At 41.5% G+C, this 144,179-nt stretch overlaps 2 protein-coding genes across 3 annotated transcripts; one reads left to right on the top strand and one right to left on the bottom strand.

Moving 5' to 3' along the window:
• The first annotated feature begins 1,530 nt into the window (after positions 1-1,530).
• On the top strand, positions 1,531-56,864 carry PAX2 (paired box 2). Of its 2 annotated transcripts, XM_069979156.1 has the most exons (11): positions 1,531-1,614; positions 3,770-3,938; positions 4,463-4,660; positions 20,511-20,596; positions 22,359-22,478; positions 41,146-41,321; positions 43,475-43,601; positions 52,422-52,523; positions 53,018-53,116; positions 55,526-55,612; positions 56,022-56,864. In XM_069979156.1, the coding sequence occupies exons 1-11, from the start codon at positions 1,572-1,574 to the stop codon at positions 56,096-56,098; spliced, it is 1,284 nt and encodes a 427-aa protein (XP_069835257.1). In that variant the 5' UTR covers positions 1,531-1,571; the 3' UTR covers positions 56,099-56,864. The 2 variants fall into 2 exon arrangements, with proteins under 2 accessions (XP_069835257.1, XP_069835258.1); XM_069979157.1 differs by lacking the exon at positions 53,018-53,116.
• Positions 56,865-82,093: 25,229 nt separating this feature from the next.
• On the bottom strand, positions 82,094-84,526 carry LOC138800042 (uncharacterized). The gene is made up of 3 exons (XM_069981849.1): positions 84,375-84,526; positions 82,367-82,719; positions 82,094-82,289 (listed from the first exon to the last, which is right to left on the bottom strand). The coding sequence occupies exons 1-3, from the start codon at positions 84,504-84,506 to the stop codon at positions 82,094-82,096; spliced, it is 681 nt and encodes a 226-aa protein (XP_069837950.1). The 5' UTR covers positions 84,507-84,526.
• Positions 84,527-144,179: the final 59,653 nt, after the last annotated feature.

Below are 144,179 nucleotides of genomic sequence, written 5' to 3' on the forward strand. Positions count from 1 at the left end.
TCCTTGGAAATTCAGGGGGAAAATGAACTTTACACTGTGTTCATATCATTGTGTCTGTGTGTTTGCATGTGGGTATATATATACCATCATCTCACCTACTAATACTATTAATATTACATCATGCAGAAGCTGTACATTATATATGAATTATATAGGCATAATATAGGAGCAGTATATAAGTGTTATCTAACCTTTCATATTTCTAAATAGATATGCTATGAGTTTTAGAAGTGTCAGCTCCTGGGTAGCAAATTCAGTGTATTCGTGTGTGTGTGTGTGTGTGTGTGTGTGCGTTGGATAAATACGTATTTAAACACTTAATGTGGTGGTGGCGGTAAAGTTATATATATATATATATATATATATATATATATATATAATATTTTTATTTTTTATTTTTTTATTTTAGATATATCCAGGTATTAGTACGTATAACCTCTTGTCTGTATGGGCTGTTTCTCTCTGCACTTGTTCTTTATCCATTTGTTATTGATCTCATCACACTAATGATAAATCGATGTAATCTCCACCACGGGGAATACATAATTTGCCTTTTTAATGGGCTGAGGAAAAGAAGAACTTTTTCTTGGTAGTTCCTTATATCTCCATCATGATCATCAATGCACTTATATACAGTACAGAGAGTCATTGTCAGGGTAATGAGACTGAAAGTGTTAATAAGCAATAGAAACTCTCTAGCGAGGAGTGTTGTCCCCTGTCCAGCTTCTCTTATCTGCTAGTTTTCTCTGTGTCTGCTAATACAGTGTGTACCCCAGTGCCACCCTCCTGTGCCTGCTGCCCCCCTCCTCTGTGCTCTGCTTGAAGTGGCAGGCTAATGCCAGGGACCTCCTTACTAGGGCTCCAGCTTTTTGCATTGGCGAATCACCGAGTGGTGGAATCTATTCCCTTTGTCTGACAAGTCATCCATCTCCCAGCTCCAGGGGGAGGGCAGTGAGTGTGTGAGTGGATGTGTAGGGAGGGGGGGGGGGCAGCTTTTAGAGAGACACACACAGGGAGAGGAGGCTCCATTCTCCAGCCAAACCTCCTAGCACACACATCCCACCTTAAAGTGACAACTTCAGCTTCATCTTAGTAAAGACCCTGCTCTGCCCCCTGATATTCTGCACACCCCTGGATTGTTTTCTTCTCTGTAACTTTGCTTTGAAGTCCAGACAACTCCAACCAAAGACCCAGAGGACAGCACAAGTCTTGGCGAGGCCACCTTCTATCATCCATTGCTCCCAAGTATCCTGTGATCCCCTGCAGCCCTGGTCCAGAGCTCCCCCAGGCTCAGGCAGCAGCCATGAGAAGCTGCATCTGCTGCCCACAGACTGACTCTTCTTCCTAGGAAATCTGAAGGACTTTATCCATCTCCAGAGAATCTGCAGCCCGGCTTGTCCCAAGAGCTGACAATCGATCCTGGTTACTGCTCCCAGCTCTCAACCCAGGGGGGAGAGGGGAGACAGGCTGAGCTTTTAAACAAGTGCAGAATATTTTCTTCAAGTCTTGAAGTTCAGTCCAGAGGCGAAACGGCGACTACAGCCGAATTCCTGCCTTTCATTTGCCTCCCCATGGATATGCATTGCAAGGCAGACCCCTTCTCGGCCATGCACCGTGAGTACTGGAGCCCGGCTCCTATGCATTTCATATTCTTCATATATTCTTCATACACCATTCATTAGATTAGTGACCATGACCAAGTCTGCTATACACTGCAAGCTGGTGCCAAGCATGCCCACGGCTCCATCTACATGCCCTGCAAGCCGGTGTCCAGCCCTGTGCACACTGCCAGCCAGCGACCACCTATGCCCCCTGCTCCATCCACCTCCACTAGTCACCATCCCCTTCCTGCAGCCACACATCGTCCTTATGTTACTAATAGAAATGACCAAAAAAACTGCGACAATTTTGCAGCTTAGTAAAATCAGCTACAATATAGCCGAATATAATCTTTATTTAGTTTTACAAAACCCTTGAAAGAACAATGAACCATGTTCCAACAATCACCTAATAAATAGAAATAATATTAGCAGCCCCATCATTTTATTCTATAATGAAGAAATAATAAATCGCATAAACAGAAAAATATTTACCAGAAACAAAGCCTTAAATAATAGAAAACATAGAGGGTATAAGACACACAAGGATTGTAGCAGATTAATATAGGATTTCTCATTGTTTGTATTATTTCTGGTAGTTATTTAAACACCAAGAAATAAAATACAAAACAATGTATAAAAAAAAAAATCTATTTTTTTTTTTTTTTTGCAAAATTACTATTTTTAAGAGCTGCTAAAATGCGATTATAGGGGCTAAATGCATATACTATAGATATCGCTGGTAATACTGGATCTCTAAAGATTTATGAAGGCACTGGGAGACTGAGCTCATAAGGAAAACTTATAGAAATATTTTATAGCATTGTAAATATTCTTACCAAAATTTAAAAAAACGACAACTGTATTTATGTTTTTTTTTTCTTAAACTAAAAACCTAGCTGCACCTGTGCGGTTCTTCAAGGTACTAAACACGTTTCTATTAATGTAAATACAGACTTTTATAGAAAGCCTGAATAAATATTAGGAATATATGGAATAAATACAAAAATGTCATATATATATATATATATATATATATATATATATATATATATATATTATAATATATATATCTCCTGACAACATAGACAACAAGCAGTTATTGTAGCCAATAAGTAAATAATTCATGGGTAATCTTTTTTGCATCTGTTGCCTTTTAATAATATGTAATAGGAGTTATCAGAGGGGCAGTGAATTATTTATCACAGAGGTGCTGAGAAAATTACTGCTGGTAACTGTATAGCTCATGTGTAGAGAATACGAGGATACATGGAGATGATGATGAGGATGGGAAGAAGAGCCCAGGACAATCTCACACATAGACTAGGATGGCAGGCCAGCTGGAATGGCACATCTTTGGGGAGAACTGGATTTGTGCATTGGATCGATGGAAGGGCAATGAGAGTTTCCTCAAGTTCACAGTCAATAAGTCACTGTCAGCTGCTCAGGAGAGAAACTGTGCCAGATAGATAGAAAAATAGATAGATATTAGATTGATAAAAAGATGCACAGTCCCAATGTTATCACAAATATATTTATATACATATTTGCCTTCTCCTTTGTTTGTAGAATATATATATATATATATATATATATATATATATATATATATATATTTATATATAATATGTGTGTTTTGTAGACTTCTACATTTGCCTGTGTATAGTCCTGCTATGTACCTGATGCAGTGCCGTACCCCTATATACTACAGTAGCCATAAGGCAATGGTGTTATTAAATGTATAGAGCAGGGCGCATGCTTGGCGCTATTAATAGTGATGGGTCACGTGTTGTTGTTGCTCCCTCCATATATATGGGGGATACTGGTGGTGGGCATACGCTGGCTGAGTGGCCTGGTCCCTGGGAGCAGGCAGCACGTGTTTGCCCAGGATCTCCTCCTGTAGTAATGCAGCTCATCTGTGACATGTTCTCACTGGCAATATCAGCACACAAAAAGCAATGTACCGTAAGCTTCTGTGCATGCCCTGCTCTGTATACACTATATACACTTACTGGTTTAGGGTATCAATTTGACATAGAAATAAAAAAAATCTATTAGGCAGATAGAGATGTATTGGAAGGTCTCATCATGTTAGTGTCTATCTAATGATTTTTCCCATTTCTTCTCTCTTTGTGTCTCCTCTTTTCTTTTTCATCTTCCATCTTCCCCAGCAGGGCATGGGGGTGTGAACCAGCTCGGGGGGGTATTTGTGAATGGCAGACCTTTACCTGATGTGGTGAGGCAGAGGATAGTGGAGCTGGCCCACCAAGGGGTGAGACCCTGCGACATCTCTAGGCAGCTGAGGGTCAGCCATGGCTGTGTCAGCAAGATCCTGGGCAGGTAAGACTACTTACAGCTTCTTCTACAATGTATTCAGAGGATTACTTGGAAAGGAGAGGCAATTATCCGTAAAATTATACATATATATATATATATATATATATATATATATATATATATATATATATTTCTCGCACTGAGCTGCAGAATAAGCCCCATTATAGAGGCTAATGTATGCATCCTCCATTAATAGTCTCCCATCATTGCTGGATTTCTATCATTCTCCCTCCCTGTCGCCTTATTTGCTGCACTGCTTATTCCAGTGACATTACATGGCTTTAATAGCAATTATACATTGATTTTTAAATTAGCTCCAATTCTCTAATGCAAAAAAAAAAAAAAAAAGTCGCTGTTTTCCCATTAGTATTCTAGAATCCTCACCTGCTGTATTGAAATCGGACGATCTGATCTTGCATAAAAATTGTGCAATCTGTTCCCCCCCCCCCCCCTATCTGTATATACCTATCTCTCTATTTATAGTGTTTGTATGTGCGAGTCTTACTATGATGGTGTGCTCTATGCAGGTACTATGAGACCGGCAGCATCAAACCAGGAGTAATTGGAGGATCGAAGCCGAAAGTAGCAACACCGAAAGTAGTAGATAAAATAGCAGAATACAAGAGGCAAAACCCAACCATGTTTGCCTGGGAGATCCGGGACAGGCTGCTAGCAGAAGGCATCTGTGACAATGACACTGTGCCCAGCGTCTCCTCCATTAACAGGTACAACCTGACCATGATCCCCCTATCTGCCATGCTGTCCATTATTCTCTGACCCTTCACCTGACCCTGTGCTGCATTACACTGCTCAGCTTCTTGTCTCCTCCATGCATTGCTTTATACTTAGTACACTTGGAGGTAGCTGGAAAGAACTAGTCTGTCTTCTGTTGGGTCCATGATTGAATTGTTTCCCTTGCATCTGGTGTAAAATGTCACTTTTGCTGCCTTGCCTTTGTTTATGAGTATATTCCATCTAATGTTTAGTGTTCTCAGTAATTAAGAATTTAACAGCTCCCAAATTTACAGACAATCACCAGAGTCTCAGCTACTGAACCATTAAAATACCAATGTGTATTTATCTTAACCAAACAGACTTCAAAAAAGTAGCAAATGCAAACACGTGTAAAATGGGAGCAGGATTACAGGGGATACAGTCTGTAACCAAAACTTCTCTTTCTTAGGAAAACATTCGCTGCTGGCCATAATGACTGCTGTTATAGGATTACACCTGCCCATAGCCCATTGTTGCTCTGCTAAGTAGTGAGCTTCACTAGATCACCTATGTGTCCATTTAGGATATAGAAGCAATACATTGTTTACACTGAAATAACACTTATTTATAAATATAGATTCATATATTTATAAACATGAAAGTCTCAAACTCTACTGCGTGGAATGATGGGATGTTTTCAGATGTATTATTCTAATATATCCATATATATCTTTATCCATATGGATGTGTGTATTGCCACTCTGGCAGTATATATTCCTACACACCACAGCCACTAATGTATATAGTCGCCCTTATGTCTTAAGTACAGCACATAAATGCATTGTTTTGCTATCCTTTCATCATAAGATCTGTGACATTGCTATTATAGATTCAAAAGCATAACTAAGAAAAGGGAACGGCTATAATTGCTAATGCCAAGCAGAAAGGCAGCAGAAAATACAATTTAGATATTATCTGTTCCAATTGCTCTGGCATCCTACGTAAATGTTTTTAATATTTCACAAATGACATGGAATTATCCCAAGTCATCTCGCAAGCAGCAGGTAAAATTAACTGCTGGAATGTACCTTGGCTCAAAAAGAATCCCTGAGACATACATGCGCTGTAATATACTGCTGGGCTACTTGACGAAATTATTCCTGTGTGTGCCATCTGTATTAAAATGGTTATTAAGATATGAACAGGGTAACATAATACTGATAGACTAATTATACACCTTCCTATAAACTCTCCCCTTTCATTTTTTTTCTTCTAGCTTATTTGACTTTGGTAGGCGGAAAAAAAAATAATAATAAAAAAAAAAATTACAAAAAAGTAATATAGCTTGTTGTAGATGCTGTAGAAAGAGAGATGCACACAATTGTGGAGTTGATGGATAGAGAATACATAAGTTATTGCTTTAAACTACAGTATATTGTCACTGCTTGGATATACTGGAGACAAGTTTACATATTTATGTCACAGACCCAGTCAGCCAATGTTAAACTGGTGGAATATTTTAGTACTGTAGAATGTGAGTATAATGATTAACACACAACTTTCTGTAATTTTGCCTACCATCCAATGAAGCATTTTAATCTTTTGTTGACCCGCCTCTGGTTAAAGGCCTACTCTATTTCAAAAGATTATTCTTATATATAATATATACAAGACAGTACAGTGAATGCATGATATAAGATGCGCTGATTTTTAAAAAAATTTCTTGGCTTTAGCGGATTGTGTTTTATGTATAATACACGCACTATCTTTAGTATAGCTTAAAATCGCCTTTTTTCCATATCCGCTCTTAAACATGTAGTTGGGTGACTAGATGGTTATTTTAGTGGAATCCATACTAAGACTTTTTCAAGCAATGGGGCCTACGATAGAATATAACAAAGCCAGCAACTATGAGTTACAGTTTCTTATAAAGTTTTTCTCCTAGCCTATGATAAAACACCTATTTACAGATGTAGCAGGGGTGAATTTGTCATTTGACTCCATGCCACTGCATTAGTAACGCTATCAGTTGAGATGATAAAGTACATGCAGACCAATGTAAAACCAAAGACGCCACATTGGGATATGATCTGTGTTGAATGATTAACTCAGTTCTGCTACATCTGTATTTCCAGGAATGAAAGAACAAGCTAGAAAGGAATTACATGACATTAGATAACCCCTTGGTCCTGATTTGATGACTTTTATTGGTAGAAAATGTAGAGGAAAAGCAAATTAAATTAATTTAAGAATAGAAGAGAAATAAATGTTCAACTAATCACTAATATTACAGTGATAATGGTGACAACGTAGCGCCTGAGGGTACTGCCATATAGGTATGAATGTATCTAAATATATTGCGGTGTATATATAGATCCATATTTTATTGCTGACTTTAGTGTTATTATATAGAAATAGTTGTAGCGATAAAATAAGTATATACATTTGGGACATTACACCCTATTAGCCAGTGATTACATCATGGACCTTAACTTTTTATAAATTTTTAAATGATGTAATTTTAATCTCGATGCTCTGACTTTGTGCACCAGGATGACTTTTTCATCAAATGTGAGAACTATCTAAAATTTTTGAAACATGAAAACTTTGCGGCACTTAAGAACATTTTGAAAATTTTATTTATATATTAGTCTGATGATTACAAAAGGAATTCTTAAAAAATCTGCTCTTGTCACTTGTAGCTGAGAAAAATATTTCAAGGGAAATGTATTGGAGTCACAAAGATTAATTATGGTGTTCTGCGTGGTGAAAGAAACAAAACACTTTCTTCAGATTGTTAGTGCATTCGCATTTGTAATGTTTCACGGAATGGTAGTTGTACCTTACAGGGTGTTATAAGACTCTTATCTAGTTAGTTTAACGTTTTGTACTTTTCGCTTTTGTTCTTCATTTTATTTTATTTTTGCTCTATTTTTCTTGTGCTGTGTCCTATTTTATTACCTGTAAATCCAGTAGCTGTGTGTCAATGATAAACTGAGATTGTTTACATATTTCTAATAATAATTGATGTCTATTTATTAAATTACATTTGCACATTTCTACATTCAAGCATTAAAGTTTTTTAAAGCTTTAATATAAATAATTAAAAAAAAACCTGGGCAGTGTGGTTACTTTTTGCCCTACATTTTCTTTAAGCCGACTATGCTGCGTTATGTAAAATCCCAAATCATTTGGCAGCTGAATATTTCCTAAAATAACAGAATTTTTTTTTTTTTTACATTTTATAGAACATTATATTCTGCCAGTAATGTAATATTAAAAAAAAATAATAATCAAGTAGTGTTTTATGAAGGCCAATATTAGGTTAAAAACAAAGAGTATGAGAGTATGAGGGAGCGGGACAGAAGCAAAATGAGTAGACTGTTAGCTCAACACCAGCCCATGGGGAGTATGGTGGCTCAGTGGTTAGCACTGTTGCCTTGCAGTGCTAGGATTCTGTGTTTGTGTGAACCAAGGGAAAAATCCCCATGGAATTTGTATGTTCTTCCGGTGTTTGCTTGGGTTTCCTCTCAAACTCTAAAAAGGTTAGTCTGGAATTGAGGTTGTGAGCGCCAATGGAGACAGGGGCTCACGTGAGTGATGGCAATCTTTATAGAGCGCTGCAGAATATTTGGGCTTTATATCACTATAATAAGTGAAAAATGTTGAACTTGATGCCGCGGCAACTCATCATACTTTTGCTTTCTATGTTACGTTTATACGGTAATATTTAAAAGATGCGGTTGTTATGAAAGCCATGTACAATTGGTTGCTTTATGATTACTTATAGCGAGGTACAAGTAAGCCGCCATTATTCTTTCCCTACATGTGAGGTGTGGTGCAACAAGTGCACCAAATGCATAATCCATATCTTTGGTGACCCATGATTACTTCCAATGCCAAATATGTAACATTTTAATATTAGAAAGGAGATATACTAAAAGTGTCTTGCATGAATGATAAATCCTCCTCTATTTATGCTCTTAACAATGTGATATTTTCCTACCAACAGTTTGTTGTTCATATCAAGTGAGCGACCACAGTTCTCTCTATAGCAGGAGTGTCGAACTCTGACCCTCCAGCTGTGACAAAACTACCATTGCCATCATGCCTGGACAGCTAAATCTTTGGCTTTGGCCGTCTAGGCATGATGGGAATTGTAGTTTTGCAACAGCCGGAGAACCACTTGTTTGACACCGCTGTTCTATTGCTTAAATTAGCTGTTGACTTAGAGATTATAAATGCATGTATCATTATGTATACATGAATATACGCTTTGGCTACCTATAATTGGTTATTTTTTTGTCTATTCAGTCTACGAAAAATTGTAATTGTAATTTAAAAGGTTTTCTTATTATGTACCCCGAGACAGATGTATAGGTCAAAGGAATACAAAAAATACATGTGAAACTAAGGCTATACCTAGGCACTTAGATTAGGAGCGCTTGAACACTAAAAGCGGAAAACTCAAGATGGTAATCACATCAGATATGAACTACATCCATAATACCATAAATGTGCCAGGTAACCTTTCAATACCCTACCGAATACACCACCCAAGTCCACTTATTAATGTCCTTTCAATGCAGCGCAGTTCATCAAGGGTGGTCTAGAATGCAATCCTATCCCATATTTGCAACAATTGGCCCATAGAGAGGTAGATTTAGATCAGAGACCAGCAGAAAACCTTCTGTCTGTGTAAAAACCAATCAATAACATGGTAACCAGATACACTGCCACTGGGTAACACACAGAAAAATAGTTCAATACAGAAATTCTTCAATGGGAAGTATACATTCCAATGGATGCATGCACAACATATAATACTGCATAGATAGGGTATGGATTGGCTTTCTAGCTAAATATGCCTTATTATTCTATAATACAAAAAAAGGTCTTCTCCTCATCACCAGGCCAATTCTAATAGACTGTGGCTACAAGTACAAATAGCACTTTAATACAATAGAACTATCCCCAAGGGACCTTTACTCCTCAATAACTCATCCGCCACTTAATCTAGTCAGTCTATTAAATCTGTCTAAATATTCAATGTTAACATAGAAATAAAGAATTTCATCTAAACTTCTAGACTTTTGCATGTGATTAAACCTGTTTCCTCTGCCAGAGGATATGTATTCATTTCCCTATTATTTGACTAGATCATGCTTCATTCCTTAGCTGTTGATTAAATATCAGACCAACCAAAGACCAGAAATATTCACCGCTTTCACCGGGGTATTAGTTCTTTGGTCTGCACATATAGTATGCATGTAAACTTGATAAATGAATTGTAGTAAATATATAATATGTATAGAAATAGGTAATTATAAGTATATATCCAAGTATCTAAGTATCTATAAGTATCTAAATGTATCTATCCAATTAGAATTATAATCCATACTACAACATTTTTTACTTTTATGTTAAAGTTGCATGCCGGTACAATATAGAAATGATGCTGTTTAATGTATGAAACACTGTTAGTTTCAAAGGTAGATGACATTTTTATAATAGTAAATTGTCCATCTAAAAGTCCTAAGTGATACATGCATTTAAATGATGAGACTGTTTCCCCCCCCCCTCTACTAATACTGTTGGCGTAGAGGGTAGAGAGTAAGGAGTCAGGTGCAAATCCCACCCATCTGTGCAGAGCATTAATGAACTTTGCACTGTAACTAGGGGTCATTCTTCCATTACACTGGCATCAGCATAACATTTTAATGAGATGTTTAGAGAGCGGGCTGCCTCACAAGAGACAAGTGCACGCGCGCGCGCGCACACACACACACACACACACACACACACACACACACACACACACACACACACACACTCACTCTCACACACACACACACTCACACACACACAAAAAGTGAAGAAAAATTCATTTCATGCACTGTGGCTGCTTAAGAAAGGGCAGTCTGAGCAGGATCCAGCATATGTATGTGATAAATGTTAACTGTGCATTAATCGTATTAAAGAGGCACCTATAAACTTTTCATTTCTAATTAAATTCAGCTTGGCGATTTCTCTTTTTTTTTTTGCTTCTAGAAACCCAGCACTCTATAGGCCTATTGTTTATGTGGAAAATTAAAATGCAAATACAATGGGATTTATTTCCATTACTGGTATGATATGCTGGGATCCTCTGTTTAACAGCCTGCAATTATTTAAACCCAGGGTGATTTTTTTCCCCCTCCTGGCTTTCCTAGGGCATTGTTCTTTTTCATGCAAGGTCATATCCCCATTGCATGTCCAAATCCTTGCAAAAATAAATAAATAAAGCGTTCCAAAGCGCGCGGCTACATTACAAAGCAATATCCTCCAAGTATGGCCATGCTGATTGTTGTTAAGTGAATAAGGTTAGGTTTCAAAGAGACCATAGAACAAAACCTCGATGAAATAGACATTACGGCAAATTACAAACCTTATTTTCCTGCTAACACTGTGTATCAGTAATAATAATAACAATATGAAATTGGATAATTATAATAATGACGATACTTACATTTTTTATGGGGCTAGGCTTAAACTGAAAACTAGCACTGCTGAATGAACATATCCTCTATTTGTCTTAAACAGATTCGAGAGGCTGCCGCTGTCCGCATAATGACCTCAAAAAGGATTTTCTTGCCAATATGATATTAAATTGACATAGTGCAATGAACCATAAAAAGGCACAGAGGTGTATGTATATTATAAAATAGACTCTGAACCTATATGCAGAGCAGTGAGAGATATTCCGCCAGACTCTCAGCTTTTTATCTTTCTAAAGCACCCACCCATGCGTTACGCCACTAAAATATGGAAATGGGCGCCAGGTTAATTTCACTGTGGCAAAATGCTGTTTGCATATAATACAACTGTGTAGTGCCTTTTCAGCAGAAAGTATTTGCACAGTAAGGAAACATAGGGTCAGCAATGTGTTTATGGATTTCTGACCAATAATACTGAGTCTGCCTATGCATTCAGCAAAAAGGTACTAGCTCCAATTATGACATTATGACGAGAATGGGCTAGATGACTGTGAACCCATCCAGATACACCCATGCCACTAGATTATGAATAAACAAATGAATATAATAACTCCGCTAGTAATAATAATAATATAGCATTGGCAGTGCCCGTCGATCTGGCCACAGTGGCAAATTAGTCAAAACAAATCCATTCTCCAAAACCTTCTATTTTATGCCTTTGAACATTCAGCGCTCTCCCTGGAGTATTGGTAAAGGCCATTACAGAAGCAAATGTGTTAGGTAAAAAAAAAAAGCCGAATGTAACGGGCAGTGTGGCGGTCTTTATTTTATGTGCACAGTCCCACTGCACGGTGAATGTTATGGCTGCTATAAAATGAAAGCACTTGTTCATATAACACATTGTTTTTACTATTGCTTTATAATTTAAGATTTGCTTAAATACATGGCAAGCATTGATCAGGCCTGGCAGCCAAAATAAAGACCTGTGTGTCTCACCATTAAGCTAACGCCATGAGCAGCCATTTTTTTCTAGTCTGTTGTTACAGGGGACAAAATATTCTAGGTGGATGACGTAATTGATAATGGAAGTATCTGAAACCCAAAAAGTCCTAAACTTATAATGTTTAACCACAGGTTGTATGCCATTTCTTGTTGATGCCCATAACCATCTTTGCTAAGTAGTATTACTAAGCGATTGTCTTACTGGAAATATGTATATAGTGACCATCTGTTTCAGAAGACCACCCCCTCATCCAGATCAGGTTTATGGATTGGATTTTTAGTCCACCCTAGATTATGCTTAGCCGCCATTTTCCTTGACAACACCCCCCCCCCCCCCCCCATGGACATAACCTATGGACAAATTCAATGCATGTATCGAAAAAACCTTTCACAAAATTGCCAATAGCGTAACAAAATTTTCTAGTGGTCATACCTTCAATATAATGACTTGAGTGTAAGGCTATTTTCCCACTTCGGGAACATATTGGGGAAAGGGGTCAATCTTGTAGTATAGACGGCCGCTAATAAAGAACATGATCATTGTTAGCGGCCGTCTATATAACGAGACATCTGCCTTCCTACGATATATTCCCTAATTGGCAACATAGCCTAAATCCAGTTGGCATACCAAGAGGAATATAAACACGACTGCTTATTATTTCCTAACAAATTATAGATTTGAGCAGGCCATTTGAATTTTTTTTTAACAATGTACAAATTATCATCAAGTGTAGTCCCCACAAAAGCATCAATGGTTTTCTTAACATCATAACATCTATACTTCCTATAATCTCAGTGCAGTGCTCCATATTTATAAAGAGCAGGATAGGCTTGTTGGGATCGATCCATCATACAGACAATGGCGCAGCCATATTACATGCAGCTTATATTATCCTCATCCATAAGGGAAAGAGACCTTCTCAGGAAGGAGACATGGCTCCCCTCTCTTTGAGCACACAAGCTGCATTGGCACACCTGTGTCATTATTTATGTCAAACACATAGAAAATGTTAAATGTCACCCAGGCATAATGAAAAATGGAACATTCAGTGCACAAATTAATTAAATAGTAACCCAGCCCATGAAATGTTAACAGTAATGATCAAGCATATAGCAGCAAACAGACTAAAGCTACCGAGATAAACATGGCGTGTACACAGCATAGTAAAAAGCTAAGTCAGTGTTAAGGTACACTTACAATGTTTCTCTTTAAAAGACCAAATTATTTCTTCTTTTTTGCTTTTGTCGTAGATTAACTATGAAACAGTTAATGTACATTATAAAGGGGAAGTTTATTGGGAGTGGTGGGATGGGGCCACTTTATCATCTCCATGAGTTTATTAGGGTCCAATTACGCCCATGTCCAGGTGTGAAATTCTGGATGTTGTGGATGTAGGGAGAAAAGAAGTGCAAAGAAAAGACAAGCTTGCCCCCGGGTAAAGGGGGATGGCAGGTCAACATTCTGTGAAACTTGGGCAATAATAACATAAGCATGACACCGAACATAGGAACTTTTGTTCTAAATGAGAACATTTATTTACAGTTGAAAATAATTTTCAAGGCTAATTCTAGGCTCCTTATAATCAGTATAGCAACAATTGAACGTCCATGCGGGGTTGCCCATACTGGTGTTCTTTCTTATTTTCTGGGTACAGAAGAGTTTAACAGTTCTGTTAAGGACCTCAATGTTTGGTGCACACTGTACACCTATCCCCCAAATATCCAGGAGGCCTTCTCTTAGCATGGCTTAACATCCTGAGCACTTTCCCACTGAAAAATGACAAGCTGTCTATTAATGGCCAACACATGTCTAATGTTTAACCAGTACTGGGAGTGCCATAGCCGTAGAGCTTGGGCCCAATGCCCTCTGCTAGCTGAATGACCTGGAGATGTTAGTGTTAAAAGAGAACTTGCATGGACAGATCCTACACACTGTTAATGCAACACCTCAGGGTGGAGTCACCATTGCACCACACTGTTATACTTTAACTACTTCCTTTCTAGAAGGGCCAATTTAGAAGTGGTATGTCTCCTTAGGTTTATTCCTTAGGGTCTAATATTGATAGATACATTTGTTATACAGTAATTTTAATGACCCTCATTTTTTTAACCTGTTGTTGAACATTATGTAAAGTGGAGGACCGTTTGTTTATATATATGGTCTTGCTTGTGCATCTTTGTACAAAATATTGTGTACAATTTTGTATATTGGCACAATCCCTATTGTACGACTGCCCTTATCTGACTGAAAATAAAGTAATATGTCCGCAAATATGGAGCATTAACAGCCTGCTATAATACATTTATTCTATGAGACCAGTTATATAAGACTTTTCATAGCGATGATTGTTCTCCGTTACATACTTACCTAGGATTATGTCCTACTGTAGGCTTAGGCCAAGCATATTTGACTATAGGCACATAGCAATACTTTCATGGCAGTGAGAGATCTATGGAAATAAACAGCATTATTGCCAGTAGTTATCATTTATAAACTGCTGACATCTTCGGAAATACAGATCAACTGGATTATGATTGACTGAACGACACAGCCTGACCTGGCCCATACAAGCTATTGACTCGAGCATGCCATTACCTTATGTTGTGACAACTGACATCAGCACTTAGTGATTCTCACTGAACAATTCATATTGACAAAACTAGTGATTTTAGTAAGCTCTGCCTTCACTTTCTATTATTATTTAGAGGTAGTCATTATGTGACAGACATTGAACTGCTAGTAATAGGGCAGGGACTCTATAAACATCTGTTGATGTGTTTGATCTAAACAGTTCTATACGCTTGGTTTCAGAATAATCAAAGAAGGGGGACTTGTAGAAAAAGAAATACAATCACTTTTTTTCATAGAAGATCAGTTGTTATTAAAATTGACGGACAGTGAAGCACAGCTGTGTGAGTGCAAAGGAATCCCCATTATTTGGCATAGGATTCTGTGCATATCCATTATAGACACAATCCAAGGCCACTCATACTGGGTGTTCAGTGAGTATTGATTTGGTCTGCCAGCAATTTTAATATTTCTTCAGGGACTTTCTAGCATCGGCAGTTAATTCACCCTCCCAAATTGCTTATTCAATAGAACGAACATGACTCCTGAATAAAGTCCCTGAATTTATGTGAATGGCACAAGGCAGGCGGTCAATCAATTCTTATGGAGCTAAGTTAAAAATATAAATAAAGTATTGACTCTTGTTTTCTTATCTATACTTATAGGAGGTGATAACAATATATATATATATATTATATATATATATATATATATATATATATATATATATGCTCTAACACTGTCCTTTGCATGAGGCTAGTATTTCTTCTTCCAAGAGAGCAAGCACATAAAGGACCCTTTTGGTTTTGCAGAACTAAACCAAAATGTGTCTGAATGGGAGAGTCAGATCAACACTGGAGGTCTACTAAAGCCATTGTTAGATTCCATTGATAAGAACACCTTAGGGGAAAGTCTGCAACAATGGCCTCTGCTCTCCTAATCTGAACAAATGCCATCCATTCTGTAACAGCACAGCATAGAGCAGAATTAAAACAAAGCTACAGCAGGAATGTCCTCTAGGCCTTTCATTTTTTTGTAGGCTGAGATTTAACAAAAAATTAAAAGCTATGAAAACTTTTGCACTGATTTTTTTGTCTTGGATTTATTCCCTTAATTGTAAATGAATCCGAGTCCTAAAAAGTCTTCATTAGAAATTTCCTATCATTTAGCTGCTGCTGAGTGAAAGATAAACCCATTGGTCAGACTAGCAGCAGGGGGTTGGGTGAGCTATATACCAACTGAGATAGTGGACAATGAGGAGGAAAATCTTAAAGGGCAATTTGCACAGGCTGAAGAAAGAGAGGAGAGCAGGTAAAAGGCAATCTGCTGGGGAGAATCATACAGGCTGTCTACAAGTATAGAGAGAAAATACAGTTAACACAGCAAGCTGGAGAAGCAAATGAAAGAAAAAAATAATAAAGACCTATGGGGAATTTAACAAAGCAATATTACAAATAATTTTAAAAGGGTCCATAGCCTATTAAAAACACATATTAAAATGTAGTTTATGTAGAGATCAGGGACTTTTTCAGCTGAAAATTTCTACCATGGGCTATGTTCCCACATTGTTTTTTCTTATCCGTTTTCTATTATTTGAGGTCAAAATGATGTCTGTTGTTTTGCTGCCCGGCAAAAACGGCAATAACGGCTGTTGGTACATTATTATAGTTTAGGTGGACTGATTGGCCTTTGAGTGTGTCTTTAATTGAGAAGTCCATTGAATTTAAAAGTAAGGATGGTGAAAAAAGAAAAACAACTTAAAAAATAACGTCCCTTGTTTGCAAAAGACGTCCAGACATAATTGTCAAGATCAATATTTGAGGGCTGTCTCGAAAGACATCTGTCATTTAGTACACTGTGTGCCAATGAAGTCTGTTATTCCATAGACTTCAATGCAATTCATTGAAGTCAATTAAAATGCTGTAATAATATACATTAAAAAAAAAAAAAAAAAAAAAAGCGTACGCCTTTTTCTCGTAATATTGTATATGTGTTTATACTTTCTAAGGGTAATAAATGTAGACTGCACATTACACATTACCAATAATGCAGTGTGAACCTACAAGCAGTAAAATAGTTGATTTGCATTTGAGAAAAAAAAATACATATTAAAAAAACAAACAAGTAGCTATCTCCAATATCCAAAGTTTACCCATTTTCTCTGTGATAGCCAATTAACAGAAATTGTAATAAAATGATACAGCATTTGATGACATCATAGCTACCGGCCATTACCCATTCCTCTATGGTTTGCTAAAACCCGCCAGTGATTACCCATTCCTCCATGATTTTCTAATCACTTACTAAGAATGCACTGTGAGGTATGAGGAAATCTTTGTATATTTTAGTTTACGGGTCAATCAACCATAGCACACAAATCCATAAGAAAACAGACTTCATTAGTTCAGGTGCTTGACTCAGTGAATTTCTTGTTTACATGGAATGTATAATAGGGTATTTCCACTGACAAATGAATAAACCAAAAAGTGTCTACAGTGAAATTAAATAAACAGAACAAAAACTTTCAGAACATCCAAGATGTTGAACTATAGTTTATTAAAATGTGTTTTTTTTATTCCTGTCCACCCTTCACTGATGACAACAAAAAAATCTTTGTACAGTATTTTTATTTTATATTTTTCATATTTTACTATTTGATTTCTCCTCTCGATAGGGTTCTATATCATCTTCAAAGCCACATACACCCTGGTCAATAATAAGACAAATATTAGTAGCCTAAAGGATTGATATATTTGGTCAGCATTGTGAATCTTGCTACTGGGATCCATTTTGCCCCATAGGTATATGGTTCCATTATACTTTAAACCTTTTCTATAGATTAAGAAGCATCTAATAGTGACACAGGATTTCTGCTCGGCACATTGACACTATTGCTTTGCTGTCAGAAATAATTTATAGTTTTCTATTTAAATCTCTGTGCCTGAACCCCATCCCCATCCTCTGGCCTCCCAGCCCTGGTAAAATCAATGTGAGACTATGGCATTTGGGAGATTTTAAGTGTTAAAGGCCAAAGCCAAGGAACAATGACTGATTCACACCTTACAATATAAAATAATGATACATAATAAGTATTTTCTGCTTATAATGCTCTATATGAAGTCTAAAGCCAAATTAGCAGCCATTTTCTATAAAAAAAAAAAAGGGTGTCCTCATTGAAAAATTTTGATTGCCTAAATTTTAAGCAGGAGTTAAACACTATTAGAAGACATGAGGTTTCACTGGCTTCATTATAGTTGTTTTAGGACCTGGATGATATACTTTTATTTTCAGGCAATATAGACTATGTTCACATTACGTTTTTTCCTTTCTGTTTACTATATTTTTAAATAACGTCCCTCATTCTGAGTTAAAAAATGATGGACGTCATTTTGCTGTTTGGCCGCCCCTCATTACATTTGTTGTCATTAGAGAATTAAAAAAATCCAGAGAGACAAGAGAGCTACTTGAATTTGTGGTAAATCAGGAATAATGGGCGGGTAGCTGTAAAGTGACTTACATTAATTGTTTTTTTTGTTGTCATCATTAAAAACACAGCACTTCCTGTTTTCTGACTCTTTTTTTCTCAAACAGTCAAAAAATAGGAAGTCCTGTGTATCCCAGGCCATCTGAGCGCTCATAGAGAAGGCAGTCATGTAACTGATGGACACATTAAGCCGTGTCTCTCTGTACTGGCCAGAACTCCTGCGTTTAGTCTGTTTTTTTTTTTTTTTAACCAGCACATAAAATCTGCCTTCAGGAGACTGGACCTAGATTGAACAAAGTTCAGCTTTTTTTGCAGCATGATAAAAAAAACAATGATTTTATTGCAAACTTGCAAACTTGCAAATGTGATATATTGCAAACTTGCTTTATTTCACACCTACTTTTGATTTAGATTTTGAAAGTGATAACAACAGTGACATATTAAGCAAAGGGCAGTGTTGTGGCTAGTTGAGTGGGTTTTAGCATCTCCAAAGGGGCAGGTCTTGCGAGGTGTCCCCAATTTGCAGTAGTTAGTACCTATTAGAAATGTTCGAAGAATCTGTTAAATCAGAGATATGGGCGTTCACAGCTCATTGATACATTTGGGGAGCTAAGGCTTTCCTATATGGAAGGTATACTATATATTGCTGAAAATGTTAATTCTGGCTATAATAAAAGTGTGATATAGGATTGTATGACAGCCTGCTGCATATGGGGCTGGTTAGCGGTAGACAAATATGTCACAGAGGTCTGTGGCACAAACATAATCTTGCTGTGCTTAAACGGATCACAACTGACTCAGTCGTCATCAGGACATTTTTCCCATTTACTACTACAAAGGTTTTAGAGCCTTCAGATAGGAGAATGTTGCAAGATATTCTTTCCTATGTGATGTCTGGACCAGTCCGTTATCACCACTGCTGCTAACTGAGCCTGCCAGGGTCTGTCTAACTCCAGTACCTGTTGGTTTTAGTGAGAGTTCCTAGTTATATTCTAGGGACCAAAGGGCTAATGTTTTTCTTTAAGAAGAACACCATGAAAGTGTGTGGAAACTTATAGGCCAGTCATGCTCCACTGAGAATTCTGGGAAGAAGAATATGTAAAGTAGGTCCCTAAAACCACCTTTTGGAGGTAGCTTTCCTATCAAGTCAATGTTTAAAGAAGCCTTAGCACATGAGTGGGAATGTAATAGAAAGCTAGAACTTCCGCAGAAGGAAACGTGACTCAGATTCAGACATCTGTGTTAGGGTTCTCATCGGTACATGACATGGTACTGGTTGATTATAGAAAGGCCTATTTCTGGACACTAAATGGGTTATGTTTTCCCCCCTCTGTTCTCAATATTCTGCTAGAAAAACCTCTGGTCCTTATATACATGTGGATATTACTGGAGGACATGTAACACCTACCCAAACATTGTACCAAGTACACCACTTTAGTGGGTCAGAGCTAATTTATAGGAACATAAGGAGCCTACACAATATTAAGCAGGTGTTTTTTTTTTAATATTATACACATTGTGTTACAGCATGTTTTTAACATGAATGCAGTCCTTTGTTAACTAAACAATAGTGCCACATCAAATATTCACAGAGAAGAGACGTCAATGCCATGTATATCACTGTGACTTGTACACAGGTCTTAAAAATCTAAAATGACTGGGAGCAGTTTTACCGATCCACACAAATATTAACTACAGCTAAGCATATATGTGTTTTAGTGATATAACCTCATATTCCTAAATCTTCCCTGGCTTGGCTCAGTGAGCATACACCTGGCGGCAGCAGTAGTTCCTGTATTTTAGACACTCGGCATGGAAGATTGTCAGTTTGGTATCATTGATATAACTTGTAAAAAAACATGTATTATAAATGGATAAGAAGACATTACTGGCTTTGTCTGTGTTTAGAAAGCAGAACACATTCTAGACGCAGTAAGATAGGGGCCAATCTTGCTTATAAAGCTCCCATGATGCTTAGCCGCATCTCCTTTTTATACCTTTAAACTTTTATCATACTACACATACTGTTAGCAAAACTCGGCATCATTTTCTGAGCTTGTTTTACAGCTTCATTGTCTATGAAAGCTTGTTATGGCTTAAAAAGAATTGCTGGCATTAATCTGCCGGAGCTGTAATCATGTCCCGAGTCATTAGTAATGTCTTAAAGAGAAACTCTGTTCTTTAGTATTAATTCTTAGAAGGAAAAATTGTGTTCATTAAATGTATTGAAAATTACTTTGGTTTCAGCTTACAGTCATATATGTTGTGTTTTCCTACAAAGCATAGATACAACCACCCATATAATATGTGCTCTTTTCTCTTTTCTCTAGAATTATCAGGACAAAAGTACAGCAGCCATTTCACCCAACACCAGATGGATCTGGAACGCCAGTAAGCGCACCAGGGCACACCATCGGTAATCTATTCACATATATGATTTACTAAGTACATGTGCTCTAATGTTGCATTAGCCATTCTGATATGAAAAGAGAGAAAACTTAAATTATGAGCATTATAGTAACTTGGTAATGTTTTAGAGGATGTATTAACATCTATGGAGTAACCGGTATATATATTCTGTACTGGAATATAATTTGCTTTATTACTTGGAACAAGCTTGCTATAGCGCTTCTCTTCTGTTACTACTACTATGTGATGATGTGTTGACATAGCTAGCATGTTTTGTGCTTTATACATAGGTAGTAATTTGCATTCACTTCCTATAGAAAGTCATGATGAGGTCATCAGGCTGAAATTAGTAAGTCGTCCAATGAAAACTTCTCCGGTGACTCATGTGATTACTGACTCATGATTTAGAAAGGGCAAAAAGTTACAGTTCACGTACTAATAAGTAACCACTGGTTTCGGCTTTTAACCACTATGCTACAGAATGGAAGGATGTGTCATCATGTCGGAAAGTTAAGGGAACACAATGTTATGAGATGGATATGAAAAGGCTATTGTAGTTTTTTTTTAAATTGTGTCGAAACTTTTGTTGGTGATTTATAAACTTACAAAAACAAAACCATAAATTCATGGAGTCCATGTAGGTGGATTGTATGACCTAGAGAGATACGTGTAAAGTACGTCTTTTAACAAAATCATTAAGCTATTTCTCCACTGTGTAATACTGTGTAATACTTTTATTTATATAAATATAGTACAGTTATCATAAAGAAGTTTAATAGAAGGCTTTGTAGGCCCCCTGCAAAGTTAAACATGTCATCTTCCTGACGTCCCTTCCATTTTCCATACAAAATTTTCTTGCCCATATTACACATCACTCTAGGGTGTCACTGTCCAGAATCTGGGGACCATTCACAACTAACTTCCCATCATCATGACTTTTTACATAGAGACTGAGGTACTCTATGTATAAACACATTACTGGCACAAACCCTCATTGAACTAATTTAAATGGGCGCTGACACTTTATATTTTTTTTGTAGAGACAACAGTTTTGATCTGTGAAGGCCCGGGTGGTCAGACTCTGATTACTAGAATAAGGCAGGAGAAGTGCCTTCTAAGCATGTCTGTTTCTCAGCTCTGTGCACATGACCAAGATTCTCCCCTAATATAAGCCTATGGGGCTGTCTCATGTTGTGCACACAGAAAGGGGGGGAGGCGCTAAGTAATGTGCTTCTCGCCTTAGAGATCTGTCGGGGTCTGAATACCCAGACCCCAACTAATCAAAACTTTTTGGAGGGACAGATACACTTTAACCACTCACTTGTATATACCACCCTTTTATTTATATAAATATAGGTATGTCTTTATAGTGGACATGTTAGGTTATTGCATACATATCCCTTATATATAAAACTTAGTGTAGCCTAGGAGAGGTGGTAGTATTGATTTGCACAAATAGCAGTGGAGACAGCCATTCTGTGGACCATACAAGTATGAAAAGTGACTAATAAACACCCTAATATTCTGTTTACTGTCAGTGGATACAAAGTAGTATTTCGTACTATTAGGCCTACTCACAAAATGGCTGCTTCCATGAAATTGGAAGTGGGTGACCATTACTTCGATTGAGAAACATTATAGAAACCCCCTTCTGTATTTCCTCTTGTTGGGAATATACTAGAGACGTTTCCTTATACTAAGTGAACTATTGAAGGATCCACATTAGTTATCTCCTCACAGGCTTATATGTCCTTTCTCATTTTGTCTAGTTCCCAGTACAGCATCTCCTCCTGTCTCCAGCGCCTCCAATGATCCCGTAGGCTCTTATTCCATAAATGGGATCCTGGGTATACCTCGTTCAAATGGCGAAAAAAGGAAACGCGATGAAGGTAGGGAAAAAGAGAGAGCTTTATTCTGTATCTCTTGTAAATAGGGTCTAATTTCAAAGCCATGCATACCAGCTGCTCCTATACCAGATCAGTTGTAGCCTCTATACACCACCCTTCTGCTCATTATGTCTCTTATGTCATGAACGAGGGCTGGTGACATGCCTACTGTATAGTTTACTTACCAGCATTATAAGTATAAGCTAGTAGGCAACACAACCATACTCCATTATACAGTAGCATAAAGTAAGAACAATGTAGACATTTCTGCCTTATAGGAGTAATGCATTGCTAGGTGTAGATTTCCCTGCCTTTCTTTCACATAAAGTACAGTTCTAGCATTACATGGCATACCAGTATACCCACTACATTTTTTTTTAGATAGTTTTACATTAGAGTTTGTTCTGTTTACGTGAATTGTTTATATTGATGTATGTAGACAGATATTGTTTTGCTACTTGAGGTAGTAGGAAACTTGGAGGCACGTAGAGCCGACCAAGAAAATGCATGCTGCCATTTTGGATTGTGGACAAATATATCAGTATTTATATCCTTCCCATGCCATCAATATCTGATTTATAATGTCCAGGTTGGATGTATGTTTATATTTAATGGGAACCTGTCATCAAGTTCATGCTGCCTGAATCAGGAGTCCCTGGCAGCTTCTTGATTGATAGATTGATAGTCCTGCCCACCAGCTTTAATTGATAGATCGTTCTCTATATTCAATCAGTGAGAGACCTATCAAGGCTAAGGGAGTGGGAGAAGCTGTTGGGGACCGCCCTCATAACTTATGGATTGGGCAGCATGAAAGTCATAAAAGGTTCATTTAAATGTTTAGTTTGTAGAATGCATTCTCAGCTTTTGCCTGCACTAGAGGATTTAGTGTCCGGCACTGGACGGATCCATTACTGGAACTGCTTGACACCACCACAATATATCAATATTAGACCCAACAATTTCCTATCCCATGGGCCAGTTTCTATTCTTACATTGTCTGTATACAGAAGGACCCCTATGGAAGAATCAGTTTGCCTCATAGACACTACCTGTATAATACCTTTACTTTGCAGTTTGAGTAAAAGTTCACCACGCTAAAACAATCCTAACAGTCTACAGATGGCCATCTACTAACGGCAGTATTAGGCGACACAATGGTCCTATTGGCCAGGTCTTGTCTGATTTTGCCTACCCATATGATTTAATGGAGGATCCAACAAAGCCAACATGATTGCTCCATTCTTATTTGTCAACAGCACTAGTTGTAAGAAAGTATAAATTTACGGGAATATAGATACATTGCAGATATACTTGCTTCTTGGCCATCCTGTATAAGGTGAAAAGTCCTCCTCCACTCTGTCATCTTTGTTGCTGCTTTCATTACACAGTAGCAGCGGCACGGATGATTAAGAAGAGTAGAGATAATTATGTGTCAGGATGATGTAGCCAAACTCTCTGGTTGGGTGAAGGCAGCAGAGTGATTCACAGCACCGGCTCTGTGTTAGGGAGAGAGAGAGAGAGAAAACGAGAGAGAGGGAGAGCTGAACACTTCTATTCACCCTTGTTTATTGAAAGAGTTAAGGGAAATCAGCCAAGTAATTCTCCTTTGTACATTTTCCCGGATTCCACCGTTAAACAGAAACAAGCACGGGGAGATATCTTAAACAAACGCCATTTAATCACATCCCAGCCGCCAATGATTATTCGACAGTGACTGGGTTAAAATGAGAATTTGGTGGCATACTCCGGCTGGGTCGTGTAACAAATTTATTATTATTTTCATGATGTTTCAGGTTTTATGCCTTATTCTTGGATTTATAACCAACTTGGTATATTGTTGTGGGTATTAGAACTGACTGAAGCAACATCATTTTCAGGCAATTTTTCTCCTCTTTATAGATTTGTAAGATTTTTTGCTGCATTGACAGGTTACACTTTGCTGGGCTAAGAGGTTTTGTTTTTATTTTTACATAGCGGCTTTGCGGTTTTTTTGCAGCCCTTATAATATATGCCGCCCATAAGAGACATAATCAGTTATTTGTAACCCCAAGATGGCCCAAATTACCTGGAATGGCACAGCATGTTCTTTAAACAGCAGAACGGTGGAATTGCTTATGCCAAAAGTAACTGAGACTGATGCAACAGGCCTTGCTTCTCAGATCTACCAGTAGGTTCAACGGAAGAGCATGCCCCCTCCCCTAAAAAATCACCTGTTAGTATAAGTCCTTGAGTTGTCCTATTATATGAGGTCTTATTATATACTGTTCTGCTGTATCTTAGTCATAGCTATTTTCTATCTGTTTCTGGGGAAGCTGGGTAAAAACCAATTAAGTTTTTACATAGCTTACCCAGGCTCCTCAATGTAAACATGGCCTAGTTCTACAGGTTAACTGTATATCCTATGCTTCTATAGCACAGTCTAGCAAGACATGTTCAATTCCAGGAAAGGTGACACCTCTTCTTGGACTATACTGGCGTTCATCCTGCAAAATGGCGCAATAAGTTATAAAGCACAACTCGGGAAATTATATTTATAGGTGATATTTTAGTGCTAAATGTTTAGACTGTGACAAGATGTTTATATACTTTATACAATGGCGATGGAAAGGGGAACCTTTGGCACTCCAGCTGTTGCAAAACTAGGATTACCATCATAGCTGGACAGCCAAAGCTACTATAGTGAGTTGTATTACCACACACGACCTGAGGACAGGTGTGGCACTGTCACTGGAAGAAGGCAGCTATGCTTTTCTAATTTCCAATAAACATTTAGTGCATCTGGGGATCTTAGCTCCTCTGCTTTTCTACATTAGCACATTTTCTGATGTGTGAAATAAAGCATCACAACATTTTGTCATTGGTGCTACAGTCCAAAAATATGGTTGTACATGAAAGTATCTGGCTCTATCCACCTATATTCTGGCAGTGTCGGTGTATGTCTCCTTGGCAAGTCATTTGGTTATCTGGCATAAACTTCTTTATCGCAATGAAGCTTTAAAGTCTGCACTCTTGTCACTTCTGGTCCTCCAAAGTGTTTGTGCTTCTGGCATCATCTCTTTTCCTCCTTGGCACCTCTCTAGTCTGTCGGTGTCATTTTCCCTCATTATACCTCTGAAACTTTGAAACTTGGATAGGTTTTCCGGAGCAGCTTCACATGGGATGTGTTCTGTACTTGGGAACATTACTTCGCTAATGTTGACTTGGAAATGGTTATTGAATGAAAACCATAAAAACCATTAGTTACATATGATGAAAGTATATTACGTGTCTATATAGACCCCCATGTTCAATCATGCTTTAGGCAACCCAAGCATTTATGTATTTCATCATTTATCACTGACCATACTAAAAATTAAGGGAAACAAGAAGACCTCATGTACAGGCTCATCGTAAAATATATAGAAACAAATGGACTTTTTTTTTCTATGGTATCATGTCACTATTATATTTGAATATAGAATCTCTCAGCTCTGTATCATGCTCAGAGCTGCTCAAATGATATCTGTCTCTTGGCTGTTTTCAAAGTTGTAAAATCATGTTTTCCTTCCAAGCTCAAGTGTCATAGAATTGGTGATGAGCTACAGCATTGGGTGGGGTGGAAGCGTGCATGCTGCAGCTCAGCAATAGCCTCTTTGCCATTGAAAGGAAAACATGAGTTTAAGCATTTTTCAAACAGCCATCAGCTAAAAGTTTGCCTGCAGGTCTGAGCATGATTTAAAGTTAAAAGATTCCCTTTACAAACCAGTAATGTTGCAGTTACAGTTAATACAGTGAACCTCTTTAAGACCACCTAAAATTTGATTGAAAAGTGGTCTTTTAAAAGGGTGATCTGTATGGTGGACTGAATCAGTTACAGCAAATTTGCTATGGATATGGGAGTGGTCTTCTTAAAGGGGTGGTCTCCTGGAGAGGTAATGAAAGCCACACAACTGTAATAATCCCTGAATTCTCATCCCCACAGTTGATGAATAGGTTGACACCGGCCTGGATGACTTTGTAAAATACAGGCTGCTCTATTTTTGCCATTATCTGTGTTTAAAAAGCCTTTTCCCAGGTTCCACCCCTCCACCCCCTCTCCTTTCTTCCATCCACTGCTCAGAATCAGGAAATCTCAACTGTTTTACATCAGTCGGATCCTGTCTGAGCTATGGAGAGGGGAGGGGGGAGGAGGGAAAAGGGAGATTAGTCGCCAGCAGAGAGCAGAGAACAAAGGATTACACCACAGGGAGCCGCTGAAAGCCCCTATTCAGAGATCAGAGAGGTCAGTGCTAATGTCAGAGGAGAGAGCCTGGTAATGTAGCTGTAAATTAACTCTTTGTTTTTCTGTTTTGGTGTCTCATCTCTCCCTCTCTCTATAGAGAACAATGAAGCCAGGGAAGGGAGAGCTTTAAACTGCTTTTTTATGATAAAAATGCTTTTTCCGGCTAATAAACCCAATTACAAAGTTTCTTAAAATCGCTTGTACTTTTGATTTCTGCAAAAAAAAATTTAACGACAGTGACACTTTAAGCCTCTAAACCCCTGCAAAAATTGTGAACCTCCTGCACATATCTGGTTAATTCTAACAGCCTGGTTGAATCATTAAACATATTTTAAAGGCAAATTTGCACAGTCAGCCATTTTGCTGACTACAATGATGGTGTGTGCTTGGATTGATTCAATCTTTTCATTCCAGTGCTTCCTAACAGAAAACCCAAACTCAGAGTGAAATTCATTAGAAGACCTGTAAAAGGCACTGCCATAAATACAAGTTGTGAACCCCCAGTGCTCCAAAAAGAACAATTATTTACCCATAATTTAGCACATACTTACTCTCATATGTCTAAATGTTTATTCCCCAGTATTTATGTCTGTGACACTTGCAGCAGCTGTCTGTCCCTCTGGCATTCTCACTGTCCGTCTGTCTCCCTGGCACTGGCACAATCCTTTTCTGTCTATGTTAACCTTTTGTCTGATGGAAAATGTGAACATTGTCTCCTCCCTTAATGCTTACTTTAACCCTTTCCCATCTGAGGAACATGAGCAGGGGGACAGTTCCTTGGTCATCCTCAATACGGCTATGTTCACATGCTGCTTTTTTTGCAACTGATTTAAATATGTTGATTCGTTTTAGTGCACACGAATGTAAAATGTAGACTGGTTAGCTGCCATTGTATTTCCCAAAGGAATACATCACATATTTTATATAAATTGTATTTTCTCTGAGCCATCATGCAGCAGATTTAAAAAAAGAAGAAGAAAACCTAGTGTTGATGTGTAGGCCCACTGCGCCTATTCGTCACTCAAGTAAAAGTTAGAAAAGTCAGCGCTTACATGTAATGCAAGTGTGGATAGTGAGGAGTCAAAGAGAGCATCTTGGAGACTGGGGAAGGGGGGAGTGAGCGTAAGTGCGGTATCTTGTCACCGCTTCTTCGGCAGGCCGGCGCAGAGTCGTTGTGTTAGGTGACATTTGAATTTACAATTCCGCTGAGAAAAGCTATTAATTCACAAATTAACATTTTTCCTCTCTCTCTCTGTCTCACCCTCTCTCACTCTCTCATTCTCCCCCTGTATCTCTCATGGATGTGCAAGCAATTGAAAAGACAAAGGAAATCGCCTTAAGGAACTGGCTTTACTGCTAGTCTGTCTGTGCAGAGATTGCTACCACTGCTTCTAGATATATAAAGCAATTACCTGAACAGCTCTGTGCATGGCAGTCTGCTATTACCTCCCTGTGTAGGCTGAGGAACCACTGGCAGATAATAATACCCTGTATCTAGTTAATATGAACCAACATCACCCTATCTCCCTGTCTACAATCACAGTTCATTATCATATATTCTTATAGGCTATGCACAATTAACCTGTTGGCTCTGCTTCCTGCAATGTACCTATAATAACAATAAGGTGCACTCACTTTAGGTTGCTCTTGGTTCGGTGCCACTTTCTTATATATTATATATCTTTACATATTATTTTACGCAAAGGATCCAGTGCATGCTGATTTTGGACTTGAGGACCCCTGAGCCCAGTACCTCTTAATTCTCTAACATATGCTTACACTTACTGTATGTTCTTTCTTTTGGACATTTGTTAAAGAGGTGTTGGCCCTTTTGGGTACTATTGGCAACAAATAATAGGACAACTATGAAGATGTCTCTCCAGTCATTTTTCTTTATACGGACAGTTTATGGGTGACATATTTCTACTTGTATAGTGTAATCTGGTTTGAAAGGGAATACATATCACAGTTGTAGAATGTATGGTTACATCAACGCATTGAGTGTGACATTTTTTTCAATGATCATAGAGGGGGAAACAAATAACTAACCCCTCTGTCCCCGATGGAAAACTTAGTACCCCAACCCCTTACTACAAGCCCTTCTCTATTATTGTCTTCACTGTTCTTAAGCTAAAACCAAAGTCTATACAGTATCTAGAAAATTAGCGGAGAACAAAAACATAGAAAATAGTCAGTACTATCTGCTCCATCTATTCCTGCAGTAATGTTGCTTTTCCATCTCTTAACATTCATCCTTCTATACAATGCCCTTGTGATCTCACTGCCATTGATATATTCTTTGTAGTGGGCAATATCAAGCCAAATTTGGCCTAATTTTCAAAATCTGTAGGATTGAAGCCAGTTAACCCTGGATTTTATAGTAGCCGGGCACATGCAAATAATAGAGTACCTGATTCTGCTCTGTATAAACACGGCGCTCTTATCCCTGGCCAAGAGATGTGCATTAGATACTCGATTACCATTTGATAAAATGTTAATGGCCTAGATGCAACTTTTCAGGAGCTTTGTAAACAGAACCCATGGGATCGGCGACTTTCCTTTGGCCTTGTCAAGGCCTAGTCATTAGACAGGAGTCTCACTTACCAAAAGGAAATCTGTCCCGTTCCCAGGATCACTGGCATCACAGACGTATCACTCATCAAAGCCTAAAATTATTATCCCTCCCCTGCAAGTCTTACCTATTAGGGTTCATTGTGCATCGAAGAACTTTTGGAGTTCAAGTTAACAGGATATAAAGTATACCTGGGCTGTGGCATTACTGTAATCTTGCAAATCGACGTTTTTCAGCCTGTGATGTTTGTTGTTGCTTACAGGTAGGGACCCTGCGAGACAGAAAGACCTGTATTGTCTTATTACAACCAGTAATAAAAACTCACCTGCTAAGATGAAGGCAGGAGGGGGGCAATGAGACCCTCCCACATTCCTCAATGTGCTGTAGAAGTTTAGAGATCCCCTGACTTAGGTGAGTTATCTTCCCATCCCACACACTGTAAGAGATGGATAAAAATCACCAAAGGAATCAGCAGGCGGTGCCAGTAACTCAAACCGCTCTGACCGTTCGGTGAACCTAATCCTGGTGACCTTGACAGCACTGGAAGGCGGCCTCAGAAATCCCAACCTTTTCAGAGAAGTAGACTGGCCGTGGCTCGTATTCCTTCTTCAAGGGAGCACCACACGAGAGACAGAACCTGTCTGTAGTTTTCCATTCTTGTATACAAACTGCGCCCCATATCAATGGTTCTGGATTTATTTCCTTATAGATTATCAGATAGAAAAGCAACACAGGAAAAAAGAATTTGCTTCATAACCGCAGTTGTGGAGCAATACAGGTACAATAGGCAAGAAGAAGGGAAGAATCTGTGAGCTATGGCACCTCTGCAATGTGCATAAGGATAGGAATATTTTTCAGGGATATAGCAAGGTGACAGCATTCAGGATTTTTTAAAAATTTTTGGGGAAACCTGTTGCTGGACTATAACAGTGCTGCATGAATGGGAATTAAGAAAATATTACAGAAATAATACTCCTGTCAGTGAATTACAAACTCGAGCACATAGAATTTTAACAGATCACCCAGCTTTTCTGGAGCCCTGAATGGCAAGTCTTTCTAAACACAATACAGGAACAAGCAGCTGTGTCTTCAGGACTATGGGAAAGCTGGATGGTGGTAATATTGGTCTTACTGGTCATCCTGCTAGAGTATACGCTGGGGATTTCATACAAGGAAGTCTGCAGGATGTTACAGCGAGTCTTAATAGTCACTTAATTCTTCTTGTAATCTTTGGACACAGCATAAAATCTGCAATGAAATCCTCAGCATTAATTCCACAGCATTGGGTGCAGATTTTATGCAGAGAAACTTGCTCATTACATTTCCTTGCATGAAGTTAGGAGCATGCCCATAAGGTGATGTTGCTATCTCACATCCTTACTAAAAGCTACATTTTTGGCCATAAGACATCAAGGTTTTACTGAATTTGAACATAACTACAGAAATCCATTGGTAACCATTGGTGACATGGGCAGAATGATGGCAGATAAGCAGTGAGATTAACCCCAGCTCCCCAGTGTTCATAGTGCGGGCTGACTAGAAATATGTGTGCTAGGGCCGAGAATTCTAGAAACATTCCATTCTGACATCCAGTACAGGAAAGAGATTTACCGTCAGCTGATTATGAAGTTTGAGTTTTCCAGATAAGAGTTTCATCTCTGTGTGTGTTCAGAAATGACAGGCGGCTGAAGGAATAGTGCGGCCATTGAAGAACTTTCCCACTAAAATGAAGGTCAGCTGTAGCGACCTTATATGATTGAACAAAACACATTATTACAATGGGATTTATCTTTATGAATCAACATTATTTCTATATAATTCATATCAGATTTATCTGTATTTTCTATCTGCAGTCCTGGGTAAAATAAAAGATTATATGTGACAGCAGATGACAACCGTAGCTGTATTATAGGGGCAATTTATATGGGAAAATGTATGTAGCTGTTATTCTGAGGCCGGCATACAACCTATGAGGCCTGGGTTAGGTTTGGTAGTACCTTTATGAATCAATAGTTAATACTTTCATGAATGGTCCCATTAAGGCTATGGCTCAAGGTGGGGTTTACAAGTGGGGGCATTGTGTGTAGGCACTATGGGGGAGATTTATTAAGGCTGGGGGTACACCATGGAGAAGGCACAAATTGTGGCCTTATCCCCGGCGTACGCCTGTTGTAGCCCTGCCTTGCCTGATGGGTGGCTGGGGGGGGGGGGGGGGGGGGGACACAGCAAGGCAGGGAGGAGGCATGTCCTCTTCCTGCACCTAGTTTATCTCGCTTAATGCCTTAAACCGGGTGTAAACCAGGCAAAAATCTACATCTGCTCCAGAACAGGCATAGACTTCTGTGCAATGCCTGAGCAGGCCACCGGCTTTACTAAGAGATGTGCTCTTCTTGGTAAATTTAGCTGGGAAAAGGGGATGGGGTACGAGTATGCCAGTCTTGATATATGTTCTTTATATTCTTTGAGTTCTCTTTCTTGTGTTATATAGGGTGTTGTGTTACTAATATTGATTATACGTTTATTCTCTTCTCTGTGGCATCTACATTGGGTGTTGCACAAACAAGAGGCAGGAGGCGGCACTCCAAGTCTTAAAGTGAAAAAAGTGGTGTGCTTGACAAAGATCTCAATGAGTAGATTGAAACGTTGCATACTGGGTGAATAAACACCACTTTTTTCACTTTAAGACTTGGAGTGCCGCCTCTTGCCTCTTGTTTGTGGATTACCTTCGGAACCTGGGTCTGGAACCGTGGGGCAGAGCACCCAACCGGAGCCTTGAGCCACACAGTGCAGTTTAGCAACTATATACATTTCTACATTGGGTGTTGTATATTAGACTAATCATATCTGTTTTTAGGGGTACTTTGCCGCCTAAAGTAAGATATCTACCTCAACTACCCAATTAATGTACATCTTTAGCTGGCAGATTGACCAACAGATACGTGAAGAGTGTTAGTTTTTAGTCAGTAAATGCTAACAGGTGAATGCGCCAATCCACGCCAAAAGGCAAATGCAGTAAAAATCTTGTAATCCAGCATTCGATAATCCAGAGTAATCTGGCACTGGTACCCACAAATGAATTTTTACTCTATCAATAAAAAGCAGAAGGCTGAGCAATGAAGTTATTTTATGTATTTTATGTTAGCACTTTATTTTTGGGCTGTTTTATGAGCAAATGTTATATAATTTTCGATAAATTCCCGTATTTCTGAACATTTATTAATGTGGGACATGACAGGTCCAATACTGCTGGGTGAAAATATTGTACTTTATGTTTTCTTTACCCCATAGTAGTTAATGTTTGCACAAATATACACTAAATAGATGTCAATCAGATGGTACTTGCGGTATTACCAGTCTATAGCCAGCAGGTTCTGTTATTGCCAAACTGACCATCAGAACTGCATTGTGCTTAGATATCTGCACTTGGGGGCTGTAAGGCTAATACATAGCGTCTTTGGTCATGTGGCAAAAAATGCATCAAATCTCTATGAGAAAATATTTGTGCGACTTGCTGTCATGCAACCTTATTTGTCTTTAAAGAAAAAAACAAAAAAAAACAAAACAAATCGCAAACAGGTGTGAGTCATAAAACTGCAATGTGATCAATGCAGACAAAGTTGCATGTGACTTCTGTCCGATTTTCTGCAACTGCTATGTCGCGGGTGAATCATGTCACAAGTTGCACATTATTAGACGAAATGTTAAAGTGTGACACTGCAATTTCTGTTGCATATCCAAAGTTGCCATGCATCCGCAGCCTATTACTGGCAATTGTTATTAATAATATGGAGAAGGAAAGTGCCCAACTGGTTGCTGTGTAACTAAATAATCTTCTATGAGATTCACATTACAAATTAATTCCACAAATAGAACAGTACAAAATAATAATATTCACCTTGTATTATTCTGAGGGCTGCAATACCAACCTTAGGCTATGCTCCATTGTAAGTCTGCCATGCACAGCATTAGGCAGTCAGCCAGTAGGAAGGGGTTAAAGGGAGAAGTGGGTTTGAATTAGATGGATATCACAGAGTGAAGTCCTGTTGTGTTCGCTGGGCCTCACAATTTGCCGCTGTATGTCAGACAAGCAGAATGAAGTGATGAAAAAAAAATGAAAGTGTGGCAGTGTCAGCTCTCGCCGTTGTTCGACAGTGTAAAATTAAATTAATAAAGCCCCCAACACAGGAAAACATAACAGGAAATTAATGGCCCCTACTGTCGCTCCTGATGCAGTCATTTGCAACCCTGCTTTCCGCACCAAAGACTTCATAAATGCAAGCAGTTTCTCTAAACAAGCATAGTTAGAGCTGCATGCTATGTAATTTTTCGCCTTCCTTCTGTCCTTCCAGCTAACAAAGCTGGCATTTGAGATTGGCTTGTAAGGTTCTCTCAGGCTTACTCGTGTTCCACGCTGTTCCGGCCTAAAGGTGCATAGTCATTCAACCTCATGGGTCACAAACCTCTGTGTTAGCTTTTTGTTTGTGCTTCTACAAGCAGTTTATTAAGTGACAGAATTCAGCATGGATATTTACCAGACTGTGGCAGGTCCCAGAGTTCCCTGCTATGGCCATGGAGCAGTCATGTTACCTTGTTCTAGCCACATGATTGTTATATAGAGAAAGCTGTACATCACATAGATTACTAGGTAAAAGAAGAATCTTGTAAACAATGGACGCATTTATTTTCTGTTTGTCATGCTAAATCTAGTAGGGTGGTTTCTGCAATTTATAAAAGGACTTATAGTTCACCTAACCGAGCTTCCAAACTAAAAGATTGTAGGGATTAACTATTCTATGGCTACTGAACAGTTGTAGCAAACATATTTAGGAAACCTAAATACTTATGAAAATAATCTATATATAATAAAACATTTGGGGGAGACCATTTACAATTATGGGGTTCAATGCCATTTATTCAACACAATAATGTTTTATTGCATAGATATAATTGCCATAACATCAGTGCATAATATTCTAGAGTGCCCATTTAATTGGAGCATTTAAAGGGGTTCTTCAGTGCTACAAAAACATGGCCACTCTTGTAAGTCAGTGCAATTGAAGTGAATAGAGCTTAATTGCAAACCACACTTGAACTAGAGTGGTGCTGTCCCTGGAAGAAAGTGGCCATGTTTTTGTAGCGCTGGATAACCCCTTTAACCACTGATCCACTTCATGTCTTTTATTTGTCTGGCTTCTGAATTCTGAAAGCAGAACAGTTTTTTTTCCCTGATGGGAGAAAACAAGGAACATGATCCAGTAAGGTGGTTTTCTTAAAGGGAAAGTGATGACTCACTTTTATGCTGCCTGAACCACAGGTGATTGGGATTATCCCTGTCAGTTTATGCCTGTCCTGGCAGCCTTGATTGATAGTTCTCTCTCAATACACAGAAACAGAGATATGTATTTATTAAGGCCTGTGGGGTGGGGAGAAGCCACCAGGGACCGTCCCAATGACTTGTTTTTGAGTCTTGAAAATGATGATAGGTTAAAAGACTGTAGTGTTGTAGAATTGTAGTAAATCAGAATAATTTGAGATTAGGTGAAAGGAATATTAAAAGATTCAATCGTGTCAATGTTAAACATAGTGATGGGAAAAACTAGATCCAGTTGTTGACTCTAACGGAATGGGTTTATAACTAACCACACAGATAAAGTAGAGAGAAAAAGTTCAAGTAGTAGAGCTCTAAGGCTACAGTAATGTTCTGGATCAGTGGATCTGAACTTTGTTTGTGAAGATGGCAAACACTAACCTGGAAAACACATATATTTATGACCTGTCATCTCTCTAATATCAGTTTACATTGAATTTTCTGGTATTGTTTTCTTTTCTTTTTTTAACTGATATCTTGCTGGCTGTTAGTGCCTGTTTCCCACTATGTGTGGTTGGTGAATCTTTACCTTGTTTGCTGAGCTACCTAGGTGATAGCATACAATTTGTCTTCATGCATAACTTATTAGGTTTCTCTTGCTCACTGACTGTAGAACTGGTTGTCTTTTATTCAGTGCTGTTTCCACGTCATGTATTAGACTGATTCAGCGTGGCGGGCAGCATTAGAGTTATACTTTATGTGATAATTAAATGCACATTTGGAGGCAAGATTGCAGCATTGAAATGACTGTGTATACAATGAGCACACATGGAGTAGACTAAAGTTTATTACACAATGGATTGATCGAGCAAGTCTGACAAGTATCTAGATAAAAGCTAGTAAACCAGGTGACCTGACAATAAACTTATTATACATCTAAGGGCCCTGTTATATGGGAAGATTATTAGATGACAGGGCACCCTGTTTAATATAGCTAGTGGTGAGCTGTTGAATGATGCTTGTTCATCGGCTGATCATTCTTTTTGCCCAATCAAAAAATTATCAACTGTGAGCCGTAAATCTGCTCGTGTAATAAGCAGATAGAAGCCAAAGGCTGCATGAACGATCCAGCTCTGGCCTCATGATTACTGAACTGTGTAATAGGCTCGGTAAACAAGTGCCGATCTAAAGGATCATCGCTTGTTTACTTAACGGCTCGGGTCGTGTTTTATAGCCCTAAGTAGATTAAATGAATTTTGTAATTTTGTAACATCATAGAAATTAGGGTACTATTGCACAAAGCGATTATCGGCGAACTTGGACGATTACCAACCATTCTGGCCAATAGTCATTTTAGGTAATAGGTCATGTTTTAAATCAATAATCATTCGACATGTGCAATAATACCTGAAAAAGATAGCGTCGGTCTGCTGGCTGTCGCCCTGTGCAATAGAAGCAGCGGCAGCAGGAGCAGCCGCTCTCTCTTATGGGCCACCCTGACGATCTAAAGATTGTCCGGGTAGCCCCTCCTGCAGCTCCCCGTGGCTGTATCCCTGCATGATGTCTGTGCGTGTAATAGCACAGACAGCGAGTGGGGAAGGAGGAGCAAGCGAGCGCTGACCTGACAGGTAGGTGCTCGCTTGCTCTGAAATATAAGGCCTAATACAGCCCAAAGAGTCCATCATTTATATAATTATCATCATAGCCCTCAAGCTAGGAGACCGTTGTTTATGCTATAAACTTTTGCTGTATGGAATTGTATATGTTCACAAACCCTTCATACAGTTACCAGTAGAGATGAGGAAAGCGCTCATCTAAACAAAGCAAAGAGCTCAGTTTGATCTGCGCTCCACTCATCAAGCCACCGTCCTTTCAGCGCTGCTTCAGTCTCTGCTGCTCCACCCCGAGTGCCGGGGAAAAGCTGGATCCAATCCTGGGAAATGGAAAGAAGTTTTCCAGGATTAGATCTAGCTTTTCTTGGAATACTAGGAGGAGCGGCAGGGAGCGGAGCACAGCTGAAAGGCCGATGGCTTGATGAGTGGAGCGCAGATCAAACTGAACTCTTTGCTTTGGAGCACGTCCGGTTACAAGTCCTGAGGCCTTAGCTCTGGGGTAACAAATGGGATATTATGTAAATTACTAGTTCTCTCTCTCTCTCTCTCTCTCTCTCTCTGAGAGATGGGGTGGTGTAAAAAAAAAAAAAGTAGTAATTTTTCACTTTTTTCCGCCTCTAAGGCAAGATGGCAAGCTGTCTCATGAAACTTCCTGCTCTGCCAATCACTGACGAGGAGGGACAACATTGCTGGTTAGGATTAGCTGATTTTTACACCACCCCCAGACATATATAAAAAATGTATGTCCCTGTATAACCCCTTTCAATAAAAGACACAGCCAGCGCACAGATGGCGTAGCTGTTTTAGTCAGAAAGCAGCCATATTTTTCTAATTTCATACAAGCCCTTTAAGCAATACTTCCTAGTGAAGTGAGGAGAACTATTATGAGAGGACATGACACGCTGACGTTATCTGTAAAGCCATTAAGTCCATACATTGTCATCCAGGTTAGTAAGATTGATAACAAACAATTGAATTTGCCCATTTCTTTCAAAAAGGTTGACCTCAGTTGCCAGGCAATAGAACGGATGATGTAAAGGTGCATGGCAGTAGATAAAGGTATCATTAGCCAACCATGGCCATCATCTGCAACCTGCTCCAGAAGCCAGAACTTCCTAGTTGTTGTAGTTCAGTAACAGCTGGCACGCTATAGGTTGCATGCCCTTGGCCTACATCTTCTCTGCAGCTTGCCACCCTAGCCCTTAAATCTATGATTAATGAGCTTAATAAAGGTAAAGCATTTATGAAAGCAGTAACTGCTTTGCAGCATCCCCCTGCATAATGCTCAGCCAATGCCTGGTATGAGAGGCTGAAGAGTGATGACTGATGTCAGATATTACAACCAAAGCTTCCTACATCTTTTCCCTCCGCTCTGACCGAGAAACGGAAAGTCATTTTCTGTTTTTGAAGGAATGAATTATCTCTGTGAAGAAAAACACTGCTACAGTATTGATGACTAGTATTATGATTATATGATGTTGTTGTGCTCTGTGCGGGTATTGGTTTAGCTGTTCTCCTGCTCGCTCGCTTGCTGCTGTGAATGACAAACGCTGGGTTATTGATCGCCTTCTGAACTCAGCCCAGCTGATAGAAGGTAATTAATGACTCCATTTGCCTCAGTACCGACGAGAACAATTGAGTTTGAAACTGCAACAACTGCCAACGCTATGAAAGGCCCCCAAGGGGGTGTCCAGGAAAGATGCCTGACACCGGCAGGTTTCAGAGGGAATTAGGAAGTGTGCGGCGGCGGTGGGGGAGGAGGTGCCAGCAACTACATGCCGTAATAGAACAAGACACAATGTTGCAATTAGATTATTAATTAAAAGTAAGATATTCATCTGGGGAAGTCCAAGAGTTTAACCCTGTCACTGCAAGAAGGGAGTTTAAAACTGAAAAGGTTACACTATTTATTAGTGAAAAAAGAGCAATTATATCGGTTTGAACACATCACTTTGCAAGTAATACCCGAGGATGGGCAGACACTTTTCATTATGTGTAAAAAAAAAAAAGTGACCTTAAAGTAACTTCTTTTTCAACGATTACATTATCTATGACATTTTTTAGAAATTATATTAAGGCACTGAAATGTCTTAAAGGAAATTTCTGCAATATATAAAGTACCATAGCATAAACTGAAATAAAATACAGCATAGACACATAAAATTCTTTAACCCTCCCTGCACCTAATAACCCTCATATAGAAAATTGCATGCATAGTAAATGTCCCGGCTTCACAAGGTTAATGACCTTGTTTCTCCCATCTTGTTCCCAGCCTGGCATTTCCTTTCGTGTTTTCTGTAACCCAGCTTCCAATCACCAAGCCCACAGTGGGTAAAATAAATAAATAACTGGTTGGCGTGCCGAGCAGCAATAACCCCTAAAAGAGCACTATCAGTGGAACATGATTGATCAATTGAATTCCATAGCGGCTGAAAAATGTGGGATTAAGTAGTGTATTATACGCACAATGAGTTGAGGCATGATGTTCATTTCAAGTTCATTTCGCCGGCCCTCTGCCACCAGATCAGGCAATCAATAGGGCTAGCACATATCATATATCATCGCTCCCTGTGCAAGAGAAGGAGCGCCATAATCTCTCGCAAATTTAGACTGACAGATTTGTCGAGATCTGAAAAGGCCCCCTGCATAAATAAAGCAGGAGAGGGAGGACAGCTGTGAGAATAATCTAGGCTCATACACACATACACAAGATCAGACGTCTATCTATTGGGTCATGGCTCTTTTAAAAGCTCGTCTTTGGATTTTAAACGTGTGTTAAAACTGATGTGTGTTAGCGGATGATTCTGAATTTGCACAGGGCAGTAGTATTTAACCCGGGAGTCACAGTGGCTTCTAGGGACATCTTAAGATACAGAGGACACTTTAGGTAATTATATTTGGCTCCAGTGGTTTGCATTCAGTTTTTTTTTACATACATTGCACTGCTTTATATGTTATATATTCAATATGTTAGGGTGCACTTGGTGATTAAAATTACTAGTAGATCACTAATTGTTGGTATAGGTGGCTTGGTTGGCCAACAGCTACCCCTAATGATCTCCTATTCACATAAACATTCTGTTTGGCTGAGCATGCATGTGTTTTTGAGTAGGCCACTGCCAGATACCTCTGGTGGTGGCTTCTTTTCCTGAGAACAAACAAATCAGGTATATTTACATTAAATTTGCCTGATCCTAGTTTTCCAGGACATTTGCCAAATGAACATTAGCTAAACACATAACACAAATCACGCTACTGGCCAGCCTCAATAACATCAGGGGGTCCATTTGCCATTAGACTTGTATGTATGGCCAGTTTTAGTCTAAAGGTCATAGTAGTAGTACAGACAAATGACAGAAACATAAGCTCACATAACACACTATTGTGTGGGTGATTTCTAACTACAATACTGTTCATATTCATCTAGAGTGGAATAATGCTTCAAGATGGCATTTAATAATGCTACCATTAAGACAACATGAAACTGTGTTTTAGTTGACGTCTTAAACTATTTCGGCATCATAAATAACCTGCTACATGGGTGTAAAGGTTAATCATTAACCTATGATGTTAAGCAAGATCTCAATGACGCATATCTTAAAATCAAATGGTGTTCCAATAGCACAGAATAATAGAGGGAGGTCGAACGTGCAATGGTACGTTCAATACTACCACAACATGCTCTTCATAATGTCGATTTAGTAACTGGTACTAATGATTGGCTTTACCTAATGGAAAAATTCAGTCTGAAGGGGAACATTTGCTTACAACCATTTCAGATATAAAACATGTACTGTACATGCAGCCCCCACACCTTATAAGACACCCATGCAGGGCACTCTTTAAGTTTAACGCTATCAAACTTTAATCTCGAACTTCATTTGTAATTGGAATGGAAAAAAATCCAAAAGGTCCTCATTATTCGTGAAGGGTCAGGGCCCTGTGCATCTTTTGCCTCCACTAATTGTAGGGGGGTTAAGGTGGACTTTACCACCTTAACTTGTTTGGGGCCCTTGACCAACATCACATAAGTGAAGCATGTTACTATAATAATTGCCTGTAAAGGACCAGCACCCTAAATCCCCAGTACCAGCAGTCAAGTAATACTGACGGAGGATTTATCCTAAGTTGTAAACCCTCCCTTTGAAAAGGCCCCATATTAAAGGCCTCTGTTCTGCATACTCTTTGATGTATATAATGCTTAATAATTAACCCAAACAAATTATAGCTACACTATATAACTAATAGAAAAGAAAAAGAAAAAATATAGGAATATTCTTTTTATAACATGCAGAACCATCCGTAATAATTTCTAAAAGGAACATAAAGAGAAATCAACATGGGCCATTTCCTCTAGTGTGAATGAAATGATGCTTTGTTAAAGGGTCAGACAAAATGCTTTGTACTTCCTCTAATCAATATCTGATATTTTACATTAGCTTATGAAGGATACTGCTCCATGCTATATAATGTAATATTGATTATATCATATCCAACATTCACCTGCAAAGAATAAGATTTATCGGCCTTAATGTAATCTCCCGGCATCATTCCCACTGGAACAGAATGGGAGAATACTTTTGCTATAGATGGAATTTATGCTATGAAATCTAATACACAGTGCTGAAATACATCTACCCATCCTCAACAGACAATCAGCTTTAGATGTAAGAGTCAGCACACAACAACTGCAGCGCTAGTATCTCTCCATTTGTTTTAATAAAGCAGTATTAATAGTCTACCTAATGATTATTCTGTTTATATGACCCTGTAAGCAGCGCACATTGTAGAATGTGTTGCTCCAAGACAGATAGCTCCAAAAGTAATTTCGTGTAAACCTGTCATGTACCTTATAAGTAGCATCTCTGGCTCAGCTAGAAGCAGTTATCATTGCTGTGTCCTCTCTTGTTACATAGATGGTTCTGATGGTTCTGGTCCAAATGGAGATTCTCAGAGCAGTGTGGAGAGCTTACGGAAACATCTACGTGCAGACAACTTCACCCAGCAACAGTTGGAAGCCTTAGATCGAGTATTTGAACGCCCATCGTATTCTGATGTCTTTCAGACTTCAGAACACATCAAATCGGAACAGGTAAAGTGGACAGAAATATTCCATCTTTCGAGTGTGAGTAAAATAGGCAAATACTGGCTTCTATAGACTTCATTATATTTCTTGCCTTGAACAATCATAGTGGTTCTTAAAATACCTCCTGACTATTAAGAACTACTGGTCCATATATTTTGGAATTGCACTGACACAAGACCACAAGGTCTGTGGTTATAAACTAAAAAGTTATAGGCAAGTATCAACAGGATATTTTTGCAAGAATCTATATTCACTAGACTGCTACCTACTTAGCTACAGTATATGTTGTACTACATGACTGAATCATTTGGTTAATGTAAACTTCTTGAATGCCTCATGTAGACAATGTTGGCTATAAAGGCAACATAGATACTCAATTTTAAAAAATATATATATTGGGGGAGATTTATCAAACATGGTGTAATGTGAAACTGGCTTAGTTGCCCCTAACAGCCAATCAGATTCCACCTTTCATTCCTCACAGACTATTTGCAAAATGGAAGGTGGAATCTGATTGGTTGCTAGGGGCAACTGAGCCAGTTTCACTTTACACTATGTTTAATAAATCTCCCCCACTGAGCTAAAAACTATGATCAGCCTTTTTCCCATTAAACCCGCTCTTTTTTAACTTTTTTGTAAAGTTCAAGATTTTTACTTGCATAACAGTATGAAACATTATACCATATAATGAATAATATAGTGCCATGTGCCAGTTAAAACAAACCTAGTTTGCCCTTTAAACCACTTTTCTGTACTTTAAGGCTGCATATAAAACAAAGGAATTGTAGACCTTTGGATCTGCTCCTGCCACAGTAACTCCTCTTTCTATTTATACCATAAAGGTTGTTTGTCTTAATAGAACATGAAATTAATAAAAAATCTTCTCAAATGCCCCAAACTATAAAACCTAAAATGAAGAAAAAAGCATATTTGAGAGGGATTTTTTTTTCCTTTTCCCAGAGTCCCAGAGTTTATTACAATGGATAACCTTTATTTACTTTCATTAGACTATTAAACGCCAGCACAGTCATTTTTTTCCCCCTGAAACTTAACGCAGGGCCCATAAAGCAAATCTAAAGCCTAATTGAGTTCATTTTAATTTCTCTCCGATCACAGCGAATTACTCCGGTGATAAATCAGGGGGTAGCTTCACCCCCAGTAGAAGGCCTAATTTGCAGCTAATTACGAAACTGATTTCAACAGGAAGATCAATACGAAAAGGAATTGGAAATGACTAGGCTGTGGCGTCCAGGCATAGAGGTGGGGGGCGTTGATGAAATAAAAAAGGGGCAAGAAAGAACAGAAAATCAGTTTTAATTTAATGTAATATTAATCAGTGAGAGTTTTTCTCTCTCTCTCTTTTTTGGTTCCCCCTGTTTATTATCCCTTTGAAAAGGCAGCTGTAGAGAGCAAGGTCTGCTCCAGAGAAAACCATAATAAGAAGGCAATTACTAGATTGTTTTGGACAGGACACCCTTTCAAATTCAATGACTCCCCCTCCCACCCTTCTGTTGGCCATGTGCTCTGGCCCACTCCCCAATTTCATACCCCAATGCACAGGAAGAGGGAGAATAAGACCAGGGTGATGGGGGAGTGTCCTTCCATTGTATTTAATGAAGCACATCATTCACAAAATCAAACGCTCATGATTTAGGAAGACAGGTGAATTTGGGTTTTGGTTTTATTTTAATGTATCTCCAGAAAAATCTATGAGCTGGGAATGTAAACTAAACCTAGCTGTTCCTTAAAGATCATTTGATTCTCCGTGAAACTTGCCTTTGTTAACATACAGCTATGTGCAATTTTACAGAGCTCATATATGACCAACTCGCAACTATCCACTTTTCTAGTCATGTTATTTACACTAAAACAGCAATAGAGCTCAAGGTTACCTTCTTTAATCTCATTCATGTTGTCTACAAAATAGGCACTCGGTATACTACCTGGTAGCCATGATTAGCCATTTCTGTGCTTTTCTGACCTTTTCATTGTTTTGGCAATTATCAAAACCTCTCAAATGAAACTAGTTTCTAAGGTAGTCAATGGTAGGGAAGCCAGATAGGGCCCATACGATTTAGGGGCACCAGTTTTTATTAATGTGTTTATATTAAACTAGTTGCCTTTAGTCATTGTTATTTTACTTTTTTGTTAACCATCAGGCAAATGAATACTCCCTTCCAGCACTAACCCCTGGTCTGGATGAAGTCAAATCTAGTTTAACAGCCTCTGGCAATGCAGATTTAGGAAGCAATGTGTCAGGACCTCAGAGCTACCCAGTGGTAACTGGTAAGTGAAACTTTTCCCTACGACATTACTTGTATAGTCTTATATTGGTACACATGGTTACTTCGCTGCCAGTACCGTAAGCATTAAAAGGGAACTCCTCTAACAAAAGCTATCAGGAGGCTATCAGGAGATACACTCGAACTTTAAGTGCTTAAGTGTCAAAAATGTGAAACTTCTATTAAATGAACATTCATTTTTACTTCCAATAGCCAATAACGTCATTATTCTTTTTACTGCTCTTTTGTGCTCAGTCCGAATATGTATATTTATATATTTTCCTTAGACTTTCTGACTATAAATTTACATTTTTTCACAAAGGCAGCAATGATATAGCATTAGGTGTTTCAGAGCTTGCAGCTACCAGTGATGTACTTAGAGTATGATGGTATAGTATTAGTACCAGAAGTTACTAGCTATACCACTCGTATTCAGTACTAGTGTGCACAGGACATGTTGAAGTGCTATGCTGCATTTTATGCTTTATATTAAATTTAGGGAAAACAAGAATATGGATGAATCATTGTGCTTGGTGTTCTTGGGTTATGCTTGGCTGAACTTTCTATGGTTCTTATATTTGGAAATATCCTGATTGGTCCTGAGTCTAGGTGACTCATCTATTGCCTTGAGTGAAGAGCAATGAAGGCTGTCAGTCTGGAGGACCAGACACATCTGTGCACCAAAGAAGTAGGGCTAGCAGCACTTTCTAGTAGGGTTGTTCTAGTACACACCATCTAGGGAAGAGCGATCCCTACAGCTACAGCACCCATGCATGGGTGAATAAACACTTTAAAAATATTAGTCGTGATGCTGCCACTGTTTAGAATTGTACCACATCTTTGCACCAGACATACTGTCAATTGATCTCAATTCGGTTGGTGTCTCTTATTTTCCCTGTGGTGGCACTACAGGAACACTTGCTTCCCGTTTCACCCACAGATCATCACTGATTGCTGGCCAACAGGTATCAGGTCTTGATTGTGGAAGTCTTTTATGGGTGCACATTCACTGTAGTCATCAAGAAAAGTACCAGCACATATAGCCAGGGATCTTGACTTTTGTTTGGGTGGTATATGTCAGGGTTTGCTGGATATAATTGTATAGACTTCTGTTCCATTCTGTTCTTATTCCACAGAGCCAGACCCAGCAAAAAATAAATAAAAAATCAAAAAATTATACATCTCACATAGTGTTAAGCAAGCGTGCTTAAGGTGCACGATTGAGTTCAATACCCAACCAAGCACCTCATAGTGCTCAGGTAAAAGATTGGATGTGTAAAGGAAATATACAAAAAATAATAGAACAAACAAAATGCAATACGTTACTGCACATTAGAACTCTGTCGGTATGCCGTCAATTGATAGCATACCACCAGAATTCTAATGTGTTTTGCAGTAACATATTGCATGTTTTCGTTCTAATTTTTCTCATATTTTCTTTATACATCCCTTGAAGTTGAACCAGGTACCCTCTGCTCTGCTGATCTTGGGCGCCTGGTTAAATGCTTGAATCTCCCATTGATTTCAATGGGGTTTATTACTTATGTTGATCAGGGGATCACTGAAAAATGTTCAAGTAATGACCACTCGAGCATTTTAGTGCTCAACACTAATCACACAGTATTATATTATAAAAAAATGGGTTCTTATGTTATTGTATGATGACATAGGTGTACCTCGGAGATATAAGTCTGGGACACGTCTTGAATCTAGCTTACCAAAACTAATATATCTAAAGCAGATAACCTCTGTCAGACTGTCTGTCAACAGTGTTAAAGTAATTATTGGAAAAACACAGGTACTAATACCCATAGTCAACTTATTCACCTTTCAACATTGGTCTTCACGAATAACTTCAACTCCTACTTATGATGACACTTTTTTTCTTAAATAAAACAGACTCCAGTAACATATTCACATGAATTAATAGGTCACTGCTCCCCAAATGTTCAACACACTCTCTCTTGCTTCCGCCAACATCCTGAGATTTGGTGTTCTGTCTTGAGCTACTTCAAAGCCAGAATGGCAAGAGATAGAGAGAGTCCAAGTATTGTGATATCAATAGCGTGATCAATGAAAACAAAAAATCCCAAATTCATGAAATAATACACACATACTACCCAGGCTGATCTGGGGAGACAATATCATTCTTAGGTTGTTTAACGTATCATAAACGGTATTGTGGTTTTATGTGTATGAGAGCAGCTGTTGAGGATACATTTATACAGCTAGGTGGGGACAGAAGTGCTGGTGGGCCGTAATGTAGTGAAACAGTGCAATAAATGAGTAATAATCACTCAGCTGTTATTATCTGTGACAGTTCAGGAGTGGGTCATGAACCACGGCTACCGAGGCTAAGGTGAATTACCCAAGGTCACAACTTGCTGTATATTTATGTAAGCTAGGCAGCTTCCCTTTGAAAGGCAGATGTGAAATAGTAATGGGTTTCCTTCAATGCACAGACATGGTTAGTGTACAGTGTGGCAAAAAAAAAAAAGAAAAAAAATAGAGTGCGGTTGAGTTTATCGTATCCGATTGCATATTCAGCAGGCTACACATGTCAAGCCTCTCTGTTACATCTTTTCAATGTCATTGAGACGACTCTGCCTGATCCATCTTGGTCCAAGTGCGAGGAAAGTTCATTGCAGGCTCAGTGTGACACTCCCAGGTGGCACCTTAGCACTAACATCATCTGTTCATCTGTATGCAGGATTTCAATCAGACGGTAGAGGAGCGCAGAAACTCTCATTAAGACTCAGTGCTGTTTACCAACAGTAATGAAGGTAAACATTTTAAAGGACAGATTAAGGAAAAAGCTTCAGAAGAGCGGGAGGAGGGAGTGGGGGCTTATTTTCCTGCACTTAGGCCATGTTCCAGTTTTTGGAATAATGGTGTCATTAGCCAAAAAAAAGGTTGTAGATCATACTTAATCTTAAAATGTTTTGCCTTTTTTTTTTACGAGCAATTAAACGCCTGGCATTATTGATCATTGTTGATTTTATGTCCTTCTATTTGCATAATCTATTAAAGATGAATGATTCATGGAGTGATTATTATGGGGATGGGAAGTAGATGCATTTGGTGTAGTTTTGTCAAGGTGAGAGTTTTTTTTTTTTTTGCGCTATTAGAAGATAATCACATAAAGTATCCTCTACCTACTAGACTCACTACATATTTGGATCAGAGTCTCACTTTGAAGCAGACACCATCAGAGCTATTCCTCACGGTTACTGATATTTCCACCCCCTCCTGAATCATTTTTCCAAGTTCAATCGTTTTATTTGACAAAATAATTTAAAATGTGCAGATTCAATAAGGGCTGCCAGCAGGAAATAACATAATAATATAATTTGGTGGATTAAACCGCCTTGTTAAAAAGCTCTGGGTGTCTTCTCTGTCCTGCAAAATCCATTTGTTATATTTCATGGGAGAATCAATTTTAGTGATGGAACCTAAAGAATGACTACTTCAGCAGTCCAGAGCCAGACATTTATCACAGGTGGCAACAACTAAATCTGAACAGATGAACACGGAACTGCGATCATAGATATTACTTTACAGTAATTATATGTTGGTCAATCTCGTCATTCCTTATCATTGTGGTTTTACATATAGAACATCATCATGAATTATACAATAATTCAGATACTCATGAGAATACAGCCCACCATTTCATTGGCTATAAGAGATGTCATCAGTATCTTATTGAAGACATTGGCTATAAGCTGCTACTGGAAGCTGCCTACTTGTCATGAGGCCATGACATTGGTGTTTATGGTGTTTCTTTTATAAAATAACAACGGTCTAATATTATTTACTAACCAAAGTCAAAATGATTACTTATGACACTGATAAGTATATACATTCACTGAATCTTCTCAGCATCTACTTTATATAATTTTTCTTAATACAGAACTCAGTTTCAAGCATTCTCACACTTAACGTGTCACAGTCACAGACATGTCATAGAGACACGTTGAAAGTTTTGATTGGTCGGGATTTGGGTGCTCAGTCCCCCACCAATGGCAACAATAAGCTGAGAAAAGCAATTGGCTAAAGAGCTGGAAGGAGCCAATCAAAACTACTGACATGTGTCTGTGATCTTCAATCTATGAGAAAAGTTTTTGAAAAAAATGTATATGTCAAATTAGGACGTAGAAGGAAAATACTTTGTTTGCCATCTCCTACATCTCCTATAGTGCCAAAAGGGTTGCTGTTTCTTTATAAGACCTGGTCCCTCCTGGCAAAGCCATGTACATGTACTACTAAAAACAGATGATTCCTGGGAGTTAGAGACTGATCACAGGGCTAGCTTTAAACATTTCCAAATACAGTAAGAAGACAACCTGTTCATATAAACTACATAACATATTTACAATTATATAATTTTCCTTTAAGGAAATTTAGTAAGAATACCTCATATTATATGTTAGTACTGATATAGAATGATACCAGGCCAGTAGTCCAGGACCTTAAGCCAAAGGCCTCGGGCTGCTAACTATACTAAACACACAATAAACAATGTAAAGAATTAACTACAGCATAATTCCTCTTGTTGTTGCTGATTTCTGCTTTTGCTCTGAAATTGTATCCTCTGGCTTCTGGCTAAGTGCAAATCCACATGCCGATCAGCACTTGTTCAAATGCTGAAGCGATTTAGGCTGGCTGTCTGTATTACATAAGATTACCAATTCATTCAACTTAGTCCTTCAAAAAGACTGGGATATTTAGAGTATTTAAAGCAGAAAACCAGCTTGTTTACAGAGACAGGAAAAGGTGACTATGTAAACTTAGATGCATGATTCCTGACAACAGAGGCATTAACTCAATGAAATCTCCAAAAACATTCTCCCTATTGAGGTTAATAGATCTTGATGGCCATTCACAACTCTGTAGGGATATTGCCATGGAGTTTAGATGGTTACATTAAAAGCTGAGCACAGGTCGCATATCGAGTATATTATTGTCCACTACGTATAACATGCTATAAAGTTTACAGCATGGACATGGCCTCAAAATGACTGTTAATTTAAATAGGCACTGTCACTTTAATTTTTTTTTTTTACATGTCATAGATACGGGGACAGAATAAGTTACAAGTAGAATAGTTAGCAAGGTGCCAGACCAACTAGAAAATCATTTTTACTTATTTTAATCCCTCTTTATTTTATTTTGTTGTTTTTTTTATCATTCCATTTACATTTATACATATATTTTTTTCTCTTTCTGTGTTCCACCCAACCTGTGTCTGTTTGTCTGCCCGTCTTCTGTCCATCCATTTCCTTCTTCCTCACAGAGAGTTTCTCCTCTCACCTCTATGTAAAGCAAGAGCCTCATGAAGCTTCCCTTACTCCCTTCACTCCCTCTTCACTGGCCAGCTCGGGGCTGGCTGATCTTCAGCCTTTCCAGATGGCCCTCACCGTTGATGCGTCCACACCTACGTACAGCTCCTTCACCCACCATGGCCCTCCCTACGGGCAGTTCGGCAGCCAGCCACTCATAGCAGGTACCAATCTTACCCTCATGCATAAGTCATCTACCTATTCAAAATGGGCGTTTATCTGACTATTTAGAATAATTTTGTCAGATCAACTCCGCATAAATAGTAATAATATTAATAATAAATAGTAGAGAAAAATCCTTATTTTTATGAAAAGGGCTTCTGTCTATTTATTAATAGATGTTTGATTTTATCATTTGTTAAATTTATACTATTAAAGACTAGTTGGCTTGAGTGGCAGGGGACTATCATCCCCCAGGCTGACACTGTTTATCACCTGACCCTCTCTAGATCTCTAGAAAAACTACAGTATGTGGAGTAAGGGCTTCTAACTTGCTTAAAAAAAAAATAATAATAATAAAAACTCTAACTACAAGTGACTTTTACTGTCAGTGTTGTATCTGTACACTGTGGGCACACCATCTATTTTATATAACCTATTTGGTTAATGCTATAGCATATAATAATATTAAGATGGTTTGGCACAATGAAGAAATCTTGGTTGGCATACACTGTTGCGTTGTAAAGCTTGTAGCTAGATGGACTCTTAATAACAATTAATTAACAAAATATCATCAAAATGATAGTAGGTATCTAAAAAATAGCTTCCATATGCCTGTGGATGTCACTGAAATGTGGGAATTTAAAGTGATATTGTCACCCCGGCTTTCCTGTGTGCTGTTATTGGTACCATTAGTTATAGACTATTACAGTCTATATGGTGGGGCATAAAGTCCATTGAGCCCCCTCTCCCTGTCTCATCAGGAGGTAGTGTGGATAACAGCACAGCAAAGGGGGCCCAACGGATGCTAAGCCCCACCTTAATGAGACTGTCTGTAACTGATGGTGCTAATAACAGCTAACAGGAAAACTGGGGGGACAGTATCACTTTATCATAGAGCAGCATCTGCTCTAGCAAGTAACATGTATGGCCAGTCATAGCAGATGACTGGGATCACATCAATCTGTTGATGGGATCACATCGATCTCTAGTTGAAAGAAGATCTGTCAGCTCTGCTGATGTGTCTGATTTAGTTGTGAACTCTTCATAACAATTTTGAATCATGTTTCTTTAAAAGTCTATTTTACACTGTTCCTCTGTTAATATTCCTAAAAAGATGAATAATTTGACAACTGGGTGCTACCAGTTAGGGGTGTGTCTATACCAACTAAGACAATGTCCATCTATTAAAATCCACAAAAAAAAAGAAAGGAAAGAAAAAAGGAAAAAAGGAAAGAGAAACAGCAGGACAAGAATACTTACTGTATATGTTTCAAAGTTTTCACATTCTTAATCATAGCATTAGCTGTGATTAAAAAAAAACTAGAGGCTAAAATAGAACATGTAGGCATTACTGTCCTGTTGATTATATTGTGTCAGAGGATTTTAATAAATGTGGAATAAAGTTTGGATATTTTCTTTTATAAAAGTTCTGGAGTATTCCATTTTGGACTGTTGTACCTGGTCAAAGTGAAGTCCATGTGTACACTGGTATACACTGTATAGACTGTTATGCTGGCTTTCTAAACTAATGTATACCTCTGAGTTTGACAAAGAAAATGGGAACACCCAGTTTTTAATTTACTTGTAAATATTTAGTAGGAGTAACAGAAAAACTGCTCGGCTCAAAAATATATTAAAGTAGAATAGTTATTTAATGGGTAATACAAGTAAAACAAACATGTTAGGAGAGAACCGATCGTCTGTAAAATGGGATTGTCCTGAAGCAACCTTTTCAGACTGTCTTTGGACACAAGAATAGCTGCGACAAACACAGAAGGGAATAAGTGGAAATGCATTGTGGGAAAGGCTTGTCTTTTTAGAAACAGTTGTGTGCACTATATTGTATACAAAATTGTGTGCCATTAATTTTATGAATCATTTTATGAAGTCAATGAATGTCTATGTTTGGAAATAGCAGTTTTTAAAAGTTTTGCCCAAAGGAAATCCTTTGGAAACTTTACATGTTTCAGCACTTTATTTTCAGATCAATGTAACAATTTATCAGTGGTGTAGCTACCATAGAGGCAGGGTAGGCAGCTGCTATGGGGCCCATACAAGTGGGGGGGGGGGGGGTTGGGAGCCCATATGCTATATATATACAAAAAAAAAAAATATATATATATATATATATATATATACACACAGAGTATGTATGTATATATATATATATATATATATATATATATATATATATATATATATATATATACGCAATACTTTGTGTTGTGGGGGGGGGGGGTTAAATTTTTGGCTATAGGGCCCTGTGAATCCTAGCTACGTCCCTGCTATTTACATTGCAGTATGCAGGATGGTAATGACTTAGTGTTGGAAACCCCATCTCAGTAAAAACATTGCATGGACCAGTTAAACTATTGTTTTAAAATGATGCTTCTAATATCCCAATTTTTTAAAATTGCAGACAATCCTTGTGTCTTTGTCTAACCTTACAGCATGTAACATGGGATTTAGAGACTTTTGGTCATAGTCAATGCTCTTTAATAATTTCATTATAACATACTAGGTTAAAGAAAGATAATTTGTAATCTTGTAAACCAGTAATCCAACTGAGCAGCCTATAGGAATGTTAGGTTCATTGGGTTCCAGGGTAGTGATCAAGAACATTAAAATACTTCTAACCCCTGAGCTGAGGCTTTCTGTGGGATTTGCATGGCAATGACAGCCAAGTATAAGTCAACCATAAAGTTCTATAAGAAGAGTAATATAGATTCGGCCTTGCTAACTTCTGCTTGTAGGCTAATTACCATGGCTAGTATTTAATGGAAGTCGCTGGCAATAGAGCAGCCTTATCTGGGATTAGAGGAACTCAGCAACATTGACATCACTTCCAAGTCGATATGCCTGAATAGGCTTAGGCTATTTACAGATGACTGGTTATGGAATGTCTGCTTCTTTTTCGTCACTGACGTTAAAGTTACACCATAATATATGCTAGGAAATCCTATATCATTCAGGAGATTTGTACCCAGCATGCACCAAATCCAGGGTTTCGTTTTGGATTCAGTATTATCAAGTTTAACCAAATCTAAATTCTCTAAATACATACTACAGGGAAGCTATCATTGCATCATTCATAGAGTATGACATTTCTCATGTACTTCTTAACTCTTTAATAAGGATTGTGGGTTTATATGTATCACAAACACTGGAGTCCTATACTGTACTATAAAAAATGTACTGTATTCTTAGTTGCTATGGTTTTACGTTTCGTCAGCCCAGATAATTGCAAGGTTTTGTTTTTTTTTAATTTAAAACAAGGTTTTTTATATCAATTGAGAAAAAAATATTTTATGTATTGATAGGTCGAGACATGACAAGTACAACCCTGCCCGGTTACCCTCCTCATGTTCCCCCAACGGGACAAGGCAGCTACCCAACCTCAACACTGGCTGGAATGGTACCTGGTAAGTGAATATTGTCATTATTATATCTATTAGAAACACCATTATTAAGTAATACATGTAAGATACTTAAAAACTCTACACTTTATAAGCAGCTACATCTCCAGAAATATATACACTACCTTAATATTTGTAGACATATGGGAAGAACATTGAGTAATGGTTAAGTCACCTTGCAGAAATAAAATACTGACACTTAAGTACACAAATGCACGTCTTAAGGGGAATATTATTTGTTCATTACCTAATGATTGCTTTAAAAGGTCTCTGTGATCCAATATTTCTGGTTGCTGTTAAGCCACTCAACCAGAGGAACCGCTGAGCAGAGAAGGCAATGGGCCATAGTAACAGTATTTTACAATTAATAGGGGGTTAAATCCTTTCCCTTCTCAAAGCACATCACTAGCTACCCATGCTTAGAGCTTGACACACATAGTACGCAGCACTCCACAGGTCACTGGCAGGGAAGAAGCATCTCATTATCACTGCATTGACAGGCACCAACGTTTCGGTCCACCATTCGGTCCAACCTGTGGAGTGCTGCTCATGTCTGTCCAGCTCTAAACCTTGTCTGTTTCACTGCAGGACTGGGAGTGGTGAGTCTTGCACGTTGTGCATATCTATATGTCTTCTCCTTGTCTCGTGTCTAATGTTTATTCAACTTACCATATAATCAATACTAAATGTGACAATTGATTTAACATGATCTTATGCCTTTTCAATGGTTCTCGAGTTTAAACCTGTAATCTAACCTAAAAACCTAAAACCTAAATTTTTTTGTCTCTCCTTTGAATAAGTTGACAAGAAAGTTCATATTAAATCAATATAAAAGGCTATGGGGGAGATTTATCAAACCTAGCAACCAATCAGATTCCACCATTTTTATTCCTCACAGATTCTTTGAAATATGAAAGGTGGAATCTGATTGGTTGCTAGGGGCAACTAAGCCAATTTTTACACCAGTTTGATAAATCTCCCCCAATGTTTCTAATATTCTATTGGGCTGATACTGTACCATAATATAGACCTATGTGTTTATTTGAATTGTTTGATGCGTTAGCATAGCAGTCGCCTACCTTCACAGACATCTTATTTCAGCTTTAAAGACAGAAATATAACAGGATCTTATGGTTCAGTACTTTCTCACTAAGCATATTTATAGATACAGTGTATTGATCTCATGGACAAAGGGCCATTTCTTCTAGGCACAGCTTTGACAATGCATTAATGCCCATGTTTATTTATTCTGAGCTATATAACACAAGTAAGAGTGAATGCTCCATTAAATGACACTGCATAAAGCTGTAGAACAGACACATATTTCAGCCCTAACACTCCACTCCCTAATATACAAGAGGATTTGTTTGAGACATTATTGTACAACTTAAAGAAAAAGGAGTCCGGGTTGGTGCAATGAACTGCTGGAAAGGGCTAGCAGTCGGGTGAGTGGGGAGGATGGAAATAAAATTCAGTGCTGATGAGGAAATTACACTTGTTTCATTAGTGATCAGGGGAAGAGATAGCTCAGTTCCTTTTGGTCACAGTTGAGCTCAAAACCTCATTATCCTCCTGTATGCATGCGTTCCCTTCTCGTCAATAAACACTTCCCACCATTCGATGCTCTGCCCCCACCCTCTGCACACACCTAGAAACACATGTAACTGTACTGTTCTCTGCACAACCCTTTGAATAGCCAATATACAGTAGCACTGTAATAAAATTATTATATGCCAATGCACTAATTGGACCTGCGAATATATTTCCACATAGATGGGCAGGCGATATCAGGTCAATGCTAGTGATAGTAGGTGTTATTATAAACTGTTTACAACCTTGTAGTCTTCTAACAATGTCTGAATGTCACATGCATTTTCTTCTTTCATGGTGCCATTTCCATGACTTGGTCAATGCTCAATTTATTAACTCAGCAAATTCAAATATTAATGACTTTCGATACATAGTGGGGCCAAGGAAGACATTATTTACTTAATGTATATTAGGTCATGTAATGCTTTCCGTGGCACACTTATGCAACCTTTCAAAATCGAATGCCAGCATACGTGCACAGTCAGACACAAGCTCCATAGACTTTAATGGCCCATAATTAGACAGTTTTCCAAACTTATAAGTATTTGAGCTTGGATCCAAAAGAGTAGTTTGCTGTACTTTTGGGCTTGAACCCTAAATGTGTATATCTACAGAATGACCAAAAATTTTCATAAGTTGAGCCATTACCCATTAGGCTGTGTTCACACTACGTATCGGACCGGCCGCTCCGTGACATGGACGGGTCATGGAATGGCCGGTCTCTGCACAGATCATCCCGGCCGCCACTGCAGTACCGGTCGGATGATCTTTATGGCCGTAGAGTTCTGATGCGAGCGCAACAGCGCGTGCCCGCATCAGAACTCCCCATAGGACACAATAAAGCAAGCGTCATTGTGTGAACTGTCAGGTTTTTTTTTGCGGCGCCGCACGCGATCCCAGCCGGAGCGTATATGATGTGTATACGCTCCGGCTGGGATCCCATAGAACAATAGGTATTGTTCCACAACGTGCAAAATATGGCCGTTGTTGCCATCGTAGTGTGAACATAGCCTTAGTCTGTTAGTCTATGGTACCAGTTTAACAGGCTGTCAAAGTATATTTGTCAAAGAAGAAACAATCATGGTATAAACACACCGTTCCTTACTTGAGCTTTTTCCATGTCATTTTGTGTTCAATTTGTGTTCTAAATGTATATACTGCTATTGGCCCACACTCTGTTACCATTTAATAGAAATGTTGTATTGAAGAAGATAAACAGTACTCAACTGTGTGAACTAAACTAGATATATTAACTTGGTGAAACCAATACTTGTGAACATTTAACCAATGGAACTAGTAGGAACTATAGATATTGGTGAATCAGATTTATAATTATCAATTAACGTCATACAAATGTCTATGTATTGTCTACATACAATTGATAAATATAACTAATCCCTAACTTATTGGCTTTCTAGGAAGTGAATTTTCAGGAAATCCCTACAGCCATCCTCAGTACACAACATACAATGAAGCATGGAGGTTTAGCAATCCAGCATTATTAAGTGAGTAATGACTTAAATCACGGGATATAACAATTTTAACCCATGTTTGTTAGTGGCCAAGAACAAGACGTGGTCTTCAGTCCTTAGTATTTTAACTTACTTGGACATATAAGTAGCCAAAAAACCATGGGATGTCATCCAGACAAGTGCATGTTTAATCTAAGCCCAACCAAGCCCCTTAGTTATAGCTTCCTATATACTATGTTGGTATAGCAAGAGTGTCAACTCCATATACTTATATAGTTGTATGCTGCCAAGCTGCCATATATCATGCATCAAAATAACTTTTTTTGACTTAGAGTGGGGTGTGTTTAGAAACAATAGATGTGTATTCTTGTTGTGTTTGTCTTTGTTTTGTTTGCTTGTTGTCCTTTCAACCAGTCCATTTTTCTCCTGTGTTAACTTTCAGGTTCCCCTTATTATTATAGTGCCACATCCAGGGGCTCCGCACCTCCCACTGCTGCCACTGCCTATGACCGCCACTAGTTACCATGGAAACCAGATGAAACTACAGGGCGAGAACTTAGGCCTCCATATTGTACCTGTGTGAACATCATCATCTTGGAAAGAAGAGTCTCTCATGCCATGCCTCCTACAATCACCCTCCTACAACTACTGACTGTTCAGTTGCAAGGAGCTGATCTCCTGTCTACCACCCACCTCTCTGTTGTTGCTTTATTCACATATCTGACACTGGAACTCTATTGTTGCAAATGAAAGGCCCGCAAATTAATTTATACAGTGGACTTTGGGACCTTAAAGGCAGCAACATTTTAACGTATTAGCCAGTGTTACAATGCTCAAAACAGCAATGCAAAGACAGAAGACATTTTTGTAGGACTCCAAAAACAAATAATATTGGTAGACGAAAACAAATTGTAAGCCGCGACAAGAATCAAAGGAGAAAATCTATTCTTAAATATTTCCCATCTAATTGAGTTTCATTGGAAAGATCTGCTGAGGACAGAAGAGTTCTGACCAAATCATTATGAAGCCATTAGCAATTGGAAGACTATAGGAATAAAAAAAAAAGTGTTTCTTTAGTGATTTCTCTTGGGGATTTCAGAACTAACCCTCTCTTTTCCTTTCTGCCTTGGATTGGATGCCTGTCTCCCACACTCCATTCATTGTGCGTGGCATGTCATGAAACTCCACATGGACACCATATCAGTGAACAAAAAACAAAATAAAATAAAAAAAAATTAATCATCTCAGAGAAGAAGACTGGAGGACATTTTGAAGTCAAATGACTTAGAGATAAAATATATGAATATATAAATATATATATAAAATACACTGTTTTTATGCTTTATCATGAAGGTCTGTAAAAATTACAATAGACAATTTTCTATAAAAAACACAAAAACAAAAAACGATGAAAATGGAAGAGAATGTCATAGGATTATGTAAAGGAGGCAGTTCTTGAAATATTATTTCCTCTTTTTTGTTTTGTTTGCACTAGTGTGTCGGAGTACAATGTTAAGGGACCCCTGTTACGTCCCTTTAGCATAAAATCATTGTGGATAAAAATAACAAAATACAGGATATGGCTTTGTAAATTCAACTTTTTTTTATTTAGACTAAAATGGCACTTACAACCCAGATTCCAGGTTTACATACAGTTTGCATTGCCATTGATTTAAATCCTAAAAATGTAAAGTTTATAAATTTATAAATTCATGCTGTAGCAACTTTACTAATGTTTCACATAGGCACTTTTTGTCTTGCTGCCTATCCCCATTGCCCAATGTGTCAGAACAACGCAGCCTTGGCCTCCACCCTGTCCCATATTCTATTCCACATGTTGAAAAATATATATTATACTAGTATTTAAAATGGAACATTAATATTTTCATCAGCCAAAAAGATACTATGTGGTAAAAGGCAAGAACACCTGACGACATCTATAATTTGCCAGTCAAAACAGGGCTCTGTGTAGTTTTATTACACATCTGGGCTTGTTAGGTTCTGCCCTTAGCTCCACTGACAAAACACCATTAAGATTAGTGTTGTTATAGTCTTCTTTCCGAAGGGAAATAACATTTATGAGGGGGGTTTCTAAATGGTGACAGTAATGTTTGCAATTAAAGGGTTTTTTTCCACTAAAATACTCTTTCCATAGATGTCATGAAATTAAAGTTTTGAAAATGTACCATTAAAAGTTATTTAACTACCTGTAACCAATGTCCCTATGTTGCTTATAGAAACAGTTGCCTCAATCCAAACTTGCTCTTCTGTGCATGCACAAAGACTGTAGTGCCTTTCTATTACGCACATCGTATGGAGGGTTAAATGTGGGTAAGCAGCATGATGTTGCCCAGCCCACAGTTCAGAAATACAGAATGGAAGTTGCAAGCTTGCAAGTGGTAACCATTTTTACAAATAAATATGTCCATGTCTATCTTAAAATATATACAGCAAGGGGCAGCAGTACCATAGAAACATGTTAAAAGTGGAAAAACCTTTTAAATAAAGAATTTTATTTTTTATTTCTAGAAACCCCTCATAAACAAAGTTACCCATATTTAAAAAATTTCCCCATATTTACTATTCACAGAAAGTGAAAAAAGTTATCACGTTGGTAGTATTCTTACTATCTATTGAAATGTATGGACCATATCAGTAGTTGAGCGTCTTTCTCCAGAAGAATTGCTGTTTACCTTTTGGTTAAAGAAAACTAAGGACAGTTCAATAATAATGTTTCACAAGCACATTTAAAGTGTACTTTAAATGGTAAGAATGGTAGGACACTCAACTGATCCCTAGAACAAAGGGCCAGAAATTGCTCAGCTAACAGCTATGACCCTGGCCTCCTCATCAGCATTGTGTGACTCCCAGTATGTATGTTACAGAAAGTACTGTATACAGCCCATACAGCTCATAGCTTGGCATCCTTGCTGTGGACAAAGGTTAATCCACATCCTTACTTTTCTCAAATACACACAGGAAAAGGGATCTCCTACTCCTACTATCCTAAATGTTCAAACCCTTCTCTATTAAATGTGTGAACATTACACCCCTACATTAACTGCATCATTAAACATTTCAAGATGGAAGGTTCCCTATAAAATCCTTTCTCATTATGAATATGGTCATTATCTAAAATGTTACTCTTAAGGCTATGTTCACACACAGTAAAATAAAAGATAAATACAATCGTAATGTTAAGGGAAAATAAAGTAATGTTTGAACAGATGAAAAAACAGCTGTATTTTGCAAAAACAGGTGGTAAACAATGAACATGTTCATTATTTAGACGGTCGTAATCAATTACGTCTTTTATTTTATACGGCGTGTGCACTGCCAGGCCAATTTACCATTGAGTTCAATGGAGCACATGGAGCTATATTATTACCTCAAAATTACGGCTGTATTTTACCTTTATTTTACAGTGTGTGAACTTATTTTTCTTTAAAAGCACACATGGAATATTTTTTTAGAACATCTTTAGCCCCATATCAGCATTCCTACATGATCACATTCACTAACAGTCCTCAGGATAACAGGCATCAGGAAACGTTCAAATGGACATGGGTTCATCTGTACATGTTGGTTTGGTGTAGCGGTATGTTCATTTCAATAGAGAACCAAGACTTCTCAACACTTTTTTTTTTTTTTAAGAAAAGTCAGAAGAGGACACAAAAGCAAAAGCAAAAAAAAAAAAAGAAAAAATGTGGTGGCCCAGGTAGCACATAACTTAGAAAGAAATGGGAAAAAAAATGTGGAGAGGCCTAGATATAAGAACATGAATGAGAGACGGTCCTTTGTTTTCTTTGACAAAAAAATAAATTATTTTACTTGCCTTTTTTTTTCTATTGCTGGCCATTAAGGGCGGTCTATCTCTCTTAGTCACACCTCAAGACAACCAGATTAACTGGAAGCACATTTTTCATTGACAACCCCTAAAGGAATCCCAATGCTGAAGAAGGACAGAAGTCATTTTAACAATAATTGTATGATCAGTATTAATTACAGAGAAGACAATGGCATTATAAAGTAGACTAATACAAGATGGAAGCAAAACATACCTTAGAATATCACTGAATTGAATTGGATTGTAATGGCTCCAAATTATTGTTTACTGCTCTGCGTCCAAATAAAAGTAATAGTAATTATTTTTTATGCTGAATTTCTTAGAAAATTTCAGAATTTTTCTGTCCCCATACCTGTGTTTTATTTATATTGAGCATATACAGTATTATGTATGGATTGTGTTGCTGACACTAAATCTATGTGGTACTTACTATTGTATGGTAGAATCCAATTCCAATTAAGTGGGTTCTACCGAATCACATAAGAGATGGCAATTATTTAAATTTCTTTTCCATCACAACAAAACAGTTGCTGCTTTGTAGAAAGATGATGTGTGTAAAGTGAAGGATATTTTGTCTTTGTATATAAGTTCATCCGCATTTCATTACACATGCTATTAAATGAAGCTTTCATCATGTAGATAACAAAACAATGTCTGTATGTTGCAAGTCTTCTTGTGCTCATTGGAAAAAAAAAAAAAGGAAAATTATGTTTCAAATAAAGCACAGCATGAACATTAGTGACTCGCTAAAGTCTGCGGGTTTTGCAAAGAGCCTAAGACTTCATTCTTGCCTCATTTTTACACGACAGAAGCTTTTGAAAGAATACTATGCAAACACACTGTTCTGCATGTTGTCCTGGCCAGTGCTTGTCATTGCTTGCTTCCTCCCATCGCTTAATTTTTAATCCGAGTTTTAAACACACATCTAAGAATTTGCATAGATGTAAGTAAAAAAAAAAGATGATGTCAGCAGTAATCCCACCCAACCTTAGCTCCCCCCATATGGTTCCCTGTAAGGTCAATGTTCTGTTTTGACATTTGTGTTATAGGAAACAAGACCAATGTGCATTTTACTTCTTACTTTGTGGTTTCTTTTATTGTACTGGAGGGAGTCAGAAGCCAAATTCTGCATGTTATATCACTCCAGCTTTTCCGATAGTCGGGGAAAAGTCACTTCTAAATAAAATGTTGTCTCAATGACATTAAGATGAATGGATATTTAGGAGAAACACTATTTATTCCTACTTGACAAGTAGATTCATTTTTCTAAGTAGTATAATGGACTGCGAGGAGAGGGACATCCAGGAAGAGGCAAGGCTTTACTGGCAAAAGAATACAAGTGCTATTTGTCGCAGTCCAAGTAGGCAAGGACTATATTTAAAGACACTTTGAAATAGAGCTAATGCAATGATGCAACTGCAGTAAGCAGCATGCAAAACAGTGTGCCTTCTCTGACTCGGGTACACGAAATACGTCTCTGCTACAACATTTGATTGGACGTGTTTGACTAAAGCCAATTGGCTTTGATCATCGCTTCGGTTGTTTAACTTTTTTCGTGCACATGATAAATAAATTCTTTTCTATGTCGTCTTGTGGGCCTATTCTTTTGGTTCATTTAAGCAGACCAATTGAACTTATACGATGCAACTAAATCTAACCCTAAATCCAACCAAGTAGTATTGAAAAACAGGGACACCGATCTGGCAAGATTGAAAAACAGGGACACCAATCTGGTGAGATGCAAGTACAACGGAACAAAGAATGCGTAATGCGTAAACGGTCATGATAAAATACGTCCCATCCCACAACTGTTCTCAGTTAAAAAATTTTTAAACATTATTAGGCTGGGTTCACACACAGTATATTTCAGTCAGTATTTTTGTCCTCATATAACAACCTCAACCAGGAGTGGATTGAAAACACAGAAAGGCTCTGTTCACACACTGTTGAAACTGAGTGGATTGCCGCCATATAACTGTAAATAACTGCGATTATTTTAATACAACAGCCGTTGTTTTAAAATAACAGCAAATATTTGGCAATAAATGGCAGCCATCCACTCCGTTTCAACATTGTGTGAAGAGAGCCTTTCTGTGTTTTCAATCCACTCCTGGTTTTGGTTGCAATATGAGGACCACAATACTGACTGAAATATACTATGTGTGAACCCAGCCTTAGACTTCTTTAGACCTTTTAGACATGCAGATTTCTTTGCCTTTACACGGCATGAGAAATCTAGCAGTTGATCGGCCTGCATGAATGATCCTTGTATCGATCATGCAGCCCTGGAAATTGACAGCACAGATCTATACATATATGTGCTGTCGCTTTCCAGATCACAAGCAGCAGTCTATTCATACTGGCCACGCTGCTTGTGATCTTGTATCTAGCTCTCCCGTTCTCGTGCAGCTATATTTTCAGGCCCTGCCTCCTCCAGCTGTCAATCATTCCGAAAGGAGGCAGCGGCATGAATATATAGCCGGTGACCAGAGGACCAGAACCTGGATAACAACAGTAGATAATTTCCCCGGTCTTCGGCTAATCACTGCCCCTTTTATAGGGGGCAATTATCGGCTGCAGGGGCATCTCTAGCAATGCTCCTGGACAATAATCAGCCCGTGTAAAAGGACCCTTACTTTTTGTCCTGGTCATGTAATGGTCGTAGTCACATTACAGTTGCAATGGTTTTATCTGTGCTCTCTCTTCTAATAAACCATGGCATTACCTGTATGACCAAAACATGATAGATTTTTATCATCTGAAAGTCAAGAATAAGTCCCATTCAGTGACTGCAAATAAAAACCATCATCCCATAACATGATAATAAACAAAATAAGTTTTAACTATACAATAGTCAACTTGACTTCTTAAAACCAGAAGATCCTTTTCAAAATGTGACGTTTCTTTGAACCTACAGGGATTTTCTAGGGAACTGCATAAAAGGCAATTCCCGAATATAATGTACTTAGCAGATTCTCGGAATTTATCTTCTGGTGCAGCCTGAAAAAAACAAGGCTGCTGGGAAATAGAAAATTCTAGCCAGCTGCCGTGTCAATCTAGCAGATGTAAATGGCAAATAACACTGACTACAAGCTGTCGTAAAGCAGCCTGTCTGCTGAAGTGAGTTTCAAGTCTGTATTATAGTGCAGTAATGTCAGCGTCCTCCTGTAGCTAAAGCAACCCAATAATGGCAGCCTATTAGGGAATCTCTATTTATATAGTTATCTGCTTAATCTAAAGTTTCAATAAAAGTCATAAAATCCTTAGCTTCCTGTTTCTATCAGTATTATGGCACATGCCAGTGAACGCTTTTTAAACTGCATGCAAACCACCACGGTTATCTGCTCTGATAACTCCTTTGCCCTGCAATATTATTGATTGTTATGGTGCCGATTCCCATCTGCAAAAATGCACTTTTATCTAGCGGGGGTAGGAAAAAGCAAAAGCATATACAATTAGGAACAAAAGTACATTTGTCTTCTAGTTTTCAGTAATCAGCACAGGATGTCCTTACCTGACAAGACAAAAGACAATAAATAGGGAAGTTTGGTGGAGCAGTTGGCCGGATTACATTGACATTGAAAATAAAAATGCCATCCATTGCTAAGCAAGGGGTGCACCAATCTCTATACCAATCTCTATCAGCTGAGTCATCTGGAGCAAACTGTATTAAAAAAAAAATACTTGCTAGACAATGCAACCTTGTGTGGTACTGACAGATAAACACATTGCTGACAATTTAAAGGGGTTGTCCAGGCTTAGAAAAACATGTCTCTATTTTTCCAGAAACAGCATCTCTCCTGTCCTCAGTTAGGGTATGGTTTTGCAGCTCACTTCCTGGGAAGTGAATGAAATTGAAATGTAATACCACACACAACCTGGGGACAGGGCTGGTGCTATTTTTGCAGGAAATTAGCTGTACTTTTTCTAATCCTGGATTTCCCCTTTAAGGGCCCTATTCCACGGGACGATTATCGTTCAGATTATCGTTAAATCGTTCGAATCTGAACGATAATCGTTCGGTTGAAATGCAGTTAACGATTAACGACCGAACGAGAAATCGTTGATCGTTTAATAAGACCTGGACCTATTTTTATCGTTGCTCCGTCGCAAATCGTTCGCATTGAATAAGACATCGTTCGGTCGTTCTCAATAGATACGAACGCAATAGCGAATAAATAGCAAAGAGAAACGATCGCAATTACGATCATAAGTAACGATTATCGTTCCATGGAAATGAGTGAACGTTTTCAGGTCTTTCGCAATAGCGGTCGTTTGAGATCGTTAATCGTTAACGATTATCCAAACGATAATCGTCCCGTGGAATAGGGCCCTAAGGATGCCGCAGCGCACTGATTGGCTGACCACGAGGAAACCCCAAAGCAAGCTGGAGTGGGAACCCACGGGGGTTAATGGCACTGAGTTTGACATGACAATCCCGCTGTGAATATGTCAGCCCATTAAAGTAATTGGGCAAGTATCCGCAGCAGATTTCGCTGCGAATTTGCTGAAATCCGTTGCAAATATGTTACATGTGAAGCTACCCTAACATTATTTTTTTTTATTTCTATGGTGTGATTACCACTTTAAGTTATGGAGAGATACATGAAGCTGATGAGTATTCTTAAGACTGCTGTCTCACATGCTAATCTTAAAGGAGAACTATCAGTAGGTTAGACCTGCTTATAGCTCCCTAGTGCGCATGGGGCACTGAGGATGAAAGAATGTCTGTTACCTTCTTCATTGCCGCTGTTCCCATGCAGTTTGTTGTGAAATGGAGCAGGGCAGGGCTACTGACCTCTCGAGCACCTATCCTGTCTGCCCTATTGGTAATAATTAGAAGGGACAGGGCAGGCAGTGGCAGTAGCTATGCCCCCATTGCTCTTAACAGCTTCACTGGGCAGAGGATTTCACAAAAAAAATAGCACAGGAACGGCGCCAAGGATGAAGGTAACACACATACTTTCATCCACAAGCCTGGAGAACACAGAAATGGCTGCACATCGCACCCATGGTTGATACTAAAGCTTGTTCAGCTACATTAAAAACCAACATCAGAAGTTAGTATATAAATTGATCAAACCATATTGCCTCATGTACCATGTGCAGGTCTTCTGATACACATGACTCCTTACTCTAGCCATGGTGCAGCGTTCGCTGGCGACCACCACCACCGCAAAGGCAGTGCCCAAGGGCAGGGGAAGGGGGGGGGGAAACACTGCCGCAGCGACTGATTGGCTCAGTGACTTAGCACACATAAAACTCAGTGTGTCAGGTCTGATGCCTGCTCCGGCAAGTTAGGGGTCATTTAACCCCTTCCTTTCTGGCGTGAGTGCATCGGGTCGGACTTCAGACCCAAAAACAGACTTCAACAATACACACACATACACTCAAATACACATACAAAAATGCTAGAATAAACAACCAAAAATGCAAAAGCATTAGAAAAACATCACAATCGGCATTGGAGTTTCTTTTTTTTTTTTGTGGAGGCCAGAAAAACGTCATTAAAAAACTGTGTCTGGGGGCAACCTGAAACTAACTCATTATTTATAAGTTTCCTTCAACTTTCAGCAGCTAGCAGCTCCCCCTTCCCTGTGCACGCTCTTTGAAAATGTTCAGAAAGTTTCTCATCACCAAAAATTTTGAAACAATAAACTGAAAATGGAGAGGGGGATGCAGCTGCTCACTGGGCCTTCCAAACTGGGGATGATGCAGCATCGGCTGCTGGCCTCTGCAAACCTCCTGGTTTTTATCTATGGACCCAGGTCCAGCTCCATGCCCCAAACCTCTGCTTACATGCACATACCCTACAAATTGAATTTCTTTATTCCAGGCTTTTTCTGGTTTGTTGTGTATTATGTTTTTTTGCTCTTCCATAATTTTTGGTTTATACAGTGTGCCAGCCTTATTTCGTTTTAGTGTATATTTCTTTACCAAACCAACTCTCCTGTGGCTGAGCCGCATTGTTGATTCAAAACTTGGGTGTCTTTCTTGACCCTCTAGTCTGTTATTTTCTCCACCTCAGCCTAACTCCTTTGTACCATATCACCTCTCCAAACCTTGACTCCCACTGCTGACCCACCCCCTAGGTGCCACCCGATGCTGTGCCAGCTATTACTTATATTGGGACTTGACTTGAGAAGTGATTTGGTACTTTCTAGCAGCCATGTCCAGCTTCCACATACTGGAGAGGAATAAAACGTGAAAAGCTAAAGGGTAGATAGACAGATAGATAGATAGATAGATAGATAGATAGATAGATAGATAGATAGATAGATAGATAGATCTGCCACTGTCTAGCTGGGAATAAAATATTTTGTATGAGTATATACACATATATATATAGTTTTGCATAATTGTAAGTATTAAAAGAATTTTAGTTGTTCGAATGTAATTATTTAACAAACAATATTCCATTTGCCTGAGAGGCTATAAAGGAGTCAGTTGGCTGCTGCTTCCAGGTGTTATAAAGAACAAAGTGTCAACTACATGGTGAAGAGGTTGAATAATCTGTCACCTTATTTAAATTCTAACAACCAAGCACAAGAAGCAAAAATGGCAGCATGCTTCAGTGGGCAGTTCTGTTCTAAAAGGCTGTGCTTTTCAACCAACATTGTATGTGTACATTCAGTCCCAATTATATCTCATACTGGATTCTAACAAACATTTCTGAGAAATACTGCCCACCTGCGTGACGAAAATGGCTTGCCAACTTTCCTGCTAGCTGTCTCCCTATGCCATCCATTTGGGAGAATGTTAATGGAGAGTACCTTATCCTATAGCTAAGAAATGAGGCGGTTAAGGAGTTGTATTTTTCACCATTCAGTGCTCTATCTTTCCAAGCTGATTCTAATTCAATTTCTATGCTATTGTTTCGTTCATAGCTCCCCTGTGAAGCGTCAAATGCTGATGTTCCGTCAGCTCGGAACTGTCGTTTATATTTGTCATTCAGTCCTTGTTAAAAAAAATAAAACAGGATTCCGCCTGCATCCGTGCTCTCTGCTGGAGAATTCCCCATAGAAAAATTAGTCCATTTAGATGGAAACTTCTGTGTCACTCCCCTGTCTAAATTGGCAGATCTGGCTCTTTTGCAAAAACCAATAAAGTGTGAACCTTGATGCATCTGCCAATCAAACTCATCTTTAGTGAGCAAAGGCAGATGACAATAAAAAGAGCAGGGATGTTTCCGATTGGATCTTCTCAGCTAGGCATGTCAACTTGCACCTGCCATGCTTGGTGGTGTTCTATCTCTGGCTAGGACCTCATTATGGGGCATCGGTTCTTTAAGCATGAAGAAGTTATTTGCATTCATTTATACTATTTACTGCTCCGTCATTGGGAAAGTTATCTGGCCGACAAACTATTCTTCCTTAGTCTTGGTTCGGTACCGTTTCTTGGGCAAATGTCTTTTGGTGTAAATATAATCTGCAAACATGATGGATCTTTCTCCTTTTAGAATTGCCTACTTTATAGATTATGTTGGTCGGAGAGCTGAATAATCAATTGTCAATAAAGATTTTACAATGATAAGATTGTGAACAAGTATCAAGATACATGTACCACGGCAGCCTCCTTGATGAGCCCTAATAGGAATAGTTATGTAGGCCAATAGGGATCTGTAGAATTATACAGATCTTGAACTTTGATATTGGCTACAAAGAGAACTTTGACTACAGTACAAATAGGCAAAACAGCAATAATATATAAAAAGCTTAATAAACCAATACCCATATGGAGCATATTTGAAGAATTCATTATTTAAAATATTTTTCTATGAGACTGAGGTTGAGGTTTATTACCTCTACTTTGTTGTCCTTAAAGAAGAAATCCCACAAAAGTGAAAAAATACAGACAGGGTGGTGTAGGAAAATAATAAACAATGTTAACTTACCTATCCTTGTGCCCCGCAGTGCTGCTTCAGGGTCCCGTTCACAGCCCCCAGTGACCTGCAGCTGTCCAATGTCATGTACCCAGCTGAACGATTGCCCGCTCAGTCAGTAACTGTCTTAGCAGGCAATCACTCAGCTGGGCTATGGCATTGCAGCTGGAAAAGCCGAGTATGTTACTCACCCATTTTCCAGCTGAAGATGACAGCCACAACAAAGCGACGCAACAGAGGCACAAGGAGGGGTGAGTTTACTTGTTTTGTGTTATGCTGTAGGAATAAATTTGTAAACCTGCAATGATGGACTAGCACTTTATATTGTCAGGATTTGTCCCAGTAACATAGGCTCCCACCTCCCTAAGTCTTGTTTTATGTTGTTTTGTTGTGATGGTTTTTAATAGAAATTGTATTTTTTTTTCTACTTTTGGTAGCAAATTTGTTATATCTTGCATCTGAATAGTATATGTGGTGGCACGGTCGGTCACTTGCCAGATGTTTAAGCGTGATGCCAGTCCTGCTGTGGTTGGCCAAGATATAGCCTCGCCTGGTGGTATTGTGTCAGGACGCCAGAGCCGGTTGGGCACACAGGTACAGTATGATGGCATACCTAATTTTAGTTTAATGGACTGGCTACACCTCATTCCCCTGTGGAAAGTAACCTGCCGGGTTGTTGCGGGGTCCCTTGCGCACTTATCACGGTGGTCCGGAGTGGAGTAGTGACCCACCCGGACTATTGGTACTGCCACCCACACAAAGGGGAGGTGACCCAAGGAAGGTGTGTGTGCTGTGTCGGTGCTTAGTGAAAGATCACAGAGTCTCTTTAGCATAAATATAATCTTGTTTATTCTGAAGATACTTGAGGTAGGCAGCAGATAATAAACTTTGCCTTGATACAATACTTTACACTTGATAAATTACTTAATACTTTAGAGTTTCAATCTGCACTGAGAATAGAAGGGGTGGTACAGTCGTGCTGACTGAGTTGCGTGATGAGAAATAGAAGAGAGGATCAAAAGAGTAGAGAGGAGGATGTCGAGAGAGCCGCAACCCAAATAGTACTGTGCTCTGCCGGAACTTCGGAAGTAGAAATAGAAGAATACTTGAGAGTAGAGAGAATACTTGTGCCTGTGTTTTGACTCTTTGGTCTTTGCACCACCTATTGCCCACCAGTGTCGAGTGACCCGTCCTAGAGGGTGACACAAGCCCCAGACCTTCACAGGCTTCTAGCAATTTTGCTCTATCCAGATCAGTTCCTTACTTCTAGTCCTGTACTGTGTTCCTCTTTGTGCATAGCGTCGGTTAGGATGATCCCTGACTTGTCCTCGCTAGTGAAGGCTCAACACCGCATGTGTCTAGCTGCATGTACTCTGGTTCGCGTTTAGACTGCACAACTTAGAATGGGGACCTGGCACGAGCCAGGGCCCAACTGGACTGCTGTGTAGAACGTTCTTGCTTGCGTCCTTCCTCCACAGAATCCAAAGGCAAAAGACCCTACACTTCCTCTACCCATGTGACTTTCTTCCTATAGCCCCTGTAAGGTGTGCTGTGAGTGGGTGAGGAGTGTATGTGTAAGAAGTAAAAAGAGATAGAAAGAACTCTCATTGGTGTGCAGATCCATGTGGTACACAAACAAACAATAACCCTTTGGGTACTACAGCCGTGCAATATCTAGGTATACATACCAGTAGTAGCGACATCTTGTGGCAAAACTCTGGTACTACTGCATCACCACTTAATCTTAAAAGTAAAGGCTTTTACGAAGGGTGTAACCAATAGTAACACCCGTGGTGGGATGCCACATATCTGAATGGTCGTGTTTCTTGGGTGTATAGGTGTTTAACTGGCTGAGTGATTACCTGCTCAGTCAATCAGTGATTGAAGGTGGGACAACACCCCAGTCACTTACTGGCTGAATGGGCAATCAATCAGCTAGACCATGACGTTGCAGCTGCAAGAGCCGGATACATGACATACCCAGTTTCCAGCAGAAAATGACATCTAGTGGCCATCAGCTGGACTTGGGAGCGGTGCTATTGAGGCAAGACAATGGGTGAGTTTACAGTGTTTATTATTTTCTGGCAATCTAATGCCTTCCTTAATTTTTTTTTATTTGGTGGGATTTCTCCTTTAAGTAGGATTAAGAAGGATGTCAGGACTATTAATCACTGACTTTATATGTAAAGTGACTGTGCTCACATGCTCCTAATCAACACTGAATAATTCCTAGGTCTATTATTATTATTATATAGAGGACAGATGACATTATTACTATATGAGGCACAAAAGGCGTTATTACTATTTGGGGGCACAGTGGGCATTGGTAATGCATGAGGGCACAGTTGGGGCATTATTAGGAATACTATATACATTAATGGGGCACCATATTGTGCAGAGACAAGTAACATTTGGGAGAAGCTTTTCTGATGGTCTAAGTAAGATACAGAAAAAAGGAAATAGAACAACTGATCAAAGATGACATAATCTGTGAGTCACTAGCTTCTATATTATACTAATATGTACCGCTGTATTGTCATTGCAAGAGAGGGAAAGTTGGTTGGTTATATTGGCTTTTGCAGTAGATGCAGCATATGTGGCCATGGTGTAAGGCAGGGGTTTCAAACTCAGGCCCTCCAGCTGTTGCTAAACTACGATTCCCATCATGCCTGGGCAGCGAAATCTTTAGCTTTGGCTGTCAAGGCATGATGGGAATTGTAGTCTTGCAACAGCTGGAGGGCCTGAGTTTGACACCTACCTGGAGCCATTCTTTGCTGGCTCTCCGAATACCATAAAGAAACCATAATGCTTTAATACTAGTCCACCTTCTTTTATTGCTCCATTGTCCATTTCAAATATTCATGTGCCCATTAGAGATACTTTTGGACCAGGACAGTGGTCTAACTTAAGTGAACTATGACTCTATAGGCTTATATACAGAAAACAGCAGTGTGCTGTCATAGCCTATACTCCTTCCAAACATTAAGACGTGGGCATTCTTAAACTTGTCAGCTCTGCTTCCTTGAGCTAGTTTCGGTAGGGACAAACCATTGCATTCCAGGGACAACCCACAAGAACTGCTGTTCTGGAGATGATCTGATACAGTTGTCTAGCCATCACAATTTTACCACTGCCAAAGTCCCTCAAATCTTTAAGTTCATCTATTTTTCATGCTTTCTACACATTAAATATAAGGACTGATTGTTTACTTGCTGCTTGATATAGTCCACCCTTAATAGGTACAATTGTCACAAGACAATCAATGTTATTAAAGGGGTTAACTGAAAACAGGAAAGGTTTTAAAGCGAATGCACCACTAGGTACATCGCTTTGGGTTTTTTACATGGGCAGACCATGCTACCTTATTCCCGCGCATGGCACTGGTTTATTTCTAAGGTCCGGCTGGGCATGAAGCGCTGGGGGCAGACCCACTGGCCGCCAGTGTGACTAAACCGCATCCCCTCTGTGACACAGCTCTCTTAGAATCAATGGAACCATGTCACAGAGGGGAGGGGAGCCCGTTGGCCCCCAGTGCTTCATGGCCAGCCTGTGCTCGGGAATAGACTGGCACTGTGCATGGGAACCAGGTGGTGGTTCAGAAAAAGAACTGCACCTGCCAGCATCCCTGTGCTGGCACCTGTCCGTTCATGTAAAAAGAAGCAAAGCGATCTACCAAGTGGTACATTCGCTTTAATTTTCCTTGCTTCCTGGTACTCCACTTTCATCTCGCTGTGTAGGTTCGAAGGTAGAAGTGGGTACTTTATTGTGATCAACATTATATAGCCAGTAGTTTCACCTGCATGCAATGATTGTGATACAGTACCTGCACCCCTGTCTTGAAAGTTATAGTTCTGAGATGAGAATGAGATGGAAGGGGAGCACAAGGATCAAGAAAATGTAATCCCTTTCCTGCTCCTGGATTACCCCCTTTAGCTTGGGTGTATTTGGGTCAGACTTTTTGGACTAGGCGTAAAAGTATCTAAAAGCATAATAAATAGGGTTCAAGTCATTTAAGTCAGTTTTTGTAGCACAAATTGCACCATAATTATTTGCAATAGTAAATCTGCACCATTGATCATTAATCACTTTCAGTTCCATACGATTATCAGAAAAATTCTCATTGGTCTAGATGAACGTTCCAGCTTCTAAGTTTTAATGTAGATAAAGGGGCTTAGTACTAACACACAGTTGTATGATATACTTCATAATGGTCAATACTGACCTTGATTTTACACACTCTGGGAGATCTGTGTAACTAGGCATTTTGTGTACATATGATTTCTATCTCTAAAGCTATAATATATAAGTAATATTGGGCACATTGTGACTTTTATTGTCAAAGTCTGAATCACATAAGAATGGTCATAAAACACAACACAAGTTGTTTTTGCAGTCTTTATGGTCATCATTTTTAATAATTCTGTTTTTGCTGCAGTATTGATTGAACCTTCTTGACTGTGATTCTGTTTACAGAAGGAAGTGGTTTTGTAGTTTACGCCCAAGAAAATGTTTTAATGGGTTTCTTGATGTTCATTTTAAAGACCAAATTATTTTATTTTATTTTTTTTTGTCCAATAAAACAATTCATTTTATATACTTCAAACCTTGAATGTAAAAGAATTGCATGTATACTACCTAAAGAGATTGTAGAGGAATAAACCCTTTGAGGACCAAGCTCAAAATGACCCAGTGGACCTCACAAATTCAGATTTTTGTGTTTTCATTTTTTCTTCCTCCCCTTCTAAGAGCTCTAGCACTTCCAGTTTTCTATCTACGGGGCCATGTAAGGGCTTGTTTTTTACAGGAATAGTTGTACTTTGTAATAGTGTCTTTCATTCTACCATAGCATGTATGATAGAACCCCAAAATTATTATTTATTATTATTAAGATATAAATTGGTGAAATCGTAAAAAAGAATGCAATATGGTAACTTTTGGGGGGTTCCTGTGTTTATGTAATGCATACCGTAAAAGTGACATGATACCATTATTCTATAGGTCAGTCCGAACACAACCACATGCAGGTTTACACACCGCCGCGGTCCCGGGTGCCGCATGTAGCATGTAGCGATTGCCGTGTCCGCTAATTAAGTCTTCAGATGCAGCTGTCAAAGTTGACAGCTGCATCTGAAGACTTCAGAACAGCTCTTCCCTGGTGTCTAGTGGGGAGATCGCTCCCCCGTGACGTTGCCACGGAGGAGCGATCTCCGTGACTGGTGCCGGCCGGGGTCTGCGCCATAATGGCGCTGATCCCGGCTCGGCACTCGGTTGCTTCCGGCTGCAGCAGCCGGAAGCAAACGAGTGCCGATCTCATCTATGCTGCATATCTATGCAGCATAGATCTGAATGAGAGATCAGTGCACTTATACTAGAATTCCCCCAGGGGGGCTTCTAGTATAAGTGTAAAAGATAAAGTGTCATTATTAATAAAAAGCCCCCTCCCCTAATAAAAGTCAGAATCACCCCCCTTTTCCCATTTTAGAAATAAAAATATATAAATAAACATGTTTGGTATCGCCGGGTGCGTAATCGCCCAAAATATTAATTTATCACATTCTTGATCTCGTACAGTAAATGACGTAAGCGCAAAAAAATCCCAAAGTGCAAAATTGCGCATTTTTGGTTGCATCAAATCCAGAAAAATTGTATTAAAAAGCAATCAAAAAGTTGCATATGCGCAATCAAGGTACCAATAGAAAGAACACATCATGGCGCAAAAAAATTACACCTCACACAGCCCCTATAGACCAAAGGATAAAAGCGTTATAAGTATGGGAATGGAGCGATTTTAAGAAGCGTATATTTGTTAACAATGGTTTGAATTTTTTACAGGCCATCAGATAATATAAAAGTTATACATGTTACATATCATTGTAATCGTAACGACTTGAGGAACATATAAAACATGTCAGTTGTTCCATAGGACACACGGCGTAAAAACGATGCCCCCCAAAGAAAAAGAAAAAAAAGAATTGTGTTTTTTTTTTCAATTTCACCGGGCATATAATTTTTTTCTGATTTTGCAGCATATTTTATGCAAAAATTCAGCCTGTCATTGCAAAGTACAATTAGTGATGCAAAAAATAAGGGCTCATGTGGGTTTCTAGGTGTAAAAATGCAACTGCTATGGCCTTTTAAGCACAAGGAGGAAAAAACGAAAAAGCAAAAACGAAAATTAGCCTGGTCCTGAAGGGGTTAATGAAATCCTTTTTTTTGGCAATTAATTACGAATAAAATGGGCCTATTGTGACGCTCATAACGGTTTGATTTTTTCACCTACGTATGTAGGAGTCCTTTTTTTCGCCATGATCTCTAGATTTTATTAATACCATATTTGTGAAGATCAGACGTTTTGATCACTTTTTATTAATTTAAAAAAAAATATAATGTAACATAAAATTGGTAATCCTGGCACTTTCCCCCCTCTTTTTGTGTACGCCATTCGCGATGACGCTTGTTATATTTTAATAGATTGGACAATTACGCACACTACGGTATATTATATGTTTATTTATTTATTTTTATATGTTTTAATTATATAATGGGAAAGGGACCCCCGCAGTCACACTGTCACTTACACTTAAACGCTGCAGCCGCTGCGTTTAAGGGGTTAATGACACGCTGCAGCACGATCGCTGCAGCCTGTCATTAACGGTGATGTGTGGGCTGCTCACTGCATAGGAAAGGACGTACCGGTATGCCCAGGGTCATCTGGGCACAGACTTTCAGGGAGTACCGGTATGTCCTTGGTCGTCTAGGGGTTAAAGGAAATCTGTCAACTGTAATTCACATTCCAAGCTGCGGACACTGTTAGATGCTGTTAGATGAAGGAGACATACGGTACCTTTGGTATATCCATCCGTGCTTCCAGAATGTAGGGAAATGCTTTTATTCTATTGAATAAAGTGTCAAAGAGGCATCCTGTGTTCCTGATCTCCTGCAGGCTGTAATTCCTCCTCCCTCCCTCCTTCCTGTTGAAGTCTTTAGCAGGTTCAGGTATGGGAGGGGGGAGTAAGGAGGTATTATAGACAGGTGCACTTCAGGAGCCCAGGGATGCCTCTTTGACTCTTCATTGTATTGAATAAAAGCAGTTTTTCTATGATCTAGAAGCACATCTAGATAAATGAAAGGTATCATGTGTCTCCTTATCCTAACAGCTGTCTAACAGTGTTAGCAGTCTAGAATGTGAATTGGAGTTGACAAGTTCTCCTAAAAAAAAAAAAAAAAAGGCTACTTCCTTTTAAAGGGAATGTGTCAGAAGGTTATAAAAAAATAAAAAATTTATGACTAAATGTTGTATACTTCTGTTAATTTTTTTTTATATATTTTTTTTTTTATATATATGCAAGGAAATATGAAAAATGAACTTTCAAATTTTTCATGATTCCCAATGATGGCCACTAGGGGGGCAGCACTAGCAGAAAATCTGCTTTTTATTGCAACCTGAAATACGGTTGCTGAAAAGGAGGCTGTCCCTGCTGTGATGTCACTGCCTCCCTCCTCAAAGAGGAGGAAACAAAGAGGGGAAAGGCTATCACACGTGTATTGCAGTGCAACGCCATTTTGTTGTTGTCTGCTCAGCAGTGCACAAGCAGCCAGCGTGTTCCCAGCTAGAAGACTTCCAAGTTTTATTCGTCTTACAGCGGTAAGAGTTGAGCAGAGCATGGCGGGTGGGGAACTGAGGGGGCAGTATAATGTGCAGTGGAGGGGGGATTGGGGTTGGGGGACAGAGTGGAGCGCTGTGGCTGTACAGAGTTAGCCCGACAATGCAGACAGGCTGGGTGCACGCTGCCCCCGGACGGTGAGTGGCCGCTTCCCTACTTCCTACCCCCGCACTCTGCCTTGTTAGGCATAGCGGAGCGCCGCGGCAATATGCTCTGCACTCAGCCTGTCTGCTTTGTCGGGATAACTCTGTACAGCCACAGCGCTCCGCTCTGTCCCCCAACTCCCCCCATCCAAGCTGCAGAGTTAGGCCGACAAAGCAGACAGACTGACCGCCAGCCCCCGCTCCCCCCCGAAGGTCAGTTGCTGCTTCCCTACCTGCTACCCCCCGCACTCTGCCTTCTATTGCAGAGCGGAGCGCCGCGGCAATAGGCTATGTAGTGCACACAGCCTGTGTGCTGCTCCGCTCTGCCCCAGCTTCCAGACACCGTTAGCAATTCCCCCCCAGCCCCCTACTACGGAGGACAGTAACTGGCCGCTGAAATGTCATATGCCCGTACTCTGCCTTGTCTAGTAGAGCCGGGCGCCGCGCACTGGGCTATCACTGGCACAGATCATGCAGGGTATCTGCATTGCTGTGCAGAGCCGCGGCACTACCCCCCCCCCCTCCCCCGAAGCGGACAAGCACCCCCAGCAATCCCTCCCAGCTATCCACCCCCCAAATAAAGCGGACAAGCACCACCAGCAAACCCCCCCCCCCCCCCCACGGATCCCTCACAGCAATCCCCCCCCCCCCTCACGGATCCCTCAAAGAAATCCCCCCCCAGCAATCCCTCACAGCAATCCCCCCCCCCAGCAATCCCTCACAGCAATCCCTCACAGCAATCCCCCCCCAGCAATCCCTCACAGCAACCCCCCCCCCCCCCCACGGATCCCTCACAGCAATCCCCCCCCCCCCCCACGGATCCCTCACAGCAATCCCCCCCCCCCCACGGATCCCTCACAGCAATCCCCCCCCAGCAATCCCTCACAGCCATCCCCCCCCCAGCAATCCCTCACAGCCATCCCCCCCCCCAGCAATCCCTCACGGCAATCACCCCCCCCCCAGCAATCCCTCACAGCAATCCCCCCCCCCAGCAATTCCCCCCCAGCAATCCCCCCCCAGCATTCCCTCACAGCAATCCCCCCCCCCAGCAATCCCTCACAGCAATCCCCCCCCCAGCTATCCCTCACAGCAATCCCCCCCCAGCAATCCCTCACAGCAATCCCCCCCCCCCAGCAATCCCTCACAGCAATCCCCCCCCAGCAATCCCCCCCCAGCAATCCCTCACAGCAATCCCCCCCCCAGCAATCCCTCACAGCAATCCCTCACAGCAATCCCTCACAGCAATCCCCTCACAGCAATCCCCCCCCCCAGCAATCCCCCCCCCCAGCAATCCCCCACAGCTATCCCTCACAGCAATCCCTCACAGCAATCCCCCCCCAGCAATCCCTCACAGCAATCCCCCCCCAGCAATCCCTCACAGCAATCCCCCCCCAGCAATCCCTCACAGCAATCCCCCCCCAGCAATCCCCCCCAGCAATCCCTCACAGCAATCTCCCCCCAGCAATCCCTCACAGCAATCCCCCCCCAGCAATCCTCACAGCAATCCCCCCCCAGCAATCCCTCACAGCAATCCCCCCAGCAATCCCTCACAGCAATCCCCCCCCAGCAATCCCTCACAGCAATCCCCCCCCAGCAATCCCCCCCCAGCAATCCCCCCCCAGCAATCCCTCACAGCAATCCCCCCCCCAGCTATCCCTCACAGCAATCCCCCCCCCAGCAATCCCCCCCCAGCAATCCCCCCCCAGCAATCCCTCACAGCAATCCCCCCCCAGCTATCCCTCACAGCAATCCCTCACAGCAATCCCCCCCCCAGCAATCCCTCACAGCAATCCCCCCCCCAGCAATCCCTCACAGCAATCCCCCCCCAGCAATCCCTCACAGCAATCCCCCCCCCAGCAATCCCTCACAGCAATCCCCCCCCCAGCAATCCCTCACAGCAATCCCCCCCCAGCAATCCCTCACAGCAATCCCCCCCCCAGCAATCCCCCCCCAGCAATCCCTCACAGCAATCCCTCACAGCAATCCCCCCCCAGCAATCCCTCACAGCAATCCCCCCCCCAGCAATCCCTCACAGCAATCCCCCCCCCCCAGCAATCCCTCACAGCTATCCCTCACAGCTATCCCTCACAGCAATCCCTCACAGCAATCCCCCCCCCAGCAATCCCCCCCAGCAATCCCCCCCAGCAATCCCTCACAGCAATCCCCCCCCAGCAATCCCTCACAGCAATCCCCCCCCAGCAATCCCTCACAGCAATCCCCCCCCAGCAATCCCTCACAGCAATCCCCCCCCAGCAATCCCTCACAGCAATCCCCCCCCCAGCTATCCCTCACAGCAATCCCCCCCCCAGCTATCCCTCACAGCAATCCCCCCCCCCCAGCAATCCCTCACAGCAATCCCCCCCAGCAATCCCTCACAGCAATCCCCCCCCAGCTATCCCTCACAGCAATCCCCCCCCCCCAGCAATCCCTCACAGCAATCCCCCCCCCCCAGCAATCCCTCACAGCAATCCCCCCCCCCCCCCACGGATCCCTCACAGCAATCCCCCCCCCCAGCAATCCCTCACAGCAATCCCCCCCCCCAGCAATCCCTCACAGCAATCCCCCCCCCCCCCAGCAATCCCTCACAGCAATCCCCCCCCAGCAATCCCTCACAGCAATCCCCCCCCAGCAATCCCTCACAGCAATATCCCTCACAGCAATCCCCCCCCCAGCAATCCCTTACAGCAATCCCCCCCCCCAGCTATCCCTCACAGCAATCCCCCCCCAGCAATCCCTCACAGCAATCCCCCCCCAGCTATCCCTCACAGCAATCCCCCCCCCAGCTATCCCTCACAGCAATCCCCCCCCCCAGCTATCCCTCACAGCAATCCCTCACAGCAATCCCCCCCCCAGCAATCCCTCACAGCAATCCCCCCCCCCCAGCAATCCCTCACAGCAATCCCCCCCAGCAATCCCTCACAGCAATCCCCCCCCAGCAATCCCCCCCAGCAATCCCTCACAGCAATCCCTCACAGCAATCCCTCACAGCAATCCCTCACAGCAATCCCTCACAGCAATCCCCCCCCCCCAGCCATCCCCCCCCCCCCAGCTATCCCTCACAGCAATCGCCCCCCCAGCAATCCCTCACAGCAATCCCTCACAGCAATCCCTCACAGCAATCCCTCACAGCAATCCCTCACAGCAATCCCTCACAGCAATCCCTCACAGCAATCCCCCCCCCAGCCATCCCCCCCCCCAGCTATCCCTCACAGCAATCGCCCCCCCAGCAATCCCCCCCAGCAATCCCTCACAGCAATCCCCCCCAAGTAATCCCTCACAGCAATCCCCCCCAGCAATCCCTCACAGCAATCCCCCCCAAGTAATCCCTCACAGCAATCCCCCCCCCAGCAATCCCTCACAGCAATCCCCCCCCCAGCAATCCCTCACAGCAATCCCCCCCCCAGCAATCCCTCACAGCAATCCCCCCCCCAGCAATCCCTCACAGCAATCCCCCCCCAGCAATCCCCCCCCAGCAATCCCTCACAGTAATCCCCCCCCAGCAATCCCTCACAGCAATCCCCCCCCCCCCCCCCAAATAAAGCGGACAAGCACCACCAGCAAACCCCCCCCCCCCCAGGGATCCCTCCCAGCAATCCCTCCTAGCGCACTTCCCCCCCAGCAAGCATCACCACCAAAGCACGAACCCCCCAGCAATCCCTCCCAGCGCACATACCCCCCCCACCCAGCAATTCCTCCCAGAGCAGACAACCCCCCCTTGCTATACACCCCCTAGAGCACCCCCCCCCCCACAAGCAATCCACCTCCCAGCTCACATCCCCCCCCCCCCAGCAATCCCTCCCAGAACACACACAAGCTGTGTGTGGTTCTGTAGCAGCTTGCGGTGTGTGTGTGGTTGAGTAGTAGCTTGCGGTGTGTGTGTGGTTGAGTAGCAGCTTACGCTGTGTGTGTGTGTGTGTGTGTGGTTGAGTAGCAGCTTGCGGTGTGTGTGTGTGTGGTTGAGTAGCAGCTTGCGGTGTGTGGTTGAGTAGCAGCTTGTGGTGTGTGTGTGTGTGTGTGGTTGAGTAGCAGCTTGCGGTGTGTGGTTGAGTAGCAGCTTGCGGTGTGTGTGTGTGTGTGTGTGGTTGAGTAGCAGCTTGCGGTGTGTGTGTGTGTGTGTGGTTGAGTAGCAGCTTGCGGTGTGTGTGTGTGTGTGTGTGGTTGAGTAGCAGCTTGCGGTGTGTGTGTGTGTGTGTGGTTGAGTAGCAGCTTGCGGTGTGTGTGTGTGTGGTTGAGTAGCAGCTTGCGGTGTGTGTGTGTGTGTGTGGTTGAGTAGCAGCTTGCGGTGTGTGTGTGTGTGTGGTTGAGTAGCAGCTTGCGGTGTGTGTGTGTGTTTGAGTAGCAGCTTGCGGTGTGTGTGTGTGTGGTTGAGTAGCAGCTTGCGGTGTGTGTGTGTGTGGTTGAGTAGCAGCTTGCGGTGTGCGTGTGTGTGGTTGAGTAGCAGCTTGCGGTGTGTGTGTGGTTGAGTAGCAGCTTGCGGTGTGTGTGTGTGTGTGTGTGTGGTTGAGTAGCAGCTTGCGGTGTGTGTGTGGTTGAGTAGCAGCTTGCGGTGTGTGTGTGTGTGGTTGAGTAGCAGCTTGCGGTGTGTGTGTGTGGTTGAGTAGCAGCTTGCGGTGTGTGTGTGTGGTTGAGTAGCAGCTTGCGGTGTGTGTGTGTGTGTGTGTGGTTGAGTAGCAGCTTGCGGTGTGTGTGTGGTTGAGTAGCAGCTTGCGGTGTGTGTGGTTGAGTAGCAGCTTGCGGTGTGTGTGTGGTTGAGTAGCAGCTTGCGGTGTGTGTGTGTGTGTGTGGTTGAGTAGCAGCTTGCGGTGTGTGTGTGTGGTTGAGTAGCAGCTTGCGGTGTGTGTGTGTGGTTACATAGCAGCTGGCGGTGTGTGTGTGTGGTTCATGAACAGTAGAAGAATACAGTTTGTATAAGGGTATGTTCACACAGCGGAAATCCGGTGGAATTCCGTTGTGGAGAATCCTGACTGTCTCGTTGTGCCATAGACTGTCTATGGGAGAGCACGTGCCTCAGCTGTCTATGCTCAGAAGTGATTCTTCACATCTTTTAGTAGAGAGCGTAGGAACATGTGCTCTACCATAGATCGGTGTGATGACTTGTTTATTGTGAACATACCCTTATAAGGCAGTAGGAGAGTGTGCAGTAACCAAAACAAAAAATAGTGACTAGTAAAGAATCAGATTATTTATTTATTGTTAATTTTATTCATAACGTTCCATTTTTGTTTATTACTCTTCTTCTTTTTTTTTTTTCCCCTCTTGTTTAGTTTTGTGAAATTTGAACTAAGACGGAATTATCCTTTAGAAACTGAATGTGGCTTGACCTGCTTTACCATTTCCCCCTGGTGTTTTGGCTTATGTGATAAAAATGCAAACTTGGTCCGAACTTCCATCCAATCTAAGGAGAAAATGTATCACTTTGGTCGTGTGTGAACAAGAAAATGTCATTACTTGAATATCCTTTTTTTCATCACAGTTATTTATTTATTTATTTTTTTTATTCTTTCTTTACTGTATTCTTCTTATGTTCCCAAGGATAGGATTTTAGGTGTTTATAGCATAAGTAATGCAACTTTCAATTACGTAGATGGCACACATTATTTTACGATTTATATTCAAAAGATAGCGAATATTTTTTGATGTTCATATTGTCATCCCTCTATGTCCAAGACAAAATTAAAATTAAAATAAAACCACATGAATAATTTTTATTTTTTTCATTGCTTATTGCCTGTGAATGCCAAAATCTGCTATTGATTCTCATTTGAAATATAGTGTGAACTATTCTCAAAAGGTATGATCATATGTGGGTATTTGTTGCCTCAAAATTGAAACTGTATACAGTAAGTGTTTTGATGAAGAGTGTTACATTTGCCACAGCACAGCAACCCAGTTGAACTTACATTTTTTACTTTGGTTCTATTCTACAGAGTCCAATAATACCTGTAAACGAGCAGCGATCTGCTAGATAGGTCCAGTAAACGAGCGCCGATTACATGGCACGATAATCGTTAAACAAGGGCTGCAAGGACATCGTTACCAATGTCCTTGCAGCCCTTGCATAACTACATACATTACCCATCCACAATCCAGGGCTGCTGCTGCGGTCTTCTTCTCCCCAGGTCCTGCGCGCTGTAACGTCAGCTGACAGGCCACTCTGGCAATCAGAGCCCGGGACCGCCGCGGCCACTCTGAGGTTACAGTGCGCGGGACCCCGGGAGAAGCGAACGGCAGGAGCAGCCCTGGAACGTGGATAGGTAAAATATATCGTTACTCGCCGGCCGTGCACCACTATTACACGTAGCGGTGTGCGGTCGGCGCCCGACAAAAATAGGTCTGAAACTATATCAACAATCAGCCGATGATCGTTGTCATCGGCTGATCGTTGTATTTATTACATGGAATGATAATCGGCCGAATCGGGCCGATTATTCCGTATAATAGTACCCTTACTTGAGCACTCTAGCTAAGTTGTGATTGAATAATAGGTACAGCTATACACAACAACCCACAAGGTATCAAAGCCTGGCTGCAAAAAAATTGCACAAGATCGTAATCCATCGGAAATCCATATTTTAATACTGGGTCAATTTGCACATGCTTTGGTTGCCCTTGACACTGATTTTTGGACAAATACTACTGTCTTGGACCACACAGGGTCAAAATAGTACTATGGGAGCACACAGGGGGGTCTATATACTACTGGGAAGGATAGCACAATTTTTAATGAGTCAACCTAAAGCGGCTTAGGTTTTATTATTGTCATATAGGTAGAATCATTTACTAAAAAATCTACGTATTTTTATTAACCTATACGCACACTGGAACAAATAATCAGAAACACATTTTATAAAAAAAAATTTGTTACATCAAGTGCTGAAATGTGGTCTATAAGTTGACAACATACAGAATGTACCCTGTAACAATCATAAAAAACATTAAACAATTTAAAACAAAAAAAAAAAGTCAGAAGTAAGAAGGTCAGGGAAGATCATCGGCCATATCTGCTGCACAGAAGTCATAAGCTTGTCTAAAGCCAACATATTCCTGGTTTTCTTCGGGAAATGCTTGTCTGACTTTGTTTACTGCACAAGCAGGAATCGGTCTGCGCTTCTTCGGGCCCAGATAACCATGCACCCACATGGTAAACATTCTATATGCAGCTTTTCTAAAGTTTCTGTAAGACAAAAAATATAATCAATAGGCTATCAATCTATAATTAATAGTATCTATCAATATGAAAAACATCATTACCTGTTCTCCATTGGAGCTGTATGTGTGTTTCCAAAGCACCTGTACATTTCACAAATTGTTAATTGCGCCTTGTTCAAACAAGTTTCGACAAACATGTTATGATCTGTTATGCAAGATATTGTGTCATCTTCTTCCAGTTTCATTGTAGCCATATGTACATCGCGACAGCATATGCACTCTTCTGTTGTTGGCAAAAGTATACAGTTGCCACAATGACACCAAGAGTCCACAGGATTTTTGGATGTAGAAGGTCTGGGTTCTTCTCCCATTCTCAAAGGTTGGAGGGACAAAATATAATTTGGATCCTGAAAGGGTCTTGACATTTCATTCAGTTCTTTATGTAAAATGGCTCTCTATAAAGGAAAAAAAATAGCATGTTACTAAACAGCAGTCAAATCATTGTGTTAGCATAAGAAGTTGATTTCAACTCTTAGGGCCCTATTTCACAGTAACGATAATCGGCCGGATCGGGCCCATTTGGCCTGATTCGGCCGATTATCGTTCGGTGAAATAGAGAGAATGATCAGCCGATGTTAGTGTCATCGGCTGATCGTTCATTTAGGGCCAGACCTAAAATCATCGTTCCCCCACCGCGCATCGCTACGGTTGAATAGCGGTGCGCGGCGGGTGACCGACGATTTGAGAAGCAGCAGCAGCAGCAGCATACATTACCTGGCTGCAGGGCTTCTCCTACGCTGTATCTTCTGAATGGCCGGTCAGCCGCTGCGGCCTGTGGATTGGCAAAGTGTGGCGTGTCAGCTGACCGGCGATGTACATTCAGAAGATAGAGCGCAGGTGAGACGCGGGGACGAAGACTGAGCGAAGGAGAAGCCCTGCAGCCAGGTATTGTATGCTGCTGTAAGGGCTGCAAGGACATCGGTAACGATGTCCCTGCAGCCCTAGCTCAACAATCATGGGGCCGTGGAATAGGCCCAGTATACGAGCGGCGATCTAGCAGATCGCCGCTGGGTTACATCGTTGATCGGGCCTTCCGCGGCCCGTGGAATAGGACCCATAGTCTATGGGGGAAATATATCAAACAGGTGCAAAGTAGAATTTTCTTATTTGCTGCTAGCTACCAACCAGATTCCACTTTTCATTCCACACAAAATCTTTGAAAAATGAAAGGTGGAATCTGATTGGTTGCTAGGGGCAACAGAGCCGAATCAACTGTACATCATGCTTGATAAATCTCCACCATTGTAACCTTTTTAGTGTAGTCCCTAGGGCTGGATCCAACTTCTTTACCGATATTCCAATGTGTAAGACTAGCTTTCTGATGAACCATAGCATGCTTGCGTAGCACTCTTCTGTAGTGTTACATGATAGTAAAAGTCGAAACAAAAAGGCGATCTCTGAACAGACCTCGTAAAATACTTGCCACTATTTTAGTTACATAATAAAGTACCTATCCACAGGTAACGCTTCTTTGGAGCGCTGGGCTCCCTGACTCAAACCTCAAGGGTATATCGGGTATATAACGGTAAATAGTTGCAATTATTTTACGTGGTCTGTGCAGAGATCTCCTTTTTGTTTTGACTTTTTACTATCATGTAACACTACAGAAGAGTGCTACTCAAGCATGCTATGGTTCATCAGAAAGCTAGTCTTAGACATTGGAATATCGGTAAAGAAGTTGGATCCAGCTCTAGGGACTCCAGTAAAAAGGTTACAATGGTGGAGATTTATCAAACTGGTCTACAGTAGATTGACTGTTCACAACCACATCAGGTGAGCCGAAACCTGGTTGAAGTGCTAGACTGTGTCACCCTATGAGGCACTCTTGCCTTTTTTTTTTTCTCTCCTAAGATAGTAAAATAATGACTGAAAGTAAAACATGTACATGTTCATGAAAACATCAGCAGCCTTATTCAGTCTTATTTGCCTTGTCAAGTTATAGTATACCTGTTATTCAGTAAGTCAGTGGTCACGTAGTGCATCTATGCTACAATTTTTTTAATATGATACTGGATGATAATAATATGATAAAGTACAAAACAAAGCTTACCTTTTGTGCTCTCTTTTTTTTCTCCTCCTCGGAAAGAAATGGAGAAATTCTTTTCAATCTCTTTTCAGTCTTCTCAGACGATCTTTTTCTTTTTGAAGCCATAGTGGTTACTAAACAGTAATGAGTAGACATAGTTTAGAAAATATATATTTCTCTATTCTATAGAGCAGACGTGTCACAGTCAGGCCCTCCTGCTTTAGCTTTGGCTGTCCAGACATGATGGGACTTGTAGTTTAGTTTGGTCCGATTCTTTCTGCACAATTGTAAAGCTGCATACTGCATCCGTAAGTAGATCACTTTGAAGACATCGCACCCAGAAGCTCTGATAAACTTTTATTTTTGTGCTTCCAACTGTGTTAGTCTACTCTTGGACAGGATCACTGCTACTCAGGGTAATGAGTACAGTTTGTGAAGGTAGATTGAGGGTTTTCTTGACAAGTGTAATACAGCTATTCAACGCGGCGACAGCGAGCGGGTGATCGCTGATCGTCCGGGCAGCCCATCGCATACAGCTGCGTCTGCTGCCGATGCTCCTATCCGATGGAGCGACGGCTGCCGATCGCTGCTATATCACTCGCTTGTTTTTCTACATGTTGAAAAACAAGTGACTGCAACGAACAACCGACATGAACGATGTCGGCTGACCGTTGCACTCTTTTCCACGGGACAATTATTATTCGTAGCGGACGATATTTTGTACCGTAGAATAGGGCCTTTAGCTTACTGACAAAATGTAAAGGTTTGCTGTATGGTGGTGGGGACAGGGGTGTAAGGGAACCCCCAAAGCAGCAACGATGGCTAGGTATCAGTATGGTCTACCTCATTTTTTTCTTTTTTGGAGTATTGTCTTCCAGAGCTGTATGTAATATATCCACTTACAATGGTTTGGTGATTTTTTTTTGGTCCCTTATATTGTTGCATTTTTTGTAGTGGTGTTTTGATAATATGCCATCTGAAATAGCTCATTACTTAGGCCTTGTATACAGATAAACAACATTTTTACTTGGATATTTGTTAGTGCTGTATCCCACATTGCATTTCAAATAGTGTAATGGACATACATCCTGTGATGCCTGAGAAACACTCGAGCATCAACAACAGTTGCTAAATAGATGAGGGAGTAGACTAGAGATGAGTGCAACTGTAGTATGCGTTGTCTGTTCGAGTGTTTGACCCTTTATTACAGGTGGTTGTTCAATTTGGATGCAAGCCTAAGGTGGCATTCCCAATAACAAGTTATTTTTGTACATCTTATTCTCCTAGAGGCCTTGAAACCTCAGGGAAGTTACGCGACTACCTCCTGGCTTGCAGCAAGGTGACTAAAAGTGTTCATTCCACTTGAATCAGTGTTAGAAAAAATTTCAAGTGGTATCCGTAGCTATGTGAACTGCACTTATAGTAGTTGGATAAGTAAACCAAGTAAATCATAATTCAAAATTAGGTGGTATGTTTACATGGCTTGATCTAAAACAACTATTGTCTGTGCTAATATTTCCATTTCGATTGCACTCAATATGCAAATGTAAACAGACCTTTTCAAAAAAATCACAATATAAGGCCAAGTTCACAGAAATTACTTATCATGCAATGCAAGTGGACCACGCGTTATGGACTGTGCTTCAAGTTCCGGATCTCTTTTTCAATTAATAGGTTGTCTGGTGCGCCCTCCCGCATAAAGAAATGACATGCCAATTTTTCAAATAAATTGCCAATACCATTCACTCAGCATTCCACTCCAGGCGTCTTGAAAAGTTGGATGATGCCCTAATGCAACCAGGAAAACACTGATCTAGCCTCTGGCTATATCCATGTTTTCAAGGAGGCCCTAGGACAACATCCAATGTATTAGACATTGAGTTTATCAATAATTGCTGAATGACCTTGATTTCTTATACAGTCTATTTCCCACAAACTAGGGACGAGCGAATTTACAGTAGAGGCAAAGCGCTTAGTTCCTATTTGTATTCTGCTCATCAAAGTGTGGGCCACTCCTTTCCAGGTGCTGGGAAAAGATGGATCCCCTACTGGGAATTTTATCCAAGTTTCCCAGGACTGGATACATTCATTTACAGCACCTGGGAAGTAGTTGCCTAGCAGCCAGACAAGTATAATGGATAAAGCCGTGTATACTTGTCCCTATTAGTCAATTGCAACATACCTTGATAGAACCAAAGTAAAAAAAGGTAATTTCATAGGGGTTGCGGTGGCGTGTCTTATTGTGTATACAATTAGTGTACATCCAGTTTCAATTTTGAGGCAACAAATACCCACATATGATCATACCTTTTGAGAATAGTTCACACTATAATTCAAATCACAGATTTTGGCATTCACAGGCAATAAACAATGAAATAAAAAATTATTCATGTGGTTCTTATTTATTTTTATTTGGTCTTGGACATAGAGGGATGACAATATGAACATCAAACAATATTCGCTATCTTTTGAATATAAATCGTAAAATAATGTGTGCCATCTACGTAATTGAAAGTTGCATTACTTATGTTATAAACACCTAAAATCCTATCCTTGGGAACATAAGAAGAATACAGTAAAGAAAGAATAAAAAAATAAATAAATAAATAACTGCGATGAAAAAAAGGATATTCAAGTAATGACATTTTCTTGTTCACACACGACCAAAGTGATACATTTTCTCCTTAGATTGGATGGAAGTTCGGACCAAGTTTGCATTTTTATCACATAAGCCAAAACACCAGGGGGAAATGGTAAAGCAGGTCAAGCCACATTCAGTTTCTAAAGGATAATTCCGTCTTAGTTCAAATTTCACCAAACTAAACAAGAGGGGGGAAAAAAAAAAGAAGAGTAATAAACAAAAATGGAACGTTATGAATAAAATTAACAATAAATAAATAATCTGATTCTTTACTAGTCACTATTTTTTGTTTTGGTTACTGCACACTCTCCTACTGCCTTATAAGGGTATGTTCACAATAAACAAGTCATCACACCGATCTATGGTAGAGCACATGTTCCTACGCTCTCTACTAAAAGATGTGAAGAATCACTTCTGAGCATAGACAGCTGAGGCACGTGCTCTCCCATAGACAGTCTATGGCACAACGAGACAGTCAGGATTCTCCACAACGGAATTCCACCGGATTTCCGCTGTGTGAACATACCCTTATACAAACTGTATTCTTCTACTGTTCATGAACCACACACACCGCCAACTGCTATGTAACCACACACACCGCAAGCTGCTACTCAACCACACACCGCAAGCTGCTACTCAACCACACACCGCAAGCTGCTACTCAACCACACACCGCAAGCTGCTACTCAACCACACACACACACCGCAAGCTGCTACTCAACCACACACACACACCGCAAGCTGCTACTCAACCACACACACACACCGCAAGCTGCTACTCAACCACACACACACACCGCAAGCTGCTACTCAACCACACACACACACCGCAAGCTGCTACTCAACCACACACACACACCGCAAGCTGCTACTCAACCACACACACACACCGCAAGCTGCTACTCAACCACACACACACACCGCAAGCTGCTACTAACCCACACACACAACGCAAGATGCTACTAACCCACACACACAACGCAAGATGCTACTCAACCACACACACCGCAAGCTGCAACTCAACCACACACACACCGCAAGCTGCTAGTCAACCACACACACCGCAAGCTGCAACTCAACCACACACACCGCAAGCTGCAACTCAACCACACACACCGCAAGCTGCTAGTCAACCACACACACACACACACCGCAAGCTGCTAGTCAACCACACACACCACAAGCTGCTACTCAACCACACACACACCGCAAGCTGCTACTAAACCACACACACACCGCAAGCTGCTACTAAACCACACACACACCGCAAGCTACTACTCAACCACACACACCGCAAGCTGCTACAGAACCACACACAGCTTATGTGTGTTCTGGGAGGGATTGCTGGGGGGGGGGGGGATGTGAGCTGGGAGGTGGATTGCTTGTGGGGGGGGTGCTCTAGGTGGTGTATAGCAAGGGGGGGGGTTGTCTGCTCTGGGAGGAATTGCTGGGTGGGGGGGTATGTGCGCTGGGAGGGATTGCTGGGGGGGAAGTGCTTTGGGGGTGATGCTTGCTGGGGGGGAAGTGCGCTAGGAGGGATTGCTGGGAGGAATCCCTGGGGGGGGGGGGGGGGGGGGGAGTTTGCTGGTGGTGCTTGTCTGCTATATTTGGGGGGGTGGATTGCTGTGAGGGATTGCTGGGGGGGGATTGCTGTGAGGGATTCCTAGGGGGGGGCACAACGAGACAGTCTATGGCACAACGAGACAGTCAGGATTCTCCACAACGGAATTCCACCGGATTTCCGCTGTGTGAACATAGCCTTATACAAACTGTATTCTTCTACTGTGAACCACACACACACACCGCCAGCTGCTATGTAACCACACACACCGCAAGCTGCTACTCAACCACACACACACACCGCAAGCTGCTACTCAACCACAACCACACACACACCGCAAGCTGCTACTCAACCACAACCACACACCGCAAGCTGCTACTCAACCACACACACACACCGCAAGCTGCTACTCAACCACACACCGCAAGCTGCTACTCAACCACACACACACACCGCAAGCTGCTACTCAACCACACACACACACCACAAGCTGCTACTAACCCACACACACACCGCAAGCTGCTACTCAACCACACACACAACGCAAGATGCTACTCAACCACACACACCGCAAGCTGCTAGTCAACCACACACACACTGCAAGCTGCTACTAACCCACAGTCAACCACACACACCGCAAGCTGCTACTCAACCACACACACACTGCAAGCTGCTACTCAACCACACACACAACGCAAGATGCTACTCAACCACACACACAACGCAAGATGCTACTCAACCACACACACACCGCAAGCTGCTACTCAACCACACACACACCGCAAGCTACTACTAAACCACACACACACCGCAAGCTGCTACTAAACCACACACACACCGCAAGCTACTACTCAACCACACACACACCGCAAGCTGCTACAGAACCACACACAGCTTATGTGTGTTCTGGGAGGGATTGCTGGGGGGGGGGGATGTGAGCTGGGAGGTGGATTGCTTGTGGGGGGGGTGCTCTAGGGGGTGTATAGCAAGGGGGGGGGTTGTCTGCTCTGGGAGGAATTGCTGGGTGGGGGGGTATGTGCGCTGGGAGGGATTGCTGGGGGGTTTGTGCTTTGGGGGTGATGCTTGCTTGGGGGGAAGTGCGCTAGGAGGGATTGCTGGGAGGGATCCCTGGGGGGGGGGGGGGTTTGCTGGTGGTGCTTGTCTGCTATATTTGGGGGTGTGGATTGCTGTGAGGGATTGCTGGGGGGGGGGATTGCTGTGAGGGATTGCTGGGGGGGGGGGGTTGCTGTGAGGGATATTGCTGTGAGGGATTGCTGTGAGGGATAGCTGGGGGGGGATTGCTGTGAGGGATTGCTGTGAGGGATTGCTGGGGGGGGATTGCTGTGAGGGATTGCTGGGGGGGGATTGCTGTGAGGGATCCGTGTGTGGGGGGGGGGGGTTTGCTGGTGGTGCTTGTCCGCTTTATTTGGGGGGGGGGGGGATTGCTGTGAGGGATTGCTGGGGGGGGATTACTGTGAGGGATTGCTGGGGGGGATTGCTGGGGGGGGATTGCTGTGAGGGATTACTTGGGGGGGATTGCTGTGAGGGATTGCTGGGGGGGGGATTGCTGTGAGGGATTGCTGGGGGGGGATTGCTGTGAGGGATTACTTGGGGGGGATTGCTGTGAGGGATTGCTGGGGGGGATTGCTGTGAGGGATTACTTGGGGGGGATTGCTGTGAGGGATTGCTGGGGGGGATTGCTGGGGGGGCGATTGCTGTGAGGGATAGCTGGGGGGGGGATGGCTGGGGGGGGGGATTGCTGTGAGGGATTGCTGTGAGGGATTGCTGTGAGGGATTGCTGTGAGGGATTGCTGGGGGGGATTGCTGTGAGGGATTGCTGGGGGGGATAGCTGGGGGGGATTGCTGGGGGGGGGATTGCTGTGAGGGATTGCTGGGGGGGGATTGCTGTGAGGGATTGCTGGGGGGGGATTGCTGTGAGGGATTGCTGGGGGGGGATTGCTGTGAGGGATCCGTGGGGGGGGGGGGATTGCTGTGAGGGATCCGTGGGGGGGGGGGGGATTGCGGTGAGGGATCCGTGGGGGGGGGGGGGGATTGCTGTGAGGGATCCGTGGGGGGGGGGGGTTTGCTGGTGGTGCTTGTCCGCTTTATTTGGGGGGTGGATAGCTGTGAGGGATTGCTGGGGGGGATTGCTGTGAGGGATTGCTGGGGGGGGATTGCTGTGAGGGATTGCTGTGAGGGATTGCTGTGAGGGATTGCTGTGAGGGATTGCGGGGGGGGGATTGCTGTGAGGGATTGCTGGGGGGGGATTGCTGTGAGGGATTGCTGGGGGGGGATTGCTGTGAGGGATTGCTGGGGGGGGATTGCTGTGAGGGATCCGTGGGGGGGGGGGGATTGCTGTGAGGGATCCGTGGGGGGGGGGGGGGGATTGCTGTGAGGGATCCGTGGGGGGGGGGGGGATTGCTGTGAGGGATCCGTGGGGGGGGGGGGGTTTGATGGTGGTGCTTGTCCGCTTTATTGGGGGGTGGATAGGTGGGAGGGATTGCTGGGGGTGCTTGTCCGCTTCGGGGGAGGGGGGGGGGTAGTGCCGCGGCTCTGCACAGCAATGCAGATACCCTGCATGATCTGTGCCAGTGATAGCCCAGTGCGCGGCGCCCGGCTCTACTAGACAAGGCAGAGTACGGGCATATGACATTTCAGCGGCCAGTTACTGTCCTCCGTAGTAGGGGGCTGGGGGGGAATTGCTAACGGTGTCTGGAAGCTGGGGCAGAGCGGAGCAGCACACAGGCTGTGTGCACTACATAGCCTATTGCCGCGGCGCTCCGCTCTGCAATAGAAGGCAGAGTGCGGGGGTAGCAGGTAGGGAAGCAGCAACTGACCTTCGGGGGGGAGCGGGGGCTGGCGGTCAGTCTGTCTGCTTTGTCGGCCTAACTCTGCAGCTTGGATGGGGGGAGTTGGGGGACAGAGCGGAGCGCTGTGGCTGTACAGAGTTATCCCGACAATGCAGACAGGCTGAGTGCAGAGCATATTGCCGCGGCGCTCCGCTCTGCCTAACAAGGCAGAGTGCGGGGGTAGGAAGTAGGGAAGCGGCCACTCACCGTCAACAGGGAACCCGCTCTTTACCACCACCGGAACTCTTTGCCGTATCTCTCCTCGCTCAGTCTTCCACTGGAAAGATGCCGCCGCCCACTGTACAGCCTGGTTCATTACAGGCTTCAATAAAATGGCGCCGCCACCCTGCCCCATGTATTTATGTTCTGTACTGCGCATGTCTATGCACATGCGCAGTACACAGTGATTGCACCTCCAATGTAAGTGAACCAGACGGACTCCGTCGGTTCACTTCAATGATGTGGAGGTGCCGTATAGTGTCTGTGTGTGTGTCGTGAAATGACGTCACACACAGACACTATAAACATGGCAGCCCCCTGTGCAGCAATACATTTTAGAAAAAAATACCCAAACGCTACATAAAAAAAAAAAAAAAAAATCCCACAGACTTATTTATACTTATTACTTTTCATAGAAAAAAAATCAAAAATGTGACACTGTCCCTTTAAAAACAGTGACATACCTGCGGTCGTGTATGGTATTGCAGCTTATCCCCTTTTTTCAATAGAGATAGGCTGACAGCACTGCTTCTAGAGAAAGGAGCATGTTTTTGTATAATTCCCTTACAGTGGATATACCAGTACTTTGCTTCATGCAATCAATAGAGACTGATCATTGTATAAATATGTGCAAATCACAGCTTATGTAATCACTCGATTTCTTTCATATGAAGTATAACTGGTATGGTCACCATTATTTATTCGTATTACACTACCGTCTGCTGACCTTGGATCCCATTGGGCCCCCTCCTTTGACCGGGCACCAGGCACTATAGGGGTATTCTGACAAATTAACTTATCCCCTACCTCCAAATATACAAAGAATTTCTGGAGATCACAGTGGTCAGACCCCCTGCAATCTCACACATTACCTCTTGTGTGGATAGGGGATAAGTATAAGTCAGAATACCCCTTTAGTACAACTTTTTTGGTAACAACTTTTGGTGTACCTGGCTTGAAACTGTTTCTGTGCATTCAGAATTAATAACAATTGTATTCTCTGCCAGGTCATTGCATTTCTGGTCCTAAACTTCTTGCGTACTGAAAAAGTTCCTACCAACACCTGAAGATCAGAACTATTTTAACTAGAAGGAGAGGGACCAGGTCTTTCTTGTAATTGAGCTTTTTTCTCCCAGTTTGCTGTACATCACACCATGTCCTGAATAAACACAGAGAAGTTTACTTGCCGTGTAAGCCCTTCCCAAAAGCATCAGTGTCTTAAAAAATCTATTCCCTTTCAGGGACAAAAATTCGAGGTGATCGACGGCTCGGAACAGACAGTGCTTTAATATGCCTCTGATATTAATAGCATTGTACCCGTGAGTGTTACCCCATGTATCCATAATCAGGAGAGTATTCTAATGCTTGACTGGGATCCTGGTCATGCTTCATATATGTCTTCACTTTGCATACCATTCACCCATGTGTACAAGCCTATAGTGCTCAGTTTTACTTTTCACTCCTCACTTGTGAATTTGTCTTGGGATTTTATTCTCTGAGTAGTAGCATGCCCTAGTCATGTATATGTATGAAATAAATACATATGCATACAAGGCATAGGGAATTATTTTATTATGACGTGGTGCTGGGCTGAAATTGTCAGAATTAATTCTGTGATGCAGAGGCCATAAAATCTTTGCACATTTTATTTTTTCCTACCGAGGTGCAAACAACCAAGCATGACTTCTCTGTTCCTTTATGCAAGTGTTTCATGCCAAGTTCAAAGTAATGTATGCAGACATTGTGTAGGTTGGCTTCTATAGCAGAAGAGACAATGTTATATTCCTAGCATAATAAACTACCCCCATGTTATCATGCCACAACTCAAAGGAGCTGTCCTACAATCACACAATATACATTTATCACCTATCCAAACATAAGGGGACAGAGGATTATTGGGGGGCCCATTAATCACTAGACGAGGGGTTTAGACCCCCATATTTTTCCTCACTGCATGACTCCAGGAGTTTAAATGCAGTGTTGGTCAACTATATGCCTTGCTTAGGGGCGTTGCTAATGTCCCTTGGGCCCTGGTGCAAGAGTTCAACTTGGGCCCCCCTTTCTTTGACCAAGTGATGTGATAGATAGATAGATAGATAGATAGATAGAGAGATAGAGACCAATACTACCAATAATACCAGCATATAAGAGATATTATCACCATACATATTACCGCCATAGTGTTATTGACCAAATCCTGTATACTGAGACCAATATTACCAATAATACCAGTATAAAAGGGGGAAATATTACCACCACAACCATCACCACCATATTGTTACTGACCAAATCCTGTATACTAAGACCAATAAAACACAGTACCAGATTACAAGTAACAAATAATACCACCAGATACTGACTAACACCACCACATACTAACTAACACCACTGCTGCTACTGAATAACATCCACTGTACACAGATCACTATCACCTCTACACAGGTTCTATACTCCATATAAATTACAGTGCAGTTATATCAAGTTACTCACAGGGGACGTCTTCTCTGATTATAGAGAAGTTATGAGAACTTCTCCAAACCACAAATCCACAGAATGTGCCAGACAAACATATTAGGCTGCTCACTCTGGCACCATCCTCATCTCTCTACAAACTTCACATCTGTATTGGCCCCTTTACACTCTCATTTAGTGGGTAGGCTGACTCTATGTGATCCCCTTATAGTATATGCCCCCTCTGTGTAGATGGTCCCTTGCTTAGTCTTCCATATAGATGGCCCCATGTACATTTCCTTGAGAGCCCCTCTCTGTGTAGTCCCCCTATAATAGATGCCCCCCGTGTAGTCCCCCTTATAGATGGCCCCTTTAATGCCCCCCTTATAGATGGTCCCCTCTGTGTATCCCCTATAGTATAAGCCCCCCCTCTGTGAAGTCCCCCTTTCAGATGGCCCATTTCTGTGTATTCCCTTTTATAGATGGCTCCTCTGTGTAGTCCCCCTTACAGATGCCTCCTGTGTTGTCCCCCTTATAGATGGCCCCCATATGTTGCTACCCCTTATAGATGGCCCTCTCATGTTGCCCCCCCTCCCTTATACATGCCCCCCTGTGTTGTCCCCCTAATGTTGCCCCCCCTTCTAGATGGCCCACTTATGTTGCCCCCCCTTATAAATGGCCCCCTTTGTTGCCCCCCTTGTAGATGGCCCCCTCTGTGTTGTCCCCCCTTATAGATGGCCCCTCTGTGTTGCCCCCCTTATAGATGGCTCCTCTGTGTTGCCCCCTTATACATGCCCCCTTATGTTGTCCCCCATATTGATGCCCCTCCTATAGATGGCCCCTGTGTTACCCCCCTTTTACTGCCCCCCAGGTAGATGCCCCCTTATACATGCCCCCGTGTTGTCCTCTTATAGATCCCCCCCTTGTAGATGCCCCCCTTATGTCCCCCCCTTGTAGATTGCCCCTGCGTTGTCCTCTTATATTTGCCCCCCTCGCAAAGTAGATAAAAACAAAGGGGCTGAGAAAAAAACTCACCCAGCACCTCGTTCCTCCATTGCAGTTCTCTTCTCATCTATTCTTTTGTGGTGTCAGACGGGCCCCCGGTGATGCTCACTTCCCTGGTGGTGTCCCCGGGATTCCAGGGCAGCACACGCGCCAGGGAGCACAGTGTAAGCCTGGGCTATTACTTCCGGTTCAGGGAGCGACGCGCTCCCTGACCCGGAAGTAACGGACCCAGCACACACAGCTCCCTGGTGCGTGCTCTGCCCGGGAATCCCAGGGACACCACCAGAGAGCTGAGCATCACTGGTCTTGCTGCTTCATTCTGTTTCTGTCTGGGATCAGACATTTATCGCCTATTCTTTTGACCTAGAGACCACTGCACTAAATATTTCAAGGGGTTTTGCATGATTTGCATTAAGCACCCTGGCTTCATATACTGGGTAGTTGCCATGCTGGGTTACTGCCACTTAGCACCCATTTAAGTGAATGGGAACTGAGCTGTAGTAACACAGTACAGCCAGCTCTGCTTTGACAAATAGCTGATCAATGGGGGTGTCAGGTGTTGGATCCATATAATCTTACATTCCTACATTGACACGTCCGCAATTTTGTGGACATTAGGACAGGGAAGGCAAGTAATGGATTCATTTCCCACCCGGCACGATGTGTCAATGTGTCAGCAGAGAAAAACTTCGAATCAGAGATTCAGATTACTTGCCTTCCTCATCCGAAATGTCCTCAAAACTGCGTACCTGTGAATGCCCCCTAACAGCCTATTCACACGTCCGCAATTCTGTCCGCAATTGCAGATACGCAGTTGTGGACAGAACATAGGGTAACTGTATTACAATTGCCCCATTCACACACATAGGTGTCTATAGGGTTAGTGATTCGTGCCCCAAAAAAACAAAACAAAACACAGATCCTAGTGCGGACTGCAATTGCTACACGGACACACCAATAGAACTCTTTCAACTCTGCAAAAATACAGATCCGCAATCTGCAAATAGTGACTAGATTATTAAGTACACTTTTTAAAATTTGTTGATAAGCAAAAAATACAGATGCAATACAGACCCAATACGGATAGATTTTTTTGCGGGCTGTGGATGGATACTAGCGGACTCAGGGCTAATGTACATGTCTGTAGAATTCCATCTGTACACAGATGGTATTCTACTGACTGGACCTTTCCATGATGTTTAATTATGATGTCAGGAGCTCTGATACTTTTTGAAAGTTTGCACTTGTGTACTGAAACTGCCATGCGGCTGTGTCAATACTACAGCCATAGGTTATAGGCTGTATCCATGTTGTTCAGGACTCAAAAGGGCTGCATCCAATGTCTCCAGCCACCGGTAATAAAATGCTGCTTGTTCAGTTTTGGACAAACTCAGGCATCAGAAATTGGTCCATTAACAATAAATCCACTGCCCTGCCCAATATGGAACAAAAATACTTGTGTCAAATAGTTATTAGTAAACATTCTAAAATATTGTATTTTTTCAGTCTTGGCATTACCTGCATAAAATAATCACATTAGGCATAGAATTAATACACAATTACAAAATAATCAAAGATATTTTCATTGTAGCCATCAATATGATTTGGTAAAAGCTTTTGTTAAAAGGTAAAAGTCTTCTTTATTTGTGAGGAATTTCAGCTGATTTTATTTGTAGCCTCCTGAGTAAAGAATGTTTTGCTGTGACTAAGACTGGATGTGGACACGTACAAATGTATTCAATGTGCTGCCCTTTGAGATGGCATTTTTTTCTACTTATGTTGCAACATTTTCAATTGTCTCTGCTAATCGGAGAGCTCTCAGACTCCCATCTGCATCCCCCTAGTGAAATCTCTGATCAAACAGTTATCCAAGCCAGTGGAAACCCAGATTTGTGCGAAGTAGAACATGTCTCTCTCTCCCTTTGATATATCCTCACTTGGGGCCTGCAAATCACTTTATGCTTTACCAATGTCTGGTATACACTCAAAATCTTATACATGCAATAATCACATTTCCTGCATAATGAATGACAAGACTGCAATGAAGACCACAATGAATGATAATTCCTCCTTACAAAGTATTTGTACAGAATAATATAAGGGAAAATGTCAGTCTATGGTTCTGATCATAATATTATAGTCAAGTAAAGTGAATATTAACCATTCCTGCAGATATTACCACTATTTCCCACTAAATCTATTCTATTTTTATACAATATTGTTTTCTAAATAAATTTTCTATACAGTAATACATGTCCCAGAGATTTTTCTTTAAAAAGAAACCGAGAGTAGTAATAATTCAGAAACTATCTAGATAACATTGCTCAAAAAATATATTGCCAATACATACGTTCAGAAGGCTAGCAAGATGAAAGAGATAACACTGTACGATTTATTTGTAGTCTGTAACCATGGAGACACATAACTGTGTATAGAAGCTGTCGACAGAAAAAAAGAAAAAACAACAGCATTGGAATATTAACATGTTTAACATATCGTTAAGAGGAGGAAGGAGAACTTGTTCACAGCATATATTAAAGGGTTGCACTGCCAGGACTTCTTTCTGCACTATGATGGGGGGGGGGATGAAAAAAATAAAACTTACTAATGAGACAGATCATGTGAATGAAATTGGACTGAGCATGAGTGACCCAACCTAGTGGATGTCTGGCGGGCATCAAGGTATCAAACAATGCAGGCGCATGGGGGATTAGTAAGTCTACATCTTTCAAATGATACCTTTTTAAGAAAAAGGCCAATGCTGAAACTCGCATTGGGGAGCATGATGGTCCAGGGTCCATTGCGGAGTCACTTTCTGGGTAAAATTTATGCAGCACTGCACTTTTTATGTTTTGTTTTATTTTCATCTTTTGTCACATTTATTGCAATAAGCACTTAATTATTAGTTGGGCAAAGTGTGTAGATTATTGCCTGGTGTGATTTCAGCCATTTCCCTACTAAGCATGTATATATTAATGTACAATTTATTTATATAAGGGCTGGGTTCACACTATTATACCTTGGACACCATGATTATTGGGGCTGATTTCTCCCATTTTATATTTGATGTTTTTAATATTTAGTAAAGAAATCATTGTATTCAGTTATATTTGGCATTTTGTGAATAGGTTATACACATTTCTGGAGGCGTATCATTGCACAAACAAAGTAGTTGTTGATGCTCATCTGGCTACTGGATACTCCACCACTTCCCAGTTAGACTGGTTGTGTACACATGGAGGAAACTCAAGACCATTGTTACTCTCCTCAGGAGTGGTTTACCAACAAAGGTCATAAAGGAACCCAAGGTAACCTCCAAGCAAGTAAAGACTTTTCTCACATTAGCTAATGCTAATGTTCATGAGTCCACCATCAAGACGACATTGAACAACAATGGTGTGCATGAAAAGATTACAAGGAAAAAGCTGCTGCTCTTCATAAAAAAACATTGCTGCCAATCCGCAGTTTGATAAAGGTCATCTGGAAAAGCCAGAAGATTACTGGAACAATGGTTTGGATGGATGACACCAAAATACAGCTTTTTTTGTTTAAGCCTTATGTTTGGAGAAAGGAAAACACTGCATTTCAGCATGAAAACCTCTTACCCCTGTGAAACATGATGGTGATGGTAGTATGGTTTGGGCCTCTTTTTCTGCATTTGGACCAGAATAGGATAGCTTGCAATCATTGATGGACCAATATATGCTGAATTATTTCAGAAAATTCTAGAGGAAAATATCAAAAACATCTGACCATGAGCTGAATGTCAAGAGAACATGGGTCATGCAGCAAGACAATAACCCAGAGCATACAAATGTACTACCAAAAATGGTTAAAGAAGAAAAAAGTTCAAGTTTTCCAATGGCCAAGTCAAAGTCTTGGCCTTAATCCAACAGATCGTTGTAAAAAGACCTGAAGCACCAAAATGTTTTTTGGGTGCACTTGTAGTAGGGCTACCACCCTCAGTGCACCAAAATTCATCCGTCGCTCTACGGTAAGTGCCAGAGTGATGTCATTACAGAGCACTGGCCAAATATTCATTAGAAGGGGTGGCCCAGCCAGGGCAGAGAGGTGAATTGAGGGTGGTAGACCTGCCCTCAGGGTACCAAAGTGTAATTAGCATTAGGGATGATTGAACAACCGAAAATCTTAGGTTATATTGAACTCGAACCTTGCCGGACCTTCCACATTTGATTCCTGATGCCTTGACGGTCCGTGGGGAAGGAGGAGAGCACCCGGGTACCGCCTGGAATTCCAGGATACAGCCTATCACCTAGGCTGAATCCTGGAATTCCAGGCGGTACCCAGGCTGTCTCCTCCTTCCCCATGGATCGGGAAGGCATCAGGAATCAAATGTGGAAGGTCCGGCAAGGTTTGAGTTCAATAGAACCTAAGATTTTCGGCTGTTCGATCATCCCTAATTAGCATATGAAGTAAACTACTAATATCCTGAAAACTGCTCTGAGGATCAAGGTAAGAAAATTACTTTTAGCCTCAGTGCCCCGAGAACATATCAGCAGGCTAGATGCTTCCCTTTAAGCAGGCGGACTAGGGCAAACTTCTGCACTATTCTACCCATTTCTGATTTGCAGTCACTGAGGTCTGCAAATGAAATAAAAGCATGACACTGTAAGCCAAATACATTTATGTAGGGTATGTGATTCTGAAGTGACATGTCATATTCTTCTAATAGCATTAATAGGGAACAGATTATTCATTATAACACACAACTCAGCTGCTATGGAACCTCTATTTGAAGAGAACAAGGAACTTGCTATCCACAGTTTTAAATTAATTGATATCACTTGGCACTGCATAGTTCACACTGCTGTAACTACTGAAGAACCTCTTCTTACAGTAAGTGGGAGCACTACATCTCAGTCATTCAATGGTAGGCACAGAAGGAACCATGGCAGACCCCTTATTTAGGAAGAGGGAAGTAGTGTCATCTCTGTAAAATCATGATAAAAATATTCAGAACAGTCATGTCAATAGAAATGTTCCACTGACATGCATTATATAGTATAGCATGTTCCTCATCAGATTTATTTTTTATCAAAGGTGTTTGGTCAGCAGAACACAATAAAAGTGCCGGATGATTTATGTTCTGAATCTTATTATTTAATTTTAAGCTATAAATTTTAAAAACAGCTTTGTCTTTTTATAGGCTGATCATCAAAGCTTTTACCTGTTAGTTAAACATTTAGACAAACAATGGTCGCATTGTGATACTTTTTTAAGTCTGCTGTCGTCCAACATAAATGCATATACCTTTTTAATTCCCAGTAAGCTTGCTATCCTTTCTGAACACCTGATCTACCTCCTGGCTCATTTATAAGCCTCCATCCTGTTCCTACCTCCCTATTCTGTCCATCTCACTTCTCCCACCCCCTTCAGACATCCAGCACTGTCAAGCCAAACACATGATAAATTGCCTTGTCAACAGTATTCATTCAGGGACCAATTAATTCCACAGAAATGAACTAGGGGCCATCAGTTGTTGAAAAACTCCTAGTGCAGGGAGCAGAGCCTTCTATTTGAGAGAGCGGACGAGAGAGGGAGGAAAGAGAGAGAGAGGCAGAGGAAGAATAAGAGGCCTTGGAAGTTAGTTTGACAGAAATTGGTCATTTAATGCTTAAGTGCACTGCAGACAGCCCCTGTCATAGCGGCCAGCGTGCTAAAACTCCCACAGAGGTTTATTTATTAATTATAGGGAGCTGTAAGGGGCCTTTTAACTGTCTTAGCCCGGACTCATCAACTTTACTTCTTGTCACAAACAGATCTGGTGGCACTGAAGACGATAACAGAGGGGAACAACACATCCAACCCTACAACAAACTAAGAAACAGAAAACGTACTAAAAAAAATGTTAAAGAGATTTCTCAGCTTTGACATATATCATAAAAGCTCAACTTAAACAATCAGAAAAAAATCTTGATAAAGGTCTAGAGATCAGCCATTTTGCTCAACCACAAATTGTAGATGGTTGTAAGCACAATTAATAGGTATAGAAATAAGCTGCTATCCTTCCTAAGGCCATGTTCACACAATGTATCTTTTGCATGGACCACGGCCGTTGTTGCAATTTGCTGATTTATGTAAAAGATGCCTTGTATTTGAATAAATGGAATCCCGGCTGGAGCGTGTATACATAGTATACACTCCAGCCGGGATTCCAACCGGCCGCACGAAAAACTGACGTGTCTGTTCTGTGCGGTCGCTTTTTAATGTTAGCTCACACAATGAAGCGTGCGGCTCCGGCTGCACGCTCCATTGTGTGCAGCGGTGAATTGGGATGCGGCGCACATGGATGCCCCTGCATCCCAATTCAACAGAAATGATGATCATCCGGCCGATACTACAGTACAGTACAGAATGGCTGGTGTTTCATGTGGCGTGAACCCGAACTAATACTATATGAAGCAAATTTCCTTCATTACAATATACAGCCACTAGTAAGCATTCCCGTAAGCATAGATTTCCTCCTTTACTCCTCTGTGCACACATCCTTCCAAAGACTCGGCTATATCCTAATGTCTCTTCATGGTTTGTCCCTTGTCATTATATTGACTTATAGGGCCACTTAATATGCTGGTTTTGGTGGTTTCCCTACAGAAGCCACTCCTCGGCTAAGCCCTGCCCAGAGGAATATCTGGCTAGTCCTGTGTTGTGAGACTCTTAAATTTATAGCCCTGCATTCTTGCAGCAGATTCGCGGAGCTCACTCTGCTGCGAGAATGTAATGAAAGCTATATTTAACTAGCTACCAGCCTGGGAAAAATAATAAATGGCAAATGCTTACCTTTCTGTGCTCCCTCCTCATGCTCCTGCTTCAGTCTCCTGGTCCTGGCTTGCTGTTTACACTGAAAGGACATGGGAATGATTAACAATGATTTTAAAGTCAGCTCAAAATATGTGATCACCAACATACAAATGAGACACTGTACAAAAAGAGTGGCACTAGCATCCATGCTCACAGAGGTGTCTTAAAGTGTTTGCACTGTGGGTGCAACTATTTATACACTACTGGTGAATGTTGTCATCCTTCTTCATGATTATATCTTGGTGTCTACAGGTTCCTAAACAACCCTAAAGACTCTGAAGTGTGTCAACCCAGAGAGAGCGCAGCAGAGGGAAGACCCTCTGGCATGCTGGCACAAGGGCTTGAGAAGGTACCATGGGTTGGCGCAGTAAATTGGAGGTGCACGGCAAGTGAAAATTGCATAGGTTCTCACTAGAGATGAGCGAACTTTTAAAAAGTTCGTTCCGACCGGATTTTTTCGGAAAGTTCGGTCCGACCGAATTTTGGATTTCTTCAGATTTCATAGTTTAAAGCATTTATATGATACAGGGGTAGTGTATTTGGTTGAATTTAGGGCTCTACATGTCAGTAATCTTTATCATTATCTTTTCGATATCTCAAAGTCAATTTTTTTTTTTTAGACTTCAATATTCACCATTACAGGGTCTTTGCAGAAAATTCACCATTACAGGGTCTATGCAGGAAATTCACCATTACTGGGTCAAATGCATTGAAGGAGCAGCAGTAGTCATTGGAGGCCAGTGGAGGTCCAGCAATAGTCATTTGAGGCCAGTACCGGAGCAGCAGTAGTCAACATGGAGGACAGGCATCAGCAACAGTAGTCAACATGGAGGCCAGGCAGGAGCAGCAGTAGCCAACATGGAAGACAGGCATCAGCAACAGTAGTCAGCAAGTAGGCCAGGCAGGAGCAGCAGTAGCCAACATGGAGGCCAGGCAGGAGCAGCAGTAGCCAACATGGAGGCCAGGCAGGAGCAGCAGTAGCCAACATGGAGGCCAGGCAGGAGCAACAGTAGTCAACAGTAGTCAACAGGCAGGAGCAACAGTAGTCAACAACAGGCAGGAGCAACAGTAGTCAACAACTTAGTCAACATAGAGGAGAAGTTAGCAAAAGTAAAAGGAAGAAGAATCCATTATGGTTTACTAGAGAGGTTAAGGCCATTGTAAAAGGAAAAAAGGCAGCGTATAGGAAGTATAAGGAGACTAGGAATGAAGCTGACAGAGAGACGTATAAAAGTATACAGAAGGAGGCAAAGCAGATTATAAATGCTGCTAAAGTCTCAAAAGAAGAAGAAATGGCAAAATCTGTTACTGCGGAGAATAAAACCTTCTTCAGATATATAAGTGACAGGAAGAAGAAGAATGGCTGCAGCATTACTAAAATAAGTAATGGGGAGAATACGTTTATTGATGAGATAAGGCGGTTGCTGACTATTTGAATAGTTACTTCTGCTCAGTGTTTTCAGAAGGAGGCCTTCACAATCACAGGATGGTTGGACACAACATTGCCTCCAGCTATATGGGTTCGGCTCCAGTATTTTAAGAGGCTGAAGTTGCAGAGGAACTTGCCCGTTTAAAGCTAATAAGGCGATGGGTCCAGATGGGATCCATCCCAGGGTTCTTAAAGAACTCAGATCTGTGATTGCTGCCCCCCTGACAGACCTGTATAACCAATCCCTGCTAACAGGAGATGTCCCCGATGATTGGAGAACAGCCAATGTTATACCAATCCACAAGAAGGTGAATAGAGAAGAGCCCAGTAACTACAGGCCAGTGAGCCTGACATCTGTAGTAGTGAAAATGATGGAAACTCTTTTAAAAAAGAAGATAACGGATCACCTAAAAATCAACAATTTGATGGATCCAAACCAGCATGGCTTTACTGAGGGCCAATCATGTCAGACTAATCTCATTGATTTCTTTGATTATGCCACAAAAGTGCTGGATGAAGTGGTGCTGTGGATAGCGCCTATCTGGACTTCAGCAAAGCTTTTGATACAGTTCCCCATAAAGAGCTAATAGAGAAGTTGGAGAAAATTGGACTAAATCCCTGGATAGTTCAGTGGATTTGTGGTTGGCTGAAGGATAGATATCAGAGGATTGTTGTTAATGGTGTATATTCCGAGCAGAGACTGGTTACAAGTGGTGTGCCACAAGGGTCTGTTCTGGGTCCTATTCTTTTTAATATGTTTGTAAGTGACATAGGAGAAGGGTTGGTAGGTAAAGTTTGTCTGTTTGCTGACGACACAAAAGTGTGCAATAGGGTGGATATTCCTGGAGGTGTCAGTAATATGGAAAACGATTTAGCTTCGCTAGATAAGTGGTCCAAACAGTGGAAATTGAAGTTCAACGTTTCCAAATGTAAAATAATGCACTTGGGGAGGAGGAATCCTCTATCGGAGTATCACATTGGCAGAACTGTGTTGGAAAAAACTTCAGAAGAGAAGGATTTAGGGGTAGTGATTTCTGACAGCCTTAAAATGAGTCACCAGTGCAACCAGGTGGTGGGGAAAGCAAATCGTATGCTGGGGTGTATAGCTAGAGGTATAATCAGTAGGAAGAGGGAGGTTGTGATCCCGCTGTATAGAGCTCTGGTGAGGCCACATCTGGAATACTGTGTCCAGTTCTGGAGACCTCACCTAAAAAAGGACATTGATAAAAAAGAACAGGTCCAAAAATGGTGGAGGGTGTGAGGCATAAACCATATCAGGAAAGACTTAAGGATTTGAATCTGTATAGTCTGGAGGAAAGAAGGGAAAGGGGGGACATGATTGAAACCTTTAAGTATGTTAAAGGACTAAATAAGGTTCAGGAGGGAAGTGTTTTTAGTAAAAAACTGAGCTCAAGAACAAGAGGACACAGTGAGAGGTTAGTTGGGGGAAAGATCAGAAGCAATGTTAGAAAATATTATTTTACTGAAAGAGTAGTAGATACCTGGAACAAACTTCCAGCAGAGGTGGTTGGTAAATCTACAATAACAGAATTTAAACACGCCTGGGATAGACATATATCTATCCTAAGAAAATAAGAAAGAAAATACTAAAAGGGCAGACTAGATGGACCCAGTGCTCTTTTTCTGCCGACAATCTTCTATGTTTCTATGACAGGCAGGAGCAGCAGGAGCCAACATGGAGGCCAGGCAGGAGCAGCAGTAGCCAACACGGAGGCCAGTACAGGAGCAGCAGTAGCCAACATGGAGGCAAGGGCAGGCACACCAGTAGTCATTCTGGATGCCAGTTAAGGCCCAGCAGTAGCCAGCAAGGAGGCAGGGGCAGGCACAGCAGTTGTCAACAAGGATGCCAGTTAAGGCCCAGCAGTAGCCAACATGGAGCCAAGGGCAGGAGCAACAGTAGTCAACATGGCGGTCAGGCAGGAGCAACAGTAGCCAACATGGAGGCCAGGCAGGAGCAGCAGTAGCCAATATGGAGGCCAGGCAGAAGCAGCAGTAGCCAACACGGAGGCCAGTACAGGAGCAGCAGTACTCAACATTTGGGCCAAGGGCAGGCACACCAGTAGTCAACCTTGATACCAGTTAAGGCCCAGCAGTAGCCAACATGGAGGCAAGGGCAGGCACACCAGTAGTCCACCTGGATGCCAGTTAGACTTTTATGCTATACACCTGCACCAGGTATTTTTGTCTCTCAGGATAAGACGGATGTGATATAGACACTATCAAAAGGGTCCAAGTATAGAAATTGTCTATATGTATAGCACTTTTTTAAAGACTTTTATGCTATACACCTGCACCAGGTATTTTTGTCTCTCAGGATAAGACGAATGGGATATAGACACTATCAGAAGGGTCCAAGTATAGAAATTGTCTATATGTATAGCACTTTTTTAAAGACTTTTATGCTATACACCTGCACCAGGTATTTTTGTCTCTCAGGATAAGACGGATGTGATATACACAGAAGTATAGGACTTGTATATCTGTAGAGCACGTTTTTGTTTCATTCACCCTTTGCTGTCCTATGCCTAATCTATCTATCCTTCGCCCTCTCTATATTTCTCTCTCAATCGCTAGATGTTTCTCCTCTCTGCTTTCCTAATCTTTTCTTTCCTTTCCTACAATATCTCCTCAGTAGTCTGTAGTACACAACAGCAGCAGCAGCGGTTTGATAATTATGAGCACTGCAGCCAGTAACAACCTCCTTCCTCTCTCTGTGCAGACTGCGTGGTGCGGTCATGTGACCGCTCCTCTTAAAGCAAAACCGACGTCACACAGGGGGTGGGCTAGTGCAAGATCCCTACTGATTGGATGTGTCCCGGGCATCATGGGAAAGCGCTTTTCATGCCCGGAACACTTCCTGCTTTCTAGAATGGCGGCTGCCATTTTAGAAAGCAAGGGGGAAAAAAATCGATGCGGATTTCCGAAAATTCGAATCCGATCGGACTCGGATTTTTGGAAAAATCCGAACCGGATCCCCTACCGGCCGAACCGCTACGCTCATCTCTAGTTCTCAATGGGCACACCCTGAACGTTTGGGTGCTTATAGTGGTAAGGTAATCATAGGTAATGCAGGTGAACGTGGACAACAAATGGCATAAAAATAACCTACTGCATTGTCAGAGTGGGGAAAGCTGCATCAAAACTTACTCTATTGCCTATGTTTTGGTGGCAGCATCACATAACTTTTCCTGCTTACTTATGTTACTGACCTACTACTCTATGCTGTTGAGGCTGGGTTCACATCTACGTCAAGTGCCTTTGTTGTGGTTTCTGTCTATACTAGCATTTTGTGCTTTTTTGTCCAGTAAAATGCCATACACCATGAAGGAAACCCAATGGAACCCATTAAGGTCAATGGGGTTGTTCAGGCGCCTTTGGTGTCTGGCATTCAAAGCATCTGATGTTACTATATTTTTTTTATGTTTTGTTCCGATGAAGGCTCAGAACAATGGAAAGTACAATGCAGTTCTGAACCCAGCCTTAGATTTTTCTCTTGCAGGTATGTGAAGACAACATTCCTCTACAACATCCACAGTAAACATACATAGATTATATTTAAAGGCATCCACTAACTTCTAACACAGGACTTCTTGGGATTTCTGCCCCTGGCAGGAAACAGGAAACTGTAGTTAATCCTTTGTATTATGAGTCCAGTAGTTTCCAGCAGGAGATGCCAAATATTGTATTCTGGTTGCTTTATGAGCAGTAAAAAGAATGTTTTAATAATTGATGCTCCTTTTTATTGCCATAGCAGGCTAAGGTAAGCATGAGATGGCAGAGGGAGTCAGCTGGAAAGCGCCTTGTCTGCCACTTGTCACCTTCTCCCAGTTACCTGATATGTGATAGCCCGAGAGGTGGCATACACACAACAGCCTCGGCTTTAGTCTCCCTGAATGAGAACAGACACTGCTGTTTAGACAGCTCTTGGTCAATAAGTAGAGCACAATTTAATCAATCATTCTACTGTAGAGTCTTAAGACTTTAAATTAATCTACTATATTGTATCAACATTAATAGTCACATTCAAAGAAGTTCAAAAAGTAACTACAGTATATATAACTACACAGCTGTGCACTAAAAACTACACCTAAACTATACTTCGTTATTCAATGCAAAGGGGCCAATAAATAAGAAGCCCGGGGGGCTCTATAAGTTTTGGACTGTATTTGTAGACTTTACTAGTTGATTATAGATTTTGGGTCCTTTTGAGATGAGTACAATGTTATCATAGCTTCAAGGTCGAATTAACATAAGGTAACTACAAATGACCTAGGAAAATCCAAAATGTTTGCCCCTTAAGCCTTTCGGTGTATGCATACTGATTTTATATTGCAGCGACCTGGGGGGGGGGGCTATAGCAGGTGTTATGTGGCTGGGGGGGTTGTTGTAGTACCAAACGAGCCACGTTGGCCAGAAGTGGTATGTGTAAATAGAGTACAACACCAGTGTCTGCCATATTGGGCTATACTTAGTTGCAGCCAGCTCCCCCTTACTCAGAATCCATACAGAATGTCTTTCAAAACTTTACAACATCCCAGGAATTTGCCATCTGTCTTTTTAATATAAAACACCTCGCTCCCTCTCTGCGGCTGTCTTCTTCTCTTCCCCTGCCGGCCTGGCCCCCGGCTGATGCACAGATGTCCCGAGGATTTCCCAGCAGTGCACACACCAGTGATCTCAGTGTGCGCCGGGGCTGGTACTTCCGGACAGGGAGCTTCTCTAATGAGAGCTCCCTTTACCGGAAGTACAGGCCAGCAGCGCACACTGAGGTCACTGGTGCGTGCTCTGCTGGGGAATTCCTGGGACATCCCCAAAGAGCGCGCATCAGCCAGGGGCCAGGCCAACACTGCCTCCAACCCCACAGGCATACTGTGCTATCAAATCTTAGAACAGTACGTCTATGGGGCTGGGGGCATTGTGGTGGGGAGCGGGACACATGGGGGCCGTCTTGGGACAGCGGGACATTACCCCCAAATCAGAACTGTCCTGCTGGATCCGGGACATATGGTAGGTGTGTAAATGTATCAAGTGGTGCACAGTCCATCATCAATTTGGCACAACTGCAGAACCATACCAAGTAACCAATCACATGTTCAGGTGAAGGTGGTGCTCTGTCTTCAAAAAGCTGAATGGTTTGTGGTCCTTTAGTTCTTATTTGGAATACGACCAATAGGTATGGACCACACCAGCCAAATATTGATGTCCAGTGGCGTAGCTACCATAGAGGCAGGGTAGGCAGTTGCTATGGGGCCTGTGCAGCAGGGGGGTCCGGGTGAGAAGGTAAGAGCGTGTGTCCTTCTGCTTAACCCCTTATGTACTGCAGTGTGTAAGTGACCCAATGTTTACTTACATGCTGCAACACAAAACAAGGGTTAACAAGCAGAAGACAGAGATCTCCTCTTCACTGCACTGATAACCCTTGACCTCTGTTCTCCAGCTGTGAAGTAGGAAAGGAAAATGTGCAGAGCTCCATTTAGAGGTCAGGGATTATCAGTGGACAAGCAGTAAAGCAGATATCTCTTCTGAACTTTGGGTCACTTACACACTGCAGTACATAAGGGGTTAAGCAGAAGGTAGTCTGCTCCTGCACCTATGTATTTAACCATAAGGGCTCCTAATCGGCCGTTATAGGTAAAAAAAAAGTGGACTGTAATAGCAAGCAGTCTCTCTGCTCTGCCAGTCACTCTTGTGGCTGCAGACATGAACATCACAGAGCATATTCTGTATCTATGTCTATATCTATCTATCTATCTATCTATCTATCTATCTATCTATCTATCTATCTATCTATCTATCTATCTGCGCAGTGCTTTGTGTTTTGCATAGGGAAGGGGGGGGCTCCTTAAAACTTTTTGCTATGGGGCCCCGTGAATCCTAGCTACGCCCCTGTTGATGTCAGCGACACGTTAACAGTTACTGCTGGTACAGAATCCTACCAGCAAAAAGCTAGTAGAAACCTAACCCGAAGGAATATACAGGCAGAAGCAGGGACTCCAGTCTGACACTGGACTCCCTGCTCCTGCACTGTACAGAGCTCCTGCTGCCAGCTGTGTCTGTGTCCTTATAAGAGCGCACAAACAACTGACAGGAGGCTCAGAGCAGGGAATTATCAGCTCTCTGTTCTGTGCCATTCACTTCTACATCATAGGCTGCATTAGGTCTGCGATGCAGAAATGATCTGGAGCAGCCAGTGATGTCTTCTTGGTCAGGCTGCTCCACAAGATCTGTGATCAGCCTGAACCAGGAAGCATCCACAGCAGTGTGGTACCTATCCAGGAGATGGGGGACACAGGGGGGGATTATGGGGACACATGAGAGGGAACTACAGGGGGGATTTTGGGGACACCTAAGAGGGAACTACAGGGGGCTATTATGAGCACACATGAGAGGGAACTACAGGGAGGATTATGGGGATACATGTGAGGGAACTACAGGGGGGATTATGGGGACACATGTGAGGGAACAACAGGGGAGATTATGAGGACACGAGAGGGAACTACAGGGGGGTGACACATGAGAGGAAACTAGAGGGGGGACCCAGGAGGGGAGCTACAGGAGGGACACAGAAGGGGAGCTACAGGGGGAAATAGGAGGGGAACTTCAGGGGTACACGGGGGGGGCTACAGGGGGACACAGGAGGGGAACCACAGGAGGGGAACTACCATTGGGATTATGACTTCATGGGGACACAGGATGGGGGGGCTTATCACTAGATGAGGAGACAGAAGGAGGGGGGGAGTTATAATAGTGTGGAGGTGCCGAATGGATCTTATTAAGTGTCAGGGAAAAAGGGAAGTATTTAAATAGTATTTAAATAGTATATATATATATATATTGTCCTGCCCAGACAGCCCCTTTAAAGCATTAGACCTGTTACACACATCTGTGGTTGCTTTCCTCATTTGCTGACTGTTTATGGACCCGTTTAGGTCTATGCGCCTATGCACATAAGCATAGATGCCATCATACAGTTCGGGCTCTATGGTCCTCTTCAGGAATGCATAGTCTGTGATTGTGGACAGAAACGGAGTGACATCTGTGGGCCGCCCAAATCATGAACCATACATTACAGGGACACATGCAAGAGGCCTATTGTCATCATAAAACATAGCTATAGCGTCCTAGTACGAGTGGTCCAATAAGTCTTGTGTTACCTAGGTAAAAGGTAATTCTGTCAGGTGTCACACCAAGGGGATGAAGCTGCTGTTAGCATTTTTACTCACATCACCACAACTCAGGGGAAAATGCCTTCTGGTGGGGGGTCCCAGGGACACTCAAGACAATCTACAGGTAGTACGCCTACCCAGTCAGGCTTCATCATATTTTTCCATCTAGTTCAGACCTCTGTTGCAGAAGCTGTAAACACAGAGGCACATTAACACATATACTCTGTCCCTGATTGGCTGGTGGCTAATGATGTGATCAAAAATATAACTGACATAAGATTGCCCGTTAGACTGGAAAGAGCTCTTCTAATGTTAGACATGAATGATATCAGACTTGAAAACCATAATATCAACCAAGTTGGTTATAACTAGGCACTGGAAGGAGGCCACCACAGTGCATATAAATGAAGTTACTACCTTGATGAACACTACTTGTTCTTATGAAAAGATGTATGCAAACCTTTACCACTCTTATGGAAATTATTCTCTACTATAGTCCTCTTGGATTAAAAGTTGCTACTACTTCCCCCATGCATTGCCTCCACCCACTCCAAAGATATATCTAGGTCCCTATAGTCACAGCCTATGGACCACACATTGCAGAAAGTGATAGCTTTTGTTTTTGGTTTGTTGTTTGAACTGTTGGACTATTGATTCCTTGGACTTTAATCCTACATCTAATGAAGTGTTTACTATATTCTCTGTATGTCGCAAATTTATTGTGTTATCTGACTTTTGTAAATTTCCTGATTCTGTAATGTAATGTGATCAGTTCCCACTGATTTTAGTATCTTTGTCTCTTCTAAATTGGTAAATTCAATTTAAAAAAACTTTAAAATTACAAAATATCTTTTTTTTTTTGCTAGTATTTTTGATCTTTATTAATGGGTTAATCAATTTATATAGGTCTCAATGAAACTCAAAGAAACTTTTCCCATGTGATAAGTTTCAGATCAGTTGGAATCTTCTAACTGGAAAACACATATCAAGAGGTGAGGTTTGTTCACCACTATCACGGAGGTCATACACAATTCCTCACCCTGAAATCAATGGGAGCTACAAGCGCCTCATGGTGCTGTATAATGTAAGAGCTAGTGGTGTTCTCTCATTTTAAAATTCCAAGCCATACGATCTTCTGTTAGTATTTACCCAGGAACGAAACCAATATATACTCACAGGCATATTCAGAGTATAAAAGTAAATGCAGCTGGCATGTCATCAGCTACCAAATGTCAGTGTAGTCTCTCAAACAAAAGAATTGAATTTAAGACAATGGGTGAAACATTAGCATTGGATTTGTGTTTGATGTCTGTAGTTCTGTTGTACCTGATGCCCAACAGGCTTACAAAGAGGAAATGTTAACCTCTTATGCACTGGGCTACTTATTGAAAGCTATGCCATGTTTTGCCTGCTGCACTACTCAAAAGCAAAGTAGTTGGATTTTTTTTCAATTACTTTTTATTTTTGTAAACAAAGTCCAGGGATTTAGATTAAAAAAACAAAAAAACAAAAAACATTTTGTCTTGCAAGGTGGAAGCCAGCAGACAGATATTAGCTGTAAGTCATTGAATGTTTATGACCTGCTTCACACAGGTTTTTTGGGGTGGTATATTTCTCTCCTCTCTGGCGTTTTTGAGGCTCTTTGGCATTTTTTCCAAAGTGCAGCATACTGAGGGTGTGGCGTTGTTTTTTTGGCAAACTGTGGTGTTTTTCTACCATAGACTTCAATGGGATTGTTCTGTTTGACTCAAAATTGCTATTGCTGTGCATAAGGTGTTTTTTCCCCGGGGCGTTTGTCACCTTTGGTGGTCCAGCAGCTAAGTCATAGGGATGGCATAGGGAAATAAAAGAGTTCAGCACACAAAAATACCTAAACCTCATTCACGCATAAAGTAAAAAACGCTAGAAAAAATGCCTAAAAAAAGGAAATGGCGGGTTTTTTAGAGGCCTGAAAAATGGCTGACAAAAAGGATGTGTGTGGGCATTAAATGAGTGTTCCAGTTTTCTCAAAAAAAAAAAAAAAACTTATTTAGTGTATCCTGAATGGGTTTTTTTTGTTGTTGTTGTAATTTTCCAATATGCTTTGCTCATTCATTTCAGTGATTACATTTTGCTGTCAGTAAAAATGATTATTCATAAATCCAAATGCTAAAAGTGATCCCATCAAAGACAGCCCCTTTAATATTGAAGACAGCTGTTCTTGCTGGGGAGGTTGCCGTCAGTTCCTCTTTTCCCCTGCATCGGCCACAATAGAGGACTTGTAGAATTACACACAGCTATTCAAATCAATGGCCATCCATTGTGATGCCTGGAAGGACTGGGTCTGCTTGTTTACGGTGCTTTATTCTGCTTTTTTGAGGGGGACCCTATAAATGTCCATATGGCATACTAGAGCATATGGAAAGGAGTTGTTGAGGTACAGTAAGACTTTAAAACCCACACAAACTTAATGGTTTTCATAGTGGCAATGCTCCTACAATTACATTGAGTTTAAGCTATCATGTATAAATTAAACAGCCTAGACTGCACACTTTTTACCTAGACATCCATTAGAGTGAACTATTAGGACAGAAATGAGCCCCAGCTAGAAGCAGAGAAGCCAGTCACAGAGGATTATAGACATGTTAAATTAAAGATAAAGGGTATGAGCACACAACGGAATCCTGATGGAGCACCCGCCGCGGATTCCGCAGCTTGCACCTGCTCACGGAGGCTGGCGGCCGCTTGTCTCTGCTTCTCCCGTAGACTTCATTCTATAGTTTGACAGATTCTGCCGTCCGCCCAAACAATGAACCTGCTCATTGTTCGGGCAGACAGCGGAATCTGTCAAATCATAGAATGAAGTCTATGGGAGCAGCAGAGATAGCCTCCGTGAGTGGGTGCAAGCTGTAGAATCTGCGGCGAGTGTTCGGTCGGGATTCCATAGTGTGCCCATACCCGAACAGAGTAAAGTCAGCTTTTAGAGCAAGGTTTCCATACACTGAAAGCAACCAGATATCTGGAAAGTGGGGTAAAATCCATGTATACACCAGTCATCTATAACAATAATACCATGTGTTCCCCCAAATAGTTCCCCTTCTGTCACTAGGGCTAGGCCTTTGGTCGCATGTCATGCAACATCGCAATCAAAGATTATTAAGGCATCTTTGATGGATTTTGTCGAAGGTCACACAAAACGTTTCCACCATTGACCTCAAAGCAAGCTGGATGTGACTGCATCTTGCTTGCAACTTCTCCAATTGGACTATTTTTAACAGTTTTTTGCAGCTGTAATACTGTCACAGACAAGTTGCACTAAATATTTTAATGTGACCTGGATGCGATTTTCTGTGGCACGACACGTTTAGCCCTGGCCTAACAGCTCTGACCTCTGGAGGCAAGGAATGCACAAGACCTCTGATGCTGACCTGCTTTATCTGGCAACCATGAGTTGCACAGTGGGGCCTCAATGGATCTGACTTGTTTTTTCAGCACATCCCTCAGATACTTGATCAGATTTACATCTGAGGAATTTAAGGGCCAAGTAAATACCATAAACTTTTTGCTTTGACATCAAACTATTTCAACATTTTCTGCAGTGTAGCAGGACTATTAGGAAATACTGCTGTCATGCAGGGTTATGGCTGGTCTGCAACAATGTTTACATAAGTGGGAGGTGTCAATGTAGTATCCTCATTAATGCCAGGACTCATCTTGGTTCTTTCCATGGTGGCATCCTTTCCCCAGATAAGTGATACACACGCACCCAGCTGTCCACATGATGGGATTCATCAGACCAGGCCACCTTCCATAATTTCTCTATGGACTAGATCTATTTCTCATGTTTAGGTGCTGCTGGTGCGGCACAGGTCTATAACTACACAGACCCATACACCACAGTTGCAGTGTCTGTCCTGACAGACTTCTACCATAGGCATAGTTGCCAACAGTCCCAGTTTTGCCAGGACTGTCCGACTCTGAGGAGACAGCCCCGACAAAACCATGCCCCGGGTATGTCCTGAGAAGCTCCGCCCCCAACCTGTTGGCAACTATCCATAGGCAGCAGTAGCTCTTTCAGCTCCTTTGTGGGTGGCCTTTTCCCTACATGCACATCAAGAAACACTCAAGCATGCTCAAGTCGTTTAGTATTTCATTACTGGTGGCAAAGTTGGATACAGCCCTAGGGAGTCCGGGAAATCAAGAAGCACCTATAAACCTGTTGCCATTATGTTGACTACCTATGATATGTACTAACCACTACACATCGGGAACACCCGCACAAGGGCCACTGTTTTGGGGATTTTTTAGCCATCACAATTTGTTTCTTGCTTAAGTCACTGTGATCCTTTTAGTATCCCATTGAGATGTTTCCAACACATCAGCTTCAAGCACTGACTGTTCATTCACTGCCTAAAATACCCCACCCCCCGACAGCTGCCATTGTAACAAGATAATCAATGTATTTTACTTCATTTAAGGCTTATAAGTGTCAAATATTCTAGAAGGTTGCATAACTTTATACAATGGGTTTGGCCATAAATGACTTATTGAGGGGAGTCTGATGTTCCCGACTGATTAGAAGAATAGGAGGTTTATGTCACGCTGCTGCTCTGATCGGCCAAAGGGGAAGTGAAAGGCCAGTATTTGTGCCATTCTGTGAAGAGTAATAGAAAGAGCCATAATGTGTTTGGCTTTTTATAGATAACCTATACACCTGTTTGGGTTAAAGAGGAAATACATGTTTATGCAATAGTAAGTTTTAAAATAATGTAAATGTTAAAGGCAGGACTGTCAGAGTTGGAGTCGAGTTGTAAAAAATGTACCAATAAATGTTCCTCATTATATAGTTTATGTTCTAGCAATCTAAGGACCTTGTTTATTAATACCAGGAAAATACTGATTCCCATAAATGTAGTCTCCTCCATACATCAGTAATAAAGGACAGGCCCTATTAGATAAGGGAGGTCTGGGAAATGTTGGTGGTCACTATTTGGCAGTTTGTTTCTGAGCTAAAGAGTCCATTGTGTGGGGGGAGATCTGTGCTGTTCTCTTCCTGGATGCTGGATGATTATATAAAAGCAGCAATAAGTGTAATATGAAGATATCCTGTGTAATATAGAGGAGGAGGAGGAGGAGGAGGAGGAGAAGCCATAAGTAGTGTAGCAGTAACCTCTGTCCTCAATGTGGTGTTTTCTCTCTGGGAGAAGATTGTGTGTTTTTCTTGGGAGAAGATTGTGTGCTATGGCTGCAGCAGGCTGTGTGTGTGTCTCTGTGTGGGTGCATGCACTATGGCTGCAGCAGGCTGTGTATGTGTATGAGGGGCCGCATTTACCACTAGACACCCGTGGTCCGGTGCCTAGGGCGGCACCTTGCAGGCAAACAGCACCAGGGAGTAGAAGAAAAGAAACAACTTTTTTTTTTTTTTTTTTTTAGCCTCCCACCTCCGATTTAGACTTGCTAGCAAATATGGTGTCTTTTCAAGGTGGGTTTGGTGGAATTATTCAAGTCTGGAATGAAGGTGTTATCAAGTCACAGTATGGCGGTATTGTTCAAGTCTGGCATGACTGTGTTAAATGTGACGCCTGGAGCTATTACATACCAGTTTACCAATCCTGTAGTGAGAATAGCTTCAGACAATATGCAGACTGCTCAAATCATTGATTTAATGTGGACTTTTTTGTTTTAAGCAGGGAAAAACCATGAAAAACACAGTTCAGACAATGTTTCTACATGTAGGGAAATGCATGCAGCCGAAACCATTCTCCCCCATGCTCCCCAAGATGGGGTGTCTTCAGGTTTAGTGCCTAAGGCAGCAGCAGCTCTTAATACAGCCCTGTGTGTGTGTGTGTGTGTGTAGCAGGCTGTGTGTGTGCGCGCTATGGCTGCAGCAGGCTGCATGTGTGTGCTATGGCTGCAGCAGGCTATGTGTGTATGTGTGTGCTACAGCTGCAGCAGGCTGTGTGTGTGTTGAGAGAGAAGCAGAAATTAAAGGGGTATTCTGGGAAACAGTGAAAAATATATGGGGGACAGGGGGTGTAGGGTCATAAAGAATTCCTATTTACCCACCCACGTGCCCCTGCAGTGTAGGGTCACCGCTCATGATTTCCCGGCGGGCTCCCAATCCTTTGATGTCATGGCCCGATTTAGAAATGTCCACTCAGCCAACCAGTGAATAAGTCGAGAAACAGCTGCAGTCACTGACTGGCTAAGCAGTTAGTTCTGTAGGAGCCGCAATAATTCAGGAGCGCTAACAGAGAGCTGGAAAAAACAAGCCTATGTCTGACCTATATATCACGGGTGTCCGGCATTGTTAGCAGTTTTTCTTTGTGTATGGTTAATAGTTAGAGACATAGAAGACTGTCAGCAGGAAAAGACCTGGTTCATCTACTCTAGTTTTGAGTTGTTCAGGACATGGGAGCTGCATCCACTGCACACACACAGGAGAATCTGTTTTATATGTGTTAGGTCTTGGGAACTGGATGTGACAGGTGATGCTCTGGCACTGACACCTGCCCGACTGCCCCTTTCCTAATTGCCTTAACTGCCCTAGGCGGCAGCGGACAAATGGTCGACAGTCCCTCGTCTATGCAGGTGTGACACAGAACACGGACAAGACAAACAAAACACAAGAATAGCAAGGTCAGGGGTCCGGGTCGACCACAATCGGTCTGCATGTTACAAAAACGTAATCCAAGGGGTAGTCAAAAGTCAAGCCAGGAAGTCAGGGAACCAGGAATAGAAATCAGGAACAATTGCTAGGTCAAGATATGTTCAGGGAATTAGGCTCTATCGCAGGCAAGAAGCAAGGGGAAAATACAAGTTTATATGGGAAGTGAAGTCCCAGCCCCAAAACTGATTGGGGCCTGGGACTCCAACCTCCTAACATCACCTAAGCTGACTGGCAGCTGCACCTGCCAGCTGTACCTACCAGGGACACCATCCGCACGTCTTACAGGCTGGCCTTGTGCTCCGACAGTGTCGGGAGCCGAGCGTGCAGCTTGGCTCATGCCAATATCTTTACCTTATTCCCTCAGAAGTCGCAAGTGGATCATGTAGGACATTAGGAAAAAGCAGCTAAACCAGTTCTACTTTACAATAGTTTGATAAATAACTCCCCTGGTGTCTGACTGGCCATTTATGAAGAATCTGGAGTCAGAATGGGGAGTGAGAGTCAGTCCCTGATAAAATTCAGGAGTTGGAGCTGAGGCTTACCGACTCCACAGCCCTAGTTAAAAGAAAAGTTTAATGATTTTTAAAATGTGTCAACCAGCAAGGATAGAAGAACATAATAAACAATTACCCCTCCCTGTGCCTCTGCAGCGCTGGCTTGTTTCTATGGGACTCCAGGACCCGTTACAACCCAGTTGACCCAGTGACTGGGCAGGACACTGCTGCAGTCACTAATTGGCTGATGGGGCAATCCATAAGAATTTACCACCTTCCATGTAAATTCTTACTAGAATACACAGTTCACAAGATGTAAACTGTTAATTACATTATATAACTACAGTATATTAAAACCTTTTTTTTTTTTTTTTACAAATTTCTTCTTTCTGGAGTACACCTTAACCCCTTAACGACATCGGGCGTAAGTGTACGCCCCCGCAGCGTGGTACTTAACGCAAACTGGTGTACACTTACGCCCGATGTTTACCGGATCGCTGTGTGTAAACACACAGCAATCCGGTAACGATGGCTGCTGTAATACACAGCAGACCATCGTAGCTGGTCGGCACGGTAGGTGGATTACACCCCCCGTGCTGACGATCGCTGTAATTGGCTGATTTATTCAAATCAGCCAACTACAGCGATTTTCCGGTTCCCGGGTCATCGGTGACCCGGGGCCCCGGAAATCAATGGTGATTGGTGCTGTACGAGACTTGTACTGCCCCCTAGCGGCTGATTAGTGTATATAATACACTAATCAGTGGCTTTGGGGTAAAGAGTTAGCTTTTTTTTTTTTTTTTTTGCGCCCTTCCGCCGCTGAGTGCTGATCAGCATCGCACGCAAGTGCAACGCTGATCAGCAACTCCTCTTTTTTGGCGTAGGTTCCCCCCCCCTTCCCCCCCCCCTTTTTTTTCTATATTCTACCGCCACTGTCTGCTGATAAGTAGCAGCATTTATGCAGCATAAGTGCAGCATTTATCAGCAACTTCTTTTTTGGCTTAGTTTTTTTTTCCTCTTTACTGTGAAAAACACGTATAAAAAAACTACATTACACTACACTACCCCACATTACACATTACATTACTTAAAATAAAGTTTTACACTACATTACATTTACATACCCCCCCATATACCAATATACCAGTGTTTTTGGCGGAGGAGGCATACGCGCTTATTGCCTCCGACACCGAAACAGCCAGTGAGGATGAATGGTGGGATCCTTCTTTCCTCCATTCATCCTTAATATCATTATCATCATCATCATCCAGTGATGATGACTTTCCACCTAGGCGTCCAAGGAGGACGCCTCGGGCTGCCCGCCAGACACGCCATCCCATCCCGCCCCCTGCCCCCCAGACAGGTGACCCCATCCCGCCCCCTGCTTCCCAGACACGTCATGCCATCCCACCCCACGCCCCCCAGACACGTCATCCCATCCTGCCCCCTGCCCCCCAGACACGTCATCCCATCCTGCCCCCTGCCCCCCAGATAGGTGACCCCATTTGGACCCCAGACCCTCAAAATTATCAGCCCCGGATTCCTGGCTTTATGGCAACGGCGGGAGTCCAAATTAACCCCACACGTCTCAGAGAAATAGACTTTTTCAAGCTCTATTTCTCTGATGACCTTGTAAATTTGATGGTGGGGCAAACAAACCTGTACGCGCACCAATTTATAGCCCAGAACCCCTCCTCTACTTTTGCTAGGCCCATGGCGTGGACCCCTACTGATGCAGCCGAAATGACAACATTTTGGGGGCTCCTGCTGCACATGGGCCTAGTAAAAAAAAAAAAAACACGATTCGGCAATACTGGAGTGGGGATATTATGTATAATACCCCACTTTACAGTATGGCCATGGGACGGTTTTGATTCGAAGCCCTCCTAAAATTCTTGCATTATAACAACAATGCAAGGTGCCCCCCGCAAGATGATCCCTCCTATGACCGCCTGTACAAAGTACGGCCGGTCATAGAGCACTTCTCAGCCAAATTTACTGAGATGTATATCCCAGAGAAATATATCTCAGTAGATGAGTCCCTCCTAAGCTTCAAAGGAAGACTCCATTTCCGCCAGTACCTTCCCAATAAAAGATCACGGTATGGTGTGAAACTATACAAACTCTGTGAGAGTACCTCAGGGTACACTTACAGATTGGGGCTATGTTCACACTACGTATATGTCCGGCCGCATATTTTTCGGGGCCGGACATATACGTGTTAAACTCCGGCCGGGGATTTATGCAAGTTGTGGCCGGCTACGTACGGACTGCGAACTTACGCCCGTAGTCTACTTACGCCTCCCGAGCGCCCTACGTAGCGATCTAACAGCGGTCTTTTACTTGGAAATATTCGCCTAGCCCCGAACACCCAACAGAACCTTTTGGATCGGCAAAGAAAAGTGGAAAAATGAAGAAATCGCCACTACGTACGGGACCGCATGTTACTCTACGGGCGTAAGTTACGGCATTTTCATCCTCAAACAATGGTCTGGTTCATTTTTTACGGCGCCGCGTACGATCCGGGCGTAAGTTCGTACATAGTGTGAACTGTGCAGCCGTACATCGTATACTTTCTATTGTACGCAAACTACGTAAATCTCCGGCCGCTTATTCACAGAACGCGCTACGTCTGGAGACTTACGTAGTGTGAACATAGCCTCAGGCTGGGTTCACACTACGTATATTTCAGTCAGTATTGTGGTCCTCATATTGCAACCAAAACCAGGAGTGGATTGAAAGCACAGAAAGGCTCTGATCACATAATGTTGAAATTACCCTACACGGTTTGCATTTATTTTCTCCTTTAACTCCTTGTGGAAATGAAAAAAATTAAGGCTAGACCAAAATTTAGTGTAAAAAAAAATAACATTTTTACACTGAATCATTGATCTAGTCTTTATTTTTTCTTTTTTACAAGGGGTTAAAAGATTTAAAAAAACGCTATATGTGTAGCGCAACTTCCCCCAAGTAGGAAAAAAACCCACATGTGGACATTAAACGTCAGGCGGGTGCAGGGTAAGCCTCCGCAGGGAGGGAGCGCCATTTGGCTAGAATGAATGGTGAATGCCATGTCGCATTTACAAAGGCCCTGTGTTGCCAAGACAGTGGAAACCCCCCACAAGTGACCCCATTCTGGAAACTACACCCCTCAAGGAACCTAAAAAGGGGTGCAGTGAGGATATGGACCCCTTGATAACAGGCACATTTGTGCCGTGAAAGTGAAAAAATAAATTTTTTCACTTTCACGTCACATTGTTCCACATTTGTCCCCGTCACTAGTGGTGTCCATATGCTCACTGCACCCCCTGTTAGATTCCTTGAGGAGTGTAGTTTCCAGAATGGGGTCACTTGTGGGGGGTTTCCAGTGTTTTGGCAGCACGAGGGCTCTGTAAATGCGACATGGCCCTTGAAATCCATTCCAGTGAAATCCAGCTTCCAATTGGCGCTCCTTCCCTTTGGAGGCTTGTCCTGCGACCGCTTGGCACTTTATGTCCACATGTGGGGTATTTCCGTACTCGGGAGAAACTGTGCTGCACGTTTTTTTTCTCCCTTGTATCCCTTTGTGAAAATGAAAAATTGAAGTCTAGAACAACGTTTTAGTGTAAAAAATGTTTTTCTTTTTTCACGCCACATTGTTCTGAAAATCTGTGAAACACCTATGGGGTCATATTGCTCACCGCACCCCTTGTTACATTCCTTGAGGGGTGTAGTTTTCTAAATGGTGTCCCTTTAGGGGTGTTTTTTTAGGTTTTGGCACCCCAGAGCCTCTGCCAACCTGAAGTGGTACAGTCAGAAATGACCAAATATAAAATTCACTAGGTGCTCCTTCATATCTGAGGCTTGTGGTTGCGTCAAATAGCGCAATAGGACCACATATGGGGTATTTCTATAAAGTGCAGCAACGGGGCAATCAGTATTGGGGTGCATTTCTCTGGTAATGGGTTTATAATTATGAAAAATATTGGATTACAATAAAATCTCTGCACAGAAAATTTAAAATTAAAAATTTCTCACACACTTAGCTTTTATTTCTGTGACTGCCCTAAAGGGTTAAAAAAAACTTTCTGGATGTGCCTTTGCAGAGTGTGGGGGTGCAGTTTCTGAAATGGGGTGCTTTGTGGGGTTTTCTAACATACAGTCCCCTCAAATACACTTTTAACCCGAACAGGTCCCTAAAGATATCTGATTTTGAAATTTTGCAGAAAATTTGGAAAATTGCTGCTAATGTTTTAAGCTTTCCATTGTCTAAAAAAAATTTAAGATAGTTTAATAAATGCCGCCAACATAAAGTAGACATGTTGCTAATGCTATTTAATATATAATTTATGTGGCATAACCATTTTCTGTATAAGCAGAAGAGTTTCAAAGTTGGAAAAATGCATTTTTTCACTATTTTTCACGTTATTTATTTATTTTTTTTATTCGTTATAGGTATCGACTCCAATTTACCAGAAATGTGAAGTACAATATGTCACGAGAAAACAAACTCAGAATCAGCTGGATAGGTAAAAGCATCCCGAAATTATTAATGAATAAAGTGACACAGGTCATATTCATAAAATTTGCCTCTGTCCTTAAGGCCATTTCAGGCTCTGTCCTTAAGGGGTTAAACAATAATAATTATTATTACACAATGAACATTTATACAACATGAAATATCAATAACACGTTTGGTGTTTCCTACCTAATAAAAAAAACATTGCATAGAAAGTTGTGAGCCAGACAGTTGTGCTTTATGTGCTGGGTAATCAGTACGGCTCACAATTCACTGAAAACTTCAGGCAAGAGCTTTCTGAAACACTAAAATGGTTAGGCTCGGCAAGCAGTGAGCACTACGCTCTTTGTAATAGGAGTCCTTACTCAAGTCGCTCTGAACCCTTTACCAACTGGATAGTGCTGAGCTAGTTTTGGAAGCTACACTATAATGATACCCACCAAGTGTTACCCTTTTTTAGAATTTATCCCTACACTTACACAAAACTCTGTTTGTCTTTGCTTCTTAAAGGGGCATTGTTGGATCCAGAAAACGTTTTGCTGGCAGGCTGGTAAAAATAAAAAAATAAATGATACTCACCTCGGTACTCTTCAGCACATCTGAGACATATCATTACAGCACGACCTGCCCACACGATCAACCGCTTACTGAGAAAGTACATTGTTGCAACCAGTGATCAGCTAGGCAGGTAGGTCCTGCTGAGACATTTCACTTAACAAGTAGCAAAGGTGAGCAGCGGAAACCAGAAGTCACTGGACAGGTATCGGCAGAGAACCAGGATAGGGAATTAATTTTACTAGTCCCCAAGCAATATGTTAAAAAAAGCCTTGAATCCTCAAATTCCCTTTAAGCAAACCTCTTTGACTTGATATATGATGTTCATTAATATGCATCTAAGGATATGGACTAAAATGGATTTAGTTCGTACAAATGCATGTAGGCCATTTTCCACTACACTATGTATAGAGACATGCTCCATCACATCCGTTATTACAGTTTACATATATAAGTTGCATCCATTTCCTTCTTTGTTTTTGCAAGAAACTGACTACAACTGATGTCACAACTGATGGCAAAAAGACATCAGTTGTCATCCAGTTTTCTATCATTTTTTTCAGTAAAAACCATCAGTTTCCATCAGTTAATATCAGTTGCCAAATGTTTACTCCATTAGTTGTCATCAGTTTTTTTTCCAATACAGCATATAGGGGGACATCTATATAGGGGGCAGGAAATGTAATATCATGTAAAACTTACATGGGAGCCCTCTACTATGAGCAGCAGAACATGGGGACATCTCCTATAGCAGGCATAGGGAACCTTGGCTCTCCAGCTGTTGCAAAGCTACAACTTCCAACATGCCTGGATATCCCAGACATGATGAGAGTTGCAGTTTTGCAACAGCTGGAGAGGCAGGGTTCCCTACCCCTGTCCTTAATTGTTTTGTCCCTATATAGAGGAGCTGGGGGGCCAGGGGTCACAAAAGTCAATGGGGGGGGCAGAGACAGGGATATCTCTGGATCGCTGGAGGCAAAAGCCGGAGGATGCATAATGCATACATCTGTACACGGCATGCCTCCAGCGCTCCATAGACTTTAATGGATGTGGTACCGGATAGCCTATTTATTAGGTAATCAATTAATAAAGATTAGTTGCATAAAAATACAAAAATAAACAGCAAAAAAGCCAATGCATCTGTTACATCTATCTGATGTATCCTTAAAAATATCTTAATCAGATGTAAAAGAATGACCAAGATCATTCTCCAGATATAGAAAAGTAATAGATGTTATTAGATGTTAGATGTTAATAGACTCTTATTCAGCAATAGGGGCACGTTTAGTATAACTAAGCAAGTTCAGGACTTTAAAGCTGTTGGCTTTTTGATCTTATAGAGGTTTTCTAGGAATTAAAAACAATTCACTGAGATAAGATGTGATTTTTAGGCTTAAAACATCATTATCATCTTTCAACACCTCCTGACATTGCGTTTCAGTTTACAAGGCTCAGTCTCTAAAAGATCAATTAAAGTAGCAACGGCAGAGTTTAATCTCAACATTAACAGTTAATTTAACTTTTTATACGAAAATGAAATTGGGTAATATAAAAGTCTTAGTGTATATATAATATATGCAGTAGCCAAGCTATAGCATTATATGAAAATAATGATATGCCTGTGGGTAACAAGTTAATCTACACTGGGACAAAGAACAGAAAAAGTTGGAGTTTTGGCAGTGTACTGTATCACGTCAATAAAAATAAAAGAGGTAAGCAGATAAATTAGATTGGAAAAAGTTTCTATATTTAAATAAAATAATTTAAAAATATGATTATATTACAATGATTTATTTCTGGGAATTTTCAACCGCAGTCAGCACGGTTGATCCCATAGATCCCACATGGGTCATCACCTAAATTTCTTAAAGCATTTGTTCCACCATTAAATATTTTTTTATTGCTGGAACCTATTTTCAACATATATTGGTAAACAACGCTGGTTTTACCTAATTCTATCTCCTACTATACATTTATGACTATTATCCCACTCACTATACCCACAAGAGCTTCCCATATAGTTGGAGGGAGACAGAGTGGACTGAAATCCCTGCTAGAGTGTACAGTGGGAACAGGAAGTCCATTACAGGTAACAGAAATGGCAAAGCAGACAGTTTACATCAATATCAGAAGGAAAGCATGAAACACTACAGAAAGGAAATAAAATAACTTATATGTTAATTTATTAGACAGATGAAAATGGATTTATCATTGAATAACCCCATTCAGCAGTCAGTCCTCTGTTATCTTGAAAGCAGGGTTCCAAGACTCCAGTGGAGTAGAGGTCACTTATGGGCTCTGGTACTTTGTTTATTGCCTATGGCAACTTTTGGAGATACTAGAAGACAATTTAATGGAGGGACAACCTCTTTGAAATTGCACGGTGGCCCAAAAAATGTATCACCTAGCCACTAGAGCACTATATGGCTGTTTCCGTAACTTCTAAATACACTTTGATGTGGTGGAAATGGAGAGAATGGGAGCCAGGGGACCAAGCTTACAGATGCCCACCTATTTAACCCAAGCCCCTTCTTCCTCCTGATTACACCTTCATGGCATATCCAAAACTGAAATCTCCCATCATCCCTTGCTGTTTTGAGTCTGCACTTGACTTGCTCTGGTAATTTGCATTCAGAATTGCACTGTCACCTGCTTATAAGTGTAAAGCAATGATGTTAGGCAACACATCACGTCTGACTAATGAATCCTCATTCAACCTAAAGAAACCACCAAATCTTAACAATGGCAGTGTCCCAGAACATTGCATAGATGTGGTGTAGATGTTACCTGCCAACCAGTGACGCTTGTCCAAGCTCAGGTTCAAAACAGACTGACTCTTCTATAAAATGTGTTTATACATCTGAATATACTTTATATGATTTATTTACACATTAAGGACAAGGTATAGGTATAGGTTTCATGGTAAAGGCTGTACTTTATTTGATGAAACAGAATCCTGAAATGGTTAATTGCATTCCACTGGGTTCTTTGTGAGACATGTAGACACACTGTAGTCTCTTTTCTAATAATAGAGCCAAATACAAACATGGCTGGGAAGCATAGAGGAAAATAGGGAATAAAAGAGGACAGAAGACAGAATATCATTAATTAAATGAGACTAATTAGCAAACCCAGAGCAGGTGCCGTGGATTGTGGCAAGTGACAGCAATGAGGCTCGGGGAGTGACAGCATCACTGAATCTCAACACAGATTTTTGTACAGTTTGTCATGCAAATCCTCTCTGAAAATGATAGGAGAAAATTCTCAATCCAAACTCCCCTAGGAAAACCATCTATAATTTAAATTATGTCATCATTGTAATGCAACATGCTACAGTAATGTTTATCATAGGGGTGTGTTGTAGAGTCTGTCAAACAGCCATTGCAATGTCTTTGACATGTAGACAACAGCAGACATTAGTCAATAGACTTGTGTACTGTCTTCTGGCATGACTGGAGTATTCACGGTACAGAAAGTAGCAGCTTAACGAAGCCTGTTAGCAAAACTGGACAATTGATGGCAACTAGGGTGCCTAGGATCCAGCAGGAGAATTGATTCTGGAAGCCCACCCTAAAGTTGCATGTGTATATTACCTCTTTTATACACTTCAGTCCTTAACGATACAACAAAAACTACATGAATTTACCATGATTTTTTTGTCCCACTTTTTTCAGATGCCAACTGGTTATCCCCCTGTTCCTCCTTTGGCTAGTCCAAACCTGATTGATAGCCAAAATTACAGCCATAGGGCATCTTACCACTTTGGTAACATAGCAGAGAAAGGCCGCCACCTCATACTATAGATGGCCGCACTATCATTATTAGCGACTGTCTACATTACAAGATGGCCGCCTTTCCCTGCTATGTTACCAAAGTGGGTACGTAGCCATAAAGTGTAATGTAGGTTTACCCTCATTATGAAACACAATGAATTACATGAGGTGGCATCACATATTTAGAGTTTGAGTTCACAAATACCTAAAGGAGTTATCTAGTGAAAATCTTTTTCTTTAGTCAACTGGTTTTTAGAAAGTTATATAGATTTGTAATTTACTTCTATTTAAAAATCTCAAATCTTTCCATACTTATCCGCTGCTGTATGTCTTTCAGTACCAATGCCACCTCTGTCCGAGATAGGAACTGCCCAGACCAGCAGCAAATTCCTACAGAAAACCTTTCCTGCGCTGGACAGTTCCTGTCTGAGACAGAGATGTCAGCAGAGAGCATTGTGTCAGACTGAAAAGACAACATTTCCTGCAGGACATACAGCAGCTGATAAGTATGGGAAGACTTAACATTTTTGAATAGAAGTAAATTACAAATCTATATAACTTTCTGAAACCAGTTGATTTGAAAGAAAAAGATTTTCACTGGATAACCCCTTTAAACACGATGGCAAAGATTTATTATAGCAAATTCTGGCGTAACCTGCACCAAAGAAAATGACTTACAAGACTTGTTTATTAGACCCAGACAACAATGTGTGCCATAAATGCATTGGGATTCTGGCACAGCTTAGGCCAAACAGTGGTGACTAATCGAACAGCCTGAGCCACTGTAATAAGTCCGGTGCGTTATTAGGCTATGTTCACACAACGTATCTTTTTGTAAAAGTACGACTGTTGTTGAAATCGACCACAATGGCCATACTTTATGCGAAAAGATACGTTGCCTACTGTTCTACGGGATCCTGGCTAGAGCGTATACACATAGTATACCTGTCCGGGTCACGGAACGTCCGGTTTCTTGCGCTGTGGGAACATGGCCTTAGACTGTATAGTTTGTTTCCACTGCCTAAAGACCCTTTAACCCTTTACCTGATTATCAGGAAAATGAGCGTAGGAATTTTCATGCCTGATAATTATATAGATCACAGACGGATAAATAGTAAGCCAACATTACTGAAGAGCTAGCATTCTATTTGTCCTAGACAACACCTTGAGCTTCATATAGTTTTGGCTACTACTAAAATAGAAAACTTGTTTTGAAGTGATACAAAACCTGCAATCAAAGATCTATTTTCTACTCATAAAGAGTTAGTTTGTTGGTGGGACCGACGTTCACGTTAGCCTCCATTCCCCTAAACACAATTTCCCGTAACTGATATGGTATCTGCTTTTAAGAGACACAAGTAATGAAAATAATGAGCCTTGATGTCACTTTGAATAGAGAGCAGTGTGTGCATTGTGTGAGGAATTGTAATCTAGGAACAGTGCAAGTAATTCAATATTATTAGTCAAGAGGATTCCAGGCCTACATTAAAACACAGCCTACCAAGGAAGAAAACAGTGACAGAGCTGTCAAGGATTAAGCAAAGATGCACACGTAGCATGCATATTGAAAAGGACATATAATATGGGCAGTGGAGACACTGAATGACACATGCATCTGACAAATGTACAAGTAATATTCTAATGGTAATGTAAAAGGCTTGCTATATCTTACAGGGAGTTCACTGGAAACTAATATTTTTAGTGCTGTTGAGCCATGATTTCAATAATTACATTATTTTTAACCACGTAAACAATTATTGTGGCTAATGATTAAACCAATCATATTTGTATATTTTTTTTGCATTCCTGCAATCCTACTTGCACTCACCTAATCCTCCTCTTTATATGTCCTATTTAGAGTTTCCATGTTTTTAGCACAAGTTGTAGCACTATTTGTGACTACAAATGCAATACTCTCTTGTCACCGCAATAGAGTTCGCCCTTTCTCTCTCTCTCTGGCGGAGTGCTATATAGCACAAAACCGAAGCTATGCTTGTAGATTTACACTTTCTGCATAGGTCAGTGACTTCAAGTAAATAGATGGTGTTCTAACTCTTAAGGCCCTATTCCACCAACAGATCTGACGACAGATTATCTGCCAAAGATTTGAAGCCAAACCCAGGAGTGGATTTGAAAAGAGGAGAAATCCAGTCTTTCCTTTATGACCTCTTCTCTGTTTATAGTCTGTTCCTGGGTTTGGCTTCAAATCTTTGGCAGATAATCTGTCATCAGATCTGTTGGTGTAATAGGGTCTTTAGGGTAGCTTCACATGTACTGGAATTGCAGCGAAAATTCCCGGTACTGTCCTTTTGAATAGGTTTACATTCTTGCAGCGGAATTTTAATTCCTCTGTGAGTATGTAAAGCCCTTCCCCTTTAACCCGCCGCGGCCAAGTGAAGACTTTACCCATCCGCACTCCGGCCTGCTTCTGGGGCTTCCGGCCCCCTGACATCCAGCTCAGGCAATCAGTGGCTGCAGCGGATCAGCGCACTGATTGGCTGAGCAGGACGTTAGCCAAGGAGCCAGGAGCCACAGAAGCAGGCCGGAGCACGGATGAGTAAAGTATTTACCGGGCCGTGGCAGATTAAGTGGGGCTGCGCTTTACACACACACAGCAGAATGAAAATTTCACTGCGAGTATATAAACCTATTCAAAATGAGATTATCAGGAATAGCAGCGGATTTTGCTGTAGACCTCGCAGCATGAAATCTGCTGTGATCCAGTCTGTGTGTTTTTTTCAGTTTGAACGGGCAGAAATGGATCATGAAGGAAGAAGGAAAACTAACATGTCTGTTTAGTTACTGAACTTGCTGCTCTTACTTGGCAGGCTGTGTGGCAGACAAGGATCACAGACATAGGCCAAGTAGGTCTGGATGTTTTTGCATGACGACAGGAATGCTTCAACGTTCAGACTAAAGGCTGGAGTCATCCGGCTTGCCTGATGATGATGACCTTAGTCCATGGTGGAAACACATAGCATTTTAATGCCAAAAAAAATCAAGTTTATTTTTCATTTCTGTGGCTTCACTATTTCTGGAGTCCGTGCACAGCAAGATTATATTAAAAAAAAAGTCTTTTTAGGTTGTTTCTGCTCTATAGTTAAAAAAAATGACATTTCCCAAATTAATGAGTTTTTACAAGGTGCCACAACTTTTCCTATAAAAATATGAACAAATCTAATCCAATGTCTCATTCCATTGTAGTCTAACCCTGTAAATCTGCTTTCTATTCCAAATCAAGCATAATGTTCCTGACAGCTCCGCCTGAACTCCAGCCTTCTACCTTTCCTTCTGCTCAACTGGAAACATGTGAAAGAACAATGATGACCGTCCTGGCTTCATCTAGTTAACTCTGCTCTTATAAAAACTTCTTGTGTATGTCAAAAGTTATTTAGGCAGAACCTAGGGACAATTGGTAATCTTACACTATGATGATTTATAATTACTCTCTAGTTTACTTATCAGAACCTAAAGGGTTTCCTAGCATCTAATACAGTCCTGTCAAACTCTGGCCCGTGGGCCAAATCTGGTGCCATTATTTTTGGCCCGCCATGCTTTTCCATTGCTGTGTTAAATTTGGCCCACCTGACATTGCAGCAGATTATAAAATGGGTGTTCTGTAGAGCTGCTTGGACCACCCACATTATAATCTCATAGGCCGCAGGCAGTTTTTAGAAGTATCTCAGTAGTGCCCCAATGCTGGTAATGTGGTGAAGTCATCGCGCACATCGTCCGACGGGAGCCTCCTGCAGCCTCTGGAGCTGCAGGAAGGGTGAGTCCAAGCTAAGGGGCAGTCATGAACAACTACAGTAGGGGCTGGCTTCTATTTTAGAGACTATTCTTGAGGACTGGCTTCTACATAAGAGACTGTTGGGGAGGGCCGGCTACTATATAAGACTACTGGAGAGGGCTGACTACTATAAAAAAAACTGTTGGGGTGGGCTGGCTACTATATGTGAGACTATTTTACGGGCTGGCTTCTATATAAGACACAATTGGGGACGGCTGGCTACTATATAAGACACTATTGGGAGGACTGGCTACTATATAAGACACTATTGGGAGGACTGGCTACTATATAAGACACTATTAGGAGGGCTGGCTACTATATTGGGCACTTAGGAGGGATGGCTACTATATAAGACACTACTGGGAGGGCTGGCTACTATATAAGACACTATTGGGTGCTGGTTACTATATGGGACACTATCGGGAGGGCTGGCTACTATGTAGGTCTCTAATAGTTGGGAGGCCTGGCTAGTATGTGGGGCACTATTTGGGGTGGCTACTACATGGGGCACAATTATGATATTACCTACTGCTTGAGGGATATAATGGGTAACTTTCATGTTGGGAAATTTACTTTAGGATAGGCAGTGCCAGGAACGCAGCATGCAATCTTCATTAAATATCATGATTGGCCCGTGACTTTGTCCATTTTTTAAATTTGGCCCACTGTGTATTTGAGTTTCACACCCCTGATCTAATAGTTTCTAGATGGGAAATAGGAAGTCAGTTCTGTCTCTCCCCTTTCTAACTTAGCCAGCATGTACACTACTCTTTACTGAGGGACATGATGGCACAAAATTCAACCAAATAGCTTAAAGAGGTACTCCGTTGGGGTTTTTTTTTTTGATCTGGCTGGGGAGGGCAGTGACATCCACTCACCTCCTTGGTTTCAGTGGCGGGCCCCGCATCGTGGTGCTTCCGTTCCCGCTGCCTCGCCACTTCCTGGTCTCTGACGCGGGCTTGAGACATGACGTTTCAAGTCCGCTCAGCCAGTCAGTGACGGAGGTGGGATCCCATTCTCCACAATGGTGAAACATACCTATTTTCATTTAGATGGTATTATATATGATAAAAATAAAAAAATATGTGAATACATAACAGACAATAAGGTGCCCTGCAGAGGACAGAACTGTGTGTATATAGCTTGTATGGAGGCATATACTGTGCCTGTAACGTCACACTACAGAGTGTGCTACCATATGATCTGTTGGATACATATGCAACAGAAACAAACTCTCTATTCTTTTATATCAGGGGTAGGCAACCTTGGCTCTCCAGCTGTTGCAAAACTACAACTTCTATCATGCAGGGACAGCCAAAGCTTTAGCTTGTCCATGCATGATGGGAATTGTAGTTTTGCAACAATTGGAAAGCCAAGGTTCTCTACCCCTGTTTTATATGATATAAGAAACGGACAAAGTTAAATGACCACCACATAGACTTCCACATGTGGTTTATCACAGCTGCAGACAACGGGGACAGGTTGTATAAAGCCATAATATAGTAATGTGTATGAGGGCTTATTCAGAGAGGGGAGAAGCATTATTATCTTCATCATATGATAGATTCCTCGATAAATCCTCTATAAATACATTCATTCATAAATATATACATTCATCTATAAATGAACAGAATCTTCCTTAGAAATGGTGTACACAGCTGCGCTGAGTCTGTACGCTAGCTTAGAAGTTCCTGAATGAAGAATTAATCACACGGTACTCCTGAAGTGGGACAGGCAGGAAAACTCCCCGTAGAAGCATGTCAACCGAAATGTTTTTAATTATCTGGAGAAAGTGTGGACTGTGTATCATCATTAAGTGGACTAAACACTGACGGTCAGTGAGTCAGGTAGCAGTAAATGGTGCAATTAACAGATAGAGAGGAGACGTGTATTCAATTTGAAAGCTTTCTTTCCTAATCCATCTCCCTTCATCAAACAAAGTGCTGAGCTGTAGACTTTTACTTTCAATTATATTAATCGGGTTAATTCTAAGTTAAAGTCAACATTTTAATCAAGAACCAGCAGTCTTAGACCAGGGCTACACTGAGACTTTTTGTAGCGCCCCTGATTGATTTTAACTATTGAGCTGCAGCTTTAGTTTACATCATTGTATGTAACCCCCACTGTATTCATTTGGCCTGTAGCTCCAGCTCAATGGTTAAAATGAATCAGGAGCACTACAAAACGTCTCTAGGTACAGGCTCGTGTCGCATCTGAGATGCTTCTGTGATCAAAAACCGGACTGACATACTGTTTAATATCGTCTTCTAAAGATTTAGCAAGGAAGACTGCTGTTTGTATAAATGTTTGGCCATTAATGAATAGACACTTTGGCTGCACAATAATGTAGGTAAACAGCTTGCAAAACTGCACGGCCATTTAGAATCAATAGAGGACAACATATCTACATGTTTTGTGGTCACATTGTGGCGACATCTTGGTCATGCTGTTTATGTTATATGAGACCCTATCCTCAATGTAGCTCAGGCTTTAGAGCACGATAAGTGTGTACAAAAAGTTTTGTTTACAAGGTGCGCAGGTAGAATAAAGAATGAAATAAGGAACCTGAAAGAAGGAGATATGACATAATTTAGGTTTACAGGAGTTAAGTAGAATTAAATGGTTACTATAATTTCAAACAAATCCCCTCAATTTGATAACCTATGTAATTCCTAACACATTTGTAAATCACTTAATTTACAAAAATTGGTTCCTTCCTGTCAGAAGCTCACCTGCCATGGCTCCAGCGGCATCCTCCTCGCGCTCTGTCCCGGCAGACGGTGCTGGTACGCATCGCCACCCCACCTGCCGGAGCCGAGTGAAGTCACGGATACCAGGCGGCGTCCCTGGTAGCCATGGACGCCACGGCTCTGTGTCACTGCTTGCGGCCGCCCAGTAAGTGCAGCTGAACTGCATCATACTCGAGCTGATGGGCAGATTGCTCTGCCAATTGGCCTGCAGTGTGTCAACTGCTGTGTGGCTGGATTCAGGAGGCCGGACCAATAGTAAGCTGGTCTGGGCTCCTGATCCAGTATAAAGTATAGGTGTGACCAGCTCTCCTTGCTGGCTATTAGTTTTACTAGTCCCTGCTCCCCTGCTCCTTTTCCACTGTTCCCTATCTGTATCTCCTTGCTGTTGTTCTGCCTATTTCCTGACCTTCTGCCTGATCTCCGACTATCTGCTCTCTTCTTGATTTTGTACCGCGTTGCCCAATTGGTTTTGACTTGGCTAGCTCACTGTTCTATATTGTGTTTGTTTGTCTTTCTCTGTTTTGTGTAGCACTAATTCAGAGTAGGGACTGACTCCATGGTTGTCCATGGCCGTTTAGGGCTGTCCGTGGCAAGTAGGCGGGGAATTGAGTTGGGTCGAGCTTCAGGGCTCATCGTCTTGTGCCATACCCTGTCCCACTAGCCGTGAGACTTACCCCCAAAAGTCATAGAATTTGCTACATTAACGTTGAGAACCTGGGCTGTACATCTGCAAGCTGAGCCAGCCTGCCGAGGATGATCCACACTGTGCTTGAAAGGTAAATTTAAGGCTTTGCTCTCATCTCTGACCACCCATAAAGTTCTGGGCAGCTATTCCCTCTGTAAATAACAACGATATTATGGGTGTAATGTATGTCTACATCACTGTGTTATCTCCACCTCCCTTTTAGTATGCAGGGGCTCTCATGGGCTTAATGACAGCAGTGAGAGCACTAAAATCACCTTGTCGCCAGACAGGTTTTTGAAAATCTTTCGAAACTTAAAGATACACTTCAGGGAAAGGTTAAAAAAAAAGAGAGGGCAGGGGTGGTGGGGCCATGAACATGGAATATGAAAAAATGTGGTAGTGGGAAAAAGTGATACTTATCTGTCTCAGTGCACCTGCAGCCGCAGTGTTACCGCTCATTGTCACCCCTTAAGATCGCAGTTCCTGTGTCATCAGAACAACAGGAACTACCTGCTCAGCTAGAGGTGTCCTGCTTCAGTCACTAATTGACTAAGCGGGCATCTCTAAGTAGGGCTGTGATGTCACAGGTACAACCGATAGAGGAGACCACCGAGTGACTGTAAGCGGTGGCACTGCATTGTGGGGGCAACGGACAGGTAAATGTTACCGGCGTATAAGACGACTTTTTAACCCCGAAAAAATCTTCTTAGAAGTCAGGGGTCATCTTATACGCCGGGTATGGTCGCTCCATACGGTGGGGGAGGTCAAAAATGGCCACATCCCCACCGGGAGAGCTTCGGAAGAATGAAAGAGGCACTGGAAGTACCCCCAGCCTCTCTCATTCTCCCGAAACTCTCCCAGCAGCCGAGCTTCTCCGAGCTTCTTCGAGCTTCTCCGATGAGACGTTCGACTGCTTGAGAGAGCTTCGGGGATCGCCCATGTAATCAGTGTACATCACACTGCCTGGGGAGGAGCGTGGATCCCGAGAACTGTCATAGGTAAGTTAACAGTTTTTTTTTTAATTTTGTTGCAGTTAACCGCTGCCTGACTGTAGCAGGGCAGCGGTCAGGCAGGGGTTAACATTTTCCGGCATATAAGGCAAACCCCTGACAATCTTCTTGAAAGTCAAGGGTCGTCTTATACGCCCGGTCGTCTTATACGCCAGAAAATACAGTAATTTATTATTTTGTTCCCACCACCCACTACCTTCCCCTGTTCTTTATGTTTGCTCAGAGTACCCTTTAAAGTACATATGACTTACCAAGTGTAATATAATAGTTATTTAAAGTCTCGTAATATATACAAATATTGGTAGCAAGTTTCTTGATGGATGGGTGTTGTGGAAGAAATGCCTTTTTGGCATAATTTTGAGCCTCAACATTTTTTTTTAGTGGAATATGAAGGTATTACAAAGCTCCAGAGCCATGGTAAAGCATGTGTATCCTTTATAGAAATCATTGAAAAATACAAAAATAGTTGCTTTTATGTTGAAGGAATGTTTCGATTGTTTTCGAATATTTTTCAAAGCTTGAGTGCTCGACTTGAGTAACAAACCCCATTATAGTCAACAGGAGATTCAAACATTTAACCAGGTTGGCCCCTGCTTAGCAGAGGGGAAGATGTCTAGGCCCAGAGTATACTGTATACAACTGGTATAGTGTATCAAAGTAAGTCTGTTAACGTCAGAATAACCCTCCCAGCATTACAAAGAAGCTACAATGTTGCAGATGAAGCTTGCCAGGGACTTGTTTACATCAGCTGTCTCAGAAGGGAGGGGGAGACAGAGAGTAAAGCTTACACACAGATTTGTGTGTTTTCTGTAGAAAGCGGCAGACGAGAACTGGGGGGGGGAAGAGACTTAATAGATAATAACAAGTATGGAATGAATTGTTGTTAGTCTCACCATAGGCAGCAACATATCAAAACTTTTAGTGGAAAAGCCCTTTAAATCTTCAGGTCAGGCTCATATTTGATGTTTCTGTCCTTTTGCTGTTTATTTGCAGCCTGATATGCTTCGATAATAATAATAATAATAATAATAATAATAATAATGCAAAATTAAAAACCCAGCCCCACATAGTGGCATGAAAATGCTGTGCTGTACATTTTTACCTTAATAATGCTGTGGGTCTCCACTGTCACACAGTGTGTAAATGACACCTTACGGACATCTTGTAGATTCGTTCACTTCTGCTGCCTTAACATTACATAAGAATAAACTTCTTAATTACAAAAACCTGTTTAACTGAGGTGAACGCCGACATCTAACAGATAAAAATCTCCATGAGCAGTACGTACATACGAGGCATGCCTCCCTTATCATCCAATATAACTACAACCCATATGGGTTATATGCTTCTAAATCAAAACACAAGACAGGGAGATAAAGGCGAAAGATAAAAACTAGCTGGGACTCTCTCGTAATATTTTATGTTCTTATTACACTTCCTCATTTAGTTGTGCCACATTGAACTACAATACAATTGCAAACATATATTATGTTAGTCCAAACATGTGCATCAGCACTTCAGCCATAAACCCACGGAAATGTGTATTTTGGGTAATGTAGCTCTCTTCCCTTGGGGTCATGTCTTTAAATCATCTCTGCCTCCCACAGACTCTCAGAGACACAGATATACTGCATTCCTGAGCAGGATTTGTGAGCAAGTGCATTTCTATCTATTACACAGCCGCCACCACACACATATTTTATATCTATCAATCTTCCTATACAGTAAAGTTATCTTATTAATAATATGGGTATTATCTGCCGCATATCTGTGCACAGCCAGCTTGCAAAATATATGTCCACATTCTCTTTCAGATTTACCATCCGCACTCTTTCCATATAGAATTTGCATGTCCCTGTAGTTCCCTACCTCCTCTTTCTGGTGCCGGTCTTCTATTCATTCCAGGTCCTGACGTTTTTAGGTAGTAGTTTAAGAACACGTTAGGCTGCATTCACACGTCCGCAGTGAATGCCAGTCCTGGATGGTTTTCCCGCCCAGCAGCGGGGAAAATGCTTGAATCTCCGGGGCACTCAAGTGACACAGCCGCGTGGCTCTGTCATTACAGTGCCGTGGAAATTCAAACTGTTTTCCTGCTGCTGGTATGATGTTAAAACAACCCCAGCAGCCCGGGCCTTAATGCAAACAGCTGTACATGTACACCCTGCAGGGTACCGGGCTATGAAGCAAGCTCAGTAGCTGAGCTGAGCAGGCGAGGATCAGCTGCTATCAGCAGCCGGGCCCTCACCATCAATGGCGGGCCGCTGCGATCATGTGACCGCCCGCCATTAACCCTTTAAACGACATGATCGTGTCTGCGGGGTTCCCAATCCCATTGCCTGGCTGCCTCTCTTACCCGATTAAAACCTAAATCGTCCCCCTTTTATAACTAAAACACATAAAAATAATACAATTAATTAACATGTATGTCACAGCGTGCGTTATTGTTCAATCTAATAAAGTGAAGCTATTTTGTTCTCCACAATAGAAAAATAGCACACACCATAAATTCTTATGAACTTTTCTTTATCCACAATATTTTAGGATAAACATGCACAAAGGTATATCACCCAACACTCGTGCTCATCGTCTTCAGATGCTGTGTGAGAGACAAACAAAGTCCTTTAAGGCTCCATCAGAGCTCTGTCATCCTCATGGAAGTGATCGGCGTTGCGGAGGCAGACGCCGGATTCTGCGACGTTTCGTGGAATGGATCCACTTTGTCAAGCATCACGTGATCAGCCCACCACCAATATAAAAAGGCTAGGAAGTATCGCGAGACTTCCTAGACTACGGACACAAAAAGATACAATAAGATATAATTAGATACATCGTCTGAACATGAATATTATGTATATACCAAGTTAAATGGTCACAAGGTGATCCCCCTAAATAAAGTATCCAAGTGTCCGCTAAGCTAGTGAAGCTGCAAAAGGCGCACTGCAACCGCATGTTTCAGTGCAAAAACGCTACAAAAACGCACTGAATCCGCATACTTCATTCAGACCTCCCGGATTCAGCGTACCAAGACGCTGAATCCAGAATGTCTCTTTCTGCAGTAATTTTTTCTTAATCTGCATCTCATTCTCACCCTCTATCTCTTCCAACACCATCCAACGTAAATCGCTAACCTGGTGTCGACATATGACGAAATGGCGGGCTACGCCAGTTTCTCCAAATTCATTTTCTGGTATGGTACCTTTATTTAATATACATCGTCTAATCGCTGATTTGTGTTCACCCAATCTGATCTTGACCATTCTGGATGTTTGGCCAACGTAAGCAAGCCCGCATGGGCACTTGAGAAGGTATATGACCTGTTTGGAATTACAAGAGAACCATCCTTTGACATCAATAGGATGTCCTTTGGAAGGATGGTTCACTGTATTACCCCTAATGATAGAATTACAGTGCTGACACTTATGGCAGGGAAAAGTACCTTTTTTAGCAGCTCTGATAAAAGTTTGTCTGCTAGGTTTTTTCTTCCCTATATCGGCCCTAACCAGCTGGTTGGCCAGGGTTTTACCCTTCTTATACACAAACCTTGGGGCATGCTGGAAAAGCCGGCCAAATTTAGGCTCAAGACGCAACATGTCCCAATGTTTGGTGATGGTTTTTTGCACCAATTTAGCATGGTTGTCGTAGGTGGAGATAAACAGAAGTCGGTCATCCTTAGTCTTGTTCTGTCTTTTCATGACATCCTCTCTGGATAATTTTTTCACTTCTTCTTCTGCTTTCTGCTATTCTGCTATTTTGTTCCCATATGGTTAACGGCGTGAACAAAATCTGTAATAAAACACCAGGATTGTTGATTTATCACGTTTTATATATAAAAAATATGTTTGATCTACACAAATGACACCCCACATAGCCCAATAGGTGAAAAAATAAAAGAGCAATAAGAGTTACAATAGGGATGTTGTAAATGTACCTATTTGCAAAAAAAAAAAAAAAAAAAAAAAAAAGAATTTGTATGTTCGGTTTCCTCCCACACCCAAAACATACAGCAGGTGAATTTAGATTGTGAGCCCTAATGGGGACATGAAGCAATAATTGGCAAAACTATTTAAAGTGCTGCAGAATCTGTGTCCGCTATCCAAATAAAAAGCATTATTATTAAAACATTAAAAAAGCTATATAAACTGCAACTGTATTCAGATTGACCTATAGAATAAATATAACATGTAAGTTTTATTGTAAAGTGCATTACGTAAACAAGGAACCCCCCAAAATTTGCTGAATTGTATTTTTTATCCCAATCTACCCCTATGTTTCTATAAGTAATATTTTGGGGTTTTCGTCATACATTTTATGATAGATTCATTTTTTTCTCCTCCCCTTCTAAGAGCTCTAGCATTTTCAGTTTTCTATCTACAGGGCCATGTGGGGGGTTGTTTTTTCAGGAATAGTTGTACTTTGTAATTGCGTCTTTCATTCTACCATAACATGTATTTTCAAAAATATTATTTATGAAAATATAAATTGGTTATATTGGAAAAAAGAATGCAATATGGTAACTTTTGGGGGGTTCATGTGTGCATGTAATGCACTATATGGTAAAAGCGACATGATACCATTATTCTATAGGTCCGCCCGAACACAACCATATGCAGGTTGAATTTTTTTCCTATGGAGCTGTAGGGGGTGTCATTTTTTGCGCCATGATCTCTACTTTTTATTAATACCATATTTGTGTAGCTCGGACATTTTGATCACTTTTAATATATTTTTTTTATATATAATGTAACAAAAAATCTGTAATTCTGGCACTTTCACCCCTTTTTTCGTCCCTTGGGGGAATTTTACATGCAACCTTTAGATTGCATTCACGGATCATTGCTATGCCATAGGCATAGCATTGATCAGTGTAATAGGCGCTCTGCTCATTGAGCCTGTCTGTGGCTCCTGTCACTTACACTTAAACGCCATGATCTGCTAAAAACTGATTCTGCTGTGTGCCATACAGTAGAATCCATTGAACATTGAACATTATTAAAAAAAAACACACACACATAGCAACATGTGATGGTCGCAGTTGCAGTTGAAGCTAAACAGGAAAGTAGTATGTTACAAGTTAGTTGCGTGTCTTTGCCACATGTCTCTTGAGTCAGCCAGATAGTGAATGTGTAGATATTATGACCCAATTCAACCCTTTTGTCATATTTTTTTTTTTCTTTTTGGAACATTCTATATTGTGGAATGACCTCCTAGGCAGGAGTCTGATTAACTTAGAGTTCCTCGGTAGTACAGGTTTAATCAGACAGGACAGGGGTTAGCACAGCTCAATATAGGTGATAAGCATTCTTTCATCCTCAGAGCAAGACCTTTCAAGGGAAATACTTCCACCTAAAGGAAGGTGAGTGACATATAATGAAGTCACAGAGTCATTTCTTTACAGTCTCATAATATTAGTGTAATTACACTTATTCTTAATTTACCATTTCATTATTCTGTATACATAGGGATTCTTAGGGAATTTATGGCCATTTGTATTGCATTATTACCACTATACAATGCACATGCAGTTCAGATTTATGTTTTGGCCCTCCTGCACTTAGTGGACCCAAGCTACAGACACCCTTATACAGACGACATTACACGTATAAATTACATACTACATGTTATAGAAGGTGGTAAAATCATGACTTACAAATTCACATTTTTCCAAGGAGTGCCATAGCATCACTTGCCCGTTCATTCCTGCTGTCTCTATGAATGATGTGCAGGGCTGAGCTTCCTGTATGAAGCCCTGCCTTTTTAATCAGAGGAAGGAAACTTAACAACCCTCTTAAAGGTTCCTTCACACCAACCGGATCCGCAGCGGATCTCACTTCTGCGCATTCGCAGCGAGATCAGCTGCGGATCCAGTATTCACCCCTATGATAGCCCATACTCGCAGCGGGATTGACATCCCGCTGTGAATATGTGCTTTAACCCCCCGCTGTCCGCAGCCCCGCCGCATCCCCCATCCCAGGTCGCGTCAGCCCATCCCCGGCCGCATCCAGCAGCCCGCATCCCCCATCCCCGGCCGCATCCCCCCATCCCCGGTCGCATCCTGCAGCCCGTTGCTGAGAGCATACAGTACATGCTTGGCGGCGCAGCTGCAGTGAGGCTGCCGGCTCCGGTCCCGCTCAGATCAGCTGAGCGGAACCGGAGCCGGGAGCCTCACTGCAGCCGCGCCGCCGAGCAGGTACTGTAGGCTCTCAGCGGCAGAATCCATCTAATACAGGCAAAAATAATGACCACCTGGATGGCATATGTGGAGTGCAAAACTCTGGGCTCCTTTAAAGGCCTACAACCCAAAAGTGGCCAGCTACACGGCAAAAAAAATTCTTAAAACAGTAGTTTTGTGTGTCTTTGTGTCCTGTTTTATCAAATCTTTATTACCCAGATTATTACAGCCAAGCATCACCATTTCTTCATTGCACAACTAACATAACCGCAGATGTTATCTGGAAGTCAAAGGAAGTTTATAAGATGACTTACACACATGGTGTTTTTTGGGGGTGGCCTTGCTCTGCTTTCTCCTGTTTTTAAGGTTCTGTGGCAGTTTTAACAAAATGCAACATGCTGAAGCTGTGGTGTTTTTTTTCTCCCTTAGACTTTAATAGGATTGTTCTGGTTGTCTCAAAAATGCCATTGCTGTGCGCATAGCGGGGTTTTTTTCTCCGGTGTTTTTGTCACCTTTTGTGGTCCATCAGCTAGGTCATGTGATGGCAGAGGAAAAAAGTTCAGCACATAAAAACCTAAACCACAAAAAAGATCAGGGGGAGGGGAAGAAGTTAGCTGCTGTAGAGAGACAGAGTTAGCCTGTAGTATTAGATCTTACCCTAGTAATAATTTACAGATTACACTGCTCAGTACTGTTGTATAATGTCATCTATGTTGCTGCTGCTCCTGAGGGTGTGCTTTAGAGATAAAGTCGGGCAGAAGCCCCTCTTCTGTGTGTGTGTGTGTTGTGTATAATCTATATTATAGCAGCTAATCTCGGTAAATCAATAAAATTACAAGATCTATAAGGCAAAGTATTCTGAAATAGGCCAGTCATTAGAAAAAAAAATTTTTCTTCAGCAAGAAGACTCAACAAAAAACAGCACCTGGGGAAACTCTACTGAAGGCCTGAAGCATGATTGAGTAGAAAGTAATGATATCCTGATCTATAGTATAAAATGCAGAGTGTGTCTGTTATGCAAGAAAATACCTGGAGTTGTGAGAAGCAAAACAGACATTAAACAAAACACATTCATCAAGTAAATGCCCATTCACTTTCAGCTTTAGAGAGACAGAAAGCTGCAGTCTGTAGTTAGTATTTATTCTCATCTCAGAGTTGGACTTGCTCACACTGCTCAGTACTGCTGTATAATGTCCTCCATGCTGTTGCTGCTGCTACTGAGGGTGTGCTATAGAGATATAGAGGGAGCAGGGTGTCCTCTTCTGTGTTTATGTAGTGTGTGTGTGTGTGGGGGGGGGGGGGGAATAAATAATTGCAGCTCATCCCGACTCTAAAAATGCACCTATAATAAACTGAAGCTTACCTGCAGAGGGGTAAAATGTTCAACAATACTAGATCATGGTCATATAACAACCAGAAGTTGTACTATTCCCTGTGTACTATTCCCTGTAGCTTATTCTAAAAAAAAAAAAAAAAAAAAAAGGCACTGGAAATTACAAATGTAATTGCATTTATTATAATGGAAAGCAGTGCTTTATCTTACACTACTAAACCTCAGTACAACCCTACACACTAAATAAGGTGCACTGCACGTATATGTTTTCTACCCTAGCTGGAAATCAATATTGAGATTAAAAATACAAGGTCTGCAAAGCAAAGCATTGTGGTATAGGCCAGTCGTGAGACATAACGTACCTCAAGGAATGAGAAGACTTATCAGACAACAGTGCCCGGGGAGGCTCTACTGAAGGCCTGAAGCATGACTGAGAAGAGGGTGATCATATCCTAAACTATAGTACAAAATGCAGCATGCGTCTGTTATGCAAGAAAATACCTGGAGTCGTGAGAAGCAAAACAGACATTAAACAAAACACATTTATCAAGTGAACGCCCAACTTAACAGCATCCTTTTCACCTTCAGCAAACAGGCTACAATTGCAGCAGACAAAGTAGTAAATTATCCGCTGTGACACACAAAAAGTGTTTTTTTGTGAACGCAATGATTCTCCTCATATGAGTTAATTGATCCCCAATCATCCTAAGAATGTTTGCTCTCATTCTGGGGAGGGGACCCCCTCCTCTCTGTTGACATTAAGATTGGTTTCACATCCCAGACCGGCTCCCTCCGCTGTGGTACATATCTTCCAAACACCTCAGGGCACACATCATTTCCAATTGTGAACAAATGCTGTTAGTTTTCATTAATTTGCAGACACTATATTTGCCAATTCCTCTGACTTCTCCTTCTCTCCCTCGCGTACTCTCTTACTCTCTCTCTTTCTGCTCCGAGGCAGGTGAGAGCATCAATTTTCTTCTCATCTGTGGCAGTTAAATTAAATGGAATCGGCCTGATTGCTGAAAATCAAAGAGAAGGCTGATAAAGCAATTAAATGCTTCTAATTCCTCCTCTTGAAAAGGTACAGCCTGGCTTGGAAGCTAATTAACTTTCATAATGAAAATCCTTTTTTTTCCCTACCCTTTTAGGCCTGCTCTCTCTTTTACTTTCTTTTGGCATAGGTGTTTGGCTGTTGAGAGACAAGGGAGATAAAGTAAAATCAAGTTTTATGATTCACCAAGGAATTAGCCGGTCTCAAATGGTCCATAGTTGCTACTTAATGTTACAAATTCAGGATGCATTTCTTCCTCAATTATAAAAGTCAGGTTTTTTTTTTTTACAAGCGCATGAATAACATTGAATTTCTGTCCCTTTACGGTACCGATCAATTCTCTCATTCTAGAATCCTGATTATAACCCTATAGTATACAGTATATACTGTAAAGAAAATACAACTAAGGTACGTGGGGGTATATAGGAATATCTCATACCACTCAATCAGTAAATTTCATATTAGCCAATTATAACTCTTGCCTTATATTTTATCCCATAATTAAAGGTTAGATGATATTTTACACAATTTTAATACATCAAAGTGGCACGTCGTAAGTATTGATCTGTGGGGTCTGAGTTCTGAGACCCGTACCAGAGATTTGATCAGAAATAAAGGGGCACAGTGCTGAGTTTGGCGCCTCTAGCCTTATGCTTTAGCAATCAAGGAAGTTTCAGGCCCAGGATCTCTACCAACAAAACTTAGGGAAACGTTTTTGAAAATGACATCCTTTAAAGGAGAACCATGGACAAATGTGAAAAGAAGAGGTGGTGGGAATATAACAAAGAAGTTATACTTACCCGCCCCTATGCTCTTGCAGCACAGCACCACCGTTCACAGTCACCCTACATCTACGTCTGCATGCCACTCCGGAGGCATTAACTCTGTAGCAGGTACCCTTTAAA

The sequence above is a fragment of the Dendropsophus ebraccatus genome, chromosome 8, assembly GCF_027789765.1.
Source record: "Dendropsophus ebraccatus isolate aDenEbr1 chromosome 8, aDenEbr1.pat, whole genome shotgun sequence".
Taxonomy (NCBI): domain Eukaryota; kingdom Metazoa; phylum Chordata; class Amphibia; order Anura; family Hylidae; genus Dendropsophus; species Dendropsophus ebraccatus.

Coding starts and splice junctions, on each gene's coding strand:
- PAX2 (XM_069979156.1), top strand. CDS start 1,572: ATGGATATGCATTGCAAGGCAGACCCCTTCTCGGCCATGCACC. Junction 3,939..4,462: donor GTCAGCAAGATCCTGGGCAG/GTAAGACTACTT, acceptor TGCTCTATGCAG/GTACTATGAGACCGGCAGCA. Junction 55,613..56,021: donor TAGCAATCCAGCATTATTAA/GTGAGTAATGAC, acceptor GTTAACTTTCAG/GTTCCCCTTATTATTATAGT.
- LOC138800042 (XM_069981849.1), bottom strand. CDS start 84,506: ATGTCTACTCATTACTGTTTAGTAACCACTATGGCTTCAAAAAGAAAA. Junction 82,720..84,374: donor AAAAAAAGAGAGCACAAAAG/GTAAGCTTTGTT, acceptor TTTCCTTTATAG/AGAGCCATTTTACATAAAGA. Junction 82,290..82,366: donor ACAGCTCCAATGGAGAACAG/GTAATGATGTTT, acceptor TTTGTCTTACAG/AAACTTTAGAAAAGCTGCAT.